This window comes from Bufo gargarizans, chromosome 2 (genome assembly GCF_014858855.1).
Source record: "Bufo gargarizans isolate SCDJY-AF-19 chromosome 2, ASM1485885v1, whole genome shotgun sequence".
Classification (NCBI taxonomy): Eukaryota; Metazoa; Chordata; class Amphibia; order Anura; family Bufonidae; genus Bufo; species Bufo gargarizans.
The window spans coordinates 49,949,986-50,094,164 of record NC_058081.1 but is presented as its reverse complement, the minus strand read 5'-3'; the positions used below and the strand labels follow the sequence as shown (position 1 = coordinate 50,094,164).

General features: G+C 44.1%; 1 protein-coding gene across 2 annotated transcripts; it reads right to left on the bottom strand.

Moving 5' to 3' along the window:
* Window positions 1-60,256: 60,256 nt before the first annotated feature.
* LOC122929344 (NXPE family member 3-like) lies at window positions 60,257-130,708 on the bottom strand. Of its 2 annotated transcripts, none has more exons than XM_044282880.1 (6): window positions 130,396-130,708; window positions 109,185-109,694; window positions 90,816-91,036; window positions 88,534-88,604; window positions 86,947-87,162; window positions 60,257-61,025 (listed from the first exon to the last, which is right to left on the bottom strand). In XM_044282880.1, the coding sequence occupies exons 1-6, from the start codon at window positions 130,450-130,452 to the stop codon at window positions 60,493-60,495; spliced, it is 1,608 nt and encodes a 535-aa protein (XP_044138815.1). In that variant the 5' UTR covers window positions 130,453-130,708; the 3' UTR covers window positions 60,257-60,492. The 2 variants fall into 2 exon arrangements, with proteins under 2 accessions (XP_044138815.1, XP_044138817.1); XM_044282882.1 differs by having other exon boundaries at window positions 109,185-109,683.
* Window positions 130,709-144,179: the final 13,471 nt, after the last annotated feature.

Genomic DNA, 144,179 nt, shown 5'->3' with positions numbered 1-144,179 from the left:
AACTAACGTTACACGTCCGCAAGTGAGCGGGTATCTGGCTAAGTATCAAGCCAATTAATTTAGATCAATACTACATAAAAACAAAATATACATTACCCAAGGGTCAAGTGATGTGCAGAGTCTTGGGGCAGCCAGCTCTCAATAGTTTTTCCCGATAATCTAAATGATTCTCCAGAGATCTATAATACAAATGTTTGTTTTTTCTTTCTCCTTTTTCTCCCTTTTTTTTTTTTCTTTCTGGTAACTGGTTTCTTAACCCAAAACTTATCAGATGAACACGCCCTCCGAGTTTGGAACTTTCCAATCATTGTTGGATGGGTGTGTGCATTGATAAGGAGCATGACGTCATAATACTACCCATAATGCAATTTTGCTACTGATGTAGTATTAACTGCTCATATCTAGGTGGCACTGTTGTATAAGCAATAAGCATCATACCATTAAGGGTTAACTCATACATGCCTGATATTTTCAATACTTCACGCCTCTAATATCTGGAGGCCTTGTCTCAGGGCCGAGGGACAAACTTTGATACATGAATATATACTTTGAGGAACAGCTAGACAATTCTCACACTGTGGAATTCATGTTCAGATAGGAAAAACAATGAAGCCTCAGAATCTGCAGGTGCGGTGTATCTTCCAACTTTCTAAATGTATAATATATTGTTACAATAACAGTAGCTTTTGAACAGCACAGTAATCTTCTCATGGACTTACTTCGGTCTACATGAAAATCCATACAAAACAGTGAATATAAATCAACATTGCTCTTAAAGGCAATGAATACCCATTATAACTAAAATAAGTACATATAACTGTTTAAACTTATGAAAAGGCACAACAACATACACAGGTAATATTTTCAATCAACATGTCAATAATTATAAATGGATGTAATTATGTAAATGGCCACCAAATTAGATGTCCCTGTCATAATGGTTTTTGCATATATATATATATACATACTTTATATTCCAATATCTTTAATCTATTCTGATTGTTTTATTTTTTGTGTTTTATTATATTATATTATATATATATGTATATATGTATTCTATTTTCACCAGTTTATACACAACGGGGGAAAGGGGGAGGGAGGGGAAAGAGGGGGGGGGGACATAGTGTGTACTAAACTGATCATGAATTATAAATTTTTTGATTTTTAACCTTTTTTATGTATTCTGTTTTTCCTTTATAAGCAGGATGTTTAATTTTTTTATTTTATGTTATTTCAAAAATCTAATTGTTACCCTCTGCATGTGTTTCCTCGACAGAGTACCAGTCAAGATAATGTATCCCAACTATGCAGCTACTGGTAAGTATACATTTTTACATTATGTTACTCATTTTTATAAAAAAAAATTATATTCTCCTTATTTTTATTTTATCTATATAATAGCATATTTTTACGTTCTTCATTGAAACCGGATATGGTCAGCGAGGTCCGGTTTCAATTTAGAACGTAAAAATAAAAATAAAATAATATGCCATTATCTAGATAAAATAAAAATAAGGATAATATTTTGAAAAAAATAAAAAAATTAGTAACATAATGTAAAAATGTATACTTACTAGTAGCTGCATAGTTGGGATACATTATCTTGACAGGGACATCTAATTTGGACCATTATGACAGGGACATCTAATTTGGTGGCCATTTCCATAATCATATCCATTTATAATTTTTGACATGTTGATTGAAAATATTACCTGTGTATGTGTGTGGGCGTGGACAGAACATCAGCCAATTTATTGGAAGATCATTAATCCACAATAAATAAATAAGTATATGCATAGCTTAAATGAACAGTGGACAAAAGCGAGAGAGGACTCAGATTAAGGGCTCGTTCACACGAACGTTTTTTTGCGTTCCGTATACGGACCGTTTTTTGAGTTCCGTATATGGTCCGTATACGGAACCATTCATTTCAATGGTTCCACAAAAAACGGAATGTACTCCGTATGCATTCCGTTTCCGTATTTATGTTCCGTTCAAAGATAGAACATGTCCTATTATTGCCCGCAAATCACATTCCGTGGCTTCATTCAAGTCAATGGGTCCGCAAAAAAACAGAACACATACGGAATGCACTCCGTATGTCTTCCGTATCCATTCCGTTTTGGCGGAACCATCTATTGAAAATGTTATGCCCAGCCCAATTTTTTCTATGTAATTACTATACACTGTATATGCCATATGGAAAAAGGAACAGAAAAACAGAATGGAACCGGAAACACTACTGAAACAAAAACGGAAAAATGTATCCGTTAAAAATGGCCCGCAAAACACTGAAAAAGACATACGGTCGTGTGAACGAGCCCTAAGTCCTAAGTCATGCGCAGTGAACAGTGAAGGGGAAATTTCTTTCTAAGTTCACACGCATGCGCAGATTGTTCCGTGTATCCCATGGGCAAAGATGAGATCACTACATAATGCAGTAAGAAGGCGGCACCTTGACAAAAGAATCGGAAAAACTGAGTAAGCGGTTGGAGTTATCACACATGAAGTAGTCTGATTGACTATGTAGGAAACGTCATCAGAGACCGAACTGTTAAAACCTGGTCCCCGCCCCCAAACACGCATACCTGCATTATCCCCTGAAGACGCTGGGTGTCCAGCAAAACATGTCGAGACGGACGCAGGCTGTATGCGTGTGTGTGTTTTTAGGTCAGTGGCAGGCAAGCAGGGAGCTCTGACAATTGACAAGTCCCTTAGGGCGATACTTGCAGCCAGTACACAGCAATGCAACTGTGTTTGGAGCGTATTTGCCTGTCTAAATGCCACTTTACCAGTGTGGTGCAATGTGACGCAGCAGAGCTACACTTACAGTTCCTTGAGCAGGTTCTTGGTGCTTTAACTTATTTCCTGGTCCACTCCAGCACTGGATCCTCCAGACACCACACTCCTGGGGTCGTCGCTGCAAACCTCCCCTTCGTGCAGTCGCCAGTCTTCACTGTGATCCGGTCCAGTCCTTTACAGAATCTGCAGAGAAGATCTCTCCTGGTCTCCAGCTGCACCAAGCACAACCTCCGTCTGTTCACTTCCTGCTCCTCTCGACCCCTCTCCTTACACAGGGAAGTGTGAAGCAATAAGTGATTTGCTCAGTTGTCATGGAACCATGAACCAGACGTACAACAAGAGATAAAAGGAAATAAGAAGGCTTTATTGAAAATCAAGCTGTAAGGCAAAAGTCCAAACGGATGGCTAAACCGAAGCAGGGTCTTGCGAAGCCAGAGGTCAGGAACCAGAAGGGTAGTCAGACGAAGCCTGGATCAGGAACCAGCAGGGTAGTCAGACGAAGCCTGGATCAGGAACCAGCAGGGTAGTCAGACGAAGCCTGGATCAGGAACCAGAAGCAGCAGCAGTCTTAGAAGCATGTGAACACAGGAGGACCAAGCAAGGAACTGAAGCCACAGACCTCCTATATATATGAGCTAGGCATCCAGCTCCTCCCAGTGGGAAGGAGAAGCCGCAGGGTGGGAGGCTACAAGAAACCCAGAAACCAAGATGGCCGCCAGCACATGTCAAACGAAGGAGAACAGCAAGAAGGTAAGACCATGACATCAGTGCAGCATCAAACCTGCATATAGAGCCTACTATCACACCTATATGGGTCAAACACAGCCCATAAATTCGCTAAAAAACAACTTTGTAAACAAAACATGTTATTTATATAAGGGTGGGTTCACATCAGCTTTAGGGATTCCGTTATGGCTTTCCGTTATAACATGGTTATAATGGAAAATAACGGAATCCATAAGACAGAAGGATGGATCCGTTATGCTGCCCATAGACTTCTATTATGACGGAAGTCAAAACGGAAGCTTTTAAAAGGCATTCCGTTTTAATAGAAGTCTATGGGGAAGCATAACGGATCTGTCTGGTTTCCGTTATGCAGAACGGAGAAAACAGTCCTGTCGACAGGACTTTGTTTCCAGTCTTGCATAACGGGACCCAGACGGATCCGTTATGATTCCCCATAGACTTCTATTAAGACAGATCAAAACGGAATGCCTCTAAAGGCTTCAGTTTTGACTTCTGTCTTATGGATTCCATTATTTTCCGTTATAACCATGTTATAACGGAAAGCCATAACGGAATCCCTAACGCTTATGTGAACCCACCCTTACTCTGATAGGCAGGTAATTGTAGACGTTTGCTGCCATCTACTGATCAAAGTGAGACATTGCAGAAATTAAACAATTTACACATGCAGAGAAATACATTTAAGGTCTCTTGCCTCACATCCTCACATCCATCCTTATCTTTGTCATCATGATTCTAGAAACATCAAAAGTTTTATAAAACATTAAATATTCACAGTTGAGTTGAGTTCTATCCGAAGTTCATCACACTTTTTTGGTAACTAATCTATTTTTCATGAAATGGTGGCTAAAATAAAAAAAACATACCTTATCCATTTGCTCATGGAGAGGCCATCACAGCCATCTTGATTGAAGATACCACACAAAATCTCACGCGGGGTGACGAGGGACATCACTGTGCTGGCCAGGCACGGTGATGTCATCATTTTGTGCGGTGTCTTCAATCAAGATGTCCACAACGGCTTCTCTGCGAGCAAATGAATGAGGCGAGTATGTTTTTTGTTGTATCAGTTTTTTTAAAACCGGATTAACCCCTTCCCGACCAGAGCCGTAATAGTATGGTGCAGCAGGACGTGACTTGCCGCCCAGCGCAGTACTATTACGGCACGCTGATCAGGTGGGTGCAGGAGCTGCGCCCGCCCGATCAGATGCAGGGGATCGGCTGTTCCCATTAGCCGGACCCCTGCGGCATCGGCTGACCACGAAGTGTGTGGAGGGAGGGAGCTCCCTCCCCCTCCCCATCGGGTCCCCGCACTGCTGTGACAGGGACCTGATGACAGGGAAGGCAGCCTGATACCTTCCTTAGGCATCATGGATGCCTTCTGGGAGAAACTGTGAGATGCAGCCCCCTGGAACTCATAGGAAGCAGGCTGTGCAATACACTTATAACCAATGCATCACAATACAGAAGTATTGTAATGCATTGTAAAGGGGATCAGACCCTGAAAAGTTGTGAAAAAAATTAAAAGTAAAAAAATGTAAAAAAAAAAAGTTTTACAAAAAAAGTATTAAAAGTTTCAAGTAAAGAAAGCGCCCTTTTACCAAAATAAAGTTAAAAAAAATTGTAAAAAAATAGGGAAAAAAAGAAAAGTAGACACATCAGGTGTCAATGTGTCCATTTCGACTGGCTCTATAGAAATATCACATAAACTAACCCCTTAGGTGAACACCGTCATAAAAACTGTGATATAAAAACTTTTTTTGTCACCTTACATCACTAAAAGTGCAACACCAAGCAATCAAAAAAGCGTATGCCCCTCAAAATAGTACCAATCTAACCGTCACCTCATCCCGCAAAAAAATGAGCCCCTACCTAAGACAATCGCCCAAAAATTTAAAAAACATTAGCTCTCAGACATGGAGACACTAAAACATGATTTTTTTTTGTTTCAAAAATGTTTTTATTGTGTTAAATATTTGTTAAATATTGGGCAATGCTGCATCCATAACAACCTGCTCTATAAAAATACCACATGACCTAACCCCTCAGGTGAACATCGTAAAAAAATAAAAATAAATGGTGTACAAAAAGCAATTTTTTGTCACCTTACATAAATAGCAAGCGATCAAAAAGTCATATGCACCCCAAAATAATGTCAATCTAACCGTCACCTCATCCCACAAAAATGATACCCTACCTACCTAAGGCAATCGCCCAAAAAATAAAAAATAAACTATGGCTCTCAGAATATGGAGACACTAAAACATGATTTATTTTTTTTGTCTAAAAAATGATATAATTGTGTAAAACTTAAATAAAATAAAAAAAATACATATTAGGAATTACCACATCCGTAACAACCTGCTCTATAAAAATATCACATGACCTAAACCCTCAGGTGAACACCACCACATCCATAACAACCTGCTCTATAAAAATATCACATGACCTAACCCCTCAGGTGAACACCATAAAAAAAAAAATAAGTGTGTCAAAAAAGTCATTTTTTGTCTTCTTACATCACAAAAAGCATAATAATAAGCAATCAAAAAGTCATATGCACACTGAAATAGTACCAATCAAACTGTCATCTCATACCGAAAAAAATGAGTCCCTACTTAAGACAGTCGCCCAAAAAAAATAATAATATGACTTTCAGAATATGGAGACACTAGAAAATATTTTTTTTTCAAAAATGCTTTATTATGTAAAACCGAAACAAACAACCATAAAAGTCATATTTGGTATTGTCGCGTCCGTAACAACCTGCTCTATAAAAATACCACATGATCTAACCTGACAGATGAACATTTTAAATAATAAAAAATAAAAACGGTGCCAAAACAGCTATTTTTTGTTACCTTGCCTCACAAAAAGTGTAATATAGAGCAACCAAAAATCATATGTACCCTAAAATAGTACCAACAAAACTGCCACCGTATCCTGTAGTTTCCAAAATGGGGTCAATTTATTGGAGTTTCTACTCTAGGGGTGCATCAGGGGGTCTTCAAATGTGACATGGCAACTTAAAATTATCCCAGTGAAATCTGCCCTCTAAAGACCATATGGCGTTCCTTTTATTTTGCGCCCTGCCGTGTGCCCGTACAGCAGTTTTCAGAAACACCGCATATGTGGTCGTAAACTACAGAATCAAGGCAATAAATATTGAGTTTTGTTTGGCAGTTAACCCTTGCTTTGTTACTGGAAAAAAATTGATTAAAATGGAAAATCTGCCAAAAAAGTGAAATTCTGAAATTTCAGCTACATTTTCCTTTAATTCTTGTGGAAAACCTAAATGGTTAAGAATGTTTGTAAAAATCAGGTTTGAAAACCTTGAGGGGTGTAGTTTCTAAAATGGGGTCATTTTTGGGTGGTTTCTATTATGTAAGCCTCACAAAGTGACTTCAGACCTGAACTGGTCCTTAAAAAGTGGGTTTGGGAAATTTTCAGAAAAATTTCAAGATTTGCTTCTAAACTTCTAAGCCTTCTAACGTCCCAAAAAAGTAAAATGTCATTTTAAAAATGATCCAATCATGAAGTAGACATATGGGAAATGTAACGTAATAACTATTTTTGGAGGTATCTATTATAAACGTAGAGAAATAGAAATTTGGAAATTTGCTAATTTTTCAACATTTCGCTCTCTCTCAAGCAGGGCGGCGATGACAGATTCCTCCTCTGACAACAGGGTTAACGTTCAAGTTGTGCTTTATTTCGGCACTTCAGCACCAGCACAGACATAAACATCAAATTAAACACCTGCCCGTCTGGGCACTATCCGGCTTCTCAGCCATGCGGTCCAGGATGGCTGGACGTCCCTGGTTTGAGCGCTGCCAGGGGAAGCAAGTAGAGGAGTTTTGGTCCAAAGCAGGAAGATCACCGAAGGGGAGTGGACATCTGGACTCAGGATCTTCGGCTGATGGGGTCACAGCACCCAGGCAGCCAGGTGAGACTTTGTGGGGAACTTTAGCGCAGTTAGCAGCGGGTAATGGGGGGACGGGGGGCCCCCGACGAATTTGGGTAGGGGTTTAGGGCAGCTGTTGGGGGGATTAGCGGGCTTATTAGCGGGTTGGGGTATGGGGGGATCGTCCCCATTGCTGGCATAGGGGGTGGCGAGGGCTCCTGGAGGGTCCAATATGGTGAGGGGAAGTAGGTTTGGGATAGGGAGTAATATGGCGTCAGTGCAAATGCAGGCGGGTGGTGTGGCAGATGAAGAAACGGTGCGGTTGGATGACAAAGCAAGAGGGGAGGTATATGTCTGCTTTGAGGGCCCATTGGGGGCCCATTTAAAACAGGACGTAAGGGAACGAATTTGGAAAGGGGAATACGTGGAGATTTTTTCTTTGCTCCCATTGGATAAGTTTAACCTGGATAGGTTGTGGAAGGAAGAGGGTAAAAAAGAGGAAGAAGAGAAATAAAGATATCGTTTAATACCGCAAACTTTTTAAAACTGGCTGCAGGCTTTTCCGATACTAGCAAGTGTAATAGGGGAGAAGGCGCCGGAGTGCTGTTCGGCGCTGTTTTGTTATTTGGACGCAATCGGGGAGGCGTATCAGGTGTATGAGGGGGTAGCGTGGCTGCATTATGACGAGCAGTTCAGGCAGCGGAAAATGATGTGTCCAGAAATGAGCTGGGACCACAAAGATATAGCTTTCAGGGGAATCAGGAGGTGGGGGTCAATCCAATGTCGCTGCTGCGTCCGCGAAGGGATTGTGCTTCTCGTTCAATGACGGGAACTGTAAATCTGGAGCTAATCGCAAGTTCAGGCATGAATGCTTCATATGTGGGGGGTCCCATGGAGCTGCACAGTGCTTAAGGGGAAATAGACAAAAGGGGGGGGGGGTATAGTAATGGCAAAGGTGAGGTGGTGGTGCGTCTGAAAAGGATGGAGGCATTCCTAGATAGATACCCAGATAAAGAGGCGGTGGCTTTGTTGCGGGAGAGGTTTTCGTTTGGTTTTAAAATTCCGTTCGTTCCAGGGGATGTGGTGTTGTTAAAAAGGAATTTGAGGTTGGCCAGGGAACATCCGGAGGTAGTGGCAGAGAAACTTAAAAAAAAGGTCATGCTGGGTAGGATGGCGGGCCCGTTTTTGGATCCACCATTGGAAAATTTGTGAGTATCACCACTGGGGGTTGTTCCAAAGAAGGAGATGAATAGGTTTTGACTTATTCATCATCTGTCTTTCCCAAAGGGATCGTCAGTCAATAACGGTATTGATCCGGCCTTGTGTTCCGTAGTCTATACCTCATTTGACGCGGCAGTTGCGTGGGTTACAGAGTTTGGGAGAGGGGCATTGCTAGCAAAGACAGACATCGAGGCGACGTTTAGGTTATTGCCAGTACATCCGGATTGTTTGCATTTATTAGGGTGTTTTTGGGACAGGGGATTTTTTGTGGATCGGTGTTTGCCAATGGGCTGTTCCTTGTCATGTGCATACTTTGAAGCGTTTAGCTTGTTTCTGGAATGGGTTGTGGTGGATTCATCTAGTACAGACCGGACTTAGGGCTGCAAGCCTGGGGGGAGGCCTGGCATGACAGAGGCTTGGAGGGAGTGGAGCTGTTAGGGAGTTATGAGGTTAATTTAGCACTGGTGCCTTGCAGCGCTGGGGTCCTAGGTTTGAATCCGACCAAGGGGCAACATCTGCATGGAGTTTGTATGTTCTCCCCGTGTTTGTGTGGGTTTCCTCTGGGTTCTCCGGTTTCCTCCCACACTCCAAAGACATACTGATAGGGACCCTAGATCATGAGCCCCATTGGGGACAGCCTGTTGTTAATGTCTGTAAAGCACTGTGGAATATAGTAGCGCTATATAAGTGCATAAAATAAATAAATAATAAATAATTGGTAGGTAAGTGTGGGCGTTGCATTAGGGGAGCAGGTTAAGGTTTTAAAAGGGGTGGGAAGAGCGGGAAAAGGGGCCATTTTGCAGGGACAGCGGATCTGCAGCAGCCACATTGTCAGAACTGCTGCACCACCTCTTCAGTGGCTGTTCGGTACCTGCAGGGATGTCGTCAATTGTTGTGTTGTTGGTGCACCAACAGGTGGCAGTGGAGAGTAGGGGTCAGGAGTGGCTGCAGGCTTCAGTGGCAGGCCTGCTGCCAGGGTCGGGGATCCGGCCTCTATGAATGCCCCAATTAGGCGGCCGCGGAAGACCAGTCCTACGGCGCGCCTTAATCCGGAGGAGACCCCGAGGGTCCGGCGCCGGGAGAAATCCTGTGGGACGGTGGCACCCTGGGTGAGGGAGGAGCGATGTCATCTCACCTGATTCAGCCGGTGGGGATGCAGGAGCAGGTTCGGCAGATGGGTTAGGACGGACTCACCCTGCCCGGCAGGGAAGAGATGCCTAGGTTCCTTCCGCGAGTTGGTGGGGTCAAGATGGCGGTGTTCTGCCAAATCTCTATACCTTGCGAAAAGTCTATACCGGAAGTGAGGCGGCCGCACCGGAAGTGACGCGGCCACACAGGAATCAGTTGGAGGAGGGTGTGTGCGGCGCTGCGCAAGCGCAAGCGCACATTCACCGGCTTAGCAAAGAATTATTGCAGCGCCGCGATAGAAGTACTTCGTACACCGCGCGTGCGCACTTAGGGGTATAGAGATTTTGCAGTGCAAAATGTTTCATCAGATCTCCCTACCCCTGAGTGCGCAGGCGCCCACAAATCATCAGTTGCAGTTCAGCTCTACTATGTGGTGAGCTCGGTATCCAGCACTCAGCTCTGCGGTAAGGATGAACTGCAACTGATGATTTGTGGGCGCCTGCGCACTCAGGGGTAGGGAGATCTGATGAAACATTTTGCACTGCAAAATCTCTATACCCCTAAGTGCGTACGCGCGGTTCTATCGCGGCGCTGCAATAAGTCTTTGCTAATAACGAAGTATTCTCCATCTTCTTTTTTTGGCTCCATATTCGTCAACTTCGCTAATTCTAGCAATCAAATAGGAAAGTTGACTATAGAGACAGCTGTGTTTAATTCGCTATGTGATTATATTACTTTGCTTTTTTTAAAATAAATAGAATAATAATAATACCTGATAATTATTCTATTTATAAAAAAAAAGCAAAGTAATATAATCGCATAGCGAATTAAACTTAGCTGTCTCTATAGTCAACTTTCCTATTTGATTGCTAGAATTAGCGAAGTTGACGAATATGGAGCTAAAACGAAGATGCAGAATACTTTGTTATCTTCGTTTTGTGGAATATGACGAATACATTCGTCATATTCGCTAATTCTACCAAGCCAACCATAGTAAACCAGGTCCAGGTTGAAATCACAATTCGATTATTATAACTTGAATTAATCAAATTGCGATTTCAACGTAATTCTCAAATCCGACAGTACATTCTAGTATATGGAGACGTTTCCATGGTGATGGGGACGCTCCATGAGCACGGAAGTCGGCAGAAGCGGCAACGGGCACTGACTGGAGCAGCCAGGAAGCCAGGAATCCTAAGGACAGGTAAGAACTACTTTAGGGAAGCGGGAAAGAAAAAAATATAACAATAAAAAAAAAAAAAGAATATTCGAAAAATCTAATTTATAGCACTATATTTGAAATATTTGCGAATTAGCAAAGTGCCGATATTCGCAAAAAAATTTGATATTCGAATATTCGCGCTCAACACTAGTTAGTAGCACTTGCGCAAAACAGGTAGTCGCTCCAGACATTGACGGTGGCCCAGGGCATCGGCCAGTTAGGTACAAATGTTAGTTATAGCACTTGCTCCCTGCAGCACACAGTCAAAAAGAAGAGGGGGATCTAGCTTGGGGAGGGAAACCGTAAAGGGGGAAACTTCCAATATAATACATCCAAGCCAAGGAAGAGGGGATAACGTAACCAAACTTCTTTCCCCCCCCCCCCTCTCCCCCTCTCCTCCCTTCTTACCTTCTTCCTTCTCCCCCCTTTTTTTTTTCCCTTAAGTTAATGTGGTTCCCTTTTTACCTCTTCACACCTTTGGTACCTCTCAATATATTAAAGGGTTTCTACCACTTAGTTTTCACATAATTAGCTTTCAGACACTAGCGATCCGCTAGTGTCTGCTCTGCCAAACAATCCTAATATAATAGCTTCTGGGGCAGCCGTTTCACTAAAAAAAGAACTTATATTGATATGCTAATGACTCTCTAGGTGCTATGGGGGCGTCATTAGCACCTAGAGGATCGGTCTACCTTCACAAAATGCCGCCGCCCAGCGCGTCCCTCCAGCCCGCCCATCTCCTCCGGAATGCGGTCAAGCGTACGAATTCTCACGCATGCGCCGTGCGCGTCTGTATTCGGCGCATGCGCAGTGAATTTCCGACCGCTTCCCTGCTCAGACATCTCCACTGCGCCTGTTCCTCGGAGCACTATGACGTCATCGGCGCAGGCGCAGTGGAGATGTCTGAGCAGGGAAGCGGTCGGACTTTCACTGCGCAAGCGCCGAATACAGACGCGCACGGCGCATGCGCGAGAATTCGTCCGCTTGATCGCATTCCGGAGGAGATGGGCGGGCTGGAGGGAAGCGCTGGGCGGCGGCATTTTGTGAAGGTAGACAGATCCTCTAGGTGCTAATGACGCCCCCATAGCACCTAGAGGGTCATTAGCATATCAATATACGTTCTTTTTCTAGCGAAACGGCTGCCCCAAAAGCTATTATATTAGGATTGTTTGGCAGAGCAGACACTAGCGGATCGCTAGTGTCTGAAAGCTAATTATGTGAAAACGAAGTGGTAGAAACCCTTTAAACAGCAGCGCAAAATCGGCTCACCAATCTTCAGCCCCTATTCACAGGGCCACAGCATCGAAATAGGCTTCTTGCAGCTGCAGTGCATCAGACAGCGCACACTCCATACACAGACCAAGACACCTCCATCCAGGCGTCACCTGGGGAGGTCGGCACCATAGATTTAATGCGCAATGCAGGGAGTGGAAACTGCACTTCACATCTTTCAGCGAACATCCACGTGCAACGCCAAACAGCAGCACCAAAGCGGGGGATCAATGCACCGGCCGACTCGTCACTCCCAGCGAGAAACGCCAACATATAGGAAGCCAGAGCAGCAACAGGTTCTCCACAGCAGCCAAAGGGAGCCACTCTCACAGGTGCATAGTCACAACCTCGGGAAGGTTCACTCACACGGGGTGCCAAATAGCAGGAGATGCTGAGGAGCGAGGAGAGCAGAGGGAAGCGCTGGGAGGAGCGTGGCACGTCACGTCTCTATGTCATACCGCAGGATATGTGTTGTTAATGTTCTGTATTTGTTGTGACTAGGGTTGAGCGAACCCGAACTGTAAAGTTCGGGTTCGTACCGAACTTTAGGATTTTTGGACCCCGGACCCAAACATTTCAGTAAAAATTCGGGTTCGGTGTTCGGCGCTTTGTTGGCGCTTTTTGAAAGGCTGCAGGGCAGCCAATCAACAAGCGTTTAACTCCGTGGCCTTAGAAGCCATCACAGCCATGCCTACTAATGGCATGGCTGCGATTGGCCAGTGCAGCATGTGACCCAGCCTCTATATAAGCTGGAGTCACGTAGTGCTGCACGTCACTCTGCTGTGCTTAGTGTAGGGATAGGATGCTGCTGCTGTGAGGGAGAGAATAGGAAAGAATCTTTAATCAGAACTGCAATTGAACTTAGCGATCTACATAGATTTAGCTGTGTGGGTGCAGCGCACAATCTTTTTACCCTGCCCTGAGCCCAGTGACCAAGAAAAATAACTTTTATCCGTCTGTTAGTTAGGTGAGCATCGGCGGCCATTTTATGCAAGCTCAGTGCAATAATAATCTGGTTTAAAAAAAACACCCATTTTTGGCAATATCCTACATCTGGTGCCTTTGCTGCATTAGTCAGTGTGCAATTTAAGCTAGAAATACAGCTATAATTTTCTGGGTTTTAAAAAACACCCTTTTTGGGCGAAATACTCAATTTTACAGCCCTTGTTGCATCTGTGCATGTGAAATTCAAGCGTTATATACTGCTGTCATATTCTGTTAGTAAAAAAAACACCCATTTAGGGCAAAGTACTTAATATTGCAGTCTTTGCTGCATCTGTTATTGTTAAAACAAGCTTGAAATACTTCAATAATTTTCTGGCTTTGAAAAAACACAAATTTTTGGCAATACCCTCCATCTTGGGCCTCTGCCGCATTAGTCAGTGTGCAATTTAAGCTAGAAATACAGTTTTATTTTTCTGGGTTTTAAAAAACACCCTTTTTGGGCAAAATACTCAATTTTACAGCCCTTGCTGCATCTGTATGTGTGAAATTCAAGCGTTATATACTGCTGTCATATTCTGTTATTCAAAAATCACCCTTTTTGGGCAAAGTACTTAATATTGCAGCCTTTGCTGCATCTGTTATTGTTAAAACAAGCTTGAAATACTTTTATTTTTTGGGGCTTTGAAAAAACACCCATTTTTGGCAATACCCTCCATCTTGGGCCTCTGTCGCATTAGTCAGTGTGCAATTTAAGCTAGAAATACAGCTATAATTTTCTGGGTTTAAAAAAAACACCCTTTTTGGGCAAAATACACAATTTTACAGCCCTTATTGCATCTGTACGTGTGAAATTCAAGCGTTATATACTGCTGTGCTATTCTGTTAGTAAAAAAACACCCTTTTTGGGCAAAGTACTTAATATTGCAGCCTTTGCTGCATCTGTTATTGTTAAAACAAGCTTGAAATACTTAAATAATTTTCAGGCTTTGAAAAAACACCCATTTTTGGCAATACCCTCCATCTTGGGCCTCTGCCGCATTAGTCAGTGTGCAATTTAAGCCAGTAATACGGCTTTAATTTTCTGGGTTTTAAAAAACAACATTTTTGGGCAAAATACCCAATTTTACAGCCCTTGCAACATCTTTACGTGTGAAATTCAAGCGTTATATACTGCTGTCATATTCTGTTATTCAAAAAACACCCATTTTGGGCAAAGTACTTAATATTGCAGCCCTTGCTGCATCTGTTATTGTTAAAACAAGCTTGAAATACTTCAATAATTTTCTAGCTTTGAAAAACACCCATTTTTGGCAATACCCTCCATCTTGGGCCTCTGCTGCATTAGTCAGTGTGCAATTTAAGCTAGAAATACAGCTATAATTTTCTGGGTTTTAAAAAACACCCATTTAGGGCAAAATACTTAATTTGCGGCCATAAGAACGTGATCAATATATACTCCGATGTTTTGACTAATACTGCCGATTCCAGAGACAATCGGCCTCCCTTTCAGTGGATTAGTGCCTTTGTGGATCTTACGCAGACTATAAAACATCTCAAGTTCTGGAGATTTCGGATAGAGGAAATCATCTTCTTCCTCAGAAATGAGTCTTTTTGCTCTGGCGTCTAAAAGGATATCTCTGAGTTTGAGCAGATATGGTTCGGTGGGATTAGAAGAAAGTATCTCATAACCAGTTCTATCTCGTAATATCTGCTTGCACATAACTTTATAATGACCAGAGTTCATGATTACAGTATTGCCCCCTCTATCGGAGGGTTTTACGATAATTGAGAAATGATTTCTCAGGGCAGTAATTGCTTCCCAGTCTTCCTTAGTACAATTTTGTGACGGGATAGATGGAGATAGTTTAGATAGGTCTGCCGATACAAGTTGAAGAAAGACATCCAAACATGATAGATCGCTAAGAGGGGGCATCTTTATGCTTTTATTTCTAAGTGAAGTGAATGGACCCTCACCCTCTAAGCTATCACCCCCCTCCCCCAAACAATAGCCTGACGTCAGGTAGTAAGTCCATGGGGATCCCTAGGTCCAGACACTGCCGCTTATTATTATTCTTAAAGAATTTATGTCATCTTAATTTACGGACAAAAAGTTGTAAGTCCTTGATCCAAGTGAAGGTATCAAAGCGGCATGTCAGAACAAAGGAAAGACCCTTGCTTGGGATGGCCATTTCAACAGGGTTGAGTGATCTATGTGATAAATTAATTACTTCAGGGCCTGTTGATCCCTTGTCTTGGATCGATTTCTCAGTGGGTAAGTTATTGCTTGATCTAAAAAATTCAGATGTTGTCCTCTCCCCCTGCCCCCCCTATATTGGTTTTCGATTTGGTTTCTAATAGGTGCCCCTGTTTGTTCTCGTTCACTGTCTGAGAGATCCGTCTCCGTAGTAGATGGATCAGAAGCGGTCTTTCTGGTAGTGGATTCTTCTTTTAAAACAGAGTAAGCCTTGTTTTTTTAAACTCCGCAAGATCTTTAGTAAACTGTCTATGTTTACGTTCTCTCAGGTAATATTGGTACTTTTCAATAGAGGTTTGCAATTGTTTTTCTTTAATACTAAAGTCAGGTTCTTTGGAGAAAGTTATAGTGACCTCAATCTGGGCTTTTAATTTATCGCTGAGGTTCTCCAAATTTACCTTCTCCTCTTCTAACAATAATGCAATAAATTTCAATGAGCTAGAGGTAGCCACTGATTGTTAAAGCCAGGCTCCTTTGTTTATTAACGGGGATTAATGAGATACTTAAACCTCTAGGGACAATGCCATGTTTATTATAGTTGTCGAGGCTCTGGACCTACCACCAACTAGATAAATGCTCTTTGTATATCTTATTTAGTTCTTTAAATGCGGTTTTGAAAAAAGGAGTGAATTTTTTCTGTACATATGATTTATCAGAAAATACTTCCCTAGCCTCATCCAGCCACAAGTCTGTATGTAAGGCCACTCGCTAAAAAACCCGCCAGGCCAGAGGTTATCAAGTCAAAGGAAGGAGTATATAGAAGACCGTGTCAGTATATAGCAGACCGTGTCAGCAATGATCCCTCAGTGCCTTACAACTACTGGGTGTCCAAGCTGGACACGTGGCACAAACTGGCTCTCTACGGCTTGAAGGTGCTGGCCTGCCCTGCCGACAGCAATTTGTCTGAGCGGGTATTTAGTGCTGCTGGTGGGATTATAACAGATACGCGTATGCGGCTGTCAACTGAAAATGCTGACAGGTTGACCATGACTTCTCTACTCCACCAGAGGAAAGCTTATGAACATAAAGGCACTTTAAATGTGTTGTTTATAATGTACTGAATACACTGTATTCCCATGCACCCCTTCCATCGCAAACAAGGGTATATGGTTGAATCTTCCTTTTCTCATCCTCTTTCTCCTCTTCCATCATATCAACATGCTTATTTGTCGCATTTAATGCCCTCGCATATAATGTTTTACAGGGTCAGCTCAACTGGAGGCCCTTGTATATAATATTTTTGAGGTTCAGCTCACCAGCAGGACCTCGGATATAATGTTTTACAGGGTCAGCTCACCAGCAGGCTCTTGCATATAATTTTTTACAGGGTCAGCTAACCTGAAGGCCCTCACATATAATTTTTTAAATGGTCAGCTCACCAACAGGCCCTCGCATATAATGTTTTACAAGATCAGCTCACCAGCATGCCCTCACCTACACTGTTTTACAGGGTCAGCTCACCAGCAGGCCCTCGCATATAATGTTTTACAGGGTCAGCTCACCAGCAGGCCCTCGCATATAATTTTTTAGAGGGTCAGCTCACCAGCAGGCCCTCGCATATAATTTTTTAGAGGGTCAGCTCACCAGCAGGCCCTTGCATATAATTTTTTAGAGGGTCAGCTCACCAGCAGGCCCTCGCATATAATGTTTTACAGGGTCAGCTCACTGGCAGGCCCTCGCATATAATTTTTTACAGGGTCAGTTCACCAGCAGGCCTTTACCTACAATCTTTTACAGGGTCATATCACCTGAAGGCCCTCGCATATAATTTTTTTAGAGGGTCAGCTCACCAGCAGGCCCACACCTAAAATCTTTTACAGGGTCAGCTAACCTGAAGGCCCTCACCTAATTATACCTAATAGGTAATTTGAGCGCATGATGCATTGCTTGGATGTGGTAGCCGCAGCCGTTTCTCAGGCTCCCTCTCCGAAATTGAACCCTGATTCCCCATTACCCATAGTCACCATGATTTGCACTGACAATAACATCGAAAGTTAATAGGCCAGAAATCCGAATGGATTGTCGCCGTCACGGGGACATGCAATCGGCCCCAGGTTATCAAAGCGGCAGCAGGCCCTCACCCATAATGTTTTAGATGGTCAGATCAGCAGGCCCTTGCTCCAAATGTTTAAGGCAGGCCATCAATCATAATTTTTCTAGGGTGTGTATGATGCCCTCCTTTATGTGTAACAAAGGGTGTATTGGAGTGCCGGTTCCTTGTAATTTTTGGCAGCCCTTTCACTTACTGCATAGGCTTTATGAGTGTAGGAGTCCCACTACCTGAACAATTGTACCACAATGTGAATGAGGCCCTCCTTTATGTGATATATATAGGTTGTATCGGAGTGCATCTTCCTTGTAATTTTTGGCAGCACTTGCACTCTATATACAAGTAAATATACAGGAAAGAATGTTTCCTAACAATTTTTCCTCTAAAATCAATTTTTTTCTTCGGGTTTGTGCGTATTATTGTTAGTCTGTAAAAGTGGCGTACTACTCAGACAAAATCGTTCCCAGCAGCAACCTGGGAGTCCAAGATGCATCCAGACATCCTCCTCATGCTGTTCCCGAACCATTTTGGTGGTGTTTCCATCAATTTCTGACCTTTTACTATAAACCAGGCACCCTCCCCTCTTCAGTGCAGGGGGTGCCTGGTTTAATGCTCGGGTTCTCCCATTGACTTCTATTATATTCGGGTGCTCGGTAGAGCACCCGAGCATCCCGATGTGTTCAGCCAGAGCACCCGAGCACTTTGGTGCTCAATCAACACCAGTAGTAGTAGTATTAACTGTTTTGTGTCCACAGTTCCTATGCAGGTCTATATGTCTTCATGATAGACTACAAACATATCCTGTATAATCTATTCCTGCAGTTGTACTCCCTTCCATCTGTCATCTAAGATCTTTTGATAACTTCAATAACAAAAAGGGGAGCACCAAAAGCTGTTAACATAACTGAAGGCTCAGACTACAACAAGTTTATTTGTAGTCTGTCACCATGGAGACACACAGTTCTGCATGGCAGCTGTATACACAAAACTATGGGAGATGTATGCAGTGATAAACCTCTGAATAACTAAGTAGGACATTGATTCAAGAGTATAGGGGTGCTTTCATACAACCTTTATGGTAGGTATAATAGTGGCCATATTAGTTGTCACTCAAGGGCGAGCTACATTAGTAGCACACATGCTGTAAACAGTAGAAGATTTAACCTTTATTGATCACCTTTCCGGGATCACTCTCCCTCTTCCTCTTCAGAACATCCACAGCCTCACTGGAATGAACGAGCCTGATGTTTACTTGAGCGTTCCCTGGCCACGGAAGCAAGAACGTGGCTAAATAAGTACCATTGCCATGGTCAGTCACCTGTCTGGTCACTCCAGCCCTCACTTTGGTGTTGTGAAGCTTGGCCTGAAAGAAGTCTCCACCATAGTTCTTTGGTTGCCCTTTATGATCCATGAGCACTTCCAAGAATTCACCAACCCTATATGTATCTCGAGGGTTTAGCAAGCGGTAGTCACAGTTTTGGGGGTTTGTTGAGAAATTAAAATTATTCACAGCTGATGGAAGTTCAGGCCAGTCAATGATCTTGAGAAGTTCAAACAGACTGGAATGGTTGATATTGGGTTGTTGGAAGACTTTGAAAGCAGTAGGTATGTATTTATCCAAATAATCCATGCTTAGGAACCTGTAAAAAAAACTGATGTCACCAGTCAGTTAGAAGTAAGAATAGAAAATCTTGTAGACATTTATATAACAGGTTCAAGAGACTTATCTACATTATTTACCATCTCATAATCCTTCTAATTACATGCCCTCTGCTCTTTACAGTTCCTGGATCCACCTGCTTTTTTGTACCATCCAAGATGTCCAGTGACTGTCTTAAAAATTACATTGAACGCTTACATAATATTTACATGTTGACTGCTCTACTTTGTAAGAACATGGCTATGATCAGTTATCCAAACTCTTATGCAGTGTCTATTGTGGTCACCAGTAGTCTGAAATTCTCCCAACTCTGTAAGCCTCCCTTAATCCCTACCCCATTTTTATACTTTAGATCCCTTTGTTCAGATAGGCTGTTGTGTGTAGGCACAAGCCCACCAATGGTTCTGGAGAAACTATAGGAGGCTGGGAACAACTAGCATAGTCTGGTTCATGGCCTCTTCTGCTCTTAGTCCCCTATATATGTCTCTCTTATGAAGTTTTTTGCCCTAAATGGGTGTTTTTTTTTAATAGCAGAATAGAACAGTATCCAAAGGGTGTATCTCACACGTACAGATGCAGACAAGGCCGCAAATTAAGTATTTTGCCCTAAATGGGTGTTTTTTAAAACCCAGAAAATTATAGCTGTAAATTGCACACTGACTAATGCGGCAGAGGCCCCAGATGGAGGGTATTGCCAAAAATGGGTGTTTTTTCAAAGTCAGAATTTTTTTTTTGTATTTCAAGCTTGTTTTAACAGATGCAGCAAAGGCTGCAATATTAAGTAACATAGTAACATAGTATATAAGGCCGAAAAAATACATTTGTCCATTAAGTTCGGCCTGTTATCCTGCAAGTTGATCCAGAGGAAGGCAAAAAAACCCTGTGAGGTAGAAGCCAATTTTCCCCACTTTAGGGGAATAAAAAATTCCTTCCCGACGCCAATCAGGCAATCAGAATAACTCCCTGGATCAACGACCCCTCTCTAGTAGCTATAGCCTGTAATATTATTACGCTCCAGAAATACATCCAGGCCCCTCTTGAATTCCTTTATTGTACTCACCATCACCACCTCCTCAGGCAGAGAGTTCCATAGTCTCACTGCTCTTACCGTAAAGAATCCTCTTCTATGTCTGTGTACAAACCTTCTTTTCTCCAGACGCAGAGGATGTCCCCTTTACAGTTCTGTTTATCCACATTGGTTTCTTTTTGTTCCTTAACCTTTTATTCCCACACGGTATGTACCTCTCACAATGAGTTTTTAGGATGTTTTTAAAGATATCCCATTTTGTGGCTGTATTTTTATTTTTGAGGACTTTGTCCCAGTTAGTTCGGCCTATGGCCTCTCTTAGTTGGCTAAATTTAGCTTTTTTGAAGTTTGGTATTTTTGTTTCTCCCTGTAGAAACGCTCTTTTGAATGATAATTGGAAGGTTATTACTTTATGGTCACTATTTCCCAGGTGTCCCCCAACCTGCACGTCTGTTGTTCTGTCAGGTCTATTGGTTAATACTAAGTCCAGTATGGCCGTCCCTCTAGTCGGGTCCTGAACCAGTTGGGAGAGGTAATTGTCTTTGGTTATTGCCAAGAACCTGTTTCCTTTATGAGATATACAAGTTTCAGTTTCCCAGTCTATATCTGGGTAGTTGAAGTCCCCCATAATAACCACCTCATTATGATTTGCCGCCTCGTCTATCTCGTTTAGTAGTAGATTTTCTGTGGCCTCTGGTATATTAGGTGGTTTATAATAAACTCCTATTAGTAATTTCTTATTGTTTTTAGCTCCATGTATCTCTACCCACAGTGACTCCACATGTTTATGTCCCTCACTTATATCTTCACGGACTGTGGGCTTTAGACAAGACTTTACATAAAGGCAGACCCCCCCCCCCCCCCCCCCCCTCCGGTTTTGACAATTCTTTCTAAACAGGCTGTAACCTTGTACATTAACTGCCCAGTCATAGCTATCATCCAGCCATGTCTCAGTTATTCCCACTATGTCATAGTCCTCCTCACACATCACTAATTCCAGCTCCCCAGTTTTATTAGTCAGGCTTCTGGCATTAGTATACATACATTTAAGAGGTTCATGTATATTTTTTTACCCTACACCTTTCCTTCTGAACTGTTCTAGTCCCTCCTTCCATTCCTCCCCCAGTCCCACTACCTTGCCCCCGGTCTCTATCTGCCCTATCTTCCCCTCCTATAGTGTAATTTCCCTCCCCCCAGTCCCTAGTTTAAACACTCCTCCAACCTTCTAGAGGAAGTACCACCAACACCACCACCTCCGTCACCAAGCATCTCCACCATGTCACACGGCAGCGTTCAGCTCTCCATCTCACAAACATTTGAGAGAAAGCGTAAATTCCCACCTAGCCAGCCTCGATCCCTGGCCCTGAATGCCAGCATTTCTAAACTACTGGCCTATGAAATGCTGTCATTCAGGCTGGTGGACACAGACAGCTTCAAACAGCTCATGTCGCTTGCTGTCCCACAGTATGTTGTTCCCAGCCGCCACTACTTCTTCAAGAGAGCCGTGCCTTCCCTGCACAACCAAGTATCCGATAAAATCAAGTGTACACTGCGCAACGCCATCTGTGGCAAGGTCCACCTAACCACAGATACGTGGACCAGTAGGCCAGGGACGCTATATCTCCCTAACTGCACACTGGGTAAATGTGGCGGCTGGGCCCCAGGCGGAGAGCTGTTTAGCGCACGTCCTTCCGCCGCCAAGGATCGCAGGGCAACATTCTTTGCCTCCTGTTGCCACCTCCTCCTACTCGGCTTCCTTCTCCTCTTCTTCCACCTGCTCATCCAGTCAGCAACACACCTTCACCACCAACTTCAGCACAGCCCGGGGTAAACATCAGCAGGCCATTCTGAAAATCATATGTTTGGGGGACAGGCCCCACACCGCACAGGAGTTGTGGCGGGGTATTGAACAACAGACTGACGAGTGGTTGCTGCCGGTGAGCGTCAAGCCCGGCCTGGTGGTGTGCGATAATGGGCGAAATCTCGTTGCAGCTCTGGGAATAGCCGGTTTGACGCACATCCCTTGCCTGGCGCATGTGCTGAATTTGGTGGTGCAGAAGTTCATTCACAACTACCCCGACATGTCAGAGCTGCTGCATAAAGTGCGGGCCGTCTGTGCGCGCTTCCGGTGTTCACATCCTGCCGCTGCTCGCCTGTCTGCGCTACAGCGTAACTTCGGCCTTCCCGCTCACCGCCTCATATGCGACGTGCCCACCAGGTGGAACTCCACCTTGCACATGCTGGACAGACTGTGCGAGCAGCAGCAGGCCATAGTGGAGTTTCAGCTGCAGCACGCACGGGTCAGTCGCACTGCGGAACAGCACCACTTCACCACCAATGACTGGGCCTCCATGCGAGACCTGAGTGCCCTGTTGCGCTGTTTCGAGTACTCCACCAACATGGCCAGTGGCGATGACGCCGTTATCAGCGTTACAATACCACTTCTATGTCTCCTTGAGAAAACACTTAGGCTGATGATGGAAGAGGAGGTGGCCCAGGAGGAGGAGGAGGAGGAGGAAGAGGGGTCATTTTTAGCACTTTCAGGCCAGTCTCTTAGAAGTGACTCAGAGGGAGGTTTTTTGCAACAGCAGAGGCCAGGTACAAATGTGGCCAGCCAGGGCCCACTACTCTGCCCTTTTGGAAACACATACCTCACATGAGAATCTTGGCTATATGAAGAAAAGGTGGGCAAAGTTGGAATATCATTCTCATTGGTCCACATACGCCAGTGGCGTTAATGTATATATTCATAAAGCTATAGATTTAGAACCTTGATTCTTTAGTTAATAAGGATGGTAGTTTTGTTTTCTTATACGGACGCTGGAACGGTCAAGTGTGCATTTTTGCTTTTGTGAAAGTACCCCCCCCCCCCCGTTTTCTTCCAGAGTACTTTCATGTTTGGCTAAGTTTATCTTTTGCAGAGATAAGTGCCCTATTCTTGTCTCTGGAGACTAATTGTGTTTTGGACCCCGGTCTTGATAGAGTGTCCACTATTGCCAGCCCCAAGCAAAGCGTTGGTAAGCATTCAGCGTTGTCTGTGATATGTGTGGAGCTGGCATTGGTGGATATCTGGCGGTAGCTATATGGGGATAGGAAGGTCTTTTCTTATTTCAGTAATACGTATAAAAGTATGTCTAGAATAGACCTTTCCCTCGCCAGTAGCGACATGCTCGATTTAATAGTTAGAATGAAATATGAACCTCATAGTATATCTGACCATGCTCCAATGTTGATGATCTTCAAGAATATAGATGTTAGCCCCACTTGTCGTCCTTTTTGCTTGAATCTACATTGGATTCATATAATTAAAGAACCAAAATTTTTAAAAGAAAATGTTGCTGAATATTGGCGTATAAATTATGGTACGGCCCATATTCATGTAGTATGGGACTCATTAAAGGCTCATATTCGTGGGATTTATTTTTTGAAGAAAAATAAGAAAACTGAATTTCATAAACAGGAAAGAGCACTGGAAGATAAAGTCAAAGAGTGTGAAGTAAAGGTTACAATACTATCAGATGAAGGTACTCAGCAGAACTTGGAGGAGGCTAGGGAAGAATATTTGAACTATATGGCTAATAAGGCTCAGCAAAAGCTCTTCTTTCAGGGTGTAAAGCGGTTTGTTGATAGGGGCAAACCAGGGAGACTTCTCTCTACGATTACTGCCAGCCAGAGATGCTATGATATGGTGCGTTCTTTACGGGTAGGTGCCGGGAGGGTTATAGTTGATCCGGATGACATCAGATCTGAATTTTTGAAACATTTTTTGTACTATACCAATCTCAACTTGGTGAGAAAGCGATTCTTACTGAGCCTTTTCTAGCTCAACTGAACATTCCAACATTGTCGGATCAGGATTCTGTACAATTGAATGCTCCGATTCAGCTTCAAGAGCTTCAGTCTGGGATAATATTTTCACCCTTCTTGAATCGGGACGGTTACGGATAGGGAAGATGTTACTTAAACATCTTACCCATAGGGAAGATGTTACTTAAAGTTTGGAATAAGGTTAAATTCTATATCCAGGTCACATCTGCTTTGCACTTTACTCCCCTGTGGGGTAATGTATATCTAAATGATTTTTTTATGCTACCAGATAATAATTACTGGATCTGCAGGGGTATCACTAAGGTAAATCACTTAATTAAATCAGGGGAATTTAAAGTTATCACAGAATTTTTTCACAATTTAGAAATTACGTTTTTAGCTAGTTTTCGCTATTCCAAATTAAAACACGCCTTTTTTTCCACTCTAAAAATAAGTAAGAACCTTGTTATGGTTCAGGAACACCCTTTTTTAGATTTTTATTTCGCATCAGTAGGCACTAATATCAAACTCTTACTTATTTATGCACGATCACATCAAATTCTTGGTAGTGTGACTACGTTAAAGAACGAAACTAAATGGCAGACTGAGTTGGGGAGTTCAGACCCTTTACCTTGGGATGAGATTTATTGCAATATTAAGAAGGTCTCATTAGCCACCCAATACCGTCTGATTCAATTTAAAATTGTACACCAACTCTATTACACCCCCAGATTTCTGTCCAGAATATATCCTGGAGAGAGGAATTCTGCTGCTGGAAGTGTGGTTTTTCAGATGCAGGCTTTATTCATCTTCTCTGGGAATGTCCTGTTATACAACAAATTTGGCGCTCTGTTTTGTCAGAATTAGAGACGAAAATTAAAACTAAAGTTAACCCTTAACTTGAAGTAGTTCTTTTTGATTCACCCATGCATTTGGGGAATTTAAATGTACCAATACATCCTCTCTGTAAGAAAGGGTTTATGTTAGGTAAAGTACTGATTGTGAGAAAATGGGGCTCGGCAACTTGCCCTGCCTTGTTGGAATGGAAGAATCTTATGAGTAGAATACGGGATTATGAGGCCATTTGTTATGAGGGTGGGAGATGGAGGCGGCTCTGGGAGCTGACTTGGGGTGGCTGGTAGGGGAGGTTATCTTCTCTCCCGTCCACCTCCCCTATTTGATGGTGGAGTCTTGACCGGTCTCCAGTGTCCTACTCGGTGACAGCCTGGGTTAGCGGGGAAGGGGGGAGGGTATTAATTAAAGATTAGTGTGTTTTTTCATTTTTTTTCTCTTACTTTCGTGTTTTAAATGTGGTATATTTTTGTTATATGATGTATAATAATGCTATGCAAACACGTTTGTATGAATTCCTAATAAAAAAATTAAAAAAACATGTATCCTGGCCATTGCAGGAGCATGAGACATCATTTCACACATTTTCACACATGGATTGGTCACCACAGTCTCCAGCCCTTAACCCCATTGAGAATCTTTGTGATGTGCTGGAGAAGACTTCACGCAGCAGTCAGACTCTACCATCCTCAATGCAAGACAGTGGCGACTCTAGGAACAATATATAGGGGGGCACATAAGATACCACAGTCAAAAATGGGGGGGGGGGGGGGGGCACTAAGAGAACAAAATACAAGAGTTTTGCGGTATGCAGGGATACCTTTTTATTGTACAAGCTTTCAAGAGTTTTCCTTTCTTCCTCGGTACGCTTGAGTATTCAGAAACAATCTATTCCGTACAGGGTGGGTTCACATCTGCGTTATGCCATTCCGTTATAGGTTCCGTTTCAAACAGAATATAACGGAATGGCCAGATGGAATGCAAAATGGAAACCTTTAAGAGGCATTCCGTTTTGCTCTGTCCTAATAGAAGTCTATGGGAAAGCATAACCGATCCGTCTGGGTCACATTATGCAAGATGGAAAACAAAGTCCTGTCGACAGGACTTTGTTTTCCGTCTTGCATAAAGGGAACCAGACGGATCCGTTTTGATTCCCATAGACTTTTATTATGACAGAAACCTAACTGAATGCCTTTTAAAGCCTTCCGTTTTGCATTCCGTCATAATACACATTTATGGGCTGCAGAACTGATCCGTCCTCCGTTTTATGGATTCCGTTATTTTCCGTTATAACCATGTTATAAAGGAAAGCTATAACGGAAGCCCTAACTCTAGTGTGAACCCACCCTAAAAGGTGAATATCAGGAGAATTTCGAAATCTACATCAATATATACAATTTGTTAAGTGAGCTGAATGGGAGAACTTTTTCTATTTCGGCTATTTTTACCTAGATTTCGAGATTCTGCTACTAATTCACCTGCAATTCAGCTAGGCTAACTGGTAGGAGAATCTAGGTCAAAATAGCCAAACCACAAACCTTCTCCCATTCAGCTCACTTTCCAACTAGTCTTTATTGGTCTAGATTTGGAAATTCTCCAGCAATTTACCTTTTACTGAATAGACCTGAATGTTTTTGAGGGATCTTTTATGAATGAGAATGGCAACAACAAAACATTTCACTATTTTAAACTGATAAAACTAAAGACCAGCAATGGTTCAGTTTCTGTAGAGATACTACACGCACCAAAAGAACTTTAGCTTAATGAAGGTTATGAACGTTATCCATGTGTATCTTGTCTGCAAGCCTAAACTCAATTGCTAGTATGGCAAGATCTGACAGCCTTTCCTCCGTCATTGTGGTACGCAAATAGGATTTGATCAGTTTCAGTGCTGAAAAACTTCTTTGCTAACTGGCAAAACACATGCAATTTTGCAGTCTGTGCCGTTCGAAGAAGGGAACAGCATAAGGTTGCAGAAAGTTTGTGAACTCCAGGACAGTGTTAACTTTTATGCCATCTGATTCTTCTTTCCTCCTCAAAGTCACAAGAGCCTGCTTGAGTTCCGTTTCTAAATGCTCCAAATTACAGCCATAGAATTTTGCCATTGAGGTCAACTTTTGTAAATGCCAAAAACAATCCGCTTTTGGGTTAAGTGCCTGAATGCCTTCCATTACCGGCAAGGAATCCCTTTTAAAACGTGATTTTAATTCTGATATTATTTTGTCAAGAACAACATAGACAAAATGGTGTATAAAATCTTCCCTTTTGCTCAGTTGTGTTCGTTGACCCACTGTTTCCATTATAATGCTGTCCCTTAACTTCAAAGGTGGTCTGCGATCTCTTCGTTTGCGAGGTGGTTCATCTTCTTCAGAGTCAGGAGTTTCTATTCCGCATCCACCCAAACCTTTCCTATTGCGGAAGATTGTACGGATCCTGTAGGGTCGCCTTCTTCATTTCGCACTTCGTCAAGTTCTTCGATGACAGTTCGGACGAGAAGGACTGCTGATGCCGAATCAAGATCTTTTGCTTGTAGCATATTCGATAACATCTGTGTCCTTTTTAATATGTTTTCAAAAAGCACAAGTGATAGAAATTTTTTAACAGTGTCAACAATAGCTACATTTAGACGGTGATTCATGCAATGGACATATAGAGCAGTAGGCACCTCTTTTTGAATCCTTGCTTGAACGCCATTTACCCGACCACTCATTACTGCCGCCCCATCATAAGCTTGACCGACACACCCGTTTTTATCAATACCTAGTGAAGAGAGAACATTGAATATATAATCTGTCAATGATGCAGCATCAAGGCTCTCCGCTTTGTAAAATGTCAAAAACCTCTCATGGACAGCTTGATCAAAAAATATCTTCCAACAACAGACAGCTGTTCAGTTTTGCTACGATCTTTTGTCTCATCTGCCACGTTAGAAAAGGGACTGTCTTTTAGGCTCTCTGCTATTTCTTCTCTAACTAATAAAGCCATAACAGCTAAAGGTTCAGTTTCAATGGATGGATGTAAATACTGGGCATTTTTTGGACCATGAAGTTTCTTTTCTATAATGCGATCTTTTTTTAGCAATTAAATACAATATCTCTCTCACGTTTTCATGATTTAGGTCATCAGAGTTGTAACGATGCTCTCTTTGCGCAATTTTGTTTTTTGCTGTTAAAAGAAGAACTTCAGCAATTATCTTAATATAATGGCGGTTTTCTTCTACCTCTTTGACATGCGCTTTACTTAGGCCTTTCAGAATGGATGTATTTTCTTTGGAAATCCTGCCAGCTTACACAGGATTCTTTGTGGGAAGAAGATTTTTCATGTTGTGGCATCCCCTTTTCATTTTCCATTGCATTTTTTCTAGTTTGAGAAACCAACATTAATAAATGGTACTTTTTTCATTTCTCCATGGACACAGAAAAAAAATCGACACGAAAAGCAGTATGCTGCATCCTGTGAAATTGAGTATTCCAGCCAGTTAAATGACTGGAACCATTGAGGTTGGAAAGAACGAAAACTTGTCTGTGGATATTTTTTTTAGTATTGGTTGTTTTGGCCCTTCAGTAGCACACTGACTGATGTCACAGGGCCCTGGTCAGTGGCGTAACTACCGGGGAAGCAGGGGAAGCAGCTGCTTCGGGGCCCGGGCTGACAAGGGGGCCCGGCGCCCCAAGCAGCGTGTGTGACAGGTTATTTTCAAGTTAGATAAATATCGTGTTCAGGGCCCCTTCACAGCCGCTAGTGTGATCTAATTTTACTGTCTGCTAAAAGTCTCCTGGTCTGGGATTCGAACCCACAACCTCCAATCTATAAGTGAATCAGTGGCAAAGCATTTACCCTCACAGCCATAAAGGCTGCATTACAACTGACTGTAAAAAAAAAAAAATACATCTATACACATGACAGCTGCCCAAACACACCTAGCACTGCTATATCTGTATATGACAGCTGTCCCTGCACATTCAGCTCTGCTACATCTCTATATATGAATAGCTGCCATGTGTATAGATGTACACTTAGCCAGCTATAACAGTAGAAGTCTCATATTTTTTCACTCAGCCTCAAGGCAGCTCTTATGGTCTAGTGGATAGCTGCTCTGCCTCTGAAGCAGAAGGTCCTGGGTTCGAATCCCAGCAGACTCTTTTCTGAAATACAAGCACTGACTCCATATAAGGGCATACAAGGCGGGACACAGGAAGAGGCTGCATCGCTGACATGGAGGTAAGTAGAAGTGTTTATTTTATTTTTTTTAATACCCGACTGTTACTGCCATGGGGGAGCGGAAGGCACCTGATACTGGCACATGGGGGGAGGGGGGTTGGCACCTGATACTGGCACCTGGGGGGGGGGGGGTGGGCACCTGATACTGGCACATGGGAGTGGGGTTGGCACCTGATACTGGCATGGGGGGGGAGGGAGAGAGGCACCTGATACTGGCATTGGGGGGGGGGGGGGAGGGAGAGAGGCACTTGATACTGGCACTTTTTTTGTGGTGGGGGGGGGGGGGAGATGGCACTATGATACTGGGACATAGGGGGGGGGGGAGGCACCTGATACTGGCACCTGGAGGGGAGAGGGGGGGTTGGCACTTGATACTGGCACATGGGGGGGGGGGCACCTGATACTGGCACATAGGGAGGGGGGAGGGAGAGAGGCACTTGATATTGGCACTTTTTAGTGGGGGGGGGGGGAGATGGCACTATGATACTGGGACATGGGGAGGAGAGAGGCACTTGATACTGGCACATGGGGGGTGGGAAGGAGAGAGGCACTTGATACTGGCACATGGGGGGAGATGGCACTATGATACTGGGACATGTGGGGGGGGAGAGGCACTTGATACTGGCACATGATAGGGGCACTTACTGGCAGATTATTGGGGGGCATTATGGGGGACACTAGGCCGGCAGCCTATCAGAGGCCGGACACTGAGCGGCATCTACTGGGGCACTATATATGGGGCATTTTATACTGGTACATTTTGGGGGGGCACTAGCAGGAAGGGGGGAGAGGAGCACTATGGGGGAAGTTACTGGGGGCACTATATAGGGGTATTTTATACTGGCACATTTTTTGGGGCACTATGGGGACATTAGCTCAACTGGGGGCATTACAAGGGGGTATTTTTTGCACTGTCACATTATAAGGAGAATTATTACTACTGGGGGGGGGGGGGCATTATGGTGGGTTTTATTACTGCCCCATGGTATGACCCCCTAGTAGCAGCACCGGCCTCTCCCTGCTCTGCTATCCCTCTGCCCCTTCTCCAAATCCTTATTATAAAATCTTTCTCATTAGGATAAAACACAACATCAGCTCCGCCGAGCCCCCGGCCAAAGTGTGGAAGTGGTGTCCGAGACCCCCAAGGACCAAGCCATGTAACTGTAAGTGTTCATGTGGAGTATGTTTATGTTATACACATATAGCCTACACTGTGCCACACAATATACAGTATACCGCTACACTGTGCCACACAATATACAGTATACCTCTATACTGTGCCTCACAATGTACAGTATACCGCTACACTGTGCCCCACAATATACAGTATACCGCTACACTGTGCCACACAATATACAGTATACCTCTACACTGTGCCTCACAATATACCGCTACACTGTGCCACACAATATACAGTATACCGCTACACTGTGCCTCACAATATATAGTATACCTCTACACTGTGCCACACAATATACAGTATACCGCTACACTGTGCCACACAATGTACAGTATACCTCTACACTGTGCCACACAATATACAGTATACCTCTACACTGTGCCCCACAATATATAGTATACCGCTACACTGTGCCCCACAATATACAGTATACCGCTACACTGTGCCAAAGGAGTGGGGTTTACACAGGAGGAGGGAGGTGCGAAGCGCGCTGAGGGGGGCCCTTACAAATATTTGCTGTGGGGCCCAGTCACTTCTAGTTACGCCCCTGGCCCTGGTGGCTTGCTCTTGATGCCACCAGTGGGGACCAAAGACTGGTCATAATCACAGGATTGGGAGGATTCGCCATGAGCACTGTATTGATGTGAGCTTGTTGATTCATCAAACTGTGGTAATAGCTCAGGGTCCTCCACATCATCCTAGCAAGATGTCACTTTCTGGAGAATCAATCTCCACATATTCAATCTCTAAATCTGGATGCTTAGAATGCTGACTTTCTTCCTGTTGCTGCTTCTTTGCAGCAGAATCTGATGGCTGCTTTTTAGTAACAGATGAATAATAAGATCGTATATCCATCTGTTATGTTCACCTTTGCAGGTTCTAAAATACAAAAGAAAATGGCCTTAGGGTTGCCACCTTTTCTTTGCCGCTGGTGACCGATGGCATCCTTTATGTGCAATACTGTGTGCCTGGGTCACCCGTGGCACACTGGCATCTTTTATTGCGGTATCTTTTATGTGCAATAGTGCATACCTGGAACGCGGAGTATGGTGTTGGCGCTGGTCAGGGTGCATGTAACGCAGGGGGTGCTGCGCTGGTCAGGGGTCCTGCTTGCCTATTCTGTCTCCTCATTAGGTGCAGCCTGCTCATCCTGTGCACTGATAGAGAGATAGCAGTGGCTGGGAGGGGAAAGTTCCAGAGCACACAATGACGGCCCCAGAGCCTTTCTGCTGCCTGGTCAACCGTATGCTGCCCTTTAAGCAAAAGCCAGAATATAATAAAAGACAAAAACAGACATTCATAATAAAGCAATTTACTTACCAAAGAAGCTATTCAGTCGTCCGCTGTGCCATCCTCTGTTTGCTTTTGTGGATTCTTTGCCCTCCTTTCTGTCTCTTCCGCAGGTGCACTGTTAAGGGGGATCTGTGGATGACACTGTTATGGGGGATCTGTGGATGACACTAATATGGGGCATCTGTGGATGACACTGTTAGGGGGGATGTGTGGATGACACACTGTTATGGGGATCTGTGGATGACACTTATGGAGATCTGTGGATGACACTGTTATGGGGATCTGTGGATGACACTGTTAGAGGGGGATCTGTGGATGACACTATTATGGGGCATCTGTGGATGACACACTGTTATGGGTATCTGTGGATGACACTGTTATGGGGATGTGTGGATGACACACTGTTATGGGGATCTGTGGATGACACTGTTATGGGGATCTGTGGATGACACTGTTATGGGGCATCTGTGGATGACACTATTATGGGGCATCTGTGGATGACACACTGTTATGGGGGATCTGTGGATGACACACTGTTAAGGGGGATCAGTGAATGACACTGTTATGGGGCATCTGTGGATGACACTAATATGGGGCATCTGTGGATGACACTGTTAGGGGGGATGTGTGGATGACACACTGTTATGGGGATCTGTGGATGACACTTATGGAGATCTGTGGATGACACTGTTATGGGGATCTGTGGATGACACTGTTAGAGGGGGATCTGTGGATGACACTATTATGGGGGATCTGTGGATGACACTATTATGGGGCATCTGTGGCTGACACTATTATGGGGCATCTGTGGATGACACACTGTTATGGGGGATCTGTGGATGACACACTGTTATGGGGATCTGTGGATGACACTGTTATGGGGATCTGTGGATGACACTGTTATGGGGATCTGTGGATGACACTGTTATGGGGATCTGTGGATGACACTGTTATGGGGATGTGTGGATGACACACTGTTATGGGGATCTGTGGATGACACTGTTATGGGGATCTGTGGATGACACTGTTATGGGGCATCTGTGGATGACACACTGTTATGGGGGATCTGTGGATGACACACTGTTATGGGAATCTGTGGATGACACTGTTATGGGGATCTGTGGATGACACTGTTATGGGGATCTGTGGATGACACTGTTATGGGGATGTGTGGATGACACTGTTATGGGGATGTGTGGATGACACTGTTATGGGGATGTGTGGATGACACACTGTTATGGGGATCTGTGGATGACACTGTTATGGGGATCTGTGGATGACACTGTTATGGGGCATCTGTGGATGACACTATTATGGGGCATCTGTGAATGACACACTGTTATGGGGATCTTTGGATGACACTGTTAGAGGGGGATCTGTGGATGACACTGTTAGAGGGGGATCTGTGGATGACACTGTTAGAGGGGGATCTGTGGATGACACTGCTATGGGGGCATCTGTGGATGACACTCAACCACAACCACGCTCAAACCCAAGTGGTCAAACTTGTCAAATTGCTCCCAAACACAATATGCACAATAACCCCCCTCCAACACTTAAATAACCCCTTCATGGAATAAATAAGTTCAAAGCAGAACACACAGCAAAATGGGGCTGGGTGGGCTGGCAAGGGAGGGGTTAATAACAATAAGTGATGGAGGACAATAACAATAAGTGATGGAGTGATGGAGGACTACTCAAGACACAATGCAATTAATAGCAGCACTCCTGGAAGATGAGGGTATTCCAGGAATATCTCCACCAAAGTCACCATCCTTCTCCTGGTGCTTGGTAACCTCCAGCCCTTGGTTCCTGGCGCCACGATCACATGCAGACTCCTCAAGGTAATGGTTGCCATGGGAAACGTCTTGGCATTAAATCCAGTCTTTTTCAGGACGACGAGGCACACACTCTACTGAAGACTTTTCCTCAGATTCTCCAGCCGCACAATTTAAAGCACTTTCTCTCTCTCCATAGTTGCCAAAACAACGGAAAGTCTCTGCCCAGTATGAATTCCACCTCCAGGGTCTCACATTTCAAGAGCTCCCACTGTACATAATCCATTACAAAGGTCAGAGACACCATGGTATCTGTCTCTGGCCCCCTATCCAGGAAGTCCAGTATGGCCGGCATGACACGGGATACTTGTTGGCAGGCATCTAGAATGACCCCCAGCGGGATTTCCCCTATCACCAACTTGCAGGATCTTTCATTTTCTTTATCAGACCTCCTGATCAAACAATCATCCATTGCCCAGTCCGGCTTCAGGTGGGTCTGCATCAGCTGGTTTATCAGCTACTCCATGGCACTAGATGGACTTTGCACAGACATCATAGTGACCACCACCCAAAACATTTTTTAAGAGGTCAGTCTCTTTCACTTGGGTTTCTGGCCCTTTAAATCACCGCAATAATTTATTTGCAACACAGCAAAAAGCGTCCAGAATAGCAAAGCAGCAGCAGAGGTCCTCTCTACCTCACCTATAGAGGGTCGTTCACACACAGGGTACGATCCGGCTTCTCAATCACACAGTCCAGCAGCCTTCAGGCTGTGACTACACGAGTACCTTTGGGGGATTATAGTCCCGAAGTCCTCCTGATTCTGACTGTGCGATCCTATTTCTGCAGGTGTCACTGGGCCCCCAAACTTCAGGCTTTCACACAGACTCGTGGCCCCTCAGCCCTCCTGGCTGAGACCACACAGAGCCTCTGCAGGCTTCCTTTTCCAAGTTCTCTCTCTCTCATACACAGAGTGTTGTTTTTATCCCTTCGTGATTACAACAGCAGGCCTCACCTGTGATCTCCTCAGCTAAAGGGAATACATGTACTGGAAGGGTGTGGACTGGCAGATCCCACTACCAAACCTATCCCCCAGTCCACATGAAATCCAGCCCAGAACAAAATCTAGACAAAACTGTCTGTGCAAACTACACTTTTCTGAAACCACTGCAGCTTTCTGGATTTCAGTTATCTCGCCCAGCTGAGGTATCTGTGTGGGATATACACGCCTCCCAGCACTGTACACATTACCACATTATACTAAATATGTATTCCTTTTTACATGTGATTCTTAGGGTGTTTGCGCATAGCACACGTTGGTCAAGGGTCTGTTTTTTTGGCAGGCGCTTGACAGAGTGCTACCTGTTGGGGCCCGGATGCATTGTGGATAACTGCATGGTGGAGCAGATCTTGGAATATAACCCCCCAAAACACTATTTTGCACGGTCATACACAAAGTGGTGCATAGGAAAGTGGATTGTCACAAGCTGCATTCGGGGTCTAGTGTCTAGATACTGAGCAGCTAGTGCTTCTCTAAGTCGTATCTCGCCTACATGGGAAAATGTGTTGAGATACGGAGGAATCCCGAGTCCACTTACATAGTTACTTTGGACGATACTCACATACTACTATATCCCATGTTCTCCTCTTGTATAATAAATATTACGATTTTACTACATTAACCTACAAAAGATGGAGATACACATATATTGCAATAATCACGTGACCCCTATTGTTACATATTAGTTACATAGATCATAAGGCCGAAAAAAGACATTTGTCCATCCAGTTCGGCCTGTTATCCTGCAAGTTGATCCAGAGGAAGGCAACAAAAAAAACCCTGTGAGATAGAAGCCATTTTTCCCCACTTTCTCGACTCCAATCAGGCATCAGAATAACTCTCTAGATCAACGACCCCTCTCTAGTAGCTATAGCCTGTAATATTATTACACTCCAGAAATACATCCAGGCCGCTCCTGAATTCCTTTATTGTACTCACGTAATTCCGGTTACCCCGGCTAAGCTTGCGTACCAGCATGCGTCTGGTGGACAGTATGATCATGTGATCGGGACCTGTGAGTCACATGTGCGCTCCACTCAAGGATCCAAAATATGCTTCATGATGTGGGAGCTCGTCACCACGCTGAAGATACTAGGTTCCATGCTGGTTAGTGTTCACATGGTCGTTTTTTATTTGATTGTTTTTAATTCTGTACCTGAGCACACATCAATGTTACCACTAGTTATGAGACTACATGGTATTATGAGATATATACTATTGTTTTTTTATTTATATGAATGGAAATCACGTAATATACAAATGATAGGCAGATTTATGAAATATTCTGAAATGACTTTTTATGTTTAATCATGTTATTTACACATTGTTGTTAATTATGTCAACTGAGAATTTACCCGGAAGGGCCTATTTACAGTGAGGAACAGAAGTATTTGAACACCCTGCGATTTTGCATGTTTTCCCCATTAGAAATCATGGAGGGGCCTGAAATTCACATTGTAGGTGCATTCCCACTGTGAGAGACAGAATAAAAAAATAAAAAAATCAGGAAATCACATTGTATGATTTTTTAAGAATTTATTTTTCTCGCACTGCTGAACATAAGTATTTGAACACCTGAGAAAGTCAGTGGTAATATTTGGTACAGAAGCCTTTGTTTGCAATTACAGAGGTCGGACGTTTCCTGTAGTTCTTTACCAGGTTTGCACACACTGCAGCAGGGATTTTGGCCCACTCCTCCACACAGATCTCCTCTAGATCTGTCAGGTTTGGGGGCTGTCGCTGAGCAACATTGAGTTTAAGCTCCCTCCAAAGATGTTCTATTGGATTTAGGTCTGGAGACTGGCTAGGCCACTCCAGAACCTTGATATGCTTCTTACGGAGCCGCTCCTTGGTTATCCTGGCTGAGTGCTTCGGGTCGTTATGTTGGAAGACCCAGCCACGACCCATCTTCAATGCTCTGACTGAGGGAAGGAGGTTGTTGCTCAAAATCTCACAATAAATGGCCTCATTCATCCTCTCCTTAATACAGTGCAGTCGTCCTGTCCCCTTCACAGAAAAGCACCCCCGAAGCATGATGTTACCCCCCCCCCCCCCCCCCCCACACTATTCTGTCTCAGCTTCGGTTGTACCTGCCACAGGCTTCTTGTAGACCCAGTCTGTAAGGATGTGTGCAGCAGGTTGAATGATCACCTTAACAGATAGTTTACTCAATGAATAAAGACTCCAGAGGTGTTTTCCGATGCTTCTTTATGCTTCAAGGTAGCAAGGGTCTAAACATAGAGGCTTTTTCATAGGTAAATTTCCAATGAAGTTACACAGCTCCCACACTCTGCAGTCACTTCATAACAACTATACAAAATGGAGGTACAGCAGGAAATGGAGGGTGGGAACAACCAACTAGCCAGAAACAGCAGGGGTGTAAGGATGATACCAAATAATATAGTAACATAACATGTAATAACAACTGCTAGACAGTAAAAGCTGCATGGCAGCACACTCCCCACCTGGTGTCGTGAGATACCACTACACAATTATTTTCCTTTTATCATACTATTAACATTGCATACAGTAAAACGCTATCTAGCCTTCTCAAGTCTATAAGCTTGCTATATTATAGGTCTTGAGTGACTCCCTCACATAACGCTGGATCAGAAATTTGGGGAAGCAGGCATAATTAGGACTGTCTCGGTGACTGGTCTCAGGAAGGTTTTTACGTCCCCGTCCTTAACGATCCTGACTTCCACACTTTGAACTCTTCCATCATCACTGGCAATGGCTTTTGTAATAAGTCGAACTGGCCACTGGATCCAGTGAGTTTGCTGGTCTTTTAGCAGGACCAGGTCCCATTCTTTTAAGTTAGGCTTCTGGGGTTGCCATTTTTTACGTCCTTGGAGAAGTGTGAGGTATTCCTTCCTCCATCTGTCCCAGAAACAATCTGCAAGGTATTGAGCATATCTCCACTGACGTTTATATATGTCCTTTTCATCAAAGATACCCTTTGGCGCTGGAATCTGTCTAATATTCCGGCTCAGCAATGTAGCTGGAGTTAAGATAGTCAGAAGTTCTGGGTCTGTAGATATGGTGGTCAACGGTCTTGAGTTGATTATTGCTGCAACCTCAGCAAGAAATGTGGTGAGCACCTCATGGGTAAGGCGTGAAGAACTCACATCAAGCAACATTGAATCCAGTATGCGCCTTGCCATCCCAATCATAAGTTCCCATGCTCCGCCCATGTGTGAAGAGTGTGGTGGGTTGAATTTCCACATGCAGCCTTGATCACTCAAATAATTTCCAACTTGTTGTCGGTCTATCTGTAACTCTCTACAAGCACCAATAAAGTTAGTTCCACAATCCGATCTCAACATCTTCATGGGACCCCTTAGAGCAAGAAATCTCCTTAGAGCATTGATAAAACTCGAAGTGTCCATTGACTCGATTACTTCGATATGTACAGCTCTTACACTTAAGCAAGTGAACATTACAGCCCATCTTTTGCTGTTGACTTGACCACCGCGGGTTCTTCTAGCTGTTACTGTCCATGGTCCAAATATATCGATTCCAACATATGCAAAGGGTGTATCTTCACTCAGTCTGTCTGGGGGTAGGTCAGCCATCTATTGATACTGCTGTCTACCTCTTAACTTCTGACATTTGACACAGTTGTGAATGATTGTGGCTATTTTCTTTTCACTCCAACTATCCAGAACCCTGCAACTCTGAGTTCACCTTCTGTGTAGTGTCTTCCTTGATGTCTGACTCTCTCATGGAAATGATGGATAATCAAGGTTGCCAAATGGTGGCTTTTTGGTACTATCAAGGGGTTCTGTTCTCTTCTTAGCAGGATTGACTTATTCAGCCATCCACCGACTCGAAGCATGCCCTCATTGTCAATTATTGGGTTTAGTGTGAATAGTGGGCTACCCTTTGAGACTGGTCTGTTGCCTCTCAGGCACTTAATCTCTTCTGCAAAGACTTATTCTTGCACATGACGAATGACGAATAACTCTGCCTTCTCATACTCTAATGCATTAGTTGACTCCTTGCAGGTGTGCCATCCATGACAAGACGATGTCTGATTAGACTTTCGGAAAGTCTGTGCAATATGACTCAATCTTTCTATAGTCTTCACCAATCCTTTCCAAGAAGAGAAACGTTCAAAACGTCTCACCTCCAAGTTTCTTTTTGAGCAGATGTTGGAACTCAATGTTATTACTTCGGTGGCGGATTTCTGGATCAGTATCTGGATCCACCAGGTGGAAATCGATATCTTCTTCTGAGTTTGTAGAAGACTGGTCCGTTAAAAACTTGGGTCCTGAAAACCAAATGGTTTGCGTGAGGACAACTGCTGGAACTGACCTCGTAGCAATGTCTGCGGGATTTAAACCAGTCGGGACATAGTTCCATTGTTCAGGTCTACTGATTTTCCTTATTCGTTCTACCCTGTTAACCACATACACATAGAACCTCCTTACACTGTTGCATATGTAGCCAAGTCCGACCTTGCTGTCAGTGTAGTACTTAACCTGATCAATTTCAGTGTCCATTTCATTTTGCAGGAATTCTGCGACTTCAACAGCTAGGGTTGCACCACATAATTCTCATCTTGGAATAGTGTGAGCAGATTTTGAAGCTATCTTAGCCCTTCCTAGTAGAAAACTGACATGGGATCTTCCAGAGGGATCTATGATCTTGAGAGAAGCCACAGCCGCTATCGCCTCGGTAGATGCATCACAAAAGATGTGAATCTCTTTCCTCAGACTTCTTGAAATTTAAAGGGTTTCTACCACCAGAAATACTGTTATGTAGCTGACTGACATTAGCGATGCGCCCATGTCAGCACTACATAACAGTATGTTTCTAATGTTAGTCCCTGCAGCCGTTTTAGTTAAAAATCCCCCTTTATTATATGCTAATGAGCCTCTAGGTGCTATATGGGCGTAAAATCAGCACCTAGAGGCTCTGTCCACTCACCCTGTATTCCGCCCAGGTCCTGTGTTGTGCCCGCCCAGCTCCTCTTGATTGATGCCACTGTTCCCTGCATCGTTGGTGAAATCCCGCGCCTGCGCCGTTCACTTCTGTCTTGAATGAAGCCTTCCTCACTGTGACGTAGTCGGCGCAGGCGCAGTGAGGAAGCCGGCGCCAGGATCGCACCATTCACTCACTGCGCTTGCGCCGAAGACAGAAGTGAACGGCGCAGGCGCGGTATTTCGCCAACGATGCAGGGAACAGTGGCATCAATCAAGAGGAGCTGGGCGGGCACAACACAGGACCTGGGCGGAATACAGGGTGAGTGGACGGAGCCTCTAGGTGCTGATTTTACGCCCATATAGCACCTAGAGGCTCATTAGCATATAATAAAAGGGCATTTTTAACTAAAACGGCTGCAGGGACTAACATTAGAAACATACTGTTATGTAGTGCTGACATGGGCGCATCGCTAATGTCAGTCAGCTACATAACAGTATTTCTGGTGGTAGAAACCCTTTAAGTGGATGAATAGCAGCGTGGGATATTAAGTTCTTCCAGTACCTTCATGAAGTTTCTCCATTTCTCCCATTTAGGCAGTAGGTCTACTGGCAGAGGGGCAACCCAATCTTTCACTCTCTCAGTAAGCTGGCGAAGTATGGATCTCTCTTGGACGGTAACTGGAGTCACAAAGCCTAGGGTATCGTAAAGGCTATTAACAGTTGACAGGACTCCTCGTCTGGTGAATGGCTTCTTGGCGTCAGAGACCTGAAAGGTGAATGTGTCTGAAGTTACATTCCAGAGAAGACCTAGACTCTCTTGCGTGGGTAGGGCATCTACAGTCGTGGCCAAAAGTTTTGAGAATTACAGAAATATTGGAAATTGGAAAAGTTGCTGCTTAAGTTTTTATAATAGCAATTTGCATAGACTCCAGAATGTTATGAAGAGTGATCAGATGAATTGCATAGTCCTTCTTTGCCATGAAAATTAACTTAATCCCCAAAAAACCTTTCCACTGCATTTCATTGCTGTCATTAAAGGACCTGCTGAGATCATTTCAGTAATCGTCTTGTTAACTCAGGTGAGAATGTTGATGAGCACAAGGCTGGAGATCATTATGTCAGGCTGATTGGGTTAAAATGGCAGACTTGACCTGTTAAAAGGACGGTGATGCTTGAAATTATTGTTCTTCCATTGTTAACCATGGTGACCTGCAAAGAAACACGTGCAGCCATCATTGCGTTGCATAAAAATGGCTTCACAGGCAAGGATATTGTGGCTACTAAGACTGCACCTCAATCAACAATTTATAGGATCATCAACAACTTCAAGGAAAGAGGTTCATTTCTTGTCAAGAAGGCTTCAGGGCGTCCAAGAAAGTCCAGCAAGCGCCAGAATCGTCTGCTAAAGAGGATTCAGCTGCGGGATCAGAGTGCCACCAGTGCAGAGCTTTCTCAGGAATGGCAGCAGGCAGGTGTGAGCTCATCTGCACGCACAGTGAGGCAAAGACTTTTGGAAGATGGCCTGGTGTCAAGAAGGGCAGCAAAGAAGCCACTTCTCTCAAAATAAAACCATCAGGGACAGATTGATCTTCTGCAGAAAATATGGTGAATGGACTGCTGAGGACTGGGGCAAAGTCATATTCTCCGATGAAGCCTCTTTCCGATTGTTTGGGGCATCAGGAAAAAGGCTTGTCCGGAGAAGAAAAGGTGAGCGCTAACATCAGTCCTGTGTCATGCCAACAGTAAAGCATCCTGAGACCATTCATGTGTGGGGTTTCTTCTCATCCAAGGGAGTGGGCTCACTCACAAATTTGCCCCAAAACACAGCCATGAATAAAGAATGGTACCATCACACCCTCCAACAGCAACTTCTTCCAACAATCCAACAACAGTTTGGTGAAGAACAATGCATTTTCCAGCACGATGGAGTACCGTGCCATAAGGCAAAAGTGATAACTAAGTGGCTCAGGGACCAAAACGTTGACATTTTGGGTCCATGGTCTGGAACCTCCCCAGATCTTAATCCCATTAAGAACTTGTGGTCAATCCTCAAGAGGCGGGTGGAAAAACAAAAACCCACAAATTCTGACAAACGCTAAGAAGTGATTATGAAAGAATGGGTTGCTATCAGTCAGGAATTGGCCCAGAAGTTGATTGAGAGCATGCCCAGTCGAATTGCAGAGGTCCTGAAAAAGAAGGGCCAACACTGCAAATACTGACTCTTTGCATAAATGTCATGTAATTGTCGATAAAATCCTTTGAAACGTATAAAGTGCGTGTAATTATATTTCACTACATCACAGAAACAACTGAAACAAAGATCTAAAAGCAGTTTAGCAGCAAACTTTGTGAAAACTAATATTTGTGTCATTCTCAAAACTTTTGGCCACGACTGTACTCCCAAGTCCAAATCCTTCAAATCCTTAGCATGATCTTCTGGATTGAAAGCCCTCATTACTTCACTGCTATTAGATGCGATCTTATGAAGCCTTAAAGGGAACCTGTCACCGGGATTTTGTGTATAGAGCTGAGGACATGGGTTGCTAGATGGCCGCTAGCACATCCGCAATACCCAGTCCCCATAGCTCTGTGTGCTTTTATTGTGTAAAAAAAAATGATTTGATACATATGCAAATTAACCTGAGATGAGTCCTGTATGTGAGATGAGTCAGGGACAGGACTCATCTCAGGTTAATTTTCATATGTATCAAATCGGGTTTTATACACAATAAAAGCACACAGAGCTATGGGGACTGGGTATTGCGGATGTGCTAGCGGCCATCTAGCAACCCATGTCCTCAGCTCTATACACAAAATCCCGGTGACAGGTTCCCTTTAGCCTGCTCAGGACCGCCGTACGCAGGATTGCGTCCTGGCGGCGGCCCTGCTCTTCTGGGTGGACACATATACGCGTCCTCCCGCGAGAGCCGAGACTTCCTGTGAACGCGCGCACAGGAACAGAAGGTAAGCGAGTGGATCTCCAGCCTGCCAGGCTGGCTGGAGATATGATTTTTTTAACCCCTAACAGGTATATTAGACGCTGTTTTGATAACAGCGTCTAATATACCTGCTACCCGGTCCTCTGGTGGTCCCTTTTGTTTGGATCGACCACCAGAGGACTCAGGCAGCTCAGTAAAGTAGCACCAAACACCACTACACTACACTACACACACACACCCCCCTGTCACTTATTAACCCTTTATGAACCACTGATCACCCCTGATCACCCCATACAGATTCCCTGATCATTCCCCTGTCATTGATCACCCCCCTGTAAGGCTCCATTCAGACATCCGTATGATTTTTACGGATCCACGGATACATGGATCGGATCCGCAAAACGCATACGGACGTCTGAATGGAGCCTTACAGGGGGGTGATCAATGACAAGGGCATGATCACCCATATAGACTTCCTGATCACTTCCCTGTCATTGATCACTTCCCTGTCATTGATCACCCCCCTGTCATTGATCACCCCCCTGTAAGGCTCCATTCAGATGTCCGTATGATTTTTACGGATCCACGGATACATGGATCGGATCCGCAAAACGCATACGGACGTCTGAATGGAGCCTTACAGGGGGGTGATCAATGACAAGGGGGTGATCACGCATATAGACTTCCTAATCACTTCCCTGTCATTGATCACCCCCCTGTCATTGATCACCCCCCTGTAAGGCTCCATTCAGACGTCCGTGTGATTTTTACGGATCCACGAATACATGGATCGGATCCGCAAAACACATACGGACGTCTGAATGGAGCCTTACAGGGGGGTGATCAATGACAGGGGGGTGATCACCTCATATACACTCCCTGATCACCCCCTGTCATTGATCACCCCCCCTGTAAGGCTCCATTCAGACGTCTGTATGATTTTTACGGATCCATGGATCGGATCCGCAAAACACATACGGACGTCTGAATGGAGCCTTACAGGGGGGTGATCAATGACAGGGGGGTGATCAATGACAGGGGGTGATCAGGGAGTGTATATGAGGTGATCACCCCCCTGTCATTGATCACCCCCCTGTAAGGCTCCATTCAGACGTCCGTATGTGTTTTGCGGATCCGATCCATGTATCCATGTATCCGTAAAAATCATACGGACGTCTGAATGGAGCCTTACAGGGGGGTGATCAATGACAGGGGGGTGATCAGGGAGTCTATATGGGTGATCACCCCCCTGTCATTGATCACCCCCCTGTCATTGATCACCCCCCTGTAAGGCTCCATTCAGAATTTTTTTTGGCCCAAGTTAGCGGAAATATTTTTATTTTATTTTTTAGTTTTTTCTTACTAAGTCTCATATTCCACTAACTTGTGTCAAAAAATAAAATCTCACATGAACTCACCATACCCCTCACGGAATCCAAATGCGTAAAATTTTTTAGACATTGATCACCCCCCTGTCATTGATCACCCCCCTGTAAGGCTCCATTCAGACATCCGTATGATTTTTACGGATCCACGGATACATGGATCGGATCCGCAAAACGCATACGGACGTCTGAATGGAGCCTTACAGGGGGGTGATCAATGACAAGGGCATGATCACCCATATAGACTTCCTGATCACTTCCCTGTCATTGATCACCCCCCTGTCATTGATCACCCCCCTGTAAGGCTCCATTCAGATGTCCGTATGATTTTTACGGATCCACGGATACATGGATCGGATCCACAAAACGCATACGGACGTCTGAATGGAGCCTTACAGGGGGGTGATCAATGACAAGGGGGTGATCACGCATATAGACTTCCTAATCACTTCCCTGTCATTGATCACCCCCCTGTCATTGATCACCCCCCTGTAAGGCTCCATTCAGACGTCCGTGTGATTTTTACGGATCCACGAATACATGGATCGGATCCGCAAAACACATACGGACGTCTGAATGGAGCCTTACAGGGGGGTGATCACCCCCCCTGTAAGGCTCCATTCAGACGTCTGTATGATTTTTACGGATCCATGGATACATGGATCGGATCCGCAAAACACATACGGACGTCTGAATGGAGCCTTACAGGGGGGTGATCAATGACAGGGGGGTGATCAATGACAGGGGGTGATCAGGGAGTGTATATGAGGTGATCACCCCCCTGTCATTGATCACCCCCCTGTAAGGCTCCATTCAGACGTCCGTATGTGTTTTGCGGATCCGATCCATGTATCCATGGATCCGTAAAAATCATACGGACGTCTGAATGGAGCCTTACAGGGGGGTGATCAATGACAGGGGGGTGATCAGGGAGTCTATATGGGTGATCACCCCCCTGTCATTGATCACCCCCCTGTCATTGATCACCCCCCTGTAAGGCTCCATTCAGAATTTTTTTTGGCCCAAGTTAGCGGAAATATTTTTATTTTATTTTTTATTTTTTTCTTACTAAGTCTCATATTCCACTAACTTGTGTCAAAAAATAAAATCTCACATGAACTCACCATACCCCTCACGGAATCCAAATGCGTAAAATTTTTTAGACATTTATATTCCAGACTTCTTCTCACGCTTTAGGGCCCCTAAAAAGCCAGGGCAGTATAAATACCCCACATGTGACCCCATTTCGGAAAGAAGACACCCCAAGGTATTCCGTGAGGGGCATATTGAGTCCATGAAAGATTGAAATTTTTGTCCCAAGTTAGCGGAACGTGAGACTTTGTGAGAAAAAACTAAAAAAAATCAATTTCCGCTAACTTATGCAAAAAGATAAAAATTTCTATGAACTCGCCATGCCCCTCATTGAATACCTTGGGGTGTCTTCTTTCCAAAATGGGGTCACATGTGGGGTATTTATACTGCCCTGGCTTTTTAGGGGCCCTAAAGCGTGAGAAGAAGTCTGGGATCCAAATGTCTAAAAATGCCCTCCTAAAAGGAATTTGGGCCACTTTGCGCATCTAGTCTGCAAAAAAGTGTCACACATGTGGTATCGCCGTACTCAGGAGAAGTTGGGGAATGTGTTTTGGGGTGTCATTTTACATATACCCATGCTGGATGAGATAAATATCTTGGTCAAATGCAAACTTTGTATAAAAAAATGGGAAAAGTTGTCTTTTGCCGAGATATTTCTCTCACCCAGCATGGGTATATGTAAAATGACACCCCAAAACACATTCCCCAACTTCTCCTGAGTACGGCGATACCACATGTGTGACACTTTTTTGCAGCCTAGGTGGGCAAAGGGGCACATATTCCAAAGTGCATCTTTCGGATTTCACCGGTCATTTTTTACAGATTTTGATTGCAAACACATCTGGGCCCTAGAATGCCAGGGCAGTATAACTACCCAACAAGTGACCCCATTTTGGAAAGAAGACACCCCAAGGTATTTTGTGATGGGCATAGTGAGTTCAGGGAAGTTTTTATTTTTTGTCACAAGTTAGTGGAATATGAGACTTTGTAAGAAAAAAATAAAATAAAATAAATCATCATTTTCCGCTAACTTGTGACAAAAAATAAAAAGTTCTATGAACTCACTATGCCCATCAGTGAATACCTTAGGGTGTCTACTTTCTGAAATTGGGTCATTTGTGGGGTGTTTGTACTGTCTGGGCATTGTAGAACCTCAGGAAACATGACAGGTGCTCAGAAAGTCAGAGCTGCTTCAAAAAGCGGAAATTCTAATTTTTGTACCATAGTTTGTAAATGCTATAACTTTTACCCAAACCATTTTTTTTTTTACCCAAACATTTTTTTTAAATCAAAGACATGTAGAACAATAAATTTAGCGAAAAATGTATATATGGATGTCGTTTTTTTTGCAAAATTTTACAACTGAAATTGAAAAATGACATTTTTTTGCAAAAAAATCGTTACATTTTGATTAATAACAAAAAAAGTAAAAATGTCAGCAGCAATGAAATACCACCAAATGAAAGCTCTATTAGTGAGAAGAAAAGGAGGTAAAATTCATTTGGGTGGTAAGTTGCATGACCGAGCAATAAACGGTGAAAGTAGTGTAGTGCAGAAGTGTAAAAAGTGGCCTGGTCATTAAGGGGGTTTCAGCTAGCGGGGTTGAAGTGGTTAAGTTAGCAGTCAACAGGAGCTGTTGAGTTATTTTTATCAGATTGACTGCTTCTTCAGGTGTTGAGAAGGATTTCAGGCCATCATCTACATAGAAATCTCTCTCAATGAATTGCCTGGTGTCAGATCCAAATTCCCTTTCACCTTCCTGCGCTGTTCTTCTCAGTCCATAAATTGCCACAACAGGAGAAGGACTATTGACAAAAACTCTCATGCGAAAATCTATCACCCGATCATTAATGGCATTGTTACGGTGCCACAAGAATCTGAGATAATTTCTGTGGTCTTTGACTATGAAGCAGTGGAACATCTGTTGGATGTCAGCGGTCACTGCAATGGGTTCCTTCCTGAACAGCATCAACACTCCTACAAGGCTGTTCGTTAGATTTGGACCAGTTAGAAGAACGTTGTTTAAAGAGGGTCCCTTGAACTGAGCGCTTGAGTCAAAGACGATTTTGATTTGCCCCGGTTTGCGAGGATGGTAGACTCCAAAGGATAGAAGGTACCAGCATTCTTTACCTTCCTTAAGGTCTGGTGCTGGCTCAGCATGATGGTTATCTAGAATCTTCTGCATGAATGCTAGAAAGTGCTCTTGCATCTCAGGTTTGCTACAGAGAGTTCTCTAAAGTGCAGCAAATCTGGCTAAAGCTTGTTCTCGATTGTTAGGGAGAGTAAGCCTTGGTATTCGGAAGGGTAATGGACCTACCCAACTGTTGGAGTTGTCCTTGAAGAACTCTTCATTCATAATCTTGATGAACTCCTTGTCTTCGACTCAAGGGGCAATCTTGTTGTCATCACAAATCGTCTGGTACACTGAATCACCAAGGTCCTTGTGAGAAGTGAGCTTGCTGGTAATACCTTGGAGTGCTTGATATGGAACTTCAGATTTGAAATAAAGTCTTTCCTTCACGTGATAGTGCAATGGAAATTTCATCGATCGATAGGTACATGATCCCTCCACATTAGATTTGTAGGAAGCTACATCCAAGTGCTTGTGAGATTGATCTAAACAGACTTCTCCTATTATCACCCATCCAAGATCAAGTTTCTGGGCATCATCTGGAACGTTACATAACTCTCTTATTTTATGAACTCTAGGAATGTCTCTCCCTAGAAGAATCAAGATCTTTGCATCCTTGTTAAGTGGTTGAGCAATGTGGCTCAAATGAGGGTGATGACATGCAACCTCAGGCATGGGGATTTCTTTTCTGTTGTTCGGTAGCTGATCACATTCTATTAGAGTTGGAAGAGGAAACTCTATGTTTTCATATTCTGATGCCACTATAAAGCCTTAGGCTTTTCTTCCAGAAGTATTGACCTTTCCTGCGCATGTCTGCAAGGTATAGGACCAGGTCTCTCCATGAATATTGAATAAGTCAAAGAATTCTGTACTTGCCAATGAGCGATTGCTCTGATCGTCGAGTATGGCATACATTTTTATGGCATTTTGTAGATATCCTTCAGGAAAAACTCTTACGAGGCATATCTTGCTGCAAGACTTGCTATGAAGCCCTTCTCCACACACCTCTGTACACCTTGTGGTTACGGGGTTGGTATATTGCTCAGTACTCTCCCCGCCATCATCTGACATAGTCTTGGGGTTGCTACCGGGTGAAGGTTTCCTTTTGAACCGGTCTAAATGAAGAGCATCCACGTGCTTGGCACTGTTACACAGGGAACATCTGATGGCGATCTTACAGTCTTCAGCTAAATGATCGGAGGATGCGCAACACTTGAAACAGATATTATGTTCTTTGAGAAATGTCTTGAGTTCTTCGACAGGCTTGCCCTTAAATGCACGACATTTAGAGAGAGAATGTGACGCATTATGAATGGGACACTGCTGATCAAGATTGCTTGCCTTGGTACCTTGTAATTTAATGTCTGTTGACAAGACGTTGGATGCGATGGCAGTCTTCCTCACGGTAATAGGATGCCTTAAGTCCTTGAATTTACTGTTGGTGGCAATACCCCTTGAAGTAGTTAAAAGAAGGGTGGTTGTATCTGGATACATGAAGCTTGGGTCATTCTTAGATCTTGCAATCTTCCTCACGAACTCTGCAAAAAAAGAAAAGGGTGGAAAGGAAACATGATGTTCATACTTATACTTTGATCCTACGCTAGTACACTTTCCCTGGAGATGACTAGGCAACTTTCCTACAATAGGATTTACGCCCTGAGCAGTGTCTAAATAACTAAGACCTGGCAAACTAGGATCTGACTTACCATCACAGTAGTACCATATTACTAAAATATAACTTTTAATAAATCACTAATAAAAGCCAATGACCCTTTATAATACAAAAAATGAAAATATAAATCATGAAATCAATCAAAAAAAGCTAATGTGGAAATAATGTTCCACTCGCCTATGTTTGCAGGGTAGCAGACAACTGAACAAGGCTATTAGGGGCGATATCCCTAATTCTGGCCCTATTTATTGTCTCCCTGCCTGCAAACGGAATGGCCGCCCTGATAAGGGCGATCCCGTGTCTTGTACCTCCTGTTGACCCCTGGAAGACCCTGACACGGGGATAATTGTAGACTGATGGTCCTAAGATGAAACCTAGGCTAAATACCAGAAAAATAATAAACAATATATACTAGTGGAACCCCCCGTGGAGTGACAAGAGAGCCACCCAATGACATACAGTGAAAAAATCGTGGATAGTGCAACAGTAGTCCAGTGTTCATAAGACACTTATAATCGTCCCTACGCGTTTCGCCTAGTTGGTTACAGGCTCCTCAGGGGACATAATCTATATACATATACAGAAGGGTGTCCACCACCAACAAGTATACCATCACAAAATGGAAAGAGGCCCGAGTGTGGCTCCTCCCATAGATCAATTTGAAACTACCACTATATAGATTGTAGGGCAGCTTCTTTAGTGATAGTGATCATTAATATGAAACACCGTCAGATATAGATTATTAGATAAATACTGAAATAAAGGTATTTAACTTAGATGAACCGTCATGGCCGGGTCAACATTATTATAGTAAGACCCCGCTATATCACTCAGTAGTGTTAACTGACTTAGCAATTTAAAGTTCATGAAGAAGGTCACCTAACTCTCTAAGCTTATGATTGTCCTTAACAGAGATCTTAGGAAAATCTTTTGATCTCTGGAATAAGGCAGATTCAATGACTTCGAAGCTCCCATAGTCTTGTTCCAGACGTTCCCATGCAGCATCAAGGCCTGCTTCAAAGTTATAAATGTAAACAAATTTAAGTATCTTTACTTGTTCTCAAGATTGACGCCCCAACCACTTTATTAGTAAGTCAAGTTCTGCTTGAGGTTCAATGTCCAAGTTCTTGGTTACCGCCTTAAATGTAGATCTCCCACTCCTATAGTTCTCAGGTCGGTCATCGAATCTAGACAGTCCAGTTGTAATTAAATCTCGTCGAATCATATACTTGCTGAACTCTGCAATGTCAATGCTATCAGGTTTTTACAGCCACAGGTGATACTGATGGTGCACCATCTTGGCTCATGATTGGTATTTGATTCTGGCTGGTAGATGGAGAGAAAGGTATTGCAGATGGGTTCAATCCAGGTAAGGGTCTGGCGTCTGAAGATCTCTGTGCATTTGAAGTTGAAGAGAACTGTATCACAGGAGGTATAGAGTCCATTCCGTAGTCTTCTGCTATGCCCTTGTAATCTCTATTCATATAGGGTTGTGGTGGCACATGAGCTGGATAGGTCAGTACTTGATTTTGTGGCATGCTGTAGTTGTGGAGTGTCTCTGTTGGTAAGTGTGTCTTGTTGACCAGCTTGCTTTGGCAACATTTTGCCTTCTGATTGACTAGCTGAATGATTATGAGAAGAATCTCTAACTGTAGGTGGGACTGTATCGTCGTGGTTCTGGGTTAATACAAACTGTAGGGTCCTTTCAACCGGGTCTTGACAAGCAGCCAAGCTGAGACAAGATGCTCCTTTTTCTTCCATTAGAGCTTGTTCCAAGACAGATGATTCCGCTAAGGCTACTTCCTTTTCTCTATTCTTATGAAGGATTTCTAGCTGAGCCTCTGTATCTGCTTGTATTCTTGCTTGAATGCGTTTAGCTTCTGCTTCCTTGCATTTAGCTTCTGCCTTGAAGGCTGCTTCTCTTTCAGAGCAGGCGGCTTGAACCTGGGCTACTGTAACCTTTTGGCGAGCTTTGAGTATCTGGTCGCTCAGTGTTGACCTTACAGAGCAGGACCGCAATGACTTAGAAGAAGATTTATGATATGAGCAGGCAGGTCTAGATGACTTTCCTGAGTGTCTGGAAGAAGCAGATATACAGGATGTCGTTTCATGTAGCTGTGCTAATCTACCTTCTATCTGTGCCTTTGCTTCAAGATATGTGCTATGTCTCTGCTGGTCAGTAGAAGTAAAGTCCTTTAATTCTAGTGAAGCTTCCTCTATATTGGAATGTGACAAAAGGGAATAGTACTTTTCAGAAAGTCTTTTATAATTCTCAAATGCCTACTTAACCCTTGAGAGAGCAGTGTTCAATTGCTCAGAATTGTTGCTAGTTTCATTAGTGGCTTTTATACAACTTAAAGTTTTCTCCCATAATGCAATCAGGTTACTAGATGTTTCTTCCTTACTTGCTTCATAAGCTTCCCTTGCCTTCAAGGATGGATGAGGGGCTCCAACCGGACGAGCAGAATGAAGCAAGGTGTCTGCTTTATCTTGATTAAATGCAGGTAACTCATAAGTGTGATCTCTGTCAGACATAATGACAAGTGCTGTAGTTTTGGTGTCTTGTTGGAAATCTGCCAAAGCTCAGTTCTGATGGAAGTGTTTTGAAAGCAGGCTGAGCTGAGGAGCAGAATATTTGTTGCAATGAGCCAGCTAGAGCTGCAGCCTGGCTCAAGCTGGATTGCTAAGCTCAGTGCACACCGTGCACTATCACTTTATAAAGGCAGGAATATACAGGTATTTCAATAGATTCAGGTATTGAATTCACAACCCAAAGAGCTTGACAATATGAATCCTTGATATAGCAATGATACACAGTCCTTGCGCAGTTCAGAAGGTGCTTATGGCTCACCAAGAAAGGCAAAACTTCTACAAGTTGGCATTACTAGAGAAAATAGACCCACAGCGCAGTCCAGCAATCCCTGGCACTGTAGGGGAGCATTCAGCAGGTAGCTGTCTTCTAATGCAGAGCAATGCTTCTGGTGACTGTAGCAGTAACACAAGGCATTGACTTTCAGTACACAGTATGAAGATGAAGTCCTGTCTTAGGGCCTTTGTACTTCACACAGGCAAATGGTTACTCACTGTTCTGAAGTTGCAGAGATAGCCTTCTGATGGAGTCTTCTGGAAATGCACTGTTCTGTCTCAGCTTCGGTTGTACCTGCCACAAGCTTCTTGTAGACCCAGTCTGTAAGGGTGTGTGCGGCAGGTGGAATGATCACCTTTACAGATAGTTTTCATTCTCACCTTTGCATTGTTTTCCAATGCTTCCTTATGCTTCAAGGTAGCAAGGGTATAAACATGGAGGCTTCTTCATAGGTAAATTTCTAATGAAGTTACACAGCTCCCACACTCTGCAGTCACTTCATAACAACTATACAAAATGGAGGTACAGCAGGAAATGGAGGGTGGGAGCAACCAACTAGCTAGAAACAGCAGGGGTGTAAGGATGATGCCAAATAATATAGTAACATAACATGTAATAACAACTGCTAGACAGTAAAAGCTGCGTGGCAGCACACCCATGCTTCACAGTAGGGATGGTGTTCTTGTGATGCAACTCATCCTTCTTTTTCCTCCAAACACGACAAGTGAAGTTTAGACCAAAAAGTTCTATTTTGGTCTCATCTGACCACATGACTTTCTCCCATACCTCCTCTGGTTCATCCAGATGGTCATTGGCAAACTTCAGACGGGCCTGGTCATGTGATGACTTGAGCAGGGCAACCTTTTGTGCAATGCATGATTTGAAACCATGACGGCGTAGTGTTCTACCGACAGTGACCTTTGAAACTGTGGTCCCAGCTCTCTTCATGTCATTGACCAGCTCCTCCCTTGTAGTTCTGGGCTGATTCCTCACCTTTCCTATCATCAGTGATACCCCACGAGGTGAGATCTTGCATGGAGCCCCAGTCCGAGGGAGACTGACAGTCGTCTTTAGCCTCTTCCATTTTCTAATAATTGTTCCAACAGTTGATCTATTTTCACCAAGCTGCTTGGCAATTGCCCCGTAGCCCTTTCCAGCCTTGTGGAGGTCCACAATTTTGTCTCTGGTGTCTTTTGACAGCTCTTTGGTCTTGCCCATGGTAGTAGTTGGCGTCTGACTGTGGGGTGTACAGGGGTCTTTAAAGAGCTCAGACAGGTGCTACTAAGTTAGATTAATGAGTGGAGTAGAGGTGGACTTTTTAAAGGCACAGTAACAGGTCTTTGAGAGCTAGAATTCTTGCTGTTTCTCAGGTGTCCAAATACTTATGTTCAGCAGTGCAAGACAAGTACATTCTTTAAAAATCATACAATGTGATTTCCTGAAATCTTTTTTATAATTCTGTCTCTCAGAGTGGGAATGCACCTACAATGTGAATTTCAGACCCTCCATGATTTCTAAGTGGGAGAACTTTTGATGTTGGTTTGCCTCTGCAGCCGCTGGCACCCCACTGCATTTACATATGCCAGACATATATCTATATATGGTAACGGTTATAGCTTGGTGGTATAGTGGTCTACAATGCATGCAGAGATCCTAGGTTTCTTTTTCTAAGTTTCTTTTTCTAAATTTTTTTCTTTTTTATTTAAAAGCACATTAAAAGGCTATACTATAATAAATATATAATCATATAATAATAATAAGGCCTTACTATATTGAGAATAGTGGGTTTTCTTTGTGTTTTTTTTTTTTTTTTTTTTTTGCTTAACCTTATTACTGGTTTATTCACAGACACAATATATGATTATAAAGAAACCAGTAATATTTATTAGCTTTCTAAAAAACATTATTCTCAATATGATAGACCAACAGCCGGATTTATCATTACACTTACATCTTACTCCACTTTTACATATGTCCAAAGTCACTTTTGGCTAAGTCAGATTTATTAATGGTCCTTTAATACTGTGATAAATGTGGTTTGACGCAGTTTATCCTTCAGTAAGCGGCTTTACAAAAGTCGCAGATCTTTACGAAAAACTCGCATGTTCTATTAAAAAGTCGCATAAGATAAGCATGGTCCTCACTGGTGTGAAATTGCGGAATTTTTTGTGACTTTTTAAATTGTTGCAATACTAAATCTGTCTAGAGATTCATTTCCATAAGAAAACACAGCCACTTTCAGAAAACTGGCGAGCATAGCGCAGAGCCAATAAATAAAAGTAGCACATTTTTGCGCAGTTTTAGGGTTTGCACAAAAAATTTTTTAAACTTTTTCACTCCATTATTTTGACTTGAGCTAATAATAAATCTGTCTCATAGACTTTTCTTATATGACAAATATAAGAATGTTAGAAAATAAATATCTGAAGAAAAAACTTCAAAGTCTTTCCTAAGATTCAAACCTGAAATCTCTACATGCAAAACCAATAGCTGAACCTGTAAGCTATAGCCTTATTTCATAGAGACTCGTGGGGTTTCTGTGCTTATAAGCTAACACTTATTACTGGTGTCTTTCTTTTTTTTAAATCAGATCATTTTTATTGTACTAAAATACAACAATGTAACATTGTTATAAATATAAGCGTATCATGTCCCATATTTTGACATATAAATTAACACCACTGATGATTATGATACAGCAGGCAACCATACAATGACAGTGTAACCGCAACATACCCTTCCCACCCAACCCACCCCTCCCAACTCCCACTTCAGCACTTAATGGACTTCACCTTTTTTATTCAGCTCTAGACCTCCAACGCCCCCACAATTTTTCCAATTTTTGCGGACATCCTCTCTTCTTAAACACCATTTTCTCATATGCTAACATCGTGTTTACTTTCCTTCTAAATTCCTCAATAACTGGAGGGCTTGACTGAATCCAGTGTAGGGCAATCCACTTCCTTGCCACATACAGTAGTCTACTCGCTACAATTCTGTCGGTCCCCTCTTTCCCAAGATCTTCCACATACCCCTAGACACACACTTTTGGTTCCCTAGGTATCCGCAGTGAGAAGATATCCTGAATCATTGCCAACACGTCCGACCAGAAGCCATCTAGTTGTGAACATTGCCACAGCGTATGCAGTAGATCCGCCGATTCTGCCTGACATCGTGGACACTTTGCATCTGCTCTGATGCCAATACGGTGTAAAAAGACTGGTGTTTTATAGACTCTGTGAATAATGAAAAGTTGAGACAACTTCCCACCTTCACTCAATGATATTGTCGGTGTGGCTTCCAATATATCCTCCCACTGCTCCTGAGATATTCCCCCTATATCTTTTTACCACCCCTTCATTCTAGAAAAAGGAAACGCTTCCAGATATTTATTCAGTAACATTTGGTATATCAATGAAATAATCCCTTTTTTATCCCCTTTCTCCACTATTAAACCTAAAGCTGCGTCTTTATGTATCCTGGTATTGTCATTCCTACACATCTCAGTAAATGCGTGCCTTATCTGTAAAAACTGGTAAACCCAATGCTTGGGTATACCGTACTCCTCCTGTAATTTATCAAATGTTTTTAATCCCTATTTCTCCATTATATCCCCAAATTTGGTCACACCCCTATCCCGCCATTGTTTGGTAAATCCTCTGAGATGTAAGAATTCAGGTACATTGCGATTATTCCATAAAGGTGTAAGTACCGTAGTTCCAACTGCACCCCTCAACTGCTTGACCTTTTTTCCAAACCTTCCTCATCAAATTCACCAAATGTGACCGAGTATCTACAAAGGGTATTCCTGCCCCTTCCAATATCCACAATAGCTCCTTACCCCCCAATGCATGCTTCAATATTTGTCCTGTCATGTCCGTCATGTCACTATTTATCCATCCCTTAAAGTGCTGACTTTGTGCCGCCAAATAATATAACCATGGATTAGGCACCGCCAGACCCCCTGCTTCTTTTGAATACTGCAAGGTCTCCAATTTAATTCTAGATTGGCCTTTTTTCCATATCAGGTCCCTAAATATAGAATTGATTTTCCGAAATCTATCAAGTGGTATCCATGCCGGGGCATTGTGTAGTATATACAACAATTGGGGCATCATAACCATCTTGATCAGATTAACCCTACCTATCACTGAAAAAAACTGTTTGCACCAAGTCTTGGAGCGAATCCTGAACTTTGTTAGCATTGGGGACAGATTTAGCTCCTCAAAGTCCGTCAGTTTGGGTGATATGTTAATCCCTAAATATTTAATAGTTTTAACACAGGGGATATTGTTAATGTAGCTATTGACGAGGATACCTGTCCATCTAAGAACATAAGAGCCGATTTGTGCCAATTTATAGTCAGGCCTGATAACCCTCCAAAGCGACCAAGCAGTGACATCGTCTCGGCCAGGGATGTCGACGTGTCTCCCAGAAACAACAAGGTGTCATCAGCATACATGGCCACCTTATTGTGAACAGGACCATATTTAAATCCCACTATCGCCTGTGAGCACCTGATCGCAGCCGCAAGGGGCTCAATTGCAAGCGCGAACAACAAAGGAGACAGTGGACATCCCTGCCGTGTCCCCCTAAACAGCTTGAAGCTTGATGACAATTCTCCAATTCTTACCTTGGTGCCGAGTATAGCGTTTGTGCCCACTTAATGAAGCATTCCCCAAAACCCATCGTCCGCAGCGTACACCATAGGTATCCCCATTCTATAGGTCAAACGCCTTGGCCGCGTCTAGTGATAAAATCGCCCTGTCACCCTCATTGTCAGCTGTACACTGTATACTAGCAAAGACTCTTCTTATGTTAATAGAAGTGGATTTCTGAGGCATGAAGCCAGTCTGACTGGTGTCTTTCTAATCTTATACTGTGCCTGTGAATAGGGCCTCCTGCACACGACCAAAGGTGTCCCGTTGCCGTATTGGGGACCGCATTTGCGGATACGCAATACATGGGCACCTTTCCGTGTGCATTCTGCATTACATTCACTTCAATGGGTCCACAAATCCGGAGATGCGGAACGGAAGCAAGCAACGGAATGGAGCACTTACGGAGTGCTTCCATGGGGTTTCGTCCCGTACTTCCGTTCCGCAAAAAAATAGAACATGTCAGAACGGCCAGATCGCGGACCTATTAAAGTGAATGGGTCCGCAATCCGCAGCGGCTGCCCCACAGACAGTGTTCAAGCACGGCCACGGGGTACACATGTTTGTGTGCAGGAGGCCTAAAGCAGTGATATGTAGATCAGCATTTCTGAACAGATCTGTGTGGTGAAGCTATAGTACATAGTGATAGGAGATTACTAGCACACAGCTCTTGGACAGGGCTCTACCCTCAGTCTGATGTCTTTCCCTGTCAATCAGGGGAGGGGGGAGTGTGCAGAGCACAGGGGGTGCTACAAAGCAGTGCTCAAAGGATTCAGTCCCTCCTCTTGGTGCTTGAACGTCTCATTTGCATATGAATAAAAACACTGGTTTATCTGCAGCTGTTTATCATACAGACAAAAGAAAGGTATAGTTTTAGTATAGTATGTCTGGTTTAATAGGGTTGATCCTGGTGACAGAGCCTCTTTAAAATGATGTTAGGAGGTTAAGTGGCTTTGTATGCTTCAAGACAAGACCCAACGACATTTACAAGTTATTTACCCTACTGGTCTTGGAAGAGGTACATTCAGCAGAGTAGACAGTGGCTGCCTGACTAACGAGCAACTTTCCAGACATTTCCACTTTCCAGGTCCAAGACATCTCTACTTTACATCTCCAGTTTTTTTTAGAGACACCCGGGTACTCCAGGAGAGTTGACATTGTCAGACATAGTTCACTGCATTAGAGATTGCTCCATGCTACAAAGGTTTTGTTTAGGACAATCCCAGTCAAGTGTCAGATCCAGATACCAAGTGAAGTAGGTTTTTCTGCTATTTTTGTATGTTAAGATAGCTCTATGGAGACAACATGTAGCAAATCATGAGCAACCCAAAAATGTTCACATATGATAGATTCTTCCAAAAGATGTAGTGTACAATAAATATTAAGATGTGAACATGCAGCACATGGGGTCAACGTCCATGGGATCCCTTTAAAATGTTATAAGTGTTTGTCGTGACGCCAGTTGCATTGAAGCAAGAAGGGCACAGGGCCCCTTTTAGGGTGGCCTAAATGTCCCTAATGGTGATGCACGTGTCACAGTGCTCCTACCTGGATACGCCGGAATCCCAGGCATGGTCGTATGAAGCAAAGCAAGGGGTAGTGGAGGAAGGGGATGATAAAATAACTTGAGTCCAGACCTTATGTTGAAGTCGATAACAGCTTTACTTTCAATAAATTTTTCTCCAAACGATTTACAAGCATTGTCTTGGTTACCAGCAGGCTTTGGCATAAATTCTGGCAGGCAAACACACTCGGCTCTGCTACATCTGTTGCTCTTTGGCTCTGCTGTGCTAACAGGATTAAATAGGAATCTTTTCTTCTGCAGAATGCTACAACTTCTTTCTTTAGTCTGACTCTAGATTTGTCCAGGGAACTTCATTCCTGGCTTCAGAGGCTTAAGGCTTCTGCCTCTGGATCCAGCTGAGCTTAAGGTGCTCCAGCTGGCTTCGCAGGGCTCATCCAGCAGGGACGAGGACCTGCTCCTTTCCCCTCGCCGGGGTGCTCTAGACTGCTCCTCACTACCGTATTTTTTGCCGTATAAGACGCACTTTTTCCCCTCCAAAAGTGGGGGGGGAATAGCAGTGCGTCTTATACGGCGAATGTAGCCGATTTTGCCTAGTTTTCAATGATACACCCGCCGCGATGCCGTGCGGCGGGTGTATCAGCTGTGAGGGAGGAGGGGCTGGGGGCGGCATCTGCATTTATAATGACAGCGGGGCCCATGCAGTGACTGTATTCTACTACACGGGCCCCGCTTACTGTATAATCATATCCCTAATAGTTAATTGTTGTGTGCATGTAAAAGCATAATGAGCGATAATGAGCGCTCGCCGTTCGAAGCAGAGAGGAGGGAGGAGGCAGGCCGGGAGGACGGGCGCTGGCAGTGTGAGTCATATGTCACGCGCCTGCGCCGCCCACTTTATGAATGAAGCAGGCGGCGTGGGCGCATGACCGATGACTCACACTGCCAGCGCCCGTCCTCCCGGCCTGCCTCCTCCCTCCTCTCTGCTCCGAACGGCGAGCGCTTCTAATTGTAAGTAATAGACAGCGCTCATCATTATCGCTCATTGTGCTTTTACATGCACACAACAATTAACTATTAGGGATATGATTATACAGTGAGCGGGGCCCGTGTAGTAGAATACAGTCACTGCACGGGCTGTCATTATTAAAGCAGATGCGACCCCCACACTTATGGAGGGGATCTGTGGATGACACATAGCATAAGATGCTATATATGTGTCATCCACAGATCCCCCCCATAACTGTCATACACAGATCCTCATAACAGTGCCATCCAGAGAGGATCCCCCATAAGTGTCATCCACAGATCCCCATAACAGTCCGTCACCCACAGATCCCCATAACAGTCCGTCACCCACAGATCCCCCATAACAGTGCGTCATCCACAGATCCCCCATAACAGTGCGTCACCCAAGATCCCCCAGAACAGTGCGTCACCCACAGATCCCCCATAACAACAGATCCCCCATAACAGTGTGTCATCCACAGATCCTCCATAACAGTGCATCACCCACAGACCACAATTAGTTCAAAAGCGCACCTTTTGGTTCAAAATTTTTTTTTTCTTATTTTCCTCCCCAAAAACCTAGGTGCGTCTTATACGCCGGTGCGTCTTATACGGCGAAAAATACGGTAACTAAACTCCTCCCTCTCTAGAGAGAACTAGAAGAAAAGAAGGGTTCCATTCTAGGTAAAATAGCTCTGCCATTTATGCCGCCATCTGCTGGTGAACCAGGAAAATTACACTTAAACAGTTACAAAACAAGAAAATGGGAATACACATTTTGTAGGCCCTGGAAATTAATACAGGGGATGTCATCTGCTTAACCATAGGAGATAGTAGAGGCAGTGGTGTATTTTGGTTTTGTGCTGCCCTAGGCGAGACTAAACTCGAGCACCCCCCATATATAAATTTGACCCACCCCTTCCTGTCAAGGCCAAACCCCTTTCTCTCTAAACCCCACCCCTTCCTATGTGCTATTCACAGATCCCCCTCCCCTAAACAGTGCCATCCACTGATCCCCCTCCCCTAAACAGTGCCATCTACAGATCCCCTCCCCTAAACAGTGCCATTCACAGATCCCCCTCCCCTAAACAGTGCCATCCACAGATCCCTCTCCCCTAAATAGTGCCTTCCACAGATTCCCCTCCCCTAAATAGTGCCATCCACAGATCCCCCTCCCCTAAATAGTGCCATCCACAGATCCCCCTACCCTAAACAGTAACATCCACAGATCCCCCTCCCCTAAACAGTGACATCCACAGATCCCCCTCCCCTAAACAGTAACATTCACAGATCCCCCTCCCCTAAACAGTGACATCCACAGATCCCCCTCCCCTAAACAGTAACATTCACAGATCCCCCTCCCCGACGCTCACAGGAGTACATTTATAAACTAATCAGTAACTTTAACTTTAATCATTGCTGATCTCTTTACTTGGATACCTTACTCTGTCTTAGCTCCGGTAACAGCAGGCAGTGCGGGCGGCGCTCACTCACTGACGTCACGCGCCTGCGCGGCCTAGTGGGAGGAGCAGGCGCGTGAAGTCAGTGAGTGAGCGGCGTGGCCCGGTATATTCTAACCCCCAGGCAAGCGTCCCGTCACCATGGGAACGCCTGGGAGTTAGAATATACCATCGGATCTTCTTCTGAGTATACCGGCATATAAGACGGATGGGACAAGGGGCAAACAAGGCATTTTGCCGCCCCATTGGCAAGTGCCGCCCTAGGCAAATGCCTTGTTTGCCTCGTGATAGATACGCCACTGAGTAGAGGAGTGCAAAGGTGCTAATGAACCTCTGGGGCGTTACAAACATTTTTGAGAATCCTTTCAGGTGACCATCATGTAGGCTTGTAGAAGTGTCTCTTCTCCATTATTGTGGACATATATGAGACAACATAAGGTCCACCTGGTTCTTGATAACTGGAGGTCCTGGGTGGATATTGTCAGGAAGATAGTGGCAGGATGTCATGTCCCAGGCATCCAAAATTATGACCTCCGTTCCTTTAAAGACTGCCCTTAGTAAAATGTCCAGCTGAAGAGACAACCAGTCACTGCCAAATATTGACTTATAACCAGTATTGGCAGATTTAATGATCACTGTCGTCTCAGGGCTTCGAAAAAGAAGAGATGAGATTGCCTGATGGACTCTCTCCAGCCGTTCTAAGTAAACCCTCAAAGGGTAGGAGGTAAAGTGGGCCCAAAGGGTCATCAATATCACAGTGTGGGACCCCCCACCGATACCAGCCAAGTGAGCTGCTTCGTAGTGGAGGTCAGACATCATGGTCTTGCTGGTCCTTATAGGTAATCCATGGGCACGCCATCGCATGACCAAACCGGCATCAGCATCTACGGCTATCAGAGGACCCGACTGGTAATTAACATGCAAGTCTATCCTCTTGAGACCTATGGAGAAAAACAAACAGCTTCATAAAAATATTCACCCTCTTGGACTTTTCAAGGTTTTTCACCGTTCATGTCAAGGTGAAAACAAACCTCTACAAAGTGATCTACATACCTTTCTAGTCAAAAGAGACCTATAGACCTCAGAACCCTGTTGGTGGATTCCACTGATTTCAGCCAGAGCATCTGACAACATTCTGTCTATGAGAGATGCTTGGCTGCAATGGATCTGTTTTCTTCGCTCTATACTTTCTGCTCACCTTCCCCTGCTGTACTGAAATAAAGTTATTTGGGGGGTGACCAGAGATGATGTGAGTTTGAGGTCCACCTTGCAGTTCTCTGTCATCTATATGGCCTCCTTTGTGATACAAACGTTGATAAAAAATGACTTAAAATCTTCTACATTATTGATGTTCCTCTTGTGCTATGTCATCTGTATCATATTATATGCATACATCTTATCTCTTATATATATAAAAATTATTTTCTGTCTGTCTGGACTTCTTTCTGTCTGTCTGTTCTTTATGTGCGACCAAACGACTGGACCGATCTTCACCAAATTTGGCACACAACTACATCCGGTGTCCAGGAAGGTTTTAGAGCGGGCCTCAGCTCTCTAGGACGTACCGTTCTGGAGATATTTCCAAAATATGACCTGTATTAGCCAATAGAAGCCTGCAGGTCTTTCTCTTCAAATCCCAACTGCCATACACACGGTCAGTTGTCCCTTATCAGCCAATAGAAGCTAGCAGGCCCTTAGTCTCTACATACACACAGTTTTACTCCAGGTTTCCATAACAACCCAGCCATTTTTCTTCACTGCTGTAGGTCAGCTTTAGGCTAGGACTGCAGAACGTCGCACGACACATAGGGCACAACTACGCTGCTACATGCATCCATTTTGGATGGATTTGTTGCGAGTTGCGACTGTCGTGTCACAGTCGCAGCATGTCGCAGTCGCAGTGCGACACCATAGCCTATCATTGTAAAAATTGTTGAGACAAAATGTCGCATGACACATGTCGTCATGTAGCACTAGCATTAAAGGGGCAGGGCGCTGTGGAGGTCACTGTTAAAGGGGAGAGAACGGTGGAAATCACTGTTAAAGTAACGGACGCTGTGGAGGTCACTAATAAAGAGGCGGCTGCTGTGGAGGTCACTGTTAAAGGGGTGGGCACTGTGGAGGTCACTGTTAAAGGGGAGGGTACTGTGTAGGTCACTGTTAAAGAGGCGAGCACTGTGGAGGTTACTGTGAAAGAGGAGGGCACTGTGGAGGTCTCTGTTAAAGGGATGGGCACTCTGGAGGTCACTGTTAAAGGGGCAGGTGCTGTGGAGGTCACTGTTAAAGGGGCATACACTGTAAACGTCACTGTTAAAGGGGCAGGCGCTGTGGAGGTCACAGTTAAAAGGGAAGACACTGTGGAGGTCACTGCTAAGGGGGCAGGAGCCACTATAAAAGGGGCAACTGCTGTGGAGGTCAAAGTTAAGGCAGCAGGGTACTGTGAGGTGACTGTTAAGGCAGCGGAGTACTGTGGAGGTCACTGTTAAGGGGGCGGGCCCCTAAAAGGGTCACTGTCAAGGGAATAGGGTGCTCTGAAACTCACTGTTAAAGGGGAGGGCTGCTGTGGAGGTCCCATTTTAAAGTGGCGGGTCACTGTGGGGGAGAGGTCAGTGTAAGGGGTGGGGAACTGTGGAGTTCACTGTATAAGGGCCAGGTGCTGTGGAGGTCACTGTTATAGTGGATACTGTCAATATCTTTTAATATAAAAATGAGTTTCTGTCTGTCTGTCTGTCTGTTCTTTATGCGTGACCAAATGACTGGACTGATCTTCACCAAATTTGGCACACAGGTACATCAGGTGTCCGGGAAGGTTTTAGAGTGGGCCTCAGCTCTCTAGGACGTACCGTTCCTGAGATATTCCTAAAAAATGACCTGCATTAGCCAATACAAGCCCCAACTGCCATGCACGCTGTCACATGTCCCATATCAGCAAATAGAAGCTCAAAGGCTCTTAGTCTCCACATACACACAGTTTTACTCCAGGTTTCCATAACAACCTAGCCATTTTTCTTCACTGCTAAAAGTCCGCTTTAGGCTAGGGCAACACGACAACATGCACAGACTTAGATACACAGCACACAGTATCACACGTGATAGGATTAGATACACAGCTCCACAGACAGTATCGCACATGATAGGATTAGATGCATAGCTCAGCAGACAGTATCACACAGGATAGGATTAGATACACAGCTCAGCAGGCAGTATCACTCAGGATAGGATTAGATACACAGCTCAGTGGACAGTATCACACAGGATATGATTAGATACACGGCTCAGCGGACAGTATCACACAGGATAGCATTTGATACACAGCTCAGCAGACAGTATCACTCAGGATATGATTAGATACACAGCTCAACAGACAGTATCACACATGATAGGATTAGATACACGGCTCAGCAGATAGTATCTCACAGGATAGGATTAGATACACATCTCAGCAGACAGTGTCACACAGGATAGGATTAGATACACAGCTCAGCAGACAGTGGGGTGGGGTGCTGTAGAGGTCACTATATTGGGGGATACTGTCGATATCTTTTAACGACACACAGAAACATTAACCCCTTAACGCCCAGCGTCGTACATGTACGGAGCACTGATCGGGTGGGTGCAGGAGCTGAGCCCACCTGATTAGCGGCAGGGGTCCGCCAGTCACTGATAGCCGGACCCCTGCTGTATGCGCCGGCATCTGTGAAATAACCACTGCACGGCCATGTGTGGACTTCAGACATGTGCAGTGTGGCCATCGGGTCCCCGAGCTGCTGTGACGCGGAACTGATGGCAGGGAAGGCAGTCTGATACCTTCCTTAGGCATCATGGCTGCCTTCTGGGAGAGCCTGTGAGATCCAGCCCCTGGATCTTATAGGAAGCACTGTGTAATACATTTACAGCCAATAATAGGGGATCAGACCTCTAAAAGTTGTGGGGGAAAAAAGTTAAAAAATAAAGTTTTACAAAACAATATTAAAAGTTTCAAGTAAAAACAAAAAAAGTGCCTATAAAAATATCACATGACCTAACCCCTCAGATGAACACCATCAAAAAAATACATAATTTTTTTTACCTTACATTACTAAAAGTGCAACACCAAGCAATCAAAAAGGCTTATGTTCCCTAAGATGGTAACAATCTAACTGTCACCTCATCCCGCAAAAAATCCCAACCTGAGACAATCGAGGGGGCCCCCCCCCCCCCTCCCAAAACAACTATAGCTCTTAGACTATGGAGACACAATCACATGAATTTTTGGTTTCAAAAATGATTTTATTGTGTTAAATGTAAAAAAATAAAGAAGTTGACATATTAGGTATCGCCACGTCCGTAACAACCTGCTCTATAAAAATACCACATTATCTAACCCCTCAGGTGAACACTGTAAACAAAATAAAAATAAAAAGCAATTTTTTTCACCTTACACCACAAAAAGTATAATAGCAAGCGATCAAAAAGTCATATGCACCCCAAAATTGTGCAATCAAACCGTCATCTCATCCTGCAAAAATTATACCCTACCTAAGACAATAGCCCAAAAACTGTAAAAACTATGGCTCTCACACTATGAAGACACTAAAACATGATTTCTTTTTGTTTCAAAAATTATATTATTTTGTAAAACTTACATAAATAAAAAAAAAGTATACATATTAGATATTTCCACATCCGTAATGACCTTCTCTATAAAAATATCACATGACCTAACCCCTCAGGTGAACATCGTAATTTTTTTTAAATAAAAACGGTGTAAAAAAAGCTATTTTTTGTCACCTAAGGCTACTTTCACACTTACATTGTAAGTCTGGACGGATCAGTTTGGCTCCGCACGACCAGGCGGACACGAAAACGCTGTCTGCCTTCGAGTGTCTGCCTGCTGAGCGGAACGGAGGCCAAACGGAGCCATACTAATGCATTCTGAGCGGATCCGCATCCACTCCGAAAACATTGGGGCTGTACGTTCGGGGCCGCTTGTGAGACCCTTCAAACGGAACTCACAAGCGGAACCCCGAACACAAGTGTGAAAGTAGCCTTACATCGCAAACAGTGTAATAGCAAGCAATCAAAAAGTCATACATGCCCTAAAATAGTACCAATCAAACCGTCATCTCATACCGAAAAAAATGAGCCCAAAAAATGAAAAAAACTATGGCTTTCAGAATATGGAGACACTAGAAAATAATTTTTTTCAAAAATGCTTTCTTATGTAAAACTGAAACAAACAACCAAAAAAGTTGTCATATTCAGTATTGTCATGTCCGTAACAACCTGCTTTATGAAAAAGCCTTCTAACGTCCCCAAAAAATAAAATGGTATTCACAAAATTATCTGATCATGAAGTAGACATATGGGGAATTTAAAGTAGTAATTCGTTTTGGAGTTATTACTACCTATTATAAAAGTAGAGAAATTGAAATTTGGAAAATTTTTGTAAATTTTTAGTAAATTTTGTATTTTTTTATAAATGAAAATGAATTTTTTGACTCAATTTAACCACTCTCATGAAGTACAATATGTGACGAGAAAACAATCTCAGAATGGCCTGGATAAGTAAAAACGTTTTAAAGTTATTACCACATAAAGTGACGCATGTCAGATTTGCTAAAATTGGCATGGGCAGAAAGGTGAACAATGGCTTGGTCCTGAAAGGGTTAAATAAAATAGATACCCGTGCGAAGCCGGGTACCTCTGCTAGCATATATATAAATATGAATTCAAATCATCTCTTTTTCACCGCCCTTCTGTTATAGTCTTAACATATTTATACCATTTAGTGAATGATGTAAGAAAAAGAATAAAAATTGCAAATTAGTGTTTTTTTCTTTGTTTGCCACTGCATATTTACCAATAGGGGGAGCTGACTGCAAACAAATTTATACAGCTGTCATGAGTCAATACTAGCTGTATGAATTCAAACCTATGGCATGCATGCCAGAGGGGGCACTCAGAGCCCTCTCTGTGGGCACGCGGCGCTGTGTGGGCCGTTCGTAGAGTTGCCACCTGTGCACTATTACTAATGAGCACTTCCATTACTGAGCGCTCATTAGTAGAGCCTTTGCCCCTCCCCCTCTTCTGTTTGTGTTAAAAAAATAAAACCGCCTCATCCATTTGATGTGGTGAACACTCGCTACTCACTGAATGCACACAGGACAGGACCTGCACTCCAGTGCGAGGACGTTTCGCAGCATTGACTGGAAGCAGCTGGACAAGCAAATCAATGAGGTGAGTTTTATTTTTTTTATTTTTTGCACAAGAAGAGTGGTGAAGGGGGCATTAATAATTCTGTGGCCTGTAATGGGAGCATTATTAATACTGAGGGCCACTAATGGAGGAAAAAAAAATACCAGGAGGGCACTAATGGGGACATTAATTTTTACTGGAGGCCATTAATGGGGGCCTCATTAATGGGACATTATTAATACTGTCGGCCACTAATGGGGCATTGATAATACTGGGAGCCACTAATGAGGCATTATTAATACTGGGGGCTACTAATGGGGCATTATTAATACTGGATGCTACTAATGGGGCATTATTAATATTATTAATAGTGGAGGACACTAATGGATGCTTTATTAATACTGGAGGCCACTAATGGGGCTTTATTAACACCTTAAGGACTTGGCCATTTTTTGCAAATCTGACCAGTGTCACTTTAAGTGCTCATAACTTTAAAACGCTTTGACTTACCCAGGCTGTTCTGAGATTGTTTTTTCGTCACATATTGTACTTCATGACACTGCTAAAATTGGGTCAAAAAAGTTAATTTTTTTGCATAAAAAAATACAATTTTTACCAACATTTTTGAAAAATTAGCAAATTTCAAAGTTTCAGTTTCTATACTTCTGTAATAGATAATAATACCCCCAAAAATTGTGATGATTTTACATTCCCCATATGTCTACTTCATGTTTGTAGCATTTTGGGAATTATATTTTATTTTTTGGGGCTGTTACAAGGCTTAGAAGTTTAGAAGCAAATTTTGAAATTTTTCTGAAATCTTCAAAATCCCACTTTTTATGGACCAGTTCAGGTTTGAAGTCATATTGTGAGGCTTAGATAATAGAAACCTCCCAAAAATGAGCCCATTATAGAAACTACACCCCTCAAGGTATTCAAAACAGTTTTTTCAAACTTTATTAACCCTTTAGGTCTTCCACAAGAGTTAATGGCAGATTGAGAAACAATTTCGAAATTTCTTTTTTTTTTTTTTTCCAATATAATGACTTTTTTCCAGGAGTAAAACAAGGGTTAACTGCCAAACAAAGCTCAAAATAGGTTGCCCTGATTCTGTAGTTTGCAGAAACACCCCATATGTGGTCGTTAACTACTGTTTGGCCGAACAGGAGGACATAGAAGGAGGGGAACACCATATGGGTTTTGGAAGGCAGATTTTGCTGGACTGGTTTTGTTTATACCATGTCCTATTTCAAGCCCCCTATTGAACCCCTAGAATAGAAATTTCAAAAAAGTGACTCCATCTAAGAAAGTACACCCCTCAAGGTATTCAAAACTGGGTTTACAAACTTTGTTAACCCTTTAGGTGTTCCACAAGAGTTATTGGCAGATGGAGAAACAATTTCAAAATTAATATTTTTTGGAAAATTTATAATTTAACCCTTACTTTATTACTGGAAAAAATGGGTTAACAGCCAAACAAGACTCAAAATGGGTTGCCCTGATTCTGTAGTTTGCAGAAACACCCCATATTTGGTCGTAAACTACTATTTTGCTAAACGGCAGGACATAGAAGAAGAGGAATGTCATATGGTTTTTGGAAGGCAGATTTTGCTGGACTGGTTTATTTACACCATGTTCCCTTTCAAGCCCCCTGATGCACCCCTAGAGTAGAAATTCCATAAAAGTGACCCCATCTAAGAAAACTACGGGATAAGGTGGCTGTTGTTTTGGGACTATTTTAGGGGTAAATATGATTTTTGGTTGCTCTATATTACTCTTTTTTGAGGCAATGTAACAAAAAAATTCAATTCTAAAATTGTTTCTACATTCGCTATTTAGTTTTGTGGAACACCTAAAGGGTTAACATAGTTTGTAAAGTATCTTTTGAATACCTTGAGGGGTGTATTTTCTTTTTTCTCTAGTCTAGGCTACATCAGGGGGGGGCTTCTAATGGGACATGGTGTAAAAAAAGAAAAGCCGTCCATCAAAATCTGCCTTCCAGAAACCATATGGCGTTCCCTTCGTTCTATGCCCTGCCGTGCGGCTATATAGCCATTTACGACCACATATGGGGTGTTCCTGCAAACTACAGAATCGGGGCAATAAATATTGAGTTTTGTTTGGCTGTTAACCCTTGCTTTATTACCGGCAAAAAGGATTCAAATGGAAATTTTGCCCAAAAATGGGTGTTTTGGCACCGTTTTTATTTTATTTTTTTAACACTGTTCATCCGAGGCGTTTGGTCAAAAGTTTTTTTTATAGCGACGACTTTTATGCACGCGACGATGCCAAATATGTATGGCTCTCAGACTTTGGAGACACTAAGCAGGCATCCTAAAACTACGGCCCTCCAGATGTTGTAAAACTACAATTCCCACCATGCCCTGCTGATGACTGTAGGTTGTCTGGGCATGCTGGGAGTTATAGTTTTACAACATCTGGAGGGCCGCAGTTTGAGGATGCCTGCACTAAAACTAATATTTTTTTGGGAAAAAAAATTGTTTTCGTGTCTCCAAAGGCTGAGAGCCATAGTTTTTTATGTTCTCTAGTGGACTATTGGGGATTATAAAAATGTAGTACTTCATGGAAGTGTGATACTCCCTGAAGCAATCGATAACGCAGAGGCCCGGATGATCGGGGCACGTGTCGCACTGAGTGGTGGCGTCCTTCCGTATCCCCCTCCTGCGTCACACTCTGCACTTTTTTTGGGTTCGTCACTTTTTTCCAGTATAGGGGGACCACACCTGGAAAGTGTTGGCCAGGGACGATCCGGGCGCCTTGGTGGTGGTGGGGGGCTGGTGGTGGGAGGCTGGTAAGGGGGGGCAAGTGGCAGGGGGGGTCTGGGGTCTGATAGATGGATCAAAGAAAGTTTCCCTTCTTTCCCTGCCTAACGGTGCCTCTCCCTCACTGACCCTAACCTACCTGGGTGGCGATGGGTGCAGGAGGGTGATGGATGGCAATTAGGGGGACACAGGAGCTGGTGCTGGACAGGAAGAGGAGGGGAGAGAGGAGCGCAGGAAGTTTGAATCTCGCGCCTCTCTCCCCTGCACCAATCAGCACCCTGGACAGCAGTGTTCAGCACCAGGGCCAGCACCGCCTCTGCAAATCTTCGCACTGCGATTGGTGGTGTGTAATCACGCCACCGATCGCAGTCTTTTTCCGATTCATCGGGTCACAGGACACCCAAATGGACCGGAAACGCAGAAAACCGCAGGTCTGAATTGACCTGCGGTTTTCTGCGATCGCCGATACGGGGGGGGGGTCAAATGACTGCGTTGTTACGGGATGCCGGCTGAATGATTTCAGCTGGCATCTCGTTGCGATTAACCCCCGCGGCGCCGGAATCCTGATTTAAAGTTAGGACGTACCGGTACGCCCTGAGTCCTTAAGGACTCGGGAAATAGGGCGTACCGGTACGCTCTGCGTCCTGAAGGGGTTAATACATGGGGCCCACTAATAGTGCTTTATTAATACTGGGGGCACTAATGGGAGCCTTATTAATACTGGGAGCCACTAATGGATGAAAAATAGAACCAGAAGGCTACTAATTGGGGCATTAATAATACTGAAGGTCATTAATGGGGCATTATTAATAGTGGGGGCCACTAATGGGTGCCTTATTAATAGTGGGGGCCATTAATGGGGGCCTTATTAATCCTAGGGACCCACTAATGGGGCCTTATTAATACTGGGAGCCACTAATGGGGCATTATTAATACTGAGGGCCACTAATGGAACTTTTTTAATACTGGGGGCTAGGGGTGAGCGAATCAAGCTTCGGATCCAAGATCCAAAGTCGATTCGTTCAAAAACTACATTTTAGTGCTGCACGGAGACCTGTTTCTGTAGAGCATTAAAATGTATGTGCTTCGGTGAAGCTAAATTCGCTATGTCCGAAGTCACGCAAGACTTCAGTGAATAAAATTTGGCTTTAAAAACATTTTAAAACAGGAACCTGAAGTCGACTGGTACCACCGTACCGAAGAGGTCCTATCAGTGATTGACAGCCTTCCCTCTATGAGAAGACGGTCCTATCAGTGATTGACAGCCTTCCCTCTATGAGGAGACCATCCTATCAGTGATTGACAGACTTCCCTCTATGAGAAGACGGTCCTATCAGTGATTGACAGCCTTCCCTCTATGAGGAGACCATCCTATCAGTGATTGACAGACTTCCCTCTATGAGGAGACAGTCCTAAAAGTGATTGACATCCTTCCCTCTATGAGCAGACGGTCCTAAAAGTGATTGACAGCCTTCCCTCTATGAGTAGATGGTCCTATCAGTGATTAACAGCCTTCCCTCTATGAGTAGATGGTCCTATCAGTGATTGACAGCCTTACCTCTATGATGAGGCAGTCCTATCAGTGATTGACAGGTTTCTGTCTATGAAGAGAAGGTCCTATCAGTGATTGACAACCTTCCCTCTATGATGAGGCAGTTCTATCAGTGATTGACAGCTTTCTGTCTATGAAGAGAAGGTCCTATCAGTGATTGACAACCTTCCCTCTATGATGAGGCAGTCCTATCAGTGATTAACAGCTTTCTGTCTATAAGGAGGCAGTCCCATCAGTGATTGACAGCCTTCTCTCTATGAGGCGGCGGTCCTATCAGTGATTGACAGCCTTCCCTCTATGAGGAGGCGGTCCTATCAGTGATTGACAGCCTTCCCTCTATGAGTAGGAGGTCCTATCAGTGATTGACAGCCTTCCTTCTATGAGGAGGCTGTCCTATCAGTGATTGACAGCCTTCCTTCTATGAGGAGGCTGTCCTATCAGTGATTGACAGCCTTCCTTCTATGAGGAGACGGACTGGTCCTATTAGTGATTGACAGCCTTCTCTCTATGAGGATATGGTCCTATCAGTGATTGCCAGCCTTCCCTGTATGAGGAGGCGGCCCTATCAGTGATTGACAGCTTTCTGTCTATGAGGAGGCAGTCCTATCAGTGATTAATAGCCTTCCCTCTATGACTGTGTATACAAAGATAGCAGTCAATCACTAATAGGACCATCTTCTCATGCCCACTTAATTACTGAATACTAGTGTTGATCGAGCACCAAAGTGCTTGGGTGCTTGAGTAGAACACTTTGGGATGCTCGGGTGCTCTACTGAGCACCTGAGCACAATGGAAGTCAATGGGAGAACCCGAGCATTTAACCAGGCACCCCCTGCTCTGAAGAGGGGAGGGTGTTTGGTTCATATGAAAAGATCATAAATTGATGGAAACACCACTGAAATGGTTCTGGAACAGCATAGGGAGGATGTCTGGATGCATCTTAGACTCCCAGGTCGCTGCTGGGAACGATGTTGTCCGAGTAGTACACCAGTTTTACAGACTGACAATAATACGCACAAAACCAAAGCTAAAATCAATTAGGAGAAAGGGCCTGCTGGTGACCCTCTAAAACATTATGGGCAAATGCCTGCTGCTGATCTGACCATCTAAAACATTAGGGGTGAGGGTCTGCTGCCGAGCTGACTCTCTAAAACATTATGGGCGAGTGCCTGCTGCTGATCTGACCATCTAAAACATTATGGGCGAGGGCCTGCTGCTGAGATGACCATCTAAAACATTAGGGGCGAGGGCCTGCTGCTGAGCTGACCATCTAAAACATTAGGGGCGAGGGCCTGCTGCTGATCTGACCATGATAAAAATGATGGACGAGGCCCTGCTGCTGAGCAGACCATCTAAAACATTACGGGTGAGGGCCTGCTGCCGAGCTGACCATCTAAAACATTATGGACGAGGACCTGCTGCTGAGTTGACCCTCTAAAACATTATGGGCGAGGGCCTGCTGCTGAGCTGACCATCTAAAACATTGGGGGTCAGGGCCTGCTGCTGAGATCACCATCTAAAACATTAGGGGTGAGGGTCTGCTGCTGAGCTGACTCTCTAAAACATTAGGGGCAAGGGCCTGCTACTGAGCTGACCATGGACAAAAATTGAAAGGGCTTATATAAATTACAAGGACCTGGCACTCCAATACACCTTTTATTACACATGAAGGAGGGCATCATACACACCCTTGAAAAATTATGATTGATGGCCTGCTGGTGACCCTCAAAAACATTAGGAGCAAGGGCCTGCTGGTGACCCTCTAAAACATTATGGGCGAATGCCTGCTGCTGATCTGACCATCTAAAACATTAGGGGTGAGGGTCTGCTGCTGAGCTGACCATCTAAAACATTAGGGGTTTGGGTTTGCTGCTGAGCTGACTTTCTAAAACATTATGGGCGAGGGCCTGCTGCTGAGATGACCATCTAAAACATTAGGGGCGAGGGCCTGCTGCTGAGCTGACCATCTAAAACATTAGGAGCGAGGGCCTGCTGCTAATCTGACCATGAAAAAAATGATGGGCGAGGGCCTGCTGCTGTTAAACCTACAAAAGAAAAACCTCTCTGTCTAGTCTAAACAGAACACATCACTTGATATCATCCAATCTATAAGCAAAAAAATCCAAGTGGAAGGGGTATATCAAAATATCACTTTATTCTCAATTAATAATTACGGGAAAAGACAGGATGGAAGACAGTATTCAGAGAGCCATGGGGGCATACACAAAAATGGAATCATGTACAATCATGCGATTGAGCATAAATGATCCACAGGTGCAGATAGTGTTGGCACATGGATGATCGGAATCCCGTATACTAGTACATGGGAAGTGGAAACTGAGTAAGTAAGCAGCCCACCATGAGACTATATCCCAAATAACAAAGGGGACTACCGATCATACCTGAGCCTCACATCAGCAAGGAGAATATAATGCTATATACACTTGCAAGGGTACAGCATGGGTAATATAATGGATAGGATCACTAAATATCACTATAAAACCACCCTCAACAACTAGTATGATGGATCTAGTGTGGATGCCAGCTGAAACCAAACGTGAGTACGCCCAGTAAAATGCTACTGAGCGAAAACTGTACCTGAGGACATGGTGACCATGATTGTGAGCCCCTAAAGCGCAGACCTCGACGCGCGTTTCGCCTGAGCGGCTTCGTCAGGAGGTGTCTGGAGGGCCTGCTGCTGAGCTGACCATCTAAAACATTACAGACGAGGGCCTGCTGTCGAGCTGACCATCTAAAATATTATGGGCGAGGACCTGCTGCTGAGCTGACCCTCTAAAACATTATGGGCGAGGGACTGCTGCTGAGCTGACCATCTAAAACATTAGGGGTGAGGGCCTGCTGCTGAGCTCACCATCTAAAACATTAGGGGCGAGTGCCTGCTGCTGGGCTGACCATGGAAAAAATTATGGGCGAGGGCCTTCTGCTGAGCTGACCCTTGAAAAAATTATGGTTGAGGGTCTGCTGCTGAGCTGACCATCTAAAATATTAGGAGCGAGGGCAGCCTAATAAGTATGTTGATATGATGGAAGAGGAGGAGGAGGACAAGAAAAGGAAGATTGAACCATATACCCTTTTTTGTGGTGGAAGGGGTGCACGGGAATACAGTGCATTTAATACACCATAAAAGCCACATTTAAAGTGCCTTTATGTTCAGCTGCTTTCCTCTGGTGGAGTAGAGAAGTTAGGGGCAATCCAGGCCTTGTTCATTTTGATAACAGTCAGCATTTTCAGTTGACAGGCGGATGCGCTTATCAGTTATTATGCCCCCAGCAGCACTAAATACCCGCTCAGACAAAACGCTGGCAGCAGGGCAGGCCAGCACCTCCAAGGTGTAGAGTGCCAGTTCATGCCACGTGTCCAGCTTGGACACCCAATAATTGTAAGGCACAGAGGGATCATTGAGGACGTTGACACAGTCTGCTACGTACTCCTTTACAATCTTCCAAACATTTTCCCTCCTTGTGACAGTAGGCCATGCATCAGGATGAGGGTGCTGGCGGGGTGTCATGAAACTGTCCCAGGCCTTGGAGAGTGTTGCCCTGCCTCTGTTGGAACTGCTGTGTGTTCCCCTCCTCAGTTGCCCAAGGAACTACGTACTCTGCCGCCAGCGTTGTCAGCTGGAAATTTTTGGAGCAGTTTTTCCACAAGAAACTTCTGGTATTGCACCATTTTGCTAGTCCTCTCCACCACAGGAATTAGAGATGAGAAGTCCTCTTTGTAGCGGGGGTCGAGAATGGTGAACAACCAGTAATCGGTGTTGGCCAAAATGCGTATAACGTGGGGGTCACGGGAAAGGCAGCCTAACAAAAAAGTCAGCCATGTGTGCCAGTGTCCCAACAGACAAGACTTCGCTGTCTTCATCAAGAGGATGACTCTCAATCTCCTCATCCTCTTCCTCCTCTTCTGCCCATCCACGCTGAACAGATGGAATAAACCTGCTATGGGTATTACCCTCTGTAGCGGAGGCAACCGTCTCCTGTGTCTCCTCCTCCTCCTCATCATCCATTTTGCACTGAGAAGAAGAAATGAGGGGGGTCTGGCTACCACCCTGTGTACTGTCTTCCCCCATTTCTACCTCTTCCACATGAAAAGCATCCGCCTTCATTGTGAGCAGGGAGCGTTTGAGTAGACACAGAAGTGGGATGGTTACGCTGATAATAGCGGCATCGCCTCTCACCATCTGTGTTGATTCCTCAAAGTTGCGTAAAACCTCACAGAGGTCAGACATCCATGCCCACTCGTCGCTTGTGAAGAGCGGAAGATGACTGGAAAGGCGACGACCATGTTGCAGCTAGTATTCCACTACTGCCCTCTGCTGCTCACAAAGCCTGGCCAACATGTGGAACGTGGAGTTTCAGCGCATGCTGACGTCACACAACTGTCAGTGAGCTGGCAATTGCAAGCGCTGCTGCAGCGCTGCCAGACCGGCGGCAGCTGTAGATGACTTTTGGAAATGGGCATACATGCGGCGCACCTTCACCAGTAGCTCAGGCAAATTGGGGTAGGTTTCGAGAAACCGCTGAACCACTAAGTTTAACACGTGGGCTAGGCATAGGATGTGTGTGAGCTTGCCGAGCTCCAAAGACGCCACCAAGTTACTGACATTATCAGACACAACCATGCCTGGTTGTAGGTTGAGTGGCGATAGCTACAGCTCAGTCTGGTCCCTTATCCACTGCCACAGCTCTGCAGCGGTGTGCTGTTTGTCACCTAAGCAAATAAGTTTCAGCACGACCTGTTGCCGCTTCCCCACTGCAGTGCTACACTGCTTCCAAATACTGACTGATGGCTGACTAGTGCTGCAATATGACAATTCAGAGGTGGAAGTGGAGGAGGAGGAGAAGGTGGGGTTGCAGCCACTAATGTATGTGGTGGCGGAAATCCTGAAGGAAGTAGGGCCCGCACACCTTGGCGTCAGTAGCATTGCTGCCATCCCAGGGTACGACTCACTCCAGGCCTCAAAACGTTCACCCAGTGTGCCGTCAGGGAAATGTAGGGTCCCTGGTCACAAGCACTTGTCCAGGTGTCGGTCGTTAAGTGGACCTTCCCAATAACTGACTTGGTCAGGGCACAGGTGATGTTACGGTACACATGCTGGTGTAAGGCGGGGACAGCACACCAGCCAAAATAGTGGCGGCTGGGGACTAAGTAACGAGGGATGGCCGCCACAAGCCTAAATAGCAACATTTCCAGGGCCAGCATTTTGAAAAGGTGCGCATTTAGTGCTGAGGTCTGTGGGTGGGTGGCTGGGTATTCGCGCTTTCGTTCAAAGGCCTGGGGTATACAGAAGTGGATGTGCTGGCTGCAGGGCGGGATGCATTCGGGCCTGCGCCTTGGACAGGGGATTGGCCAGCACGTAACACAAGGGAAGAGGAGGCAGTGGTGTGACCCGCAGACACTGATTGTGGACCCAGGTGTTCGGCCCACCTATTAGGGTGCTTTAATGCCATGTGGTGGATCATGCTGGTGGTGGTGAGGTTGCTAGTGTTCACGCCCCTGCTCATTTTGGTACGGCACAGGTTGCAAATGACAATTCTTTTATCGTCCGCACTTTCATCAAAAAAACGCCAGACTGCGGAACACCTACCCCTTGGCAAGGGAGATTTCCACAAGGTGGTGCTCCAGGGAACAGTTGCGGGCCTGTTTGGTGTGGCCCGCCTTCTTACTTTTGCCACCCCACTGCCTCTTCCAGCCTGTTGCAGTGCTGCGGATCCCTCCCCCTCTGTACTGCTGTCCTCGCTCAGCTTGCCACCTTCCCAGGTTGGGTCAGTAATTTAATCGTCCACCACCTCCTCTTCCACTTCCTCACTCTGGTCATCCTCCTAACATGTTGACCTAACAACAACCTCACTTTTTGACAACTGTGTCTCATCCTTATCATCAACCTCTTACGACACTAATTGCCGTTGACTGATTGGCAACTGTGTCTCATCATCATCACCCACCTCGTGAAACACTAATTGCCGTTCCCCACCGCCATCTTCTTCTGACTGTGGATGCTCAAGTGTTTGGGAATCAGGGCACAAGATCTCCTCATGTCCCTCTTCAAGCGGTCTTGGCGAGAGGCTCAAATTAAGGAATGGCGATCAAAAGAGCTCCTCGGAATATCCGAGTGTGGGATCACTTGTTTTGCAAAGACTCTTCATGGTTTGAGGAAGGAGGATTAGGACGAGGATTCTGTTGAACAGACGCTACTGAGACTGGACTGGACTGCATTATCTGCTGCAATCCAACCGACCACCTGCTCCGACTGGTCTGACTTCGAGAGTGGTGTCCTGCGCCATCCTGCAAACTGGGACATGAAGCTAGGTATCATGGATGAGTGTGTTTCTTGTGCTCTGCCAGCAGGCACAGTTTCACCGCGCCCAGGTCCAGGGCCGGTGCTACCATAAGGCAGACCAAGCGGCTGCCTTAGGGTGCACCCTGGGGGAGGGCGGAAAAATCTCACATCGAGGGGGAGAAATGTGACATGGAGGGCTGATGGCTGACATGGGGGCATGATGGCTTACATGAGGGCATGATGGATGAGGGCTGATGGCGGACATGGGGGGCTAATGGCTGACATGGCGGCATGATGGCTGACATGGGGGGCTGATGGATGGGGGCTGATGTCTGACATAGGGGTCTGATCTGAGGTCTGATTAACATTGGGGGTCTGATCTGAGGTCTGATTAACATTGGGGGTCTGATTGGGGCTATGAGCTGAGGTCTGATTGCTGTTCTGACTTGAGGTGTAATGGAGAATATTTTTTTCTTATTATCCTCCTCTAAAACCTAGGTGCGTCTTAGAGGGCGAAAAAGACGGTCCTCAAACCAGCGATTGTCTGAAGCAGAGAGAAGATACCAGGACCACACAGAGGAGAAGCCAGCTGCTGCAGACGGGACCAGGGCCAGATGAGCTGCGAGGGGGGGGCGCCAAAATGTAGCTTCGCTTGTGTTGGCAAAAATCCTTGCAGCGGCCCTGCCTAGGGCCACGGCCTCTGCACAGTCCATCAGCAGCACAGCCACTTCCCCGTCCCTTACTTCTCACCTTCATCATATTAAATGGTATATATGCTTGCAAGTATGTCACACATACAGTAGCACAGGTTTTGTAGGTATATGCGCAAATAAATTACAGTCAATAGTCACTGATATTTGGGATGCGGAAACGTTATACAGGAGATGTACCACAGGTAATGCAACTGTCCGCAGTGGACACCGTATACGGAAAAAGTACACTGGATGTAACAGATATTTCTAGTATGCGCACACGATAAACAGGTGATGAAGCGCAGATAATGTCACTGTCCGCAGCATCTAAAAAAAAAGTACACTGGATGTCACAGATATTTTTAGGATGCGCGAACGTTATACAGGAGATGTAGCGCAGATAATGTCACTGTCCGCAGCGGGAGATGGCAGAAAAATCATCATGGCGGTCTGGTCTGAATGGAGAAGATAAAGAAAGAGAACGTCTACAACAAAGGTGACATCACTGGATGTAAGAGGTATGGGGCGCTATGTAGGAGAGGAGATGCTCCTCCCCCTGCTATTTGCTGAAGGAGGATTCAGAGCTGGGTGAGGATGGCCAAAGGGGGCAGCAGGCCACGGGCGGGTGGCAGATGGTGGGGGGAACCACAAGCCTTGAGCAGGATCTGGGGAGGGAGGAGGGCGGAGGCCTGTCCTGGCTGTAGCTTGCTGTTTACTGTATAATGTGAAGCAGGCAGTGCAGCCAGGACAGACCCCCCTCTCTGTATTGTGTGTAGAGACAGGCCGCAACTATAGAATTTCAGCTGTGCAGTGTTTGTTGGGAGTGGCCTATTATATGTAGAAGGGGCTTTTAATAATGGGTGGGTCTAAAATGGGCCACTTAACTGGATTTGCCCCCCAGGAACTAAGGCTGACAGCCCTCCCCTGGAAGGAGAAACAGTGTTCTTGTATATTATAGTATATTCTTTATCCATAGGGAGTATCTTTAAGTAGCTTATCTAGACCCATCTATGACACACAGCAGGAAAGCCCGCCACTGCTCCCCTGCGCAGAGAGGAAAGCCCGCCACTGCTCGCCTGCGCAGACATAAAAGCCTGCCACTGCTTCCCTGCGCAGACAGGAAAGCCCGCCACTGCTCGCCTGCGCAGACAGGAACGCCCGCCACTGCTCGCCTACGCAGACAGGAAAGCCCGCCACTGCTCGCCTGTGCAGACAGGAATGCCCGCCACTGCTCGCCTGTGCAGACAGGAAAACCCGCCACTGCTCGCCTGCGCAGACAGGAAAGCCCGCTACTGCTCGCCTGCGTTGACAGGAAAGTCCGTCACTGCTCGCCTGCACAGACAGGAAAGCCTGCCACTGCTCGCCTGCGCAGACAGGAAAGGAAAGCCCGCCGCTGCTCGCCTGCACAGACAAGAAATCCCGGCAGTGCTCACCCGCACAGACAGGAAAGCCGGCCACTCACTTGCGAGTTACAGCAAGGAAGAATCTGGTATGCCGCATCACCACTGATTCTTGTGTATTGTAAACATCTAGGCAGATCAGGTAATTATACCAGTGATGGCCAGTTCGCAGTGTTCGCCGACGAACACGTAAAATCACAGACTTTTTCAAAGATGCATCCTCCAGAGAGTCTTGTACCTCTTGCAGCGTCCCACTCAGGACACGTGGGAAATGCAAAATTACTGTGAAACTGCATTATTGTATTGCATGACATTTTGCATTACAACACCTGTTGTGTCCCTGTTCATAGGCTGATCAAGTGTAATTTATACATCCCACCACTAGATGGGGATAGCACTTAGTGTATATATATACTTTTAGTCAGGCCTAGTGTGGAGGAGAAGGTAGAGGGTGAAGAAGGTTGAAGAGAGGAGTAGAGTTGCTGTTAAAGGGGTTGTCCAGGTTCAGAGCTGAACCTGGACATCCCTCCATTTTCACCCCGGCAGCCCCCCTGACATGAGCATCGGAGCAGTTCATGCTCCGATGCTCTCCTTTGCCCTGCGCTAAATCGCGCAGGGCAAAGGCATTTTTAGGAGTTCCGGTGACGTACCGGGGCTCTCCATGGGGCTGACAGGAACCCCGGTGACGTCACCGGCACTGAAGGGCGGGATTTAGCTCTGCCCTAGCCAGTAAAATGGCTAGGGCAGAGCTAAAGCCCCCCCTCAGAGCCGGTGACGTCACCGAACACACTGCTGGGCGGAAGTTACCGCCTGGCAATGTGTTATTGAAAACAAAAGAGCCCGTGCCCTGCGCTAAATCGCATGAGATGCTCCGATGCTAGGCTCAGGGGGGCTGCCGGGGTGAAAATAAGGGTATGTCCGGGTTCAGCTCTGAACCCGGACAACCCCTTTAAGCTGAGGCTACACACCACAGATTAGTGGCTGAAGTCTGAAGCAGCAATGAGGTAGAGCCAAGGTATGAGGGGCAGGAGAGCGTTTTCCTCCTGTAATCCCCTTAGTTTCCTTACATCCTACAACCAGAGGATAGTGTTGCGTCCCTGGAAGAAATCCAAGCTAAAGAGAGACATCGGTGATAACAGCCACTACCTAAGACTTACTGGGCACCCTTGCACATGGTGGAGGACAATCTAGCTACAGGCAGCCTCACCATACATTATAGAAGACAGATTAGCTACCTGTTCAAGGGGCTTGGAAGATACAGAAATAATAGGACTAAGCATACCAGTGAGACCTCTACAGAACCACAGCCTGAGATAAAACCCAGCCAAACCTATTAACAGTGGATCAACAGGATTCCTCTAAAGAACAAAAGACTGTATTCTGTCCGGATGTATATGCCGCAACTATAACCAGCCACAGTAAAAGTTGTGAGTTGTATCCTACCACGGTCTACTTAATTCTTCAATATCACTACAACTGGTTGTACCACCATAAACGGTACTGGCGTCACGACAAATACCACCAAGGGACCCAGCCGCCACAAGCACCCTAAGCACCACTGCCATCAAGGGCACCTCAACCTCCATCTAGGCTGGTGCCTCCCTACCACAGGGCGTGCCCCAGAGGATTTCGTGCTGTCTTCCTCATCACTGTGCTGCCGAACCAGGGAGGCTTTCTGCTAACCGTGAGTAAACCGATGAACTGTGTTATTATTGGCCCCTCATCGGCACCTCACGTGTAGTCCCTGCGGTTCCGGCACGCCACACTCTTCACTAGATCATCAAAATTCAAGTGAAGCCCTTTCATTAGTCACAGACAACAGTTCATCTGATCAACCATCAGATCAAAGAGCCAGTAGTGGGACAAAGGGTTCTGCCAACAGAGCTGAGCGAAATTGTAAAAGTTTATGGCTTCAGGAATTTGCTTGGCTAAGATATAATAAAGAGAAAGAAGACCTTTAGGGTCCATTCACACGTCCGCAATTTCGTTCCGCATTTTGAGGAATGGAATTGCGGACCCGTTTATTTCTATGGGGCAGCACTTCTGGGTCCGCAATTCCGTTCCCGAAAAAAATAGAACATGTCCTATTCTTGTCCACAATTGCGGACAACAATAGGCATTTTCTATTAAGTGCCGACGATGTGCAGTCTGCAAAATGCGGAACGCACGTCGCCGATGTCCGTGCTTTGCTGATCCATGGAAAATGTGTGAATGGACCCTTAGCCCGTTCTGTGTCCAGAGCCTGTGAAAAAATGGCCGAGGAAGATTTCAAAGAAATGAAGCTTACATTTAATGCAGCCTACATGACTGCACGTGAAGAGCTACCATTTACAAAGTTTGCCTCTCAAATCTAGCTTATGAAATAAAAACGGAATGGATATATCCAGAACGTATGATAACGACACTGCGTGCGCTGAGCATTGCAGATGAATTAAGAGCCCAGACAGTAAATAAAGCGAGCAAGGCAACTTACATTTCAGTCATAACAGACTGTGGAACAGATGTATCCGGAAGCGAAAATGTGATTGTGTACTTAAGGTACATTTTGTCTGGTATCCCAGTAAACAGTCTTGTTGGATTAGCTGAGCTTCAGGTATACTTAGTGCTGACTATAAGCCAAGTTGGTGGCAAGATAAGCTCGGTGCTTTTGGTGCAGATGGAGCCAGTGTTAATATGGGTGCGACAGGTGTTGTAGGTGCACTGATAACACAAGATATAGGAAAATATAGGCCCCTTTCACACGAGCGAGATTTCCACGCGGGTGCAATGCATGACGTGAACGCATTGCACCCGCAGTGAATTCGGACCCATTCATTTCTATGGGGCTGTGCACATGAGCGGTGATTTTCACGCATCACTTATGCGTTGCGTGAAAATCGCAGCTCGCTCTATAGCCTGCGTTTTTTCACGCAACGCAGGCCCCATAGAACTGAATGGGGCTGCATGAAAATCGCAAGCATCCTCAAGCAAGTGCGGATGCGGTGCGATTTTCACGCACGGTTGCTAGGAGACGATCGGGATGGGGACCCGATCATTATTATTTTCCCTTATAATATGGTTATAAGGGAAAATAATAGCATTCTTAATACAGAATGCATAGTACAATAGCGCTGGAGGGGTTAAAAAATATATATACAGTATATATATATATATATAACTCACCTTAATCCACTTGATCGCGCAGCCGGCATCTCTTCTGTCTTCTTCTTTGCTGTGCACAGGAAAAGGACCTTTCATGACGTCACTGCGCTCATCACATGGTCCGTCACATGATCCATCACCATGGTAAAAGATAATGTGATGGACCATGTAATGAGCGCAGTGACGTCATCAAAGGTTCTATTCCTGAAAGAAGAAGACAGAAGAGGTGCCGGCTGCACGAACAAGTGGAGTAAGGTGAGTTAAATTCTTTTTTTTTTTTTTTTTTTTTTAACCCCTCCAGCGCTATTGTACTATGCATTCTGTATTCAGAATGCTATTATTTTCCCTTATAACCATGTTATAAGGGGAAATAATACAATCTACCCAGCACCTAACCCAAACCTGAACTTCTGTGAAGAGGTTCGGATCTGGGTACCAAATTCAGTTTTTTATCACGCGCGTGCAAAACACATTGCACCAGCGTGATAAAAACTGAACAACGGAACGCAATCACAGTCAAAACTGACTGCAATTGCGTACCTACTCGTGCAGGTTTGCCGCAACGCATCCAGACCTTATCCGGACACGCTCGTCTGCAAGGGGCCATTTACTCTCATTTCACCGCTTACCACACAGGCTGGAACTGGCCATGTTGAGCACACAAAAGTGTCTTCCTATGGTTCAAAAAGTATATGACCTGTTGCATCTTGTTTGGAAGACTTTTTATTTTAGTTCCAAAAGCAAAAGGAAGTTAAGAGCAATTGGCACACAGGCTGTAAAATCCGCTGTCCTGCGGCAGTGAAGACCCAGCATTGGCTACCTCATATTTTTCGTGCACTCTCAGTCTTCCTCTCCTCGGATCATGAAACAGTACAGTACACTGCTGTACATCATCACATGGAACACCTTGCTGCCGCGGCTGTAGCGGTGGGGGGGTCCGTGGAGTTGGGTACATTGGAACTTGAGGACATTGGGAGGGCTCCACGGTTGGGGCTGGACTCCCATGATGGGCGAGTTGTTGTGGTGGATAGAGGGGGCCATTCTGTGGTGCTTCCGAGCTGGGGGTAACGGCTGGAAGCAAAGTGGCTCGACCCGGTTTGGTAGCTCTGGGTTTTGGGGCTCCAAGGACCCTCCCCGTTAGGTTGTTCTGGTGAAGTTATGGTTATTTATGTATTTATGTATTTTATGTTAATAAACGGCTGCTGTGGCCAATACATTCCATTCGGTTGTCAGAGTTTTATTTGGCGTTTACGTGGGTAGATGGGTTACAAGGGGGCGGGATGTATTGGTGGTCATTGGTTAAGTGTAATAATGGAAGTGGCAAGCGGCATATAACCAATACCCATGTCAAGTAATGGCCGAACTGAGGAAGGGGCCAGAGCCCTTGAGGGGAGGCCCACATGACGGGGGGGGGGGGGGTGGTTTAGGGAGCCCCCGAAAGTATAGGATTGGTGGGCAGGGAAAAATGGGATTGGTTAAGGGGCCCAGGGAGAGTGGGATTGGGTAGTTTAAATAAGGGAGAGGAGTGAAGGGGTTAAATACAGGGGGGAGGGGGAAGACAGTAGCCATTTTGGTGAGCGAGAGAAGCTCCCACCCACCCTCCCTATGTTGGTGAAGGTTGTTATGGGTTGGACAGGCATTTGGCAAGGGGGGTTGTGCATGTCATGGCAGCTGTAGCGGTGGGGGGGTCCGTGGAGTTGGGTACATTGGAACTTGAGGACATTGGGAGGGCTCCACGGTTGGGGCTGGACTCCCATGATGGGCAAGTTGTTGTGGTGGATAGACGGGGCCATTCTGTGGTGCTTCCGAGCTGGGGGTAACGGCTGGAAGCAAAGTGGCTCGACACGGTTTGGTAGCTTAGGGTTTTGGGGCTCCAAGGACCTCCCCCGTTAGGTTGTTCTGGTGAAGTTATAGTTATTTATGTATTTTATGTTAATAAACGGCTGCTGTGGCCAATACATTCCATTCGGTTGTCAGAGTTTTATTTGGGGTTTACGTGGGTAAATGGGTTACAAGGGGGCGGGATGTATTGGTGGTCATTGGTTAAGTGTAATAATGGAAGGTGCGAGCGGAATATAACCAATACTCCCCGTCATGCATACCCAGACAATGGTTGCTAAAAAGTGTTACATGCTTTCAGTTTCAAAATATTCAACTGAAAGAAAGCCATTCTAGTTTTATGGATATCCTTAAAGAACATATAAAAAAAACAGTAGAGGTAACAATTACAGAACTGGAAAAAAGATTTGGAATGATGATAAGGAAAGACCAGGAAGATAGCATAGGAGGGTCAGAAATCATCCGATGTTTCTCTATCTTTTGTCACGATTCTTGGCCTGAAGACTTCATCACGTATGGAGAAGAGGAAATTGACATGCTAATACAGTGGTATAAGGCCATCTGGTTGAAGAATCACTGGGATTTGGAGGCAATGCACAGTAAGTGGAGATTGCTAAAATTCTTAATCAAAGGCCAGTTTGCAGACATGTCTTACAGCAATTTGTGGGAGGTAATCCTGACGAAAGAGCCTTATTCCACCGACTACAAAAATGTTTTACATTTGGTGAACATTATGCTTATACTCCCTATATCAGCTGCACAGCGTAAACGAGGCTTTTCTGCGCAAAACAGAATAAAATCACAAGTACGCAATCACTTCATATTTCTATACTGGAGGATTAAATCTGAATTAGCTCAGAAGGCCCTTCACTTGAGCTGTTTGATCCCGAGCCCTGCGTGAGACGCTGGTTCGGAGCCAAGAGGAAGAGGAGGCCTCATTATTCTAGAGGGCCAAGTGACACTGACTAATTATATGTATTTTACATTTGGCGACAAAAAATTACATTTTTCAGATTAGGAGCCAATGACTCCTTGATATTTTTTTTAGTCTGGAGCACTGCTCCCTCATTCAGTACCAAGGATAGTCATGCTTATGTAGACAATATTGGGATAGGTACTGAAATGAAGGGCTCTTCTGCCAGAGGAGGCTTTCACAGACTTAGGGTCCCCATGATTATACATCGATGATATATCATTACAATAGGCCATTATAGCCTTCCCATAGATGGAGGCATCATTAAGTCTAAATTGAGGTGTTTTACCGCAATTGGATGAAATGGTACGTCCAGTGGTGGGCACAGGAACTGTAACCATGATTGCACCTTCGGCAATGAGTGCCAGCTGTAATGTACAGCTGACATCTTACTACAACAGCCGGGATCAGAGTTAGCTCAGATCCTGCCTCTTTAATGCCTTAGATACTGCAGTTTGAAAGATGGAGGGGGCTCCCCTGCCAGCCCATTTCATTGTGGAGTGCCAATGGTTTTTTTATAGCTGGACCTCAGTCAGTCACAGACATACAGTGTTACACTGACAGGAAATGATGCTTTAAAATGCTATGTAATCGAAGGTGTAATAGAAGTGGTCAAAAGATTCAAAGGGGGACCCAAAAAGTTAAATAGTTTAAAATAAAAAAGCCCCCCTTAAAAAAAATATATATATATAAAAGACATGATGGATGGACGTGGTACCAAAAAATCCAACCTGTCACGGGTCTCCAAATGTGGAAACACTAAAATGTTATTTTTTTCCATAAAACATGCTTTTATTCAACAAAAGCACTAAAAGGTAACAAAACAATAAAGTTGGTATCAAAGAATAAAAATAGAATTACCTACCAGATGTGATTAAATGCACCCAAAATGATGGCAATAAAAATTACAACTCATCTTGAGCCCTTTGTCTATTAAAAATAAAGGAAAAAGGAAAATAAGATGATGGTTCTTGAGATGCTCTTCCACTGGTGGCTCGTGTCCACAGCTCCACTGACCATGTGTCTGTCCTGTGTGTGTATGTGTTAATAGGAGCCCAGTTCATTGTATCTCTACTCTGTTTCAGGGGTTACACCATCCGCTCCTTGCTCTGTGTGCTGCTTTCCAATGAACTCATTAACTCCCCTACATATGCTGGGCTCCTTGTCCCACCCATTGCCTGATCTACAGGTTCTGTCTGGTTCTGCTAGACCTTGCTAAAAGAGCTATAATCAGTTTGTTGCTGTTTACTGACTGCTGCTGGATTCCTGGACTTTGACTCATGCTGCCTGCCGTGACCTCGGCCTGTTTCTGGACTACAAGTATTGCCCAGGGGTGGACTGGCCATAGACCCTACAAGGAAATTTCCTGGTGGGCCAATGCCCAGGGGGCCACCTGAACCCACCTCGTGCAGAACGATCAGATACTTTTAGCATAAATTAATGCTGAGAGCGTCCGGTACTTTGCACCTGGTTGGCGGCCGTAGGTGTCCTTCTGAATTCAACTCTATCGCCATGCTCACAATTGAATACTGCAGCGGGTGGCAGTATTTTTGGCTGCACTATAGTATTGCTGGCCCTGCCTACATCTCTTGTCCCTGCCTGCATGTGTCGGCCCCGCCTACTTGTGTTGCCCTACTTTCAGTCAATTTGGACCCACCCTTAACATGGTGCCACTTTTAGGTTTTTTTCCAGGGCCACTTTAAGTTCACAGTCTGCCCCTGGTATTGCCTGACCCCCTGGTGCTTCACATTGATGTCTCTTATTCCAGTGGCTCAGGAGCCAACCGCTACTGGTAGTTGGCACAGTGGATCCATATCCACAGATCATAACAGATGAGTCAATGAAAAGTCAATAAACAGATGAGTCAATAAATTGTTTGGTCCCAAAGGCACAAAACAGTCCGGTCCTATGGGGTGTAATGATAAATATGACAAATACCCTTTAAAGTCAGACATTACTAGACCATTACTATGACATTTACTGCATATAATGTGAAGCTCTTACTAGGTATGAACCTCTCCAGGTACTCGAACCACTGCCTCAGAGTAGAGTCCCCAAACATATGGATGTCTTTTCCTCTAAGACAGTTTAAGGCGCTTGAAGGCTCAGGAAAATGACGTCCCTTGCACACTAATGATGTCCAAGTATCTTCATAATAGAATCCAGATGGCTGGAGAGACTCTTGACCAGGTCTACAGCTGGGGAGCTTAGAGATGAGTTCTGCAAGAGTGTGGAAGAAGTGAAGGTTAGAGATGAGGTAAGGTTTACTCAGGTTACTGTGACTCACAAGAAGAGTGAGAGTTGGTGTGGATATCATGATGCAACCAGGGTCCTGTTTGGAACCTAGGGCTTTCAGATCAGTTGTCACCATAGTGTTCTTCAGTGGCCTTAGAATGGGAATGTGGCCTTAGACATGTAGCCTTGAACATGTCCTGACATCTATTACTCCTAACCCAAGTCCAAGCATGCATTTCTTCTCTGTGTGAAGACAACAAGCTTGTTTCCCATCCGAAAAAGAGGATCAGGCACCCCCCCATGCACCCCCAAGATGTCTGGTCAACATTCATCTAATGTGTAGGACAACCATAATGTGTAAGTGTGATGGGTAGCCAAGTGTTCAGAGAACTAAGGGCACTGAACAGGAAGGGACCACCTCCACAACACTTTTTTGATTGTGGCCCTGGCAGGATCAAAAGTTGGACTTCTTAATCATGCAACATGCACATCACCCCAGGCATGAATCCTTTCTTCACCCATATAATGCAGTCTGCAGTTTTGAGTAGTCAAAACTGCTGACAGGCTCCTTTTAAGGTTTGGGGTGAGGAAGAAAGTCTATCAGGATTGATCAGCACCACCACGATTGTATCATGATGCCACTTAGCTCAGTTTGTCTCCTGGTGTCCTCCTCTTTGTGTCAGTGTGGCTTCACACATTGTGTAACTTTACACCCTGGGCAAATCCGCCACAAAGTCTGCACGTCTGATGCCACGTATGAATCCAGCCTTGACGTGCTAAGATAACAATTCAGCAGTCTTGATAAGCTATGCTGGTGTGAAAAATACACAATGAACTAAATACAACGTGCCAACATCAATAATAGCTGAAGTAACCAAAAGATACAGCCATTTGGCTTTGTGGCTCTGGTTACCTTCATCTACTCCTCCTCCTCGCTTAATTGTTGCCCCTTACAAAGCTTCTCAAGGATTAGAAAAGCATGGATTTTTTTCTCAGAAACAGCAACACTTCTGTCCATGGGTTGTGTCTGGTATTAAAGTGAATGGACTTGTAGTACTACACTTGACCTGCAGATAGAAAGGAGCTGTTTTTTGTAGAAAGCAGCTGTGTTATTATAATCCTGGAGGACCCCAGTGAGAAGAATACGTTAATTTCCCATAAATGGGACAGCATGAGATCTCAGGAGGTTTTTGGAAGACAGCACTACTAAGCAGTTGACCATTTACATAATCCCGCCTACTGGACTCTTCTGTTTCATTTGCCTATCTGGTGCCAAAGAGTTCATGGCAAGGGGACACGGGTATGAACTGAGTAATTGATTGTAAAACTAGATAATATTGAGGTCTCCAACCTTACCAGAAAACGACTGATCTGTTTGGACGTTGATCGGAGGAACTGAACCAGGTATGGTCTTGTCAGTGACAGAACTAAAGGAGAAAATGATAAATAATTAGAACAATGAGAAATATCATTACAAGGCCGTCTCTACCACCATCAGCCTAAGCTAACCAGTTTCCATGTGTAGGGTTATATCTCCACATATACATACAAATCAACCACCAATATTGTAGGACATCTACTGTATGTAATTGGATCAATAAACTAAGCCTTTCACACTAGCAGCAGTCTTCTCTGGCTTGATGCTGCTGCTAGTGCACGCTGACAGGCGGCCAGAATAAAACTGCACTAACAGCAGCAAGGATCTGGCAGGCTGTTCACCCGCCTAAACAGCCTGACAGAAAAGGCTGCCGCTAGTGTGAAAGTAGCCTAGAAGTTATATGAAGAACTTTAAACCCATATTGGGCTGTACATTAGACAGAGGTTCACAGCAGTAACCTCTAATTCCAGCAGAGGGCACTGGATCCTGGGTCAGAACATCCATGACAGGAAGTGGGCAGGGAATACTGCTCCAGTGTGTGCACATGTGTGCATAGACTTGGTGAGTAGCCTGATCTAGAGCCTAGGTGCCAAAGAAGCTAGGTTGAGAATTGAAGCCATGAGAAGAAAAGTTACAGCCTTGTGGTCTCATTTCAGAATATCACAAGTAGATTGTCAAAACCAGCCAGATGTCCAGGGCAGCTAACAGCAAGTGGAGACCAGGAGTGTAGAAGCCACAGCACTGCTGAAGTATAAGATTGTGCACCCAGACAGACATCTCCAGAAAAAGCCACATGGAGTATGTAGAGGCTGAGCACACTATTTTATGGGGTTGTCCTCGGCTCAGTCAGAAGTGATTGCTGAGTTGCAGGAACTGCTTGGTGTGTATACTGATTGCACATGTGCATCTATACAAGTTACATGTAGCCTGCTATGCTGATCACACTTTAGATCTGTTGACAACATCATCTTCATAGAGAGGGAGCTGAAGGTGACCCAGTCTAGGGTTGTCTGTCACCTGTTCTTCTGAATCTTACAAGAAGAGTTGGTGTCAATGATGCTTGGATGGGGGCCCAACTGGACCCACCAGTGGGAATGGTTCTGTGGGGTCTCCTTAGTTGTGCACATGCAATTTTCATTCCACCAGGAAGTCCAAACAACCCCTATAAGGTAGTCACAACTGTCTCCATTTTAGGAGAAAAAATGTCTATGGCACAATAAGTCATTGGATCCGTCACCCAAATTGAAATATTATATATTTCTCAAAGAAGGCATCTACATTAAAGGGGTTCTCCTATGATTGATGTGAAAAATGAAAATCAGATATCACATAGGACATGACAATCTCTAACAAAGCTAGAACCAGCCCTGTACCTCACATGGATCCAGAGATCTCCCCTTTCATTGCTCTGCTAGATTTATATCAAGCTGGTAAGGAGCATTCTCAGGGAGTGTGTCCTTTCACAGGGGGTGTCCTTTCTGCTGCAGCTCTCTCCCCATCACAGTTCGGGCTGTCTTTTCTGCCGCATCTTTCCCTATCACAGCTTAGGGCTGCGTCCTTTGTGCCACAGCTTTCTCACTATCACATTTCAGGGTTGTGTCTTTTTTGCTGCAGCTGTCTCTGAGATCCTCTAACAGTAGGTACAGCTGGTGGTAGTTGAAGGATGGAACTGAGCATGTGCGACCACCCCAGTGATGTTACTGCGATTGATAGAGAAATAAAAAGAACAAACAGCAGGTGGCGCTATACAGATACATTTTATTGAAATACTCAGTGGCTATACTAGATTTTTAATTATATATGATTACAAAAATATTCGGATCCAAGAAAACTGTTGAATATTTTTCATGGGACAACCCCTTTAAATTAATGGATTATTCATGGCATAACCTGATGGAGCAAACTTCCATAGTCTCCCCGTTCTTACAGTAAAGAATGCCCATCTATGCGGAGGATGAAACCTTGTGCCCTTGAGATGTGGTGTATGCCCCCTTGCTATAGTTATGGGAGGATCATTAGATGGACCTCTGTGGGAGCTTTGGTACTGTATTTTCTGGGCACATTTTTTGATGCATATTGTAATTCTGCTTGACCTGAGAGCAGCTGCCTGACACTGGTTGCTCAAGTTCATTTTGCCATCCACAAAAAAAATCTATTTCCACGTAATTGTGTTTAGTGCCGAAGAATACGTGACTCTCAGAGACATCCACTGTGACAGGCATAAAGATCTACAAAGATTCATGAAAAGGGTGTCGCTCACCCGCTCAGTAGAGAGTCCTCCAGGGCGTTGGTCACTTTGCGGTATCCTCCCATTGAGTGAAAGACCAATGAACTGCATGGCATCTTCTGAGGTCTCACACACTGCCACGTGTCACCACTAACAGGATCCGTATATTTGCAGATGTCATTTCCGGCAACCTCTAGATTGCACTCCACCACCGCGCTGTTGTCATTGTAGTGGAAATAACCATTGAAATAGACCTAGAAGTCAAAAACGTAATTTTTTTAAAACTTGCCTGGACCTAGAATTGTACAGGATTGGAAAAACAAGACCGCTTTCTTCCAGAAACAGCGCCACATCTGTCCATGGGCTTAGGTTTTTTGAAGGGCATGGAGCTAAGCTGTCATACCACACACATCCTATGGACACACGTGGCAGTGTTTCTGGAAGAAAGCCGCCATGTTTTTCAGAGACCTTGCTGCATCTCATCCTTTCCAATGGATCTGCACCAAATTATGAAGAGGGAACCTTCGAGACTGCCTTTATTTTGGATTCTAGTCGGTGAGAGTATGCATACATACATACAAATATGCTGGTCAGGACATGGACATATAGTGATGGACCCAAAACACGAAATTATTCAGGCAAAAGCCTATGTTATAGCTTAAGGACAATGGGTAGCAAGACATTGATGGGACTGACTTGTGTTCCAAAAACTCATTTGACATGAAAGGGGTTGGATAAAGTCCTAGGAGAACCCAAAGTCTCATCCACGACTCTTCAGGGCAAACTGAGCACTTTCGATGCGGGTCAAAATTATTTGTATGAATCTGCTGACCAATTCATTAGAATTAGACCCGAAAAGAATTTCTAGAAATGTGTCCATCTCTAGTTCCAATGTATGTTATATTGATATTTTATTATTACAGATGGGAAGAAGATTTTTTTTGTGCAGAGGGGGTTTAGGTGACAAGAGATGACCATTTTTTTTTATATATATATATATATATTTTTTTATTCATATACAAAATAGACACAAAATACAAGATATCCCCAAAAATTTTCATTTTTCTCCCTATTTACCCTACCTACCCACACCCAAGCTAACCCTGAGAGAGGAGAGCGAGAGAGAAAAAAAAAAACAATAACCATCCTAATTATTTCCCCCCTCATAATCATACATTATTCAACCAACATTTCCAAAATTTATCAAAATAATCCTTCTTTCTCCTGTTATTGTATATTATCCTCTCTATCTTTATCACATTCTCCACCGACCTCTTCCAATCTGCTACCAAGGGTGGGTCCTTTTCATACCCTTTTTTTTTAATACTTTAAATCTTTATTGTTTTTTACAATATACAAAAAAAGGTTATAACAATCTTTTAATTGCATAAAGTTATATACCCTCCCCACCCTCCTCCCTTATTCATCAACTACTCCCTCTTGAAGAGAACAAAAAACAAAAAACAAAAAAAAAAGAATAACCTTTGGCCCTCTTTTCATACCCTTTTTTAGTCATAGTAAGTCTTGCCTGGAATAGCAGTTTACAGAGTACCCACTTATCCATTTTAGAAAACCCGAAATTGTACTGTACCTCCCAATATACAAGCCACTGGATCTCCTTTTATTTGTACAGTACTCAAAATAATTTTTTTAATTGTATCTGCTATCCCTGACCAATAACGAAATAATTTAGGACATCTCCTTTTAAGCAGCATTGGGGAGCGGTACAATCTATGAATGAAAAAAAATTGAGAGGCCCTCATTGAGACCACAGACCTATTCCTTAATACATCTCCCCACCGTTCCTCTGATAACCCTTCAATATCTTTCTTCCTTTTATCTTTAGCCAACATTTTGATCTTACCCTGTTTCATTTTCAGCAGTAGTTTGTATCTTTTTGAAATGCTCCCTTTTTCTTTTCTATTATCCAGGAACTGTTTTATTTTTTCCATAGGCTCCTTTTTAGATTTTTGAATATCTGCCTGTGATGAACTAATTGCATCCCTCAATTGCAAATACTTAAAAAAATCTTTATTCAAGATCCCAAATTCTTTCCTCAATGTTTCAAAATCTTTCAACACATCCCCTTCGAACAATAGTGACAACCAACAAACTCCATTACTTGTCCCAATTCACATAATGCTTAATTTTCTGAATTTCCCCCAAATTAATATTACTCCATATGGCTGTAACATCTATAAATCCCTTAATATCAATAATTCTTTTAATTTCTCTCCAAACGTGATCCATTAAATAAAAAATAGAACTATTATTACTTGTGATCCCCAATACTCCAGACTCTAAAACCTCCATCATCTTGCATTGACCATCTTTTCAACCCAAATTCTCCACCTACCAACTCAAAATAGGTGTTATATTATCTCTATTCATAAACCCAAACTGTGGCTGCCTGCAGATTGCATTGCATTTTCACAGTGACAGGTTCCATTTAATTAAAAAATGAGCTGGCTTAGCGTGTCAGGGGTTTACTCATAATTAGCAGCGTGCAAAGTATAAAATAATCAAACTAAAGTGTGTAAATCAAAGTATACAGAGTGAAGATATCATAGATAATAGAGGTGTCCTAACCAGAATAAAGTAATTACTAGAAAGAGAACAGGGACCCTTAAAACATCATATTTTATTGAATCAGTACTAAAAACGGAACCTATAGTTGAAGGTCACCAATAGGACAACCCATATGCCCAATATATCAAAAACAGGTACGATATATATATCAGATTCCACTAGATACCAGATCACAGTATCGCTACCAACGAAACAAAACTCAAACAAAAAGGAAAAAACAAAAAGCGGGAGGGATAGGGGCAGAAAGTGAAGGCAAAAATGGGTGAGGTATAGGTCTAGGGGTATTTTCCCTATACAGACCCTAGTATAGCCTCAGCCCGGAGACAACCCCTGAAGGTGGGAATACTCCGTCCACGTGCCTAAACCTGATGGGCCCTGGATATCCCTACCACCGTAACTCTATAAAGATAAATATACATGACGCGTTTCCCCCACTGTAGGTTCATCAGGGGGTTGGTACAAATTGAGTAAGAGGTCAAACAATGGAAACAGAATGATAATAAATTATATTATAATACTTATGGTAGACGATCAAGCAGGCGCATACAAAGGGACTTTGGTGATATCTGATACAGCATTTTACATGTTACCAAAGTGGATGGAAGATACCACCTACAAAGTGAACAGAAATATATAAAAAGTTTGTCACAAAAGTAATTACTGACCCAGATGAATGGGTCACAAGATAGATTACTCACATATAAAATGGCCCCATAGCGTCTGCCGCCTGACCTGCATATGATTGTGCAGGAGAGGATAGTGCTGTCGGATGATTTAAATACCCTTACCCGGCGACTGAGATTCGCGCTGAGTGACCTATTTCCGGTGAATGGGGTGCAAAGTCCGCCCACTTCCAGAGTGTGAAGCTAATACAGTGCTCCAAAACTGCATCCCAAGTGCGTCCACTCATAACTTCCGGTGAATGGAACTCACCATTTACGGCCGGTGCAACGCACCTGTTGCTGCCAGCGAGAGCAAGACATATGCTCTCCGCCGGTTATACCAGGGTGCGCTTTAGCGGAGTGCTGCCACCATTATTCCCACAATATAGCGCATGATCGCAGCACTGAAAAGAGATTGGAGGAAAAAAGAGGGAGGCATGATTTCCTATAAATAGTGTGGGGATTTGCTCTAGTAGACAGGCTAGCGGATGTAGTATAGAGGCAGCCACAAAGTCTTTAACTTAAACAGTTCAGTGTTTTATTCACACATAAGGAAAAACAAAAAGTGACATTTTGCAGTCTAGATGTTTGTTCACACCATGAAAAGTCCACAGAACAAAAAACTTTCACCTGGTTTGCAGTTTCTCCACCTGTGGTCCACAGCAGGCTTTAGGGGCCTGTTTCTCAGCATGCGGCTCCCAGCCCTTTTGCACGGCACAAGTTTTGAGATCCCAAAACCCACAGGGACTGACAGCGCTCCACTGTCAGAGAGGAGTAACCCACACCCAGCTGAGCCTGCTGGCTGGGTTTGATATAAGCCAGTAAAGACCTGACCTGGAGCGTGGGGAGAAGCCACCCAGCACTTTTGCTACTCCCAGTAAGAGCCGGCCCGGATCAACTTACAGCCATACTAAATAAGCAACATGTCAACCAGCACTAGCTGCCGCTGATACTTGAAAATACGGGCTCTTACTTCACCGAGGCCAGGAACCTCGGTGACACATACCTTTCATCAACGACGGACCATTGCCCCTCCCTACATACCTCCCCCCTTTGTTCAACCCTGAGGGGGTGAACACTTGCCAGACAGTGTACCCGGGACAGGGCATCCACGTTTCCCTGTAAGCAGCCTGCCCTGTGTTCCACTGAGAACTTGAAGTTCTGTGAGGACAAGAACCATCTGGTGACCCGAACATGCCTCTCTATGGCTTGGCTCATCCACTTGAGAGGGGAGTGGTCGGTCACCAGATGGAATTTTCTCCCCAACAGATAATAGCAGAGAGACTCGAGTGCCCATTTGATGGCCAGGCACTCTCTCTCCACTATACTGCACCTAGTCTCGGCTGGGGTAAGTTTGCTGCACAGGAAAACAACGGGATGTTCCTCCCCATTGATTTCCTGAGAGAGTACAGCTCTGAGGCCTACTTTAGAGGCATCTGACTGTACCATAAACTCCCTCTTGAAGTCGGGCGTCACCAAAACCGGTGACCCGCACAGGACCGACTTCAATGCGGAAAAAGCCTTTTCCACCTGGTCATTCCAGCGGATCATCACTGACTTCCATCCCTTCAGGAGCCCTGTCAACAGAGCCGCTAAAGTGGCAAAATGGGGAACGAACCTCATATAATAGCCCACCATTCCCAGGAACGACTTTATTTGCCTAGTAGTGACAGGTTGGGGCCAATTCCGTATCGCCTCTATTTTATTGACTTGGGGTTTGATGACTCTGCATCCAATGACATACCCCAGGTACTTAGTCTCCTCTAAACCTATCGCACATTTTTTGGGATTAGCCGTCAGTCCAGCCTTCCTAAGGGAGTCCACTACAGCCTACACTTTTGGTAGCTGACTTTCCCAGTTGGTACTATGAATGACAATATCAACCAGGTAAGACGAAGCGTACCGACCATGTGGACGAAGTACAATGTCCATGAGCAGTTAAAAAGTGGCAGGGGCACCATGCAGACCAAAGAGTAACACCTTATATTGGTATAGCCCTTCTGGTGTGATGAAGGCAGTTTAATCTTTGGCAGCCTCCATCAAGGGTACCTACCAGTACCCTTTGGTGAGGCCCAAAACAGAAAAATACCGGGCTTGGCCTAACCTCTCAATAAGCTCATCCACCCGAGGCATGGGATATGCATCAAACTTAGAGATTTTGTTTAGTTTTCGAAAAACCGTTACCGAACCGCAATGTCCCGTCCGGCTTGGGTATTAAGACTATCAGACTGGCCTATTCACTTTTGGACTCCTCAATGACGTCTAGCTGCAGCATTAGCTGCACTTCCTCCACAATGGCTCGTCGCCGAGCCTCGGGTACCCGGTATGGTTTTAACCTGACTTTTGCCTGAGGCTCAGTGACAATGTTATGCTGGATTATGGAAGTGCATCAAGGGAAGTCTGAGAATACCTCCGTGTTCTGACTAATGAACTCCCTGGCTTCCTGAGCCTGTTTAGAGGAGAGGCTGTCAGCAATTTTCACTGTGGCAGCAGCTTTGCTTGCTTCAGACAGAGGGGCCGAAACCGCTTTCCCTAGAAACCCTGGTCTCGGGCTGTCTTCAGTACAGGTTTCCCTATTTTTCCATGGTTTGAGCAGATTCACCTTGTAGGGCCTCTGCCACCTAGCTTGGAACTTACTGTCTACGGTTAGTACCAGAACCAATATCCGATCACCCGGGTTAAAGTTGCGGACCCGAGCCTGCCGATTATAGACCCTACTATGGGCTCGCTGCGCTGCCTCCATATGCTCCCTAACCAGAGGTAACACTGTTTCCATCCGTCCTTGCATCTGGGTGACGTGCTCAACAACACTTTTGTGCGGTGTGGGTTGTTGTTCCCACGCCTCTTTGGCCACATCCAACACGTGTCTGCTGTATAGCAGTTCAAAGGGCGAGAACCCAGTAGAGGCCTGGGGCACCTCTCACACTGCGAATGTGAGCTAGGGCAGAAGAAGGTCCCAGTCCCTCTTATCCTTAGACACCACTCTTTTTAGCATATTTTTTAATGTTTGATTAAACCTCTCTACCAGGCCATCCGTTTGCGGATGATACACGGACATCCGTAGCTGTTATGTGGAGCAACTTACAGAGTTCCCTCATGACCTTGGACATAAACGGCTCCCTTGGTCAGTCAGAACTTCCTTAGGCAAACCCACTCGAGAAAACATCTCCATTAACTCTTTAACTATGAGTTGGGCTGATGTATGACGCAGTGGCACTGCCTCCGGGTACCAAGTGGCGTAGTCGAGGATGACCAAGATGTGTTGGTGCCCTCTAGCGGACTTCTGTACCGGGCCTATGAGACCCATAGCGATTCACTCAAACGGGACCTCGATAATCGGAAGGGGTACCAGGGGACTACAGAAATATGGCTAGGGGCTCGTTATCTGGCAGGTTGGGCAAGACTTCCAATATTCTTCTACCTCTCTGAACACACTGGGCCAGTAAAATAGTTGTAGTATCCGTCCCTGTGTTTTCTGCATTCCCAGATGACCCCCGAGAACATGCTGGTGAGCTAACTCTAACATGAGTTTGCGATTAGCCTGGGGCACCACCAACTGTTCAATGGATTCACCTCGCACACCGACTCTGCCCCTGGTTGTTGTGGTTCCCCATCTATTATTAATACATTTTCCAAGGTTTGGGATAGGGTTGGGTCCCGGTGTTGTGCAGAACCAAAATTTTCCCCCGAGACATTAAGGGCTGCCAGCTCAGGACCCGGCGGCAAGTCCTCCATGTCTCCCACCATCACACTTAGCGGGGTTGTCCCCCCTTCTTCTACTGAAGTGGCGGTCACCTCTACCGCTGGCCCTTTGAACTCAGGTTCCCAGAGTTCTGGTCTCCCCCCTGAGCCAGGCCACTCTGCTAGGGACACATCTATCTCACGGGTATCGGTAACTTTTGAATCCGGCCATAGTGCCAGGAAACCAGTGAAGTCTCTCCCAATTAGTTCATACTGTACATTTTTGGCGATGACCACCTCATGAGTCCACCTGCCCGGCCACCATTGATAGAGAGACTAGGGCGGTGGGATAGTCTCCATGAATGCACACAATGCCGAATTTTCGGCCAGTATACTCGGCGGGCTGCACCAGGGCAGCTCTTACCAGGGACACCAAGGTCCCTGAATCCAGCAGTGCCACCGCCAGAGTGTCCCCAACTTCCACCTGGCATAGTTGGCTATTGTCTATAGTATCGGAGGTACTTGTGGCACACAGCTTCCTGGCATACAATGAGTGGCGGTAGCCATAGTTTTCATGGGTTCACCCCGATGGGGACAGCCCTTATGTGTCTAGGCTCCTGACACTGCCAGCAGACCACCGGGGCTGGGTCTGCAGGGGGTGAGTCCCAGGCGGGTTTTGTTGGCACCAGCTGCCGGGTCTGGAGTGGAGATTTCCGGGGTTTGACGGGCCCCTCCCAAAAGAACCCCCTGTAGTTTTCTGGTGGCTTCGCAGTGGTCCACCAGGTCGACCATCTCCAAGGCATTACCAGAAGACATCTGGCCGTTCCAGTGCTGGAGAGGGTACGGCAAAGCCCTCCAGAACACATCCGACAACAGGTCCAGCATAGCAATGGGAGTCAATACGTCAGGCTGCAGACATTTTTGCAACCGGTGTAGCGGGTCATAATATTGTGGTCTGGCGGGTTCAGCCGGGTTAAATTCCCACTGATGCACCCACTGGGCCCGGACCAATACATTCACCCCCAGTCTTGCCAGGATCTCACCGTTTACGGTAGTCAGTCGCTTGATCATCAGGCAGATCGAAAATCACTTGCTGGGGTCCAGATTCCAGGAACGGAGCGACGACCTCAGTCCACTGGTCTTGGGGTTACCTCTCCCTCATGGCCACCTTTTTGAAAACCCCAGATAGGTCTCGATGTCATTGGAGGGGTCTTCTTCGGGATCGCCGCATGTACAGCTTTCCAGGCATCGTGGACGCTTGCAACGCCATCACATGTTGTAATAGCAGCTGGTTAGATTCCTGCTGCTGCTTGTTAGCCTTCCGCTGCTGCAAGTTAGCCTCCACAAGGGCTTTCATGACCACCTCCATTTTGTCAGGGGACACGGGTCGTAACCTTGCTGGCTTAATATAGGACATACACTCGTGTCGGGGAAAAACAAAAAAGTTTTGGCCTTCAGGCCTGCCCTTTGCCCCCTTCCGACACCAATTGTGGGGATTTGCTCTGTCAGACAGAATAACGGACGCAGTATAGAGGCAACCACAAAGTCTTTAACTTAAACAGTTCAGTGTTTTATTCACACATAAGGAAAAACAAAAAGTAGCATTTTGCAGTCTAGGTGTTTGTTCACACCATGAAAAGTCCACATAACAAAAAACCTTCACCTGGTTTGCAGTTTCTCCACTTGTAGTCCACAGCAGGCTTTAGGGGCCTGTTTCTCTGCACGGCACAAGTTTTGAGATCCCAAAACACACAGGGGCTGACAGCGTTCCACTGTCAGAGAGGTGAAATCCACACACAGCTGAGACTGCTTGCTGGCTTTGATATAGGCCAGTAAAGACCCGGCCTGGAGCGTGGGGAGAAGCCACCCACCCAGCACTTTGGCTACTCCCAGTAAGAGCCGGCCCGGATCAGCTTACAGCCATACTAAAAGTGTCAGCGGCAGCACTAGCTGCTGCTGACACTTGATAATACCGTCTCTTACTTCACCGAGGCCAGGAACCTCGGTGACACATACCTTCCGTCAACGGTGGACCCTTGAGCCTTCCCAATAAAGGCACCCTGATCCATTGAGTGTACATACATACATACAGAAGTGGCCCTATAAATGTGAGGTGCACCAAAAAATAATAATTATAATAGCCAGACAGACCCCCAAAAGGGAAAAAGTTAATAATTTTTCCTTTCGATACCCATTTGGGGAAAGATTATATATAGTAACCCATTTTAATAGATTCCTGGGTGATGATACAACTAAGAAGTAAAAGAAAGATAAGGGTGGTAAAACGATGAATTAAACCACCCTATGTTTCAGTAGGACACTTCACGCATCCTAGAACAAGTATGTGACAAATAATACACAAGATGCATAGAGACAGAGGTATATCATTCTGAGGGAGATTCAGCAGTTTGTCATATAAAGCAATTGAACATTAGTCTTTCATTAAGGCCGGATGGTGTCTGGGACTTGAACCAGTAAATCCATTCTGTCTCCCTCTGCACAATCTTTCTGTTCCAGTCCCCTTCTCTCAGAGATGGGGGTATCATTTCCAGAACAGAAAATTTAAGGACACGTGGGTCACTGGCATGTTTCTCATTTACATGGGTTACTACGGGTGTTGTCTCTTCTTTACGTATGTCATTTACATGTTCATAAACCCTTCTTCTCATTTCCCTGAATGTTTTACTTATGTAATCCATAGGGAAGGGACATTGGAAAATATATACAAACCGGATTACCAAAAAGTTGGGACATTAAACAAATTGTGAATAAAAACTGAATGCAATGATGTGGAGATGGCAAATGTCAATATTTTATTTGTAATAGAACGTAGATGACAGATAAAACGTTTAATCCGAGTAAATGTAACATTTTAAAGGAAAAATACGTTGATTCAAATTTTCACGGTGTCAACAAATCCCCAAAAATTTGGGACAAGTAGCAATAAGAGGCTGGAAAAAGTAAATGTGAGCATAACGAAGAGCTGGAAGACCAATTAACACTAATTAGGTCAATTGGCAACATGATTGAGTATAAAAAGAGCTTCTCAGAGTGGCAGTGTCTCTCAGAAGCCAAGATGGGTAGAGGATCACCAATTCCCACAATGTTGCGCAGAAAGATAGTGGAGCAATATCAGAAAGGTGTTACCCAGCGAAAAATTGCAAAAACTTTGCATCTATCATCATCAACTGTGCATAACATCATCCGAAGATTCAGAGAATCTGGAACAATCTCTGTGCGTAAGGGTCAAGGCCGTAAAACCATACTGGATGCCCGTGATCTCCGGGCCCTTAAACGACACTGCACCACAAACAGGAATGCTACTGTAAAGGAAATCACAGAATGGGCTCAGGAATACTTCCAGAAACCATTGTCAGTGAACACAATCCACCGTGCCATGCGCCTTTCTCAGCTGAAACTCTACAGTGCAAAGAAGAAGCCATTTCTAAGCAAGATCCACAAGCTCAGGCGTTTTCACTGGGCCAGGGAACATTTAAAATGGAGTGTGGCAAAATGGAAGACTGTTCTGTGGTCAGACGAGTCATGATTCGAAGTTCTTTTTGGAAATCTGGGACGCCATGTCATCCGGACCAAAGAGGACAAGGTCAACCCAAGTTGTTATCAACGCTCAGTTCAGAAGCCTGCATCTCTGATGGTATGGGGTTGCATGAGTGCGTGTGGCATGGGCAGCTTGCATGTCTGGAAAGGCACCATCAATGCAGAAAAATATATTCAGGTTCTAGAACAACATATGCTCCCATCCAGACGTCATCTCTTTCAGGGAAGACTCTGCATTTTTCAACAAGATAATGCCAGACCACATTCTGCATCAATCACAACATCATGGCTGCGTAGGAGACGGATTCGGGTACTGAAATGGCCAGTCTGCAGTCCAGATCTTTCATCTATAGAGAACATTTGGCGCATCAAAAAGAGGAAGGTGCAACAAAGAAGGCCCAAGACGATTGAACAGTTAGAGGCCTGTATTAGACAAGAATGGGAGAGCATTCCTATTTCTAAACTTAAGAAACTTGTCTCCTCTGTCCCCAGACATCTGTTGAGTGTTGTAAGAAGAAGGGGAGATGCCACACAGTGGTGAAAATGGCCTTGTCCCAACTTTTTGGGGATTTGTTGACGCCATGAAATTCTGATTCAACATATTTTTCCCTTAAAATGGTACATTTTCTCAGTTTAAACTTTTGTTCCGTGATTTATGTTCTATTCTGAATAAAATATTAGAAGTCGGCACCTCCACATCATTGCATTCAGTTTTTATTCACGATTTGTATAGTGTCCCAACTTTTTTGGAATACGGTTTGTATGTACCACCCCTTTTCTCTTACAATTAATGAAATCGTGGATGGTAATTATTTCATTCGTAACAGAGTTTTTAATTATTTTTGGAGACAAAGATAAAGTTACAATCCTTACATGAGCCACAGTGGAACATCCCTACCGGGCGCCTACTGAGCCAGGCACTTGTGGCAACAGGCGCCCGGTAGTGACTGTGATCAAGACGATCTCTCAAACTCCTTCCCTTACGATAAGTGAAACTGGTATAGGAGGAAATAGTTTGTGTCAAATCCTGGTCCATCAAAAGGATGGGCCAGTATTTATTCAAAATGCCCTTAACTTCTGAATTGGCCACATCAAATGTAGAGATAAGACGAGTAATTGGCTATCTATTCTCCAATGGTTTCTTAGGGACCAAGAGTTCTTTCCTATCTCTACCCAACGCATATTGAAATGCCCGTCATAGGGTGACTTTAGGATAACCCCTTCCAGTGAGCCTGTCATTCAGTTTTTTAGATTCGATATGAAATTCCTCAGGATTCGAACAGTTCCTTCGAACCCTAAGTGCAGGGGAATGATAGCTGTTTCAATGCAGTATAGCATTGGTCGCAGAGGGCTTTCTAAAAATCGTGGTGACCAGTCTCTCTCTGTCTGTTTCTTGACCTTAACGTCCCAAAAAGTAATCTGCTCAGAATGCTACTCATATGTTAATCTCAGACCAATGTTGTTAATATTTAATGCTTTGACAAAAGTGATGAATTCTTTCTTATTGCCGTTCCACAAAACAAAAAACGTCATCAATATGATATATCGTGACCAAAGCGTTACTTTGTGGTTCCACCACATATCCCGATCTGGAAAAACTATGTTGTTCTCCCACCAACTCAGGAAGAGATTGGCATATGTGGGAGCACACGGGCTCCCCATAGCTGTCCACCTGAGCTGGTGGTAGAATCGCCCATCAAAAAGAAATTATGAGTTAAAGTGAACTCGAGAAGTGAAATAACAAATTGATTATGCCCTCTACAGTGTGTCTCTCTAGTGTGCAGGTATTCACCCACGTCTGTAAGTCCCTTATCGTGAGGGATACTGCTATACGATGGAAGAGATGAGACAAATTGGCTTAGGACTTGGTCCAAAAATATACCACAATTTTGTGTGATTGAGTTGACCACTGAAACGATCGGATGACCCTTCAATGGATTCGTCCCCTTGTGGACTTTAGGGAGTCCATAAAAGTGCCTCAGATAACATAAAATCGTATTTAGTTTGATTAATTACCTTTGAATCAAGTCCTGACCCTAAAAAAGTTTTTAGTTCTGACAAAAAGGCTTCTGTGGGGTCCGCTGGTAAGACCAGGTATCCCTTTGGGTCTTCTAATAGATCCAGACACATATCCCGATATTTGTCATGGTCCATAACATAAAGAATACCTCCTTTGTCAGAAGACTTGATAATAATGGATTTATCTCTCTCCAAAGATTTAAGTGCCTCTAGCTGATTGATGGACAAATTCCTGTGATATGTGAACTTAGTGTTCATTTGTTCATTTTCGGAGGTCACAAGTTGCTGAAAAATTTATATGTATTCATAGTTAAATGGTGGAGGTGTTTTGGTGCTTTTTGGATGTAATTTAGTAAAGGGATCTTCTCCAGGATTACGAGCTCCCTCTTTAAGTAGTTCAATAAATAAAGCAAGATCTGGTAGTTATCTTGTACCACCATTTTTTCATATGATTGTTTGTTAGAATTGTTGAAAAATGTTCTCCATTTTAACTTTCTACAAAAAAGGATAAGGTCTTTGACCCATGTAAAAAGTTTAAAGTCCGTGGTCGATACGAATGAGAGGCCCTTCAAAACCGACAGTTCTGTTTCTCCAAGCTGTCGTGAAGAAAAATTTAGGACCTGCAACTTTATCATTCATATCTGCCACCGATCCTATTTGTTCCTGTCGCGCAATCGATAAGGAGTCTGCCCTTGTGCTAAAATAGAGGAGGAAGTGGTAGTAACTGTTGTAGATGTCGGTACAGAAGAGGAGGAAGAAGACAAGGGTCCATACTGTCCGGTCTTCTGTAGATGACCTGACTCTCCTCCTCATCTCCTTCCTTGTTTTTTGAAAGTATGTTCTCCTTTTTTGGGCTCACCTTTCTTACGATTAGAGGAAGTCTATCAATAGCAGACGAGGAGATCTCAGAGGCCGATGAAGTGACCCCCTTCCTTTCCAGTTGGTAGGCTCTGTTTTCCCTAAAGTCACTTAGATCTCTGACAAATTGTCTGTGCTTGCGTTCCTTTATCAAATTCTGAAACTTCTCTACTGATGTTTGTAAAAATGTCTCACACTTCTTAAAGTCAGGATCAGTCTCAAATTTCAAAACTGTCTTTTTCAAGGTACTAAATTTGTCAGAGGTTTTTTGGAACAGGGCTTTTTCCTCGTCCAGTAGGTTTCACATCAAATTGAGAGAGATACGGGTCAGCTCCTCTTCCTACCGTTTCATCAAGGTGGGGGAGGAGATCCTAGTAGCAGGAACTATAGGGATACGGAGAACTTTAGGAACAATGTTATGTTCAAGATAACTTTCAAGGGATCTGATCTCCCACCACGATTTAATATTCTCCTTAAAGCCCACATATAATTCTTGAAAAGCAAGTTTACATGTGACCAATGAAGTTAACTTTTGTTTTTGTATTGTTTTGTTGGTAGCGATACTCTGATTTGGTATCTAGTGGAATCGGATATATATCGTACCAATTTTCAATTTATTGGGTATATGGGTTGTCCTATTGGTGACCTTCAACTATAGGTTCCGTTTTTAGTACTGATTCAATAAAATATGATGTTTTAAGGGTCTTTGTTCTCTTTCTAGTAATTACTTTAAAGTGCATAAATGCTTTATCATACATAGGGGGAACATGGTGATAATGAGGGATTAATCAACATAGTTACAAAACTCATGACCAAACTGATAACATTTTTATAGCCCTTAATAGGTAACTTGCATTCATATTTGTGTTTTGATAGTGGTGCTGCTAAATTGCACTTGGCATAAAGGAATACCTGGATTTGCTTTGCTCAGTTAATTATTTGCCATCTTTATCAAATATAGTAGTTAACTATTTCATTATGTGGTGTCAGATACTTAAAACTACTTTCCCTATTCACAATATGTACATCCAAACACCCTTCTTGATAAAGTCCTAGGAGAACCCCAAGTCTTATCCACGACTCTTCAGGGCAAATTGAGCACTTTCGATTCGGATCAAAATTGTTTGTATGAATCTGCTGACCAATTCATTAGAATTGTGTATGTTATATTGGTATTTTATCATTACAGATGGAAAAAAGATTTTTTTTTGTGCGGAGGTTTAGGTGACAAGGGATGACCAATTAACTGTATCAATATGAAGATCCGGTACATAGATTACATTTTCCCATCAAAATAATTGCACGTTTCATTTGACCTGAGCATAATTCATTCCATGTGGACTTTGATCTTCTGGCATCAAATTGTTTCCTGCTTAACTTTATTACTAGGGCTACAGTCCTCTGAATGATGAATATATTGTTACTACCCTTATTATTTTCAGGCTGCCAATACTGCAGTTTGCTAGTTTAGCATTGAAGATTAAGTCCTCCCTGGTGACTGAGTTACCTCAAATTGTTGAATCTTGAGGTGGTGGTAAAGTCTGCTACTGCTCCTACCTTTGGATGGTGGCCTATGGCCAACCTGCTGCAGTAAGACATGTCAAATCATGGAGAATGTTGAAAAAGCTGCTGTTGGAACTTAATAGAAGTTCATTTGTTAAAGGGGGTTTCCACTGTAGTAAGTGATGTCAAATTGATAGGATCGATTCCTGATCATGAGATAGTGGGGTACCGCTGCCGGATCCTAAAGCAATGGAATAAACAGAATACTGTAACTAGAAAATGCTGGGAGTAAGCTTTTGAACAGCCTCCCAGGAGCATTAAGCAGCTGCTTATGTAAATTCCTGGCCAAGTAGAAAAAAAAAAACTTCTGTGAAAGTAAAACTCCTAGCATTGTCTTACACAGACTACTGTGTCTCAGAGATATACTGTCTAACCATACTGAATGTTGCCTCCCCCAAAATGTATTTTTGTGCCACCCCAAAATGAATTCAGACCTCAGGCTATACTCCAAAGTAAATTTAGATACCAGACCTTAAGACTAATTCAGACCCTAGATCAGACTCCAACACCAAATCAAGCCCCAAACCATACTCCAAATTTTATACAGAGCCCCTCTATTTACTTCCTGTTCTTTGCTCGAAGGTCCTCTTCACGTCCAGAAGGTGTGACACACAAGATCTTGGTGTTGGACCTTGAGTGCAGCAGCAGCCAGAGAGGAACAGGACCTGGAAGCTAGGAACCAACTGACGACGGCTGGTACCACAGTCCACTTGAGTCTTTGAGCCCAATAGCAGCTACTGTGGGTGCTATGGCAGTCGTTATGCTTCTGTGCCTGTTTTATTTATTTTATAATTAGTCTTTATTATTGTTTCAAGTTCCATAAATCTTCAACAATCACTTAGTTGTATTACATTGTAAGACAGCATATCACTTAATGTATTAGAAAACAGGATATATACAAACATATATATATAACTTTACATATTTCCCACCCTCATTCCCCAGCTGCCCTTTCCCCCCGGTTGAAAATAAATAAATAAAATACGTTCCCTCCCCACCTTCTACCCTCCGTTATGCTTCTGTGCCTGTGGTTAATTATACCATGGCTCTTAGAGGGCCCTACTCACACACTGAGAATAGTGCTGACTCTTTTTTAAATTATTGCAGGTAGGTAAGAGACCATAAGAGAAAACACGGCCATAAAATATTTAGACCCTGCCCCAGAAACACACACTGCAAAGTAATGCCCCCACCTAATGGCAGAGTAATGTCCAATAACAACCAGCTACTGTCCTACATTGGCAGATTTTAGCTTCCAAAACCTGAAAATGGCCATATTCTGAGATATATGAAGGACTGGAACTCCCTAAGTTTTTGTCTGTGGTTGCATATCTAATGGTTAGCGATAACATGAAAGCCTCAAGACCATAGATATACATTTTTAGTGTCGGGCTGGAGCTACTTGGACCCACCAATTCAATGATTCGATGTGCCCACCATTTTACCATATAAAAATGTACTGTACATGTTCCCTCTAAATATTGCACATCCAGGCTATATCGTAAAAAAGTTGAAAAACCCCAATGGCAAATGTTCAACTAGCCCCTTTAGGTGGAGTTCAAACAAAACAATAGCTGATCTTAAGGAGACCAGCTAAAGAAAACACAGTGGAGCCTCATTTAAGAGTCTCAACACAGCAATCCAAAATGCAAAGCTCCCTGGGAAACAGTAATATGCAAAGTAACTGTGAAGCCCCAGTTATGACTCTTCAACACAGAGAAAGCCAGACATTCTTCTGCATTTTGGATTGCTGTGTTGAGACTCTTAAATGAGGCTCCATGGTGTTTTCTTTAGCTGGTCTCCTTAAGATCAGCTATTGTTTTGTTTGAGTAGTCTCCAAGGCATTGCTCCTGGTTAGCCAGAATACTACTCCACACTGATGAGGGGCAATACCCTGAAATAGCTGTCTGTGGATGGATAACTGGCTTAGGTCTTCCCCATCACATCCTTAAAGCTTGTTTAAGAGCAGGATCTTGACATAGGGGCCACTTAATATGGTGATCTCTGTAATGGAGACACCCCTTTGCTCAGTTTTCCTTCCTTTGAAGGATGTCTGGCTTTCTCTGTGTTGAAGACCCATAACTGGGGCTCCACAGTTACTTTGCACTCTAGGTGGAGTTGACCTACATGGCTGGATATTGCAGTGTCATATCATATAAATCTAGAACCCATCTTCTTGTGCTTTAGTGGTACAGACTGACCCTCAACAGTTATTACTTTTTTCTAGAGATCTTATATGGAATCTCTTCTGCAGAAAAAAAAATGCTTAAAAAATTTATGAAACTCCAAATAGATGTTACTAATGAGAATATTCATTTTCCATCATCACATAATTTCACACCAAAGGCTTAATGCATGCTAGTTTCCTAAAGGATGGATGTGGCACCTTTCTTTTTGCCAAATTTAAAAAGGTCGGACCTGAAGCTGTTTAAAAATAAAATGTCCCAATGAATTTTTTTGTTCACCTTTTCGATGTATTCTTTTGATAGGTTTTCCTAAATGCTAAGAGTAGGATCTAGGACATTACAGAAAATAAATGAAATGAGCCACTCTGACCAATTTAAGCTGCACCTCTCACAAATGACTGAATGGAAGCTTTATCTTCTTTTAGACATCTTAAGAAAAGATTCAAGAAGAATTAAAAGAAATAGAAGAAGAGGACAACCACCACCAAGATGGATGGAGGCCAGCAAAAAAATCATGAAATGAGTTGACCAGGAGTAATGATTATTAGTGATTTGACCAGATGTTGGGCATATGGTAATAAAAATGGTCACTTCTCTCTAATAGAAACCTGCTCCATTGATTAGGAGACTGATTACTTTCACAACATGTTTGGTATTGAAGTTCTGTTCTAATTACTTTGATGAAGCTTGGGTGGTACCTTTTCTGTAATGAAAATAGACCTTTCTAGTCTGAAAACATTTCTTAAAAAGGAAAGGTCTACATTTGCAACCTGTTTTTATCTGCACCTTGTTTTATATTTGTATCTAAAATGAAAAATAGAAAAACTTTTCAATTGTTCTAGTAGAAGTATAAACTGTTTTGTGCCCACAGTTCCTATGCAGGTCTATATGTCTCCATGATAGACTATAAACATACCCTGTACAATCTGATCCTGCAGTTGTACTCCCTTCCATCTGTCATCTAAGATCTTTTGATAACTTTAATAACAAAAAGGGGAGCACCAAAAGCTGTTAACATGACTGAAGGCTCAGACTACAACATGTTTATTTGTAGTCTGTCACCATGGAGACACACAGTTCTGCATAGCAGCTGTATACACAAAACTATGGGAGATGTATGCAGTGATAAACCTCTGAAGTATGACATTCATTCAAGAGTCTAGGGGTGCTTTTATACAACCTTAATGGTAGGTATAATGGTGGCCATATTAGTTGTCACTCAAGGGCAAGCTACATTAGTAGCACACATGCTGTAAAGAGTAGAAGATTTAACCTTTATTATTCACCTTTCCAGGATCACTCTCCCTCTTCCTCTTCAGAACATCCACAGCCTCACTGGAATGAATGAGCCTGATGTGTACTTCAGCGTTCCCTGGCCAAGGAAGCAAGAACATGGCTAAATAAGTACCATTGCCATGATCCGTCACCTGTCCGGTCACTCCAGCCCTCACTTTGGTGTTGTTAAGCTTGGCCTGAAAGAAGTCTCCACCATAGTTCTTTGGTTGCCGCTTATGATCCCGAGCTGTGATGAGCACTTCCAAGAATTCACCAACCCTATATGTATCTCGAGGGTTTAGCAAGCGGTAGTCACAGTTTCGGGGGTTTGTTGAGAAAAAAAAATTATTCACAGCTGATGGAGGTTCAGGCCAGTCAATGATCTTGGGAAGTTCTAACAGACTGGAGTTCAACTGAAAGACCGACTTAATGGATTGCTTGATATTGGGTTGTTGGAAGACATTGAAAGCAGTAGGTATAAATTTATCCAAATAATCCATGCTTAGGAACCTGTAGAAAAACTGATGTCACCAGTCAGTTAGGAGTAAGAATAGAAAATCTTGTAGACGTTTATATAACAGGTTCAAGAGACTTATCTACATTATTTACCATCTCATAATCCTTCTAATTACATGCCCTCTGCTCTTTACAGTTCCTGGATCCAACTGCTTTTCTGTACCATCCAAGATGTCTAGGGACTGTCTTAAAAATTACATTGAACGCTTACATAATATTTACATGTTGGCTGCTCTACTTTGTAAGAACATGGCTATGATCAGTTATCCCAACTCTTATGTAGTGTCTATTGTGGTCACCAGTAATTTGAAATTCTCCCTACTCTGTAAGTCTTCCTTAATCCCTACCCCATTTTTTACACTTTAGATCTGCTTGTTCAGATAGGCTGTTGTGTGTAAGCACAAGCCCACCAATGATTCTGGAGAAACTATAGGAGGTTTTGAACAACTGGCATGGTTTGGTCAATAACCTCTTCTGCTCTTAGTCCCCTATATATGTCTCTCTTTGGAAGACTAGACTTTTCCCCATTGAAAATTGTATCTATGAAGAAAAATATTAAAGAAGTATCTAAAAAAACTGGGCGTAGGATTGCAGAAGTAAAGGTCATACTATTAGTGCATTCAATATTAATTAAAAAAGGTGGTCACACTGCCTTCCACGGACTCCAGCCTCTAATTGTAGAAAGGAGGTGGAGTGGATATATAGGATGGATTCTCTGCAGCCCCACGGGTTAAATGTGGACTTTGATCTGAAACCCTGTTTAATTGAATAGAAGGGAGGAGGTGTCGCTGCACGAGTTGTGCGGTTACTAGTATGCGTTTTAGTATACATGAAAAAAGCTTTCTTCGGTATAGATAAAACAACTGTCTCTGTATTTGGTGACTGGTACTGTATAAAACAAGTGGAAGGATTTTAGATGTCTATTATGGATTGTGGTATATGAAGGGTACATGAAGTTTGATGGTTTTATGTAAAATATTTATATTTTATTACATTTTGGGGCACTTTAGTATGTATGAAAAAACTCTGTGGCAAAAAATTAAAAAAAACATGTGGAAAGACTTTGTGAAATGAAATTCGATGTGAGGAGGGAGGGGTGTGCCTCCTGGCTTTTTACCTGTATCAGAAGACGCCCAAGGAAGGGTGGAGGATTCGCCCCTGACAAAGCTCTTTTGACGAAACCCGGGTCGGGCGGTTTTGCAGACTTTTGTATTCGATGCCTGTTATTTTATTCCTTTTGTGAGTATAATAAAATAAATTAAAAATCCCGAAAGCTGGTGGAACTTCACTATGTGCCCGGAAACCTATGTGCCCCGTTTTATTTATTTGTTATAACATACTATTAGTGCAGATTGTTCTGCCAGATGTTTTGGACAAAAATGTAGCCCGACTCTTCAGCCCCTTTGTTCCCATTAACATAGTATTACAGTAGCCCGGCAACTGATCCCTTTATTTCTCTGCAACATCTTATTACCGTAACCCGGCTCCTGATCCTCTTATTACCCCTGTAACATCTCATTACAGTAACCCGGCTCCTGATCCTCTTATTACCCCTGTAACATCTTATTACAGTAACCCAGCTCCTGATCCTCTTATTACCCTGTAATATTTTATTTCAGTAACCCGGCTCCTGATCCTCTTATTACCCCTGTAACATCTTATTACAGTAACCCGGCTCCTGATCCTCTTATTACCCCTGTAACATCTTATTACAGTAACCCGGCTCCTGATCCTCTTATTACCCCAGTAACATCTTATTACTGTAACCTGGCTCCTAATCCACTTATTACCCCTGTAACATCGTTACAGTAACGCGGCTCCTGATCCTCTTATTACCTACCATGCAACTGCTATGGGGCCCAGGGCAAGAGGGGGCCCATGGAAGAGGGGGCCCAGTCTTAATTGGGATCATCCCCTCTTCTACTGGGGGCGAAAACTTGGTTAGGACTCTACCCTATAAAGCAGGCATGCTCAACCTGCGACCCTCCAGCTTATTACAGCATCCCGGCTCCTTTTATTAGGGCAGGTTCACATCAACGTTATGAATTCCGTTATTGCTGTCGACAGGACTTTCTTTTCCATCCTGCATAATGGAAACCAGACATATCCGTACACCTCTCTTATGATGGATCAATGTCACATCTATCGCTGAAGTGTCTATTACGGCCTTGCCTCAGTATCTCTCGGATTTTTCGGATGTCTTTTCGGAGGTTGGGGCTCAGGAATTGCCCCCTCATCGAGACTATAATTGTCCAGTGAATCTTATTCCGGGGGCTAAGTTGCCTAAGTCTCGGCTTTACAACCTCTCTCAACCCGAGAGAGAGGCCATGCGAAAGTATGTCGCTGAGAGTTTGGCAAAGGGTCATATCAGACCATCTAAGTCTCCAGTGGCAGTAGGTTTGTTCTTCGTGAAGAAGAAAGATGGATCTCTGAGACCGTGTTTGGACTTCCGGGAGTTGAACCGTATTACAGTCCAGGATCCATATCCCCTGCCTTTGATCTCTGATCTTTTTGATCAGATTGTTGGAGCCAAGGTGTTCTCCAAGTTGGATTTGAGGGGAGCATACAATCTGATCAGGATTAAGGAGGGGGATGAGTGGAAGACGGCCTTCAATACGCACAAGGGTCATTTTGAGAACCTGGTGATGCCTTTTGGGTTGACGAATGCGCCAGCGGTATTTCAGCGATTCGTCAATGATATTTTTCATCACTTGGTGGGGAGGTTCGTAGTAGTTTACCTAGATGACATCTTAATTTATTCTCCTGATCTGAAGACCCATCAGGATCATGTGAGACAGGTTTTGACGATCCTTCGAGAGAATAAGTTATATGCTAAACTAGAGAAATGTTTGTTTGCGGTGCAAGAGCTTCCGTTCTTGGGATACATGCTTTCTGATTCCGGTTTTCGTATGGACCCCGAAAAGGTCCGGGCAGTTCTGGAGTGGGACCGACCGGAGAATCAGAAAGCTTTGATGCGGTTCTTGGGGTTTACAAATTATTATAGAAAATTTATTTTGAATTATTCCACCTTAGTCAAACCCCTTACTAATATGACCAAGAAGGGCGCTGATGTCTCTGTCTGGTCGGATGAGGCATTGCAGGCCTTTTCGGCCATTAATGAGCGTTTTGCGTCTGCTCCCATTCTGGTGCAGCCGGATGTATCTCAGCCATTCGTGGTGGAGGTTGATGCATCAGAGGTGGGGGTTGGGGCGGTGCTTTCGACAAGGTTCTTCTCCTGGCAAGTGGGTCCCGTGTGCCTTCTTCTCCAGGAAGCTCTCGGTCGCCGAGAGGAATTATGATGTTGGAGATAGGGAATTGTTGGCTATCAAGTTGGCCTTTGAGGAATGGCGTCACTGGTTAGAGGGGGCGTCCCACCCCATTACGGTGTATACAGACCATAAGAATTTGGCCTACCTGCAATCTGCCAAGCGTCTGAACCCTAGACAGGCCAGATGGTCATTGTTTTTTACCAGGTTCAATTTCGTAGTTACCTTTCGCCCAGGGGTCAAGAACGTCAAGGCAGATGCCTTGTCTCGCAGCTTCCCTGGGGGAGGTGATTCAGAAGATCCGGCGACGATTTTGGCGGATGGGGTTGTGGTCTCCGCTCTGTACCCTGAATTGGAGATGGAGGTATTGGGAGCTCAGGAGGGGGCTCCTGGTTCGTGTCCTCCAGGGAGGTTGTTTGTTCCTGAGGGCCTACGATACAAGTTGTTGAAGGAACATCACGATACTGTTCTCGCTGGACATCCTGGTGGTAAGTCCACCTGTGATCTGGTGTCCCGGAGGTTCTGGTGGGCAGGGTTACGTAAGAGTATTGAGAATTACGTGACAGCTTGTGAAACCTGCGCTCGGTCATAGGTTGCTCATACTCGACCGCCTGGTTCACTTCTTCCATTGTCTATTCCATCGCGTCCTTGGACGCATTTGTCCATGGACTTTATTACGGACCTGCTGAGTTCCTCCGGGAAAACAGTGATTTTGGTGGTAGTCGACCGTTTCAGTAAAATGGCTCACTTTATACCACTAACGGGTCTGCCTAATGCTAAGACTCTTGCGCAGATCTTTGTGGATAATATTGTGAAATTGCACGGTGTTCCTTCAGATGTGGTCTCTGATACGGGCACGCAGTTTGTCTCCAGGTTTTGGAGGGCGTTCTGCTCTCATCTTGGCATTCAACTTTCTTTCTCGTCGGCTTTTTATCCACAGTCGAATGGTCAGACGGAGCGTACCAATCAAAACCTGGAGACCTACTTGAGGTGCTTTGTGGCTGAGAATCAGGAGGATTGGTCCTCATTCTTGTCCTTAGCAGAATTTGCATTGAATAACCGTAGGCAGGAGTCCACGGGTAAGTTGCCATTTTTTGGCGCATACGGTTTCCATCCTCAGTTTGGAACCTTTTCTGGGACTGGTTCCTCTGGGATGCCAGAGGAGGAGAGATTCTCTTCTGCCTTATCCTCCATCTGGCGGATGGCTGACAAGAGACGTGTGACTGGTCCGGACCTGTGTGTGGGTGATCTGGTGTGGTTGTCCACTAAGAATATCAAATTGAGAGTGCCATCTTGGAAACTGGGTCCAAGATTTATTGGTCCGTATAAGATTTCTGCGGTGATCAATCCGGTGGCGTTTCGGCTGGATCTTCCGCAGACTTGGAGGATCCATGATGTCTTCCACAGGTCTTTGCTAAAAAAATATGTTAAACCGGTGGTACCATCGCCATTGCCTCCTCCTCCTGTTCTAGTTGAGGGAAACTTGGAGTTCGAGATCTCCAGGATTCTCGACTCGAGAGTTCTTCGGGGCTCCCTCCAGTACCTGGTGTCCTGAAGAGAGGATGTGGGTTCCGGCGTCTGATGTTAACGCCAGCCGACTGGTGAGGGCCTTTCATAGGTCCCATCCGGATGAGGTTGGTCCGGGGTGTCCGGAGGTCACCCGCAGAAGGGGGGGTACTGTCATGCCCCACTCTGACCATGTGCGGAGGTCAGCCAGGATAGCAGCACGAGTTTAGTGATTGCTTTGGAGCCGTGCTGGATCCGCCTCTCTCAGGTGCACTGGGTGGGGTCTTAAGGTTAAATAGCACACTGCCCAGTGCCCTGAGCGGATTATACTGTTCATTCTGTCTGGGAAGTTTGGAGAGAAGGTTGCCTGTCTGTTCCTGCTCTCAGAGATAAGTGTCATTGCTTGTTCGGTTGTTTGTGTCTTCTTGTCCATCCAGGTTCTGTGCGAGCAGACTGCTCCTATCTCCCCACTTCACCATCTTAGGGAGTTCAGGGTTTTTGTTAGCCCAGGCTGGAGGACACTAGTACACCTACCTTCAAGGTCTACTGTGGGCTGAGCAGTGCAGGGAAAGAGGTCAGGGATAAGCTAGGAGGTGACCCTTCCCCTGTCTCTCATACAGAGCCTGCTTGGTGTGTTGTCTTTGATACTGGGTGTACATCCGCCGTGACATGGTGTGAATTACCACCAACACCGCAAAGTGACTTTTTGTTTGAATATGACTGTTTTGTCACGTGCTTAAAGTGTGAATAAAACACTGAGCTGTTTGATCCGAAGAACTTATTGTTGACTCTATACTGCATCCGCTAATCCTGTCTACCAGAGCGGAACCCCACACACCTTATTACAATAACCCGGCTCCTGACGCTCCTATTTCCCTGTAACATCTTTTTACAGTAACCTGGCTCCTGATCCTCTTATTACCCTGTAACATCCTATTATAGTAACCATGCTCTTAATCCTCTTATTACCCCCTGTAACATCTTATTACAGTAACCCAGCTCCTGATCCTCTTATTATCCTGTAACATCTTATTATAGTAACCCGGTTCCTGATCCTCTTATTATCTTTTTTTTTAGGTTCTTCTTTGCAGTTTGTCTTGGAGGTGTGGCTGCCTCCTCAGTCTTGCACTCCTGACCACCCTGTCTGCCTCACAGGCTGATTTTAATTAGTGTTAGTACATAGTCTGGCCTGCTCCCCTTCATTCACTGAAGCCATGGCACCAGGAGTGGGATAGTTTGTGGACTCCCACTGCAGTCCTTGGTAGCCGTTTGACGCCGGTGGTGTTGTGGAGTGGGCCTGCTGTGTAACCTGCACTCCCTGGTGTATGGTAGCCATCTTGGCACCCAACAGGTAGGATTCAATGTAGGAATGTGGAACCTACACTCCCTGAAGTGTATGGTAGCTGTTATGGCACCTAACAGGTAGAATTTAGCGTAGGAACCCGTCTAACAGAGATCGCCTTGACGCTTGGCAGACGGGCTCGGATAGTTTTGTACAAAACTATTTGCCAAGTATCTCGCACTTATAGTGTAGCACTTGTTATTATTATGCAATTTTGTACTTTATATTGCAGTCAATTGTCGCATTGCATGTTTTTTGTCTTTCTATGTTGTTCCTTGCTATAGCAATGCGCTTCTGCGGTTTGGTATGTGCTGACTGACCCCCTTTTTTTAGGTTCTTCTTTGCAGTTTGTCTTGGAGGTGTGGCTGCCTCCTCAGTCTTGCACTCCTGACCACCCTGTCTGCCTCACAGGCTGATTTTAATTAGTGTTAGTACATAGTCTGGCCTGCTCCCCTTCATTCACTGAAGCCATGGCACCAGGAGTGGGATAGTTTGTGGACTCCCACTGCAGTCCTTGGTAGCCGTTTGGCGCCGGTGGTGTTGTGAAGTGGGCCTGCTGTGTAACCTGCACTCCCTGGTGTATGGTAGCCATCTTGGCACCCAACAGGTAGGATTCAATGTAGGAATGTGGAACCTACACTCCCTGAAGTGTATGGTAGCTGTTATGGCACCTAACAGGTAGAATTTAGCGTAGGAACCCGTCTAACAGAGATCGCCTTGACGCTTGGCAGACAGGCTTGGATAGTTTTGTACAAAACGATTTGCCAAGTATCTCGCACTTATAGTGTAGCACTTGTTATTATTATGCAATTTTGTACTTTATATTGCAGTCAATTGTCGCATTGCATGTTTTTTGTCTTTCCTCTTATTATCCTGTAACATCTTATTATAGTAACCCGGCCCTGATCCTCTTATTATCCTGTAACATCTTATTATAGTAACCCGGCTCCCGATCCTCTTAGCACCCTGTAACATCTTATTACAATAACACTGCTCCTGATCCTCTTATTATCCTGTAATATCTTATTACAGTAACACTGCTCCTGATCCTCTTATTATCCTTATAACATCTTATTATAGTATCCTAGCAATGAGATGGGGACAATAATGGCATGATTACTGTTTAGGGGTAGTAAACGGGATAATTATGGTATAAGGGTGGTAAAGGGACACTAGTACTATGCAATGGCAATAAGGGATTATTATTACTGTAAAGGGGCTCTAAGAGGCTGTACTTTACTACACATTAGGTATAGTAATGTGAACTCCTGGTGCAACTGCAGACACAATAATGGAGGAAGCTGTAGGGTGGTACTGTTAAAGGGGTGACAGGGTGGAAAGTTTGTGTATAGGATGTGAAATAGGTATGAAGAGTGCTAAAAAAGTGAGCAGCCCTACGAGGGCAGAAAACTCTGCAGAGATCAGATGCAGCCAGGAGAAGTCATCATAGCGGTCTGGATTGCTTGGAGACCAAAAGAGAAAGTGAATGACTCCAATCAGCTAAGATGTCACTGGTGAGAGGCTGTATTTAACTATACTGCAATCGTTTATACACTATGCAGAGCACCCGTGTAAAGCTAGTATCTGCCAATATATGATCAGTCAGAGATTGCAGTTTAAAGGGGCACTAACTTTTGAAAAACTGTTTCATAGGTCATAAAAACATATTAAGGATCAGTAGGGGTCTGAGCACTGAGATCTTCACCAATTCTCAGAATGAGGGAAGAGAAGCACGCCCATAGTGCACTCTCTCTCCCCTGCTGCTGAGGACAGAATCGAAACAGGCCCTAGACTTCTATAGTGGCCATCTTGTCCAGCGAGGAGAGAGAGCATGATATGCGCATTCTTCTCCTCCCTCGTTCTACAGATCATGGGGTCTCAGCACTCAGACCCCCTATTCATCTAAACTTTTGATATGTCTCTATGACATTTAGAAAAGTTAGTGACCCTTTAATATTTTTCATCATATTTATGGAGTTTTTCTAGTCAAGGAGGAGCATATCATTTGTGGTAATGTCAGTGAATGGGGTTGCAACCCGCTACCACGACAGTTGCAGGACATCCAACCGTGTCATGTTGTGAGCATGGCAACTTGCAGGTCACAACACATCCGCATTCACTTATATTAGTTGTGATGTCGCCAATGTCAACATTTAGCCCCAGCCGTAACGAGGACCTGTCCCCTCTCCTGACATGTCTGTTTTCGTAATTAAATGCATACCCTATGTAATAACAATTCTGGAGCATCTATTCTTATGTCTCTATTCCTGCCAGACATTATAAAGTGAATTACTAATAAAATTAAACTCCAGATGGGTGTGACCAATTGAAGGTGCGTCCCTGCTCAGACTGACACTGGCAGCTCTGATTGGATAGTATTCAACTATGCAGGGACACTCCCCAAACTGGTATCACCTAGCTGTACCCTCATTGCACACTGCTAGTAATTCAATAATAACTTCTAACAGGAATAATAAAGGAATGCTACAACATACAGTCATAATAATAGATACTACATGGGGAATGTAAGTAGTTATGAAACCAGACACGTGAAGAGAGGTCAAACTCCCAAAAATTTGTGGCAATACTATTTACTTATCTTACCATGAATTACCTGTCATAGAAATGACCTATTAACATTACATAGTTAATACGGTTGAAAAAAGACACAAGTCCATCAAGTTCAACCAAGGCATAGGTGGGGACGCGAAACATTGGGCGGCTATATCTAATCTTGATCTCAAAATCCCATTCAAAATTTACAGTAGAACAACCGTTTAAGGTGCCCATACACCTTCAATAGCTGTGAGCCAACAGCTTTCTCTCCCCAGCTCCCCCATACACATGCTTGGCATCCTTTTATGTAAAGCTTCTGGGAGGTTCACACGCCTCTTTTATAAGGCCACACCACCTTATCCCATAAACCTCGCCAACTTTTGTACAGCGCTCCACCCCTTCAAGACATATTGGACATTAGGGCTGTACCTTATGACGCAGTATCCTGACACCACATGCAGTCAAAGGCCAAGATTTACCAACAGTAACAATGGCTTAAGCTTAGACAGGGTGTCTAGACCACGATTATCGCAGTGGCATGGGCTGGATGGTAAATGTGGGGCAAGGATAGACACTTTTCTCTGAGTATACAAACTATTGATTAGAAGGCCCCGCCCCTTTCCCGCTAAGCCTCATAGGAGAACAAAAGTATCAGACAAAACATTCACTATGACCAGGAGAACAAAAGGATCAGACAAAACATGCACTATGGCCAGGAGAACAAAAGGAACATGCAAAACATTTAATATGACCAGGAGAACAAAAGGATCGGATAAAACATTCAATATGACCAGGAGAACAAAAGGATCATACAAAAAAAAATCTGAATATGATCAGGAGAACAAAAGAATAAGACAATTTTTTTTTATATGACCAGGAGAACAAAAGGATAGGACAAAAAAAATCTATATGACCAGGAGAACAAAGGGATAGGACAAAACATTCAATATGACCAGGAGAACATAAGTATTGGACAAAACATTCAATATGACCAGGAGAACAAAAGGAACATACAAAACATTCAATATGACCAGGAGAACAAAAGGATCGTACAAAACATTTAATATGACCAGAAGAACAAAAGGATCATACAAAAAAATTCTATATGACCAGGAGAACAAAAGGATAAGACAAAAAAATTATATATGACCAGGAGAACAAAAGGATAGGACAAAACATTCAATATGACCAGGAGAATAAAATAAAATAAAAATCACACAAACCATTCAATATGACCAGGAGAACAAAAGGATAAGACAGAAAAAATTCAATATGACCAGGAGAACAAAAGGATCGTAAAAAACATTCAATATGACCAATTCTTTTCTTTGTTAGCTCCCTATACACATTAGACTGTTATAAGGTCTTGCTAAAAATGGCAGGTTTGGACACTAATGTGTAAGGGGGTCTCAAAAATTTACCTATAATAATTACTTTATCATGTCCCTTGATAGTCTGGTTTACAACACGAAGAATGGCTGATCCCACTAAGGAATGTGCCTTACCTTAATCAGTTCCTCACAAAATAGTGCAATCAAGTAATAAACTGATGGCAAACAAGGCAACATAGTAGCAAAAACAATTATCAGCCAAAAGAAGTTTCTAAAAACTGAATACACCCATGTAGAAGCCAGTTACTGTATACTAGAACAGAGGTAAAAGATGGCTGCCCTCATGTATCCCATACATCAAAGAGTTCCGAAACCAGGTCCTGAAGACACAACATGTTTCCCTGTGGACACACCTGCTATCCATTAACTAACTGCAATAACCTAATATAAGTTAGCATGCAAACAGGAAAGAATTTACTCAAGAAGGCACTGGATGAGCCCAACCCAGTTAATAAATAGCACTGATATGTCCCATCACATGTATCATGTAAGATCACAGCATGAGGCAAGACGACCAACCACATGTTAGACATGATTGGTGACTGCTTTGGTCGGGGGCTAATAAGCATCCATACATGGCAAGAGTTGTTAGGCCCCACTGGACATTCACAAGGGCGACAAGAAACACTCAACTTCTGAAAGGGAAAATCTGATCAGCTTAGAGAGGCCCTTAACTTCATCGACTGGGACATTGTCCTCAAAAGTAAGAGTACTGACTAAAAGGGAGATTTTTAAAGGGATCCTAAATTTTGTTTATGACAGGTACATAGCTTATGGTAATAAAGGAGGTAGGAACAAGAAATGTGAAGGGGGCAGTAATTAACAAAAAGAAAGCATGACTAAAGCAGTAAGTAGTGAAGAAGCACTATAAAATATATAAAAAAAATAGATTTTGTAAAAGCCGGATAAAGGTCTGAAGTCATTTTGTGAGGCTTACAAATTAGAAACCACCCAAAAATGACCCCATTTTAGAAACTACACCCCTCAAGGTATACAAAACTGATTTTACAAACTTTGTTAACCCTTTAGGTGTTCCACAAGAATTAATGGAAAATGAAGATGAAATTTCAGAATTTCACTTTTTTGGCAGATTTTACATTTTAATAAATTTTTTCCAGTAGCAAAGCAAGGGTTAACAGCCAATTAAAACTCAATTTTTATTACCGTGATTCTGCGGTTTACAGAAACACCCCACATGTGATCGTAAACTGCTGTACGGGCACACAGCAGGGTGCAGAAGGAAAGGAACGCCATATGGTATTTAGAAGGCAAATTTAACTGGTTTTTAGATGCCATATCCCATTTGAAGCCCCCCAGATGCACCCCTACAGTAGAAACTCAAAAAAGTTACCACATTTTGGAAACTATGGGATAAGGTGCCAGTTTTATGGGTACTATTTTGGGGAACATATGATTTTTAATTGCTCTATATTGCGTTTTTTGTGAGCGAGGTAACCAAAAAATTGATGTTTTAGCACGTTTTTTTTTATTTTTTTTACAGCGTTTACCTAAGGGATTAGGTCATGTGACTTTTTTTATAGAGCAGATCGTTATGCTCGTGGCAATACCTAATATGTCTACTTTTTCTTATTTATTTAAGTTCTACACAATGATAGCATTTTTTAAACCAAAATTATATTTTAGTGTCTCCATAGTCTGAGAATAATAGCTTTTTTAATTTTTGACCGATTCTCTTAGGTAGGATCTCATTTTTTGCGGGATGAGGTAATGGTCTGATTGATACTATTTTGGGGGGAATATGCCTTTTTGATCACTTGCTGTTGCAATTTTTGTGATATAATGTGACAAAAATGGCTTTTTTTTATACATTTTTTTTTTTTACGGTGTTCACCTGAGGGGTTAAGTCATGTGATATTTTTATAGATATGGTTGTTACGGATGTGGAGATACCTAATATGTATATATTTTTTTATGTATTTCACTTTAGCACAATAATTGCATTTTTGAAACAAAAAAATTATGTTTTAGTGTCTCCATGTTCTGAGAGCTATAGTATTTACATTTTTTTGGTGATTGTCTCAGGTAGGGGCTCATTTTTTGCGGGATGAGGTGACTGTTTTATTGATACCATTTTGTGGGACATACGCCTTTTTGATCGCTTGGTGTTGCACTTTTTGTGATGTAAGGTGACATAAATGACTTTTTTTTTTTTACACAGTTTATTTTTTTTATGGTGTTTATCTTACAGGGTGGATCATCTGATATATTTATAGAGCCGGTCATTACGGACGCAGCGATACCTAATATGTGTGTGTTTTTTTCAGTTTTTTATTATAAAATAAGGGGAAAGGGGCGTTTTTTTTCTTTTTCTTTTTTACTTTATTAATTTTATTAAAAACACTTTTTTTTCTTTACTTTATTTATGATGTTTACTTTTGGGGGTCTGATCCCGTCTGGAATGCATTACAATACATCTGTATTGTATTGCATTGCCTGTTAGTGCATGACACTGAGTCATACACTAACAGGTTGCATCGGGCTGCCTTGTATCGCATCGGGTCCCCGCCACAGCAGTGCGGGGACTCGATGCGATCACTCACCCCACACAAACCCCTTCTATGTTGCGGTCAGCGCGGACCGCGGCATTGAAGGGGTTAATCCTCCGTCATCGGCTTTTACAGAAAGCAAAAAGCATAGATGTGGTAGGCAATAACAAGTGCTTGGCGGCACTAAATCAGGTGCTCGGCGGCACCAAATCAGAAACCATATGTCCTACCACAATCCAGGGGGTTCCAGTGCACATACATGAATCCCAGAGGGAAAGCAAAAAACATCCATCCCTGGGCTAGATGATGTTGTGGTATTGAAGGACAGGTTGGGCAAAGAACTGTCCCTGATATTGCCCTACAGGGGGTGCTATTCTGGCCCTAATAGCCTAACCACAGAGCACCCGCCCTGATAAGAGTGACCCCGTCGGGAACCTTACCCTATATAAAAATGGCCCTAGTAAGCCCCAAGCCCCTAAGCCCCTGACTTCCAGGTGATCACTATATAGATCTATGTGTTTTGACTCATTATAAAAGTATATTATAAGTATATTACACCCCTCTGTGTATCCCACCTATCGATAGCACACCTATACCAGTCCTCAAAATTACTTTTGTGGCTCTATTAGCTAGCGTTTTGTGTCCCTAACAGCCTGTCCCTGCTCCACACAGCAACCTCTCCCTACACTGGAAAAAGACTAAATATAAAATGGTGCCAGATTGGGTTTATTTATAGGGTAGGGGGTATGTCCATGTGCTGAAACGTCTCAATTGGCTGTCCTGTACCATCTGATGGATGTGCCATGGGTCAAAGTTCTTCACAATGTAAAATAATATGGCGGGCGCGAATATCGCCATATGTTCGCATGTTCGGCAACTCACGAACGGGCAAAGTTTGCCGCGAAACGACCGCTGGTTGAACTGCAAGGCCATCTCTACTGAGGATAGGTCAACAAGATTTTACTCCCGGCAAAACCCTTTTAACTATAACAACCAGTTTCAAGGCAAACAAGATAATACAAATAATAAAATCTAATAAAAAATATTCACACCATTTGATCCTAAAGGAGTTTTATTTTTAATGAAAAAATGCATCGATGAAACATATAGAATCCATGATATAAATAAAAAAAAGTTAAACGATTTAACCCCTTAACGACCAGCGCCGTATATGTACAGTGCAACAGGACGTGACTTAATGCCCAGCGCTGCACATGTACGGCTCGCTGATCGGACGGTTGCAGGAGCTGCACCCGCCCGGCCCGCGGCAGGGATTCGGCAGTCACTGATAGCCGAACCCCTGTTGTATGCGCCGGCATCAGTGAAATCACAGATGCTGGCACATTAACCATTGCACTGCCGCGGTCAGCGCTGACCATGGCACATGCGGGCTTCAGACGTGTGCCGGGTATCCATCGGGTCCCCGCGCTGCTGTGACGGGGACCCGATGGCAGGAAATGCAGCCCGATGCCTTCCTTAGGCATCATGGCTGACTTCCATGAGAGCCTGTGAGATCCAGCCCCCTGGATCTCACAGGCAAGCAGGCTGAAGTGTATTACAGTGTGTACACTTACAGCCAATGCATTACAATAAACAAGTATTGTAATGCATTGTAAAGGGGATCAGACCCCCAGAAATTTGGGGGGGAAAAGTTAAAAAAAAGTTTACAAAAGTTTCCAAAAAAGTTTTACAAAAAAATGTAAAGTTTCAAATAAAAAAATGCGTCCTTTACCCAAAATAAAGTGAAAAAAAATTGTTAAAAAATTGGGAAAAAAAACATATTAGGTATCTCCGCGTCCGTATCAACCGGCTTTATAAAAATATCACATGACCTAACCCCTCAGATGAACACCCTCAAAAAACTAAAATAAAAAACTAAAATAAAAAACTAAAATAAAAAAAAAAATTTTTGGGGTCATCTTACATCACTAAAAGTGCAACACCAAGATATCAAAAAGGCATATGCCCCCCAAAATAGTACCAATCTAACCATCACCTCATCCCGCAAAAAAAAGGAGCTCCTACCTAAGACAATCGCCCAAAAAATAAAAAAAAGCTATGGCTCTATGGAGACACTAAAACATGATTTTTTTTGTTTCAAAAATGCTTTTATTGTGTTAAATGTAAAATAAATTAAAAAAGTAGACATATTAGGTATCACCGCGTCCTTAACAACCTGCTCTATAAAAATACCACAAGACCTAACCCCTCATATGAACACTGTAAAAAATATATAAACGGTGTCAAAAAAGCCATTTTTTGTCAACTTACGTCACCAAAAGTGTAATAGCAAGCGATTAAAAAGTCATATGCACCCCAAAAAAAGGGCCAATCAAACCGTCATCTCATCCCGCAAAAATGATACCCTACCTAAGACAATTGCCCAAAAAAAAGGTAGGGTGTAAGACGCTGACAGTTCAATTCGGTACAATACATAATGTATTGTACCGAATTGAAACAGGGATCAAAGCCTGAAAAGGTGAAGTCCCACAGTGGTACAAATACAGTGGATATAAAAAGTCTACACACCCCTGTTAAAATGTCAGGTTTCTATGATGTAAAAAATAAAACAAAAGATAAATCATTTCAGAACTTTTTCCACCTTTAAAGGGTTTCTACCACCAGAAATACTGTTATGTAGCTGACTGACTATAGCGATGCACTAATGTCAGCACTACATAACAGTATGTTTCTAACATTTGTCCCTGCAGCCGTTTTTGCAAAAAAAAATGCACTTGTATTATATGCTAATGAGACTCTACCGTGAAAAAATACTGTTGTGTGCATGAGACCTTATGTAGTGCTGACATTAGCGCCTCGCTATAGTCAGTCAGCTACATAACAGTATTTCTGGTGGTAGAAACCCTTTAATGTGACCTATAAACTGTACAACTCAATTGAAAAACAAACTGAAATCTTTTAGGTAGAGGGAAGAAAAAATATAAAAATAAAATAATATGGTTGCATAAGTGTGCACACCCCAAACTAATACTTTGTTGAAGCACCTTTTGATTTTATTACAGCACTTAGTCTTTTTGGGCATGATTCTATCAGCATGGCACATTTTCACATTTTTCTTCTTTGCAAAAACACTCCAGCAAAACTTTAATCTTCTTCTGGTGAAGCCATCCCTTTGTTGATTTGGATGTATGCTTTGGGTCGTTGTCATGCTGAAAGATGAAGTTCCTCTTCATGTGGAGTCACTGTGGGTAGAAATACATGGAGCTAAAAACAATAATAAATTACTAATAGGAGTTTACTATAAACCACCTAATATACCAGAGTCCACAGAAAATCTAGTGATAGAAAACAGAGGGTGGTTATTAACGGTACACACTCAGATTGGGTCACTGTCACTAGTGGGGTACCTCAGGGGTCAGTATTGGGCCCTATTCTCTTCAATATATTTATTAATGATCTTGTAGAAGGCTTGCACAGTAAAGTATCAATTTTCGAGGAGGACACTAAACTGTGTAAAGTAATTAACACTAAAGAGGACAGTATACTACTACAGAGGGATCTGGATAGATTGGAGGCTTGGGCAGATAAGTGGCAGATGATGTTTAACACTGACAAATGTAAAGTTATGCACATGGGAAGGAATAATGCAAGTCACCCGTACATACTAAATGGTAAAACACTCGGTAACACTGACATGGAAAAGGATCTAGGAATTTTAATAAACAGCAAACTAAGCTGTAAAAACCAGTGTCAGGCAGCTGCTGCAAAGGCCAATACGATAATGGGTTACATCAAAAGGGGCATAGATGCCCGTGATGAGAACATAGTCCTACCACTTTACAAATTACTAGTCAGACCACACATGGAGTACTGTGTACAGTTCTGGGCTCCTGTGAACAAAGCAGACATAGCAGAGCTGGAGAGGGTCCAGAGGAGGGCAACTAAAGTAATAACTGGAATGGGGCAACTACAGTACCCTGAAAGATTATCAAAATTAGGGCTATTCATATTAGAAAAAAGACGACTGAGGGGAGATCTAATTACTATGTATAAATATATCAGGGGACAGTACAGAGATCTCTCCCATCATCTATTTATCCCCAGGACTGTGACTGTGACGAGGGGACATCCTCTGCGTCTGGAGGAAAGAAGGTTTGTACACAAACATAGAAGAGGATTTTTTACGGTAAGAGCAGTGAGACTATGGAGCTCTCTGCCTGAGGAGGTGGTGATGGTGAGGACAATAAAGGAATTCAAGAGGGGCCTGGATGTATTTCTGGAGTGTAATAATATTACAGGCTATAGCTACTAGAGAGGGGTCGCTGATCCAGGGAGTTATTCTGATTGCCTGATTGGAGTCGGGAAGGAATTTTTTATTCCCCTAAAATGAGGAAAATTGGCTTCTACCTCACAGGGTTTTTTTTGCCTTCCTCTGGATCAACTTGCAGGATGACTCGAACTCGATGGACAAATGTCTTTTTTTCTGCCTTATACACTATGTTACTATGTTATGTTCAGCTTTCTAGCAGAAGCCTGAAGGTTTTGTGCCAATATTGACTGGTATTTGAAACTGTTCATAATTCCCTCTAGCCTAACTAAGGCCCCAGTGCCAGCTGAAGAAGAACAGCCCCTTGGCCTGATGCTGCCACCACCATGCTTCACTGTGGGGATGGTGTTCTTTTGGTGATGTGCAGTGTTGTTTTTGCACCAAACATATCTTTTGGAATTATGGCCAAAAAGTTCAACCTTGGTTTCATCAGACCATAACACCTTTTCCCACATGCTTTTGGGAGACTTCAGATGTTTTTGCAAAATGTAGCCTGGCTTGGATGTTTTTCTTCATAAGAAAAGGCTTTCGTCTTGCCGCTCTACCCCATAGCCCAGACATATGAATACGGGAGATTGTTGTCACATGGACCACACAGCCAGCACTTGCCAGATATTCCTGCAGCTCCTATAATGTTGCTGTAGGCCTCTTGGTCGCCTCCCAGATTAGTTTTCTTCTCGTCTTTTCATCAATTTTGGAGGGACGTCCAATTCTTTGTAAAGTCACTGTTGTGCCATATTTTCTCCACTTGATGATGACTGTCTTCACTGTGTTCCATGGTATATCTAATGCCTTGGAAATTCTTTTGTCCCCTTCTCCTGAATGGTACCTTTTACCAATGAGATCCCTCTGATGCTTTGGAAGCTCTCTGTGGACCATGGCTTTTGCTGTGGGATGCGACTAAGAACATTTCAGGAAAGACCAACTAGAGCAGCTGAACTTTATTTGGGGTTAATCATGATGACCGGTGTATGCTGACTCCTATTTAACAGGATTCTGAATGTGATTGCTTCATTCTGAACACAGCTACATCCCCAGTTATAAGAGGGTGTGCACACTTATGCAACCACATTATTATTATTATTATTTTGTTTTCTTCCACCTAAAAGATTTAAGTTTGTTTTTCAATTGAGTGGTACAGTTAGGGCTACTTTCACACTTTGCGTTTGGGGTTCCGCTTGTGGGTTCCGTTTGAAGGCTCTCACAAGCGGCCCCGAACGGATCCGTCCAGCCCTAATGCATTGTGAGTGGATGCGGATCCGCTCAGAATGCATCAGTCTGGCACCGTTTGTCCTCCGCTCCGCTCAGCAGGCGGACACCTGAACGCTGCTTGCAGCGTTCGGGTGTCCGCCTGGCCGTGCGGAGGCAAACGGATCCGTCCAGACTTACAATGTAAGTCAATGGGGACGGATCCGTTTGAAGTTGACACAATATGGCTCAATTTTCAAACGGATCCGTCCCCCATTGACTTTCAATGTAAAGTCAAAACGGATCCGTTTGCACTATCATGAACAATTTTTTTTTTTTTCATGGTAATGCAAACGGATCCGTTCTGAAGGGATCTAAGCGTTTGCATTATAGGTGCGGATCCGTCTGTGCAGATACCAGACGGATCCGCTCCGAACGCAAGTGTGAAAGTAGCCTTATAGGTCACATTAAAGGTGGAAAAAGTTCTTTTTTTTACATCACAGAAACCTGACATTTTAACAGGGGTGTGTAGACTTTTTATATCCACTGTATAAAAAGCAAAAAAAGTTTCACAAAAGTGTTAAAAAAAATAAAATAATCAAGTTTAAAGTAAAAAAAAGTCCCCCTCACCATAAAATAGTGTTTAAAAATAATAATAATAATAATAAAATACAGACATATTAGGTATCGCAACGTCTATAACGATGTGCTCTATAAAAATGTCACATAATCTGCCACCTCAGGTAAAAACACAGTGAAAAAAAGAAACTGAATAACAAATGCAATTTTTTGTCACCTTACATCACAAAAAGTGTAATTCTAAGCGATAAAATAGACAAATGTACCCTAAAATAGTACCAACAAAACTGCCACCTTATCTCGCATTTTCCAAAATGGGGTCATTGTCTTCAAATGTGACATGACAGCTTAAAATTATGCCAGTAAAATATGCCCTCCAAAAACCATATGGCGTTCCTTTGCTTCTGCGCCCTGCCATGTGCCCGTACAGCAGTTTACATCCTTATATGGGGTGTTTCTGTAAACTACAGAATCAGGGTAAAGCCTCATGCACACGACCGTAGTTCTGGTCCGCATCCGAGCCGCAGTTTTTGCGGCTCGGGTGCGGACCTATTCACTTCAATGGGGCCACAAAAGATGCAGACAGCACTCCGTGTGCTGTCCACATCTGTTGCTCCATTCCGAGGCCCTGCAAAAAAAATATAGCAGGTCCTATTCTTGTCCGTTTTTGGGCTGCCCGTTCCGTTCCACAAATTGGGGAAGGCACGCGGGAGGCTTCCGTTTTTTGCTGATCCGCTGTTTGCAGACCGCAAAAACAGCATGGTCGTGTGCATATAGCCTTATAAATATTGAGTTTTGTTTGGCTGTTAACCCTTGCTTTGTTACTGGAAAAAATGGATTAAAATGGAAAATCTGCTAAAAAAGTGAAATTCTGAAATTTCATCTACATTTTCCTTTAATTCTTGTGGAACACCTAAAGGGTTAACAAAGTTTGTAAGATTAGTTTTTAATACCTTGAGGGTTGTAGTTTCTAAAATGGGGCCATTTATGGGTGGTTCCTATTATGTAAGCCTCAGGGCTTGTTCACACGACCGTTTCCCCTCCATGCCCATGCTGTGTACCGCAAACTGCGATCTGCAATTGCATGGGCACTGGTCGTGGGGCTGCCGCATGCAGATTACGACCCCATTTACTTGAATGGGGTCTGCGATTCGTCCGTTCTGCAAAAATTTAGCAAGTTCTAACTTTTTGCTGTGCGGAGGCATGGAACGGAACCCACAAAAGCACTCCGTAGTGCTTCCGTAGTATTCCGTTCCGCACCGCATCTCCAAGTGAATGGGTCCGCATCCCTGATGCAGAATGCACACGGCCGGTGCCCTTGTATTGCGGACACGTAGTATGCGGGCCGCAATACGGCCACGGGGGGCAAACGTTCGTGTGCATGAGCCCTCAGAAAGTGACTTCAGACCTGAACTGGTCCTTAAAAAGTGGGTTTTGTAAATTTTCTGACAAATTTCAAGATTTGCTTCTAAACTTCTAAGCCTTCTAATGTCCCAAAAAAAGAAAATGTCAATTACAAAGTGATCCAATCATGAAGTAGACATATGGAAAATGTAAAGTAATAACGATTTTAAGGGGTATCATTATCTGTTTTAAAAGCAGAGAAATCCAAATTTTGAATATTGCTAATTTTATCAAATTTTGGGTAAATTTGGTATTTTTTTAATAAATAAAAATGAAATATTTTGACTCAAATTTACCACTGTCATGAAGTACAATATGTGATGAGAAAACAATCTCAGAATGGCCTGGATAAGTAAAAGCGCTATAATATAAAAAAGTGCTTATGAATTATTTCAAAAATGCATTTCATAATTAAAAAAAAACATACAACAATGAAAGGAAGCTAAAAGAACAAACACCATATATTTTAACAAAAAAATATCTAAAAAATAAAAATATAAAACATATTAGAAAAGTTTTATTATTTTGAGCTAGCCTCAGCTAGCTAGGGTAAAACTAAAATCCTATCATGCATTCAAAACTAAGTGGGGCTTTAGAAAGTTGTAAAAGTTTGCCTATAACCTAGCGCGATGTATGATGACATCCCAGCCCCCGGTACACCTGGGTCCCTGGTACTTACCCCTCCGATACATCCTATACAGCAGAAGAGGAGCAGCAGCTGCTTTCGGGTGCACATGCCTTACACGTCTGACTTCCTGATGACTGCACTGCACTTACTGCACAGGGCACACCTCACTTTCCAGGCACATATAAAAACACAGCAGCCAGACAGAATTTCAAGGTAAGTCACCAGGGTTTTATGGGGGTGAATTCTTTTGCAATGCACTGTGTATACTTGCAAGGAGGAAAAAAAAAAAAAGAAAAATCCTCCAGCACAGTCGTCCGCTGTTAAAATCCAAGTTTTATTTGGTATACATTAAAAGTGCAGGAACATGAGCCATAACAGGTTGACGAGTGTCGACATCGAGTCTTACTCATAATAACCTAATGTTCTACTGATCCACCTTCCTCACATGTGTGCGCAGAATTTATCCCTCTAATCCAGGTCATACAAAAAATGTCAAAAAAGACAAAACTAAACATATAGCCCCCCAGTTCACACACATATCAAAAATTGTACACAGATATCTTCCTATCGTTCTTCAGGATGAGAGGCTATTGTAGACTCCGGAATTAAGAAGACGCCGACATTAGGTTCCAAACCATCTCCAAGTCTAAACTGCAGACGTGGTTAAAGACTACTGGTTGCTGTAGGTGTGGACATTGTTCACACTGGAAAACCTCTAGTGTTAGGGTACTTTCGCACTAGCGTCGCCGGATTCCGGCAGGCAGTTCTGTATGCGGATCCATTTCACAAATGCATTGCAATACCGGATCCGTCTCTCCGGTTGTCATCCGGAAAAACGGATCCAGTAGTTAACTTTTTCACATTTTTAAATGTCTGCGCATGCCGGATATGGTATCAATCCATTTCAATGTGAAATAATGGCGGATCCAGCAATCTGGCAAGTGTTCCGGAATTTCGGCAGCAAGCTGCGGCATTTTCTCCGTCCAAAAACCGCACAGTGACTGAACTGAAGACATCCTGATGCATCCTGTACGGATTGCTCTCCATTCAGAATGCATTAGGATATAACTGATCAGTTTTTTCCCGGTATTGAGCCCCTAGGATGGAACTCCGGAAAAGTTTAACGCAAGTGTGAAAGTACTGAGGACACATCGGATAATAACACACATTAACTCTAACACAGCCAATGTGGTTTATGTAGTCAGGTGCAAGGAGTGGGACCTCCAGTATGTAGGGTGCACCACCAATAGTCTGAGAACACGCAGGAGAAAAGATTTTAAATGGATGCTCTTATTCCCGCATCTGTATTTATATGTATCTTCCTTTTTTGCTTTAATTTACATGGTTTTAAGTTTGTATATTTATAGAAGTATGAGATCTGCACTCCAATATTGTAGTCCGGGTGCTCGTGAGAGAGAAGTAATCTGAGTTCAGGAATATCCACGCCTCTACAGTTCAAGTATATGCAATTATTTTTAACCCCTTCAGGACCTTGCCATTTTTCACCTTAAGGACCAGGCCATTTTTTGCAAATCTGACCAGTGTCTCTTTATGTGGTAATAACTTTAAAACGCTTTTACTTATCCAATCCATTCTGAGATTGTTTTCTCATCACATATTGTACTTCATAACAGTGTTAAATTTGAGTTCAAACATTTCATTTTCATTTATAAAAAAAACACATTTCCCAAAAAAAAAAATTGCAATTTTCATAATTTCAATTTTTCTGCTTTTAAAATAGATAGTGGTACCTCCTAAAACAGTTATTACTTTACATTTCCCATATGTCTACTTCATGATTGGATCATTTTGTAAATGACATTCTTTTCTAGGGACATTAGAAGGCTTATAAGTTTAGAAGTAAATCTTGAAATTATTAAGAAAATTTCCAAAACCCACTTTTTAAGGACCAGTTTAGGTCTTAAGTCACTTTCTGAGGCTTACATGGGCATGGAGGGGCAACGGTCGTGTGAACAAGCCCTGAGGCTTACATAATATAAACCACCCATAATTGGCCCCATTTTGGAAAATACACTCCTCAAGGTATTCAAAACTGATGTTGCAAACTTTGTTAACCATTTAGGCGTACCACAAAAATGAAGGGAAAATGTAAATGAAATTTCAGAATTTCACTTTCCCAGCAGATTTTCCATTTTAATCAATTTTTTCCAGTAACAAAGCAAGGGTTAACTGCCAAACAAAACTCAATATTTATTACCCAGATTCTGTAGTTTACAGAAACACCCCATATGTGGTTGTAAACTTCTGTACGGGCACACGGTAGGGCGCAGAAGGAAAGGAACGCCATATGGTTTTTGGAGGGCAAATTTCACTGGGATAATTTTAAATTGCCATGTCACATTTGAAGACCCCATGATGCAACCCTTTAGTAAAAACTCCCAAAAAGTGACCCCATTTAGGAAACTACGGGATAAGATGGCAGTTTTGTTGGTACTATTTTAGAATACATATGATTTTTGGTTGCTCTATATTACACTTTTTGTGAGGCAAGGTAATAAAAAATAGCTGTTTTGGCACAGTTTTCATTTTTTGTTATTTACAATGTTCATCTGACAGGTTAGATCATGTGTTCTTTTTATAGAGCAGGTTGTTACGGACGCGACAATACCAAATATGACTTGATTGGTACTATTTTAGGGTGCATATGACTTTTTGATCGCTTGTTATTCCACTTTTTGTGATGTAAGGTGACAAAAAATTGCTTTTTTGACACTGTTTTCATTTTATTTTTTTACGGTGTTCACCTGAGGGGTTATGTCATGTGATTTTTTTTATAGAGCAGGTCGTTACGGATGGGGAAATACCTAATATGTATATCTTTTTATTTATTTAAATTTTACACAATAATATCATTTTTGAAACAAAAAAAATCATGTTTTAGTGTCTCCTTAGTCTGAGAGCCATAGTTTTTTTTATTTTTTGGGCGATTGTCTTAGTTAGGGGCTCATTTTTTACGGGATGAGGTGAAAGTTAGATTGGTACTATTTTGGGGGGGCATACATCTTTTTGATCGCTTGGTGTTGTACTTATAGTGATGTAAGGTGACAATAAAAAGTTTTTTTAGAACAGTTTTTCTTTTATTTTTTTAGACGATGTTCAACTGAGGGGTTAGGTCATGTGATGTTTTTATAGTGCCGGTCGATATGGAAGCGGCGATACCTAATATACTTTTCTTTTTTTCCCTATTTTTTACCATTTTTTTCTACTTTATTTTGGGAAAAGGACACTTTTTTTACTTGAAACTTTAAATTCTTTTGTAAAACTTTTTTTAACTTCTTTTTCACTTTATTTTTTGTCCCACTTTGGAACTTCAACTTTTGGGGGTCTGATCCCCTTTACAATGCATTACTATACTTCTGTATTGTAATGCATTGGCTGTAAGTGTATTACACAGTGTAATACACTTACAGCTTCCTGCCTGTGAGACCAGGGGGCACCTCCTGCACCTGCCCGATCAGCCCACTGTACATGTACGGTGCTTGTCCTTAAGTCATGTCCACCAGCGCCGTACATGTGCGGCGTGGGTCCTTAAAGGGAACCTGTCATCAACTTTATGCTGACCGTACTGAGGGCAGTATAAAGTAGTGACAGAAATACTGATTTCAACAGTGTGTCACACATCAGCTAAAAGTAAGTGGTTGCAGAGAACCAGGACCATAATCATTACAGCCCAGGCCTTGAAAAGAGTCAAATCTACCTGAGAAGAGTCATGTTTATTCATGAATTCCTGCTCTCTCTGCCTATCTGCTGATGATTGGCAGTTCTACTGAGCACCCGAGTATAATGGAAGTCAATGGGAGAACCCGAGCATTAAACCAGGCACTCCCTGCTCTGAAGAAGAGAAGGTGTCTGGTTTACAGAAAAAGGTTAAACAATGATGGAAACACCACCAAAATGGTTTGTAAACAGCATGGGCAGAACATCTGGATGCATCTTGGACTACCATTACCTATGACATACAATAGACAACCACACAAAGGCTATATGCCAAAACCCGGGTATGTGCAAGCCAACAATCTATCCATGAGACAGATACAGTCAGCACACCTTATAATGGCAGTCTTGTGCACTATGAGCCATTCAAAACCAGCTCTCATCTGACTGAGAGCCAGTAAGCCTCATACTTGCTTCATATCTGTTGGATGGCTTGGGTGGACCTGCGCACCTAGATCATAATCATTAAGGTGACTAAAAGTTTTCTGATTGTCCTAACATAATATTCAATAACCTTTCTATACAGTTTTGTCCTGTAAACTCATTTGCATAAACATGGGCATATGGGAAAGACATGCAAATGAGTAGAATCTGCCTTATTTTTCAGCTAAAAAACCATTCGCATGGAAAAATTTTGCAATAAAAATTCGCGATTACAATATTCGTGATCTACACTACTCATGAACAGCACCATCTGTTGGATTCATAGTCTTATGATATAACTATGAAATATATAAAATTTGCCTTTTGAGCAAAGTACATGGGAAGCCAAACTGCCAAAACCATCTCCTTAAAGGGATTGTCCCACAAATAATATTCTACAGTTTTAAAACCAGCACCTGGATCTGAATACTTGTGTAATTGCAGATCATTAAAAATTTAGTTATTCAATGAAATCTATCTGCATAGCGCTACCTGCTGTTTTCTCTTTTCCTCATTTCTTGTCCTGCTCACTGAGATGGACGCACATGCTCAGTTCTATGCTTCAACTGCCACCACCTGCAGTGGAAAGGATATGCCCTCTAAACTGTCAACTTGAACTAAGTCCAGTAGAGCAACTGGAGCAATGAATGGGCAGATCTCTGGATTCATGTGAGGTACAGGTCTGAAAGGTGTCATGTACTACATGATGTCTGATTTTCTTCTTTTACATAAATTATGGCATATCCCCTTAAGCCACCATGACGTACAGGTTCGTCATGGCAGCAATCTGTCACCATGTCTGCAGACCTACGCTGAGACCGCGGCTGTTACATACAACCAGGGATCTCGGCTAACCGGCCCGGGAGCAATGAAGGCAGTCCCGGGCCGGCGATCGCTCTGATTGGCTAGTCTGTACAGACTAGCCAATCAGACAATCCTAATGCCGGCTGAAAGGTTCTGATCCCCACAGTTCATGACTGTGGGGATCAGAACCTTTAAAATGTTTGAATACCCTCCCTTCCCCAACAGTGCTTATGGCCCCCACTTCCCCCACCCCGGTTCTGGATGGCGGGTGGCATTGCTTCCCCATCACTTCCACACTGCCGCCCTCCCCTTCATTATTGTAAGGATGGCCAATTAGTTGCATAGCTGTAACATAGGGACCACTGTAAGGAAGGTGTTAACAGAGGGAGGCAGCTCCCTCCCTCCTCCATCGGGCCGCTGCGCTGCTGTGAGAGCATCCTGATAGTTACCATGGCAACCAGACACCTTCACAGGCATCCAGCTTGCCATGGTATATCTTAGTCTGATCAGGCAAAGCGTAAATGAAAATACACTGCAGTACACTATATAATGTACTGCAGTGTATTGTAGAGCATCAGACCCACTGGATCTTCAAGAGTCCAAAAAGTGTCTGGTGGACTGAGTATGACAGGAAGTAGTGATCTCTCCTCTCTCTCAAAGACGCCTGTCAATACGAACGGCCCGAGACATGGCAGAGTCCAAGGAGGTAGGTCTCTCATGAAAGGCAAATGCATCTTTCAATCCCTCTGAAAGACCATGGCAGTGCAGCATCATTCCAACCTTCGGAGTGCAGCATCATTCCAACCAGTATCAGCTGCCCATCTCCAAAATTCCGAGCAGTATATCTCTGCGGATTGTTTACCCTGACATAAAAGACGTAGTCTAGACTCAGCCAGAGTAATACGATCCGGATCATCTTATATCTGACCCAGGGCTAAAAAGAATTCATCCACTGAACGGAGGAGCTGTGCCCCCACCGGCAGCGAAAAGGCCCAAGACTGAGCGTTATCCCTGAGCAGCAAGATGATGATCCCCACCCTCCGTTCCTCATCACCAGAGGAATGGGGAAGTAGGCGAAAATGGAGTTTGCAAGCCTCTCTAAAACGAACAAAATTCTCACTACCCCCGGAGAACGTATCCGGGAGCGAGATCTTAGGCTTAGAACAAACTCCATGAACGCAAGCTGAACCGGTCACCTGAAACTGAGAAAGAGTCTTACGGAGATCAGCTACCTCCAATAAAAGACCCTGCATGCGTTCAGTCAAAAGTGAAACCGGATCCATGCTTGAGACGGTTTTGGCGGTTTATAATGTCACGGAAGGTGTACAGGAAACTAGAAGACACAAAATGAATATCCGACTCACTGGATCCAAAACCAAGGAACAAAAGGGAGAGCCCTGCATCAGACCTGGCTCTCTCCCTGACTGCTCAGCCTATGCGAAAATCCCAATGGTAGATGATCGCATATCCTCGTACCTCGACTGTATAACACCTGAACACCCTATAATAGTGAGGGGACACGGCCACCATCTCCCTACACTTGATACGGAGGGAGTCAGGGTCACCTGGGATCCAGCAAACAGAAAAACACAAATGAATGACATAACAAAACTTATCTGTAGAAGACTCAGAAGTAGGATCAGCATGCACACACTCCAGGAAGGAATATAAACCGCAAAGTGAAGCAGTCTGGGAAGGGATTTAAAGGGATGCAATCAGTGCAACTACATGACAGCTGAGAGAGGCTAACAAGATGAGAAAATGAAAGCAAAACAAAGGAAGCTCAAGGAGGAGGTTCTAAAAGGCATCTTTCAGTGCTTCTCAGATGTCTGGTGGTGACAAATACTTACCTCTATTAGCAGCTCTATTATCCACTGTTAACCACTGTCAACCCATTGGGACACTGTGCAATATAAATGCTAGCTGTCTATGACTATTAGCAGCATTAACCATTATAGAAGAACAGAATCATCTCACAGAGGAAAGGAGAATATAAACTATAGGAAAAGACACTGAACTATTTATACCACAACGATATATTCTTTTCTTACACATATTTTTCATCTACTTTTTGATTTTCTATTAAGAATATCAACAACAATTAATTCACCAGCACCAGGATCAACTTGTCAACTAGATTGGACACTTATTTTTATTATATCTTTATTTTTACTATTTTTATTTTTACTATTTTTACATTTTTACATATTATTATTTCTTTTTATCTACCATTATCGATTTACTTTACAATTTTGAATATTCTTTTCACTGCACGTGCACTTTTTTTGCACCAATGTGATCAAGTCCATATTGATTTTGTTTGTGTGGGAACTCCAATTTACTGTATATACCATTTTATTTGTACATTATATCTATATATAGTAATTATATATATATATATACAAATTTCTGCATAAAACCGGATGAGGAGTGCTCGTCCATACATTATATTTTAGATTTCAAATCGGACATGGTATCTAATCTGCCCTCCAAAAACCATCTGGCTCTCCTTTCCATCTGCGCCCTGCTGGGCGCCAATACAGCAGTTTACAATCACCTATGGGGTGTTTCTGTAAACTGCAAAATCAGGGTAATAAATATTGAGTTTTGTTTGGCCGTTAATCCTTGCTGTGTTATAGGAAATAATGGATTAAAATGGAAAATCTGCCCAAAAAGTGAACTTTAGAAATGTCATCTCCATTTTCCTTTAATTCTTGTGGAACACCTAAAGGGTTAACAAAGTTTGTAAAATCAGTTTTGAATAACTTGAGGGGTGTAGTTTCTAGTGTTTTCTACTATGTAAGCCTCACAAAGTGACTTCATAACTGAACTGGTCCTTTAAAAAGTGGGTTTTGGAAATTTTCTTAAAAACTTTAAGAATTGTTTCTAACGTCTTAAAAAAATAAAATAACATCTACAAAATGATGGCAACATAAAGCAGACATATGGGAAATGTAAAGTAATAAAGTCACTATCCGTCTTAAAGCAGAGAAATTCACATTTTAAATAATTGCGAATTTTTCACAATTTTCTGAAAATATCGTTTTTTTTAAATAGATATAGGCGATTTATATTGAATCAAATTTACCACAATCATGAATTACAATGTGTCACAAGAAAACAATCTCAAAATGGCTTGGATAAGTAAAAGTGTTCCAAAGTTATTATCACGTGTCAGATTTCCAAAATTTGGCCTGGTCCTTAAGGTGAAAAATGGCTTGGTACTGAAGGGGTTAACTGAAACGCCTTTTGACACTTAGCTCTTGGAGAAGTCATTCGCTCAGAGGTTAACTTACTTTTACTGTATTCTGGTTGTTTACTCAGTGTGCTGAATAAAAGACGCGAACGCCTCTTTGTGTGCCATTCATTTAGTTAAATTGTGCTTGTCTATAAATGTGCTGTAGATAACAATCAGATCATATTTTATTGGAAATCCGTGCAGAAAGGGTTCACTCATTAACTGCTTGGACGTTTTGCACTTGTTTCTAACTCAACCTTAGAAACAATGTACAGCAACTACATAATTATGAATGACATTGATACCAGTGGTTGGCCCTGCATTTCGTAGAACCAAGAGCTAGAAACATAGAAACATGGCAGAAGAAGACCACATGGTCCATCTAGTCTGCCCTTTCATGATTTCCTTTTTAGTTGTCTCTTAGGTTAGGGTACTTTCACACTAGCGTCGCTGGATTCTGGCAGGCAGTTCCGTCGGCAATCTGCATGCAAACGGATACCATTTGTAGATGGATCAGGATGCGGATCCGTCTCACAAATGTATTGCAATACCGGATCCGTCTCTCCGGTTGTCATCCAGAAAAACGGATCCGGTATTTTTTCACATTTTTAAAGGTCTGTGCATGCGTAGACTGCAAAACTGGATATGTTTTTCCGGAACACTTAGGGACGGATCTGGCATTAATGCATTTCAATGTAAAATAATGCCGGAGCCGGCATTCCGGCAAATGTTCCGGAATTTTGGATGGAGAAAATGCCGCTGCATGGTGCAGTATTTTCTCGCCCATTCCATTGGGGGACACAGACCATGGGTATAGCTTAAGCCACCACTAGGAGGAGACACAATGCAAATAAGAAAAAACAGCTCCTCCTCCACTGGCTATACCCCCATGCTCCAACAGGAGGACCTGAGTTTTAGTTTAGCTTCCCCCCAGAAGATAAGTGGAACCGGGCTCGACCTGCAGCTCCGGTGGCCTACCAGATCCAGGGTCATCTAGTCTTGCCCTTTATCCAGTGCACTCCTTGTGCCAGATGACTGAAGAGGTGACCCCATGCTGGTCCAGAACAGAGGGTGAAGACTGCAGGACTCAGATAAGTACAACGGCTCTCCTGCAGATCCCCCTCCCCCTGTGCTCACACTGTGACACGGTTCTTCAGGGCTTACCTGTGGGTCTGAGGGGGCCTGCTGGCTGAGAGAGAGGAGGGATTCCTTCTTGAGGCAATGGCTATTCGCTGCGCCTTGCTGCTGCGCCTTTTCCCGTTTTGTTCGGAGGGCTCGTTATCCCCTGCATCCTGGCGGCGGGCGCCATTTTCAGAGCCGGGGTCTGCCTTTTTTCATGTTTCCCGTGCGTGATTTTTTTGCGCGATCTGTGATGCGACTGGGGCGCTTCCGCTTTGCTTCAATGCTTCTCCACACTTGGCTGCTACTCCAGCTCCTCACAGGTCACGGTAGGACAGATAGTGTTCCGCAAAACTATAGGAGACCCTGACTCCGGGATTGCAACCGTCATGCCAAGTCTGGGGGCCCCCAAAAAATCTAAAGCGACACCTCAGGTCCAACTGGGATTCTGTAAGGTCTGCTGCTTGCCACTATCGTTTACAGGCTCCTGTGACTTTTGCCCTGCCTTGGGACAGTATCATCCACCTTCTCCTCCCCTCTACCAAACCAGTTCAGTCCCTCCTCCGCCCCTTCGGAGTCCGCGGAGCCCTCCTGGGCCTCTGCCATAGCTAGGGCGGCCATGGATCCATCGCTTGCGGTGCCTGTGGTTAGCACCGCTCCACCTCCCGGTGCCCCCCACAGATGACGCTCGACCGTTAAAAGGCAGTGTACGCAGCAGCATCCCTCCTCGGATGACTCTGCTTCCCCCCCTCGCCTGGAGGCATGTTCGGCCTCTCCCCCTCGCAGGGGCTACAGGTCTGAAGGGGAAAGGTCCGGCTCGGACGAGGACACGGAACCCTCGCCTAAGCTCTCCACCATGGTGGCAGACTTGGTTACGGCAGTCTGTGACACCTTTGACATACAGGGGGAATCTCCTTCTACTAGTAGCCAGGAATTCCCCTTTTCCACTCCAGAAGGGGTGACGCACCAGAGGCAGTCACATTCCCCATTCATGGCGAGTCGCCAAGGTCCTTTCTAAGGCTTAGGAGCGCCACAAGGTGCATGGATACTCTGTATCCTTTCCCGGCAGATAATGTGCAGCAGTGGTCTTCTCCTCCTATAGTAGACCCGCCAGTGGCCAGATTGGCTAAGAATTCGGCAATACCAGTCCTGGACGGGTCCTTCCTACAGGACTCAGTTGATAGGCGTTTTGGACTCTCTTTCCAAAGCCATCTTCACTCTGGCAGGCACAGGTCTGCGGCCTGTGTTCGCCTTGGCCTGGGTAGCCAGGGCGCTTTCCGTGTGGTTGCAGCGCCATCATCAGGACCTTGCACAGCAGAATACCTCTGCGGACACCCTGAACTTCGCCCTCCAGATGTCCCAAGTGACAACATTCCTCTGTGAGGCCTCATTGGACTTCAGCACTCTCTTTGCGCGGATTTCGACCCTCTCGGTCACGCAGCGCAGAGAGGTCTGGTTGAAGGTCTGGGACGCCGACGCTTCCTCCAAGCGCTCCCTCACTAACCTCCCCTTTGCGGGCTCCAGGCTCTTCGGTGCTATGCTGGACGAGATTATCTCTGACGCTACGGGGGGCAAGAGCACACACCTGCCTCAATCTAGATCCAAGTGCGCCTTCAGAGCTCACCCCTTTGGCTCTAGAAACCAGTCCTTTCGAGACAGCCCCCTCCTCCGGCAGCTCTCAGGACCCCCGCAAGAAGCCTTCCTTTAAGCCTCAGCCTTCCTGGCATCCGTGGGCAAAATTCCAGAGGAGTTCTGCCCGCCCCGCGGCTCCCAAGCAATTCTCCGCCTGAAGGGGCGCCCCCACCGCCTGCGGTGGGGGGCCGTCTGCTCTCCTTTCAGCAGGTCTGGAGAGCTCACGTTCGAGACGCCTGGACCCTGAAAATTGTAACTTCTGCTTACAAGATAGAATTCGCTTCCAGACCTCCGGAACGTTTCTTCCGTTCTCGGATTCCAGCCCGAGCCTCGGCCCATTTACAAGTGGTCTCTTCCCTTCTGATCCAGGGAGTAGTTGCCCCAGTTCCTCTGTAGGAACAGGGTACAGGGTTCTACTCAAATCTCTTTGTGGTGCCAAAGAAGGAGGGATCTGTACGTCCGGTCCTAGACCGGAAGCTCTTAAACAAGTCCTGTCGGGTGCAGAGGTTCCAGATGGAATCCCTCTGCTCCGTTATTGCTTCTCTTCTTCCAGGGGAGTTCCTCGCGTCAGTGGACATCCGGGACGCCTATCTGCATGTCCCTATCACAGAATCTCACCACAGATTCCTAGGCTTCACCATTGGCAGCCGTCATTATCTCTGTTGCCCTACCTGGACGACATACTGATAAAGGCTCCCTCTCGTCCCCAGGCCGAAGACAGCGTCAGACTCTGCAGCAGTTCGGCTGGCTGATCAACTTCCCGAAGCTCTCTCTCCAGCCTCCCCAGAGTGTGACCTTCCTGGGGATTATTCTGGACACCACTGCAGCCCGGGTATTCCTTCCGGATTACAAGTTCTCACAGATACGGGAGTCGGTGTCTCGCCTTCTGAATTCTCTGTGTAACTCCATCAGGGAGTGCATGCAGGTTCTGGGGCTTATGGTGGCCTCCTTCGAGGCTGTTCCCTTTGCCCAGTTTCATGCTCGGCTTCTGCAACAGGCGATCCTGTCCTTCTGGGACAGGACATCGAGGGGTCTGGACTCTCAGATCCGCCTACCTCCTCGGGTTCACATGGAACTCCCCTGGTGCCTGTCCCCTCAGAATCTAGCTTCAGGGAGATCCTTCCTCCCAATCTCCTGGACAGTCGTCACCACCGATGCCAGTCTCCTGGGTTGGGGTGGTGTTCTCCGGGCTCGGACTGTTCAGGGGGTGTGGTCAGAGGTGGAAGCCCGCCTTCCGATCAACATACTGGAGCTCAGAGCAATTTTCCTCTCTGTCTCATTGGACCTCCCGGTAAGGGTCCAATCGGATAATGCCACAGCTGTGGCATACATCAATCTTCAGGGTGGAACCCGCAGCCGGACGGTGATGCACGAGGTGAAAAGGATCCTCCAGTGGGCGGAAGCTCATGTTCCAATATTGTCTGCAGTGTACATCCCAGGGGTCGAAAACTGAATGGCAGACTTTCTCAGGGTGGATTCAGGAGAGTGGTCTCTGCATCCGGACGTATTCGGGGACGTCTGTCGCCGTTGGGGCCGCCCAGACGTGGACCTGATGGTGTCCAGGCTCAACAACAAGGTTCCCACGTTCCTGGCCTGAGCTTGGGATCCGGAGGCGTACGGGGTGGACGCTCTGGTGTCTCCGTGGCGATACTTCGCGCTCCTCTATGTCTTTCCACCACTGCCTCACTTCCAAGGTTCTTCGCAGGGTCACGGGAGGAAGGGATCCCGACCATACTCATCGCCCCCGATTGGCCTCGCCGCGCCTGGTTTTTGGAAGGCACTCGGATGCTGGTAGACATTCCTTGGCCTCTTCCTCTCAGGGAGGACCTGCTGTCTCAAGGACAGCTCTTCCACCAGGATTTTACAGCCGCTTCGTTTAACGGCGTGGCTGTTGAGACCTCCATCTTGAAGAAGAGGGGCTTCTCAGACTCTGTTGTGAAGACCATGATAAGAGCCAGGAAACCAGCTTTCTCCTGGATATACTTTCGTACCTGGAAGGCCTTTCTTGCCTTTTTGCGAGAAGTTAGGTGTTTTTCCCCTTTGTTTCTCCATTCCGGTGATCCTCTCTTTTCTCTAGTCGGGTCTTGTGATGGGAATGTCCCTGAGCTCTCTGAAGGGTGAGGTCTCTGCTCTGGCCATTTTCTTTCAGCGGTCTCTGGCTCTGCTCGGTCCGGTGAGGACCTTCCTACAGGGGGTGGCACATTCGGTCCCTCTGTTCCCCCCCCCCCCGGGATCTGAACCTGGTTCTGTCTTCTCTGCAGACAGCTCCTTTGAGCCCCTGAGGGACATTTCCCTGAGTCTTCTCACCTGGAAGGTGGTCTTTTGGTGGCCATCACCTCTTTCTGGAGGGTATCAGAGCTGGGCATCCTTTCCTCCAAGGAGCCCTTTTTGGTCTTCCACAAGGATAAGGTGGTACTGCGCCCAGTCCCTTCATTTTTGCCCCGCTCCGGCAAACCCCAAGGAGCACGCTCTCCATTCTCTGGATGTTGTCCGTGCTTTGCAGGTGTACCTGTCGGTTACTGCCCCATTTTGCCGCTCAGACTCCCTTTTGGTGGTTTCCGAGGGGCCTCGTGAGGGTCTGGCGGCCTCCAAGGTCGCTGTGGCTCGGTGGATTCGGTCGACTATTACCATGGCCTATCGGTCCTGGGGTAGGGTTTCCCCTAGCGGGGGTTACTGCGCACTCCACCAGGGCGGTGGGGGCCTCCTGGGCTAGGCGCAATCGAGCCTCTACATCACAACTTTGTAAGGCGGCCTCCTGGTCGTCCTTACATACCTTTACCAAGTTCTACCAGCTGCACTCTCTGGCGTTGGCTGATGCTGCCCTAGGGCGCAAGGTATTGCAAGCTGTGGTTCCTGTTTAACCGTTGGACATTTCCCTCCAGAG

Excerpts from the sequence above, each read along its gene's own strand:
- LOC122929344 (XM_044282880.1), bottom strand. The coding sequence starts at position 130,452 with ATGTGCACCCGAAAGCAGCTGCTGCTCCTCTTCTGCTGTATAGGATGT. Across the intron at positions 88,605-90,815 it reads GAGGACTCTCTACTGAGCGG|TTCTGTCACTGACAAGACCA; the intron begins GTGAGCGACACC and ends TTTCTCCTTTAG. Across the intron at positions 61,026-86,946 it reads CCTGGAGAGGTTCATACCTA|GTCTCAAGAGGATAGACTTG; the intron begins GTAAGAGCTTCA and ends TTTTCTCCATAG.